Source organism: Mustela lutreola, chromosome 1, assembly GCF_030435805.1.
Source record: "Mustela lutreola isolate mMusLut2 chromosome 1, mMusLut2.pri, whole genome shotgun sequence".
NCBI lineage: Eukaryota > Metazoa > Chordata > Mammalia > Carnivora > Mustelidae > Mustela > Mustela lutreola.
The window spans coordinates 278,142,705-278,261,206 of NC_081290.1; the positions used below are offsets into that span (position 1 = coordinate 278,142,705).

General features: G+C 39.7%; 3 protein-coding genes and 1 long non-coding RNA gene across 11 annotated transcripts; 1 reads left to right on the top strand and 3 right to left on the bottom strand.

The window, feature by feature from the left end:
• Positions 1-4,033: 4,033 nt before the first annotated feature.
• Positions 4,034-30,819, bottom strand: GLYAT (glycine-N-acyltransferase). 5 transcript variants are annotated; one of them, XM_059143089.1, is made up of 7 exons: positions 30,655-30,819; positions 30,202-30,225; positions 21,099-21,194; positions 17,018-17,125; positions 7,271-7,397; positions 5,702-5,873; positions 4,034-5,105 (listed from the first exon to the last, which is right to left on the bottom strand). In XM_059143089.1, the coding sequence occupies exons 3-7, from the start codon at positions 21,174-21,176 to the stop codon at positions 4,703-4,705; spliced, it is 888 nt and encodes a 295-aa protein (XP_058999072.1). In that variant the 5' UTR covers positions 21,177-21,194; positions 30,202-30,225; positions 30,655-30,819; the 3' UTR covers positions 4,034-4,702. The 5 variants fall into 5 exon arrangements, with proteins under 5 accessions (XP_058999072.1, XP_058999077.1, XP_058999081.1 ...); XM_059143094.1 differs by lacking the exon at positions 30,202-30,225; XM_059143098.1 differs by lacking the exons at positions 30,202-30,225; positions 30,655-30,819 and adding an exon at positions 27,646-27,734.
• LOC131813020 (uncharacterized) lies at positions 27,823-46,674 on the top strand. The gene is made up of 3 exons (XR_009346576.1): positions 27,823-28,474; positions 44,320-44,423; positions 46,587-46,674. It is a non-coding gene; the product is annotated as an uncharacterized LOC131813020 (long non-coding RNA).
• Positions 46,675-49,512: 2,838 nt separating this feature from the next.
• Positions 49,513-69,484, bottom strand: LOC131812982 (glycine N-phenylacetyltransferase-like). Of its 4 annotated transcripts, XM_059143033.1 has the most exons (8): positions 69,314-69,484; positions 69,057-69,189; positions 61,960-62,049; positions 58,033-58,140; positions 54,779-54,905; positions 53,752-53,923; positions 53,132-53,254; positions 49,513-52,120 (listed from the first exon to the last, which is right to left on the bottom strand). In XM_059143033.1, exons 3-8 carry the CDS (start codon positions 62,035-62,037, stop codon positions 51,718-51,720), a joined length of 1,011 nt encoding a protein of 336 aa, XP_058999016.1. In that variant the 5' UTR covers positions 62,038-62,049; positions 69,057-69,189; positions 69,314-69,484; the 3' UTR covers positions 49,513-51,717. The 4 variants fall into 4 exon arrangements, with proteins under 4 accessions (XP_058999016.1, XP_058999038.1, XP_058999049.1 ...); XM_059143055.1 differs by lacking the exon at positions 69,057-69,189; XM_059143066.1 differs by lacking the exon at positions 53,132-53,254 and having other exon boundaries at positions 69,314-69,481.
• Positions 69,485-75,122: 5,638 nt separating this feature from the next.
• Positions 75,123-80,643, bottom strand: GLYATL2 (glycine-N-acyltransferase like 2). Its single transcript, XM_059140373.1, is given in 5 exon segments — positions 75,123-75,513; positions 77,983-78,055; positions 78,058-78,164; positions 78,256-78,380; positions 80,566-80,643. Coding segments are annotated over 5 exon segments (759 nt in total). The 5' UTR covers positions 80,629-80,643.
• Positions 80,644-118,502: the final 37,859 nt, after the last annotated feature.

The window sequence follows — 118,502 nt, forward strand, 5'->3', positions numbered from 1 at the left end:
GTGTGTTTTCAATGGCACAGATTTCCACCAGTTGGCCAAAGAAAATCCAAGGCTATTTTATTACACCTAACTCTGTGGGCTAAAGTACATAAACTAGTATGATGTTGCTATACAGCTTGACATGTGTTATTTGTTATGGTAGATAGTTGGAAGCACAGTAATAGATGACCATGTTGGGCTATCCAGTTCCAATTCTCATCAGCTAGCAGGTATAATTCCAGGTGTACTTGACATTTTCAGACTCTTTGAAAGGACGCATAGTCTACTGAGGGAGTTGGGGAGAGATACACTGGTGTGGGCTAAGATTCCTACAGTCCTGGCTTAGCATAAAAGAATGTGATTCCCTCAGAGGATAAGAAGGTAAGAGACTTTCATGAGGTATGTTTAAATTTGCTAATGCTGTGGGTTTTGCAAATAGTTTCTGATCCTCAGGACTATTTATATGTCCATCTTTACAGCACAAGGACATTTCCTTCTTCTATATATTGTATGAAAAGAGTATAATTATTGGTAAGATTAATGTAGCAGTATGCTACCATCTTTACTTCTTTCTATGTCCAAGGATTTTTGAACCTTGCATCACTTTGTTAGGATACCTCAAGGTTTCAAATGTTTGAGCCTCTTTGGTGAGTGCCTGGGTGACTCAGTCAGTTAAGCATCCCACTATTAGTTTCAGCTCAGGTTGTGATCTCATGGGTTGTGAGATCAAGTCCCATGTTGGCTGCTGTACTCAGTGGGAAGTCTGCTTGCAGATTCTCTCCCTCTGCCATTACCCCCTACTCACTCGCTCTCTCAAATAAATAAATCTTTTTTTTTTTTTTTTTTTAAAGCAAATGTTTGAGGTTTGGGGATCAGATTTGCAGTATTACTACCAAGGAAATACCTCTGAAAGCTCATAAAAAAACTAGTATGACCAAGTATTGGAGTGATTCTTGTGGTAAGGTTGAGTGATAATATTTGATAATTTTTACCAAATTGGTTAATTCCTGTTGACAAAACTTTAGAAAAGTATTTTTCCTGGAGACATTCCATGAATGTTTATCAATAGTATCATTCTAATCTTCCTAAAGATTAGTTGTTGACCAGAATATCATTGTTCTAATTAAATTCAAAATCATTGGTTGAATATATGTCCATTAATTGTGGGGTTTTTTCCCCAGGAGCTGCCATGTGTAGAAATTCTTTAAGTTGACTGCATTAGCAGTAGCTTGAAAGAAATAAATTATAGAGTTAAGATGGAATTGTCCTTAGAGCCTAAAGAAGTTGGGTGTCTGGGTGGCTCAATGGGTTAAGTGTCGGACTCTTGATTTCAGCTCAGGTCTTGATCTTGAGCCCTACACTGGGCTCCACACTGGGCTGGAGCCTACTTAAGATTATGATGAGTGAAATGAGTCAAACAGAGAAAGTCAATTATCACATGGTTTCACTTATTTGTGGAGCATAAGGAATAGAATGGAGGGCATCAAGAGAAGGGAAAAACGAAGGGGGAGAAATCAGATTGGGAGAGGAACCAGGAGAGACTATGGAATCAGGAAAAACTTCCAAAACTGAAGGTTTTGGAAAGAGAGGGGTGGGGGGATGGGTGAGCTTGGTGATGGGTATTAAGGAGGGCATGTGTCGTAATGAGCACTGGGTGTTCTATGCAAACAGTTAAACACTACATCAAAAACTAATGATGTACTGTATGGTGATTAACATAACACAATAAAAAAAAATAAAGATTCTCTCTCTCTCCCTCTGATCCTCTCCTCCTGTATCCTCTCTCTGTCTCTCAAAACAGAACAAAACAAAACAAAAAAAAAAAACATAAAGAAGTTAATTAGTAGTTAAGGGGAATATTTTACAGAAAATCAGAATTATATAACATTAAACTGGGAAAAAGATAATACAATAAAAAATCAAAATAAGAAAGGACATAAACATGTGAAGGAAAATGGGACTATTAGTAGAATCTTTTTTCTGTGGTCTTTAGTGGAAGCAGAGAATTTTATCTGAATTTCTGGTTTTGTTTTTATTTGGCTAGTTTTCAGGCAGTCATCTTCTATGTACTATCTGCTTTCAGAGGTTCCCTGGAAAAACTGTGTTTTATAACTTTTACTGGGTTAATTCTTCCAGTTCTTATCATCTAGGGATAAGTCTTTGTGTAAGCTTACAACTATTTTGGTTATCAGGAAAACTCACCAGAGTCTTTTCCAGTGAGGACCCAGGGCAGTCTTTTTTAGATTTCTTATTCCAGAATCACCTGCTTTTCTTTTCTTTTCTTTTTTTTTTTAATTGAGCAGAGTTGACACACCATGTTACATTAGTTTCAGGTGTACAAGATAGTGATTCAACATCTGTATGCCTTATGCTATGCTTGCCACAAGTGTATCTACAATCAGTCATCATTCAATACCATGACAATATCATTGACATATTTCCTATGCTGTACCTTTTATTCCCATGGCTGACTCGTTCCATATCAGAAGCCTGACTACAGAAGATCCCGCAGGTCAGATTCCCAACAGCCCAGGTAAATGGTCATGCTGGGGAACTCTTAGCACCCAGGTCTGTGTCTTTCCCTGGAACAACATATAATAGCTGAAGGTACTCTTTTCCTTTATTTTATTTTATTTTATTTTATTTTTTTAAGATTTTATTTATTTATTTGACAGAGAGAGACCACAAGCAGGCAGAGAGGCAGGCAGAGAGAGAGAGAGAGAGAGGAGGAAGCAGGCTCCCTGCTTAGCAGAGAGTCCGATGCGGGGCTTGATCCCAGGACCCTGAGATCATGACCTGAGCCGAAGGCAGCAGCTTAACTCACTGAGCCACCCAGGCGCCCCCTCTTTTCCTTTATTTAAAAAAAATTGTTCTCTAATGGGCAGGTTTTATGGGGAAGTAGGAAAAGTGTAGTTTGGTGCCTTCTTATTGTCTGTCTAATGACAATGTTTTTAGAAACTTTAGGAATTTATTTATTTTTATTATGTTATGTTAGTCCCATACAGTACATCATTAATTTTTGATGTAATGTTCCATGGTTCATTATTTGCACATAACACCCAGTGCTCATTGCAACATGTGCCCTCCTTAATAATGAACTAATATTATCAATTAGAATGTAAATCTACATTATATCAACAAAAGTAAAACAATATACCTAAGTAGTGTGCATTATGAATTTTCATCTGTGGCTTTAGGACATAATATGTTCTATTATTTCTCTAATCCTGTGGGTCTCAAAGCCTGGTTCATGGACCAGCAGCAGCAGGATCAAGTGGAAACTTGTCAGAAATTTAAATCCTGGGATTCTACCCAAAATCTACTGAATCAGAAATCTAGGAGTTAGGCTCAACAGTCTGTGTTTTAACAGGCCTGACAGTTAAATCACAGTCTGTGATTCTGATGCAGGCTCAAGGATGAGAGTCCCTTCTCTAGACCAGTGGCTCTCCATCACAGGTGACTTTGCATGCAGTGCACACTTGTCAATATCTGGAGACATTTTTAGTTGTCAGAGTTGGGATGGAGGTTGCTACTGGCCTCAGTGGGTAGAGGCCAGGGGTCCTGCTAAGCATTCTACAAATGTATAGGACAGTCCCTATGCCACAACAGAGAATTGTCCAGCCTAAAATGTCCACTGTGTCAAGGTCGAGAAACACTGACTGGCCAAGAAATTAACCTCAATTTCTGTGTGTGGGTGGGTAGGACATTCCATCCCCAGTTCCATAGCCTAATGCAAGGCTTAGGTGGATCAGAAGGAAACAGGTTCTTAGTCCAGGTGATTTGCTGGGGCAGAAGAACCCTCCGAGTGTGCCTGTCCCCACCAGGAAGAATAACCCCACCACACTCCCAGCCGGGTTCTCCCGGCAACTTCAGAGAATCCAGGCGTCCTAAAATAACGTGCTGAGGGCAATTGGGGCAATACGTAATCATACCTCCCTGTCATCTTCTGTGTCTTCCCAACAAATCTCCACTCCCTGGTTGTTCTCACTTGCCTCTCTCCATAAACTCACCCATGCTCTCCCCATCACAAACCACTGCACTTCAGCTTACACAGTGAAACACAAAATCTTCTTTATTGTTTGGGGGCTCAGGTGGGTTTAGGAAAGTGCAGGAGTGGGGACAGGGGACAGGGGACAGGGGACAGGCTAACCTGTCTCTTTCTTATTAACTCTCCCTGCTATTTCACGAGTACTATGTTTAACCTAACATCTCTATGTATTTGTATATATTTAATGTACTTCCAAAGTAGCAATCAGAGGAAAAGATAATCTCTGCAAACCTAATGAACAGAACACACTTGCTGATCACTAAGGAAACAGCCACAGGAAGGAACAGGAATAATTCATAATGCCCAGAAAACATTATCCCTCCCTGGAAAATTTGTCAAGGCTAATCCATGTTGTAAGAAGTCCAGGAGAAGCGATCTGAGGCAACCAACATGCAGCGCATGAAGCAGTATCACCGAGATCCTGGAAGTGTGGGGGGTGCTCACTTATGTGAAGGCCGCTGCAGGAATACCTGGGCCTGCTTCCTATGGACAAATCTATAGAAGCCCATCTGCGATGCGTGCGCAGAGATGAGGGTGGCCTTGCTGACCCATCGTGCTGCTTTCCCCCGAGCCCAAATAGTGCCATTTCTTTAGCAGTGGTAGAAGACGTAACAGCATCTTCTCTCCCTCTGTCCCCCCAGGCCCATCTGACATGGTCTTCGGTGCAGGGCCGCCTCACAGAGGCACGCAGTACCACTGGCTCCAGTCACAGGGCAGGCGGATGTAGTGCAGATTGTAAGACATCTGCTGCATAATTCTGTTATTCTTGTCTATGTGCGAATACAGGGGGAAGCCGAGTTTGTGCAGAGCCTGGGTCTGGGAATAGATGATGTAAGAGATAAGGCCTTGTTTCCGGTACTCAGGCACGGTCCCCGCCATCCGCATCTCGCCTGTCTGGTCCATCAGGTCCCAGGACACAGGGGTCCCCTCGGGCCCCAGCAGGCAGAAGGTGGGGAAAGTCCGGATGCAGCGTTCGATGAACCTCTGGCTCCTCTCATTGCCGCCGAAATGCCAGAATTTATTCACCAAGGGAGCGTGGGTAACGTCCAGGGAGGAGAGTTGAAACATCTCTTGGTTGCTGTGGAGGCCCAGGAGAAAAGTCCATGAGTATGGAGGTCTGTGTGTGTTCTCTACCTCTATGGTCTCTAGAGACAGAGTGGGCAGGGGCAATAGCAGATGCAAAGTCCCCGAGAATTGGTGAGCTTGCAGTCACAGAAGGACAGAAGAAGGCCATTGTTGTTGGAGCGAGTGTACAGGAAGGACAGGATAGGTCGAAGGATTAAGCAGAAGTTGGATATACTCTAGATAAAAAAGGAAATGGAGTGTTTTAAGCAGAAGAGGAACATGGTCTGAATTACATTCTTAAAAAATGTTAATTAATTAATTAGACACACAGAGAGAGACGGTGAGAGAGAGGGAACATAAGCAGGGGAAGATGGAGAGGGAGAAGAAGGCTTCCCACCCAGCAGGGAACCCCCTGCGAGGCTTGATCCCAGGACTCTGGGATCATGACCTGAGCCACCCGGGTGCACCTGAATTGAACAGTTTTTTAAAAAGATTACTCTAGCTTCATTGAGAAATATTGATTGCAGATGGGCCTGAGCGGAAGCAGGGAGAGAAAACAGGAGGCTAGGTCAGTAGTGGGTAGTGCAGGCTGACTCGCATGAAACTCACACAGCATTGGGTTTACCACCACTGGGGGATAACTGCTTTACGTCCAGCAGGGAAGGAACCAGTTTCTTCACCTCATTCGCCATCATATAGAGAAAGCACCGTGTCTGCTTGACTTGGATGGATTTAGTGGTTGCAACATTCTGTATCACCTCATTCAGACTGGGCTGGGTACCTAGATGGGATTATAAGGAGAGACTGATTTGAGCACATCCTGTGGAGAAGCGCTCCAGGGGAGTAGGAAGTGTCTGGGATTTACAGAGAACCTAGGCTCAGTGCTGCTGCGTGACCAGAGTCTCATCATCACGATTTGTGCAATTTCCCCCATTTTACATGAGTAAAAATGGGCCCAGAAATTCTTTAAGTCTTTAGTGGCAAAGCAAGACTGGAACAAAGTTTTCTGGACTTCATAATCATGTAGTTTTGAAATGAAAGGAGAGGAAGGCTTTAGAAAAATAGTATCCAATATCCATTGTGCACTTACTATGTTATCAGTGTGGTAGACTTTTGCAATAATGGCCTACATTCACCCACATCTCCTTGTATCCATCCCCTAGAGTAGTCCTCTCCTGCACTGCATCTGACCTTGGCCCTATGATCTGTTTTGCCAGTGGGGAAAAATAAATTTGATGTGGGGAAAAACTTAAAAGTGCTTGAACACTGAGGCTAGCTCTCTCCTTGTGATCTCAATCACTTTGAAACCAATACCATATGAATAGGCCTAGTGCTAGCCTGCTGAGGTCACGTTGCCATAGCAGCCAACACTGGCAGCCAGAACCATCATTCAGACATGTGATTGAGGCCAGGCTCATCAGTTGGTCCAGAGCCCAACCACCAACCTACTGTAACTGCCTGACTAAACCCAAGTGAAATCAGCAGGACGGCCTTGTGGAGCCTAGCCCAAACAGTTGATTCACAGAATTATGAGGTTTGCTACACAGCAAAAGTTAACAGATCCATCCAGGTATCGTAGTAAGAGATTCCTATTCAAGATTTCCTTTAATCTTCTCAATGCCCCAGTGTTCTAGAAGCTATTCCTAGCCTCATTTTTGAATATGAAAGCCATGGTGTCAGAGAGGTTAAGTCATGTGACTAGAATCACATAGCAAGTAAAAAGCAGGTGCCATTCCAAGGAGTCTGACTCTGGGGGCATGTCCACAACCATGACCATTGTCCTTCACGGTTTGGGAGGTGATTTATGGCACAAGTTGTCACACTTAATCCAGGAATGGAAAGCCTTAAAGGAATGCTTCGGTACCCAATCACTTGAGGGATCCTGGATATGCCTGCAAAATAGGCCATAAATCCTTGGCTATCAAGAAATTATATTATGGTTAAAATAAAAATAAAAATAAAAATAAAATATAAAATAAAATAAAAATAAAACAAATAAAATAAAAATAAAAAATAAAAACCCATTCTTTGCAAGAGTATTTTTTTCTCCCTTTATGGGTGGAGTTAAAAATTTGGCAGCAGGCTGAGGGTCTGGAGCTTGGGGGATAGGAGAGATATGACTCAGGGAAAATTGTTTAGGACAGAGAAGTGAGGCTCTACACATCCCATTTCTCTTACTCTGGATCTGCAAATGCTGTTTCCAGTTGATGACTTCTGGTGAGCCAAGAAATTCCTCACAATTCTTGAGGTCCTTGGCGTAGATTTGGTAAGTATTGGTGTAGTGATCAAAATCATCTATCATCTCCTATTGTCATTGGGAAAAGCAAAATGAAACAAATTCTTTTTATTTCATGATTGCAATACATTTTTCTAAATTCCACTCTACTGTGAGTTTTTAAAATTGAAGTAAGTTGACACACAATGTTATGTTAGTTTCAAGTATCCAACATAATTATCCAATAAGTCTATACTTTATGCAGTGCTTAGCACGAGTACAGCTACCGTCTCTCACATACAGTGCTATTACACCACCACTGACTGTATTCCCTATGCTGTACCTTTTATCCCCATGACTTATTCATACCATAACAGGAAACCTGTACCTCCCACTCCCCTTCACCCATTTTGCCCATCCCTCCACCCTCTTCCCTTTTAGGAAACATCAGTTTGTTTTCTGTGTTTATGGCTTTGTTTCTGATTTTTGTTTGTTTGCTTATTTGTTTTTCAGATTCCACATATGAGGGAAATTACATGGTATTTGTATTTCTCTGTCTGACTTATTTCATGTAGCATTATACCTTCTAGGTCCATCCATGTTGTCACAACGGGCAAGATCTCACTCTTTTTATGGCTGAGAAATACTCCATAAACACTAAATCTTTTTTTTTTATTAATTTCTTTTCAGCGTAACAGAATTCATTGTTTATGCACCATACCCAGTACTCCATGCCATATGTGCCCTCCGTAATACCCACCACCTGGCTCCTCCAACCTCCCACCCCCGGCCCTTCAAAACCCTCAGATTGTTTTTCAGAGTCCATAGTCTCTCATGGTTCATATCCCCTTCCAATTTCCCTTAACTCCCTTCTCCTCTCCATCTCCCCATATCCTCCATGCTATTTGTTATGCTCCACAAATAAGTGAAACCAGTTGATTCTCTCTGCTTGACTTATTTCGCTCAGCATAATCTCTTCCAGTCCTGTCCATGTTCCTACAAAAGTTGGGTATTCATCCTTTCTGATGGAGGCATCATACTCCATAGTATATATGGACCACATCTTCCTTATCCATTCATCCATTGAAGGGCATCTTGGTTCTTTCCACAGTTTGGTGACCATGGCCATTGCTGCTATAAACATTGGGGTACAGATGGCCCTTCTTTTCACTACATCTGTATCTTTGGGGTAAATACCCAGTAGTGCATAGGGAAGCTCTAATTTTAATTTCTTAAGGCATCTCCACACTGTTCTCCAAAGAGGCTGCACCAACTTGCATTCCCACCAACAGTATAAGAGGGTTCCCCTTTCTCCACATCCTCTCCAACACATGTTGTTTCCTGTCTTGCTAATTTTGGCCATTCTAACTGGAGTAAGGTGGTATCTCAATGTGGTTTTAATTTGAATCTCCCTGATGGCTAGTGATGATGAACATTTTTTCATGTGTCTGATAGTCATTTGTATGTCTTCATTAGAGAAGTGTCTGTTCATGTCTTCTGCCCATTTGTTGACATGATTATCTGTTTTGCGTGTGTTGAGTTTGAGGAGTTCATTATAGATCCTGGATATCAACCTTTTGTCTGAACTGTCATTTGCAAATATCTTCTCCCATTCCCTGGGTTGCCTCTTTGTTTTCTTGACTGTTCCCTTTGTTGTGCAGAAGCTTTTGATCTTGATGAAGACCTAAAAGTTCATTTTTGCTTTTGTTTCCTTTGCCTTTGGAGACATATCTTGAAAGAATTTGCTGCGGCTGATATCAAAGAGGCTACTACCTATGTTCTCCTCTAGGATTCTGATGGATTCCTGTCTCACGTTGAGGTCTTATATCCATTTTGAGTTTATTTTTGTGTATGGTGTAAGAGACACTAAATCTTTTCTTATCCATTCTTCTATTGATGGACACTTGGGTTGCTTCCATATCTTGGCTACTATAAACAATGCTGCTATAAATATGGTGCATAGCCCTTTTCAAATTTTCTTTGGGTAAATACCCAGTAGTGCAATTATTGGATCATATGGTATTTCTATTTTTAGTTTTTTTTTGAGGAACGTCCTTACTGCTTTCCATAGTGGCTGTACCAATGTAAATTCCCACCAACAGTGCATAAGGGTCCTTTTTTCCCCACATCCACACCAGTGCTTGTTCTTTCTCATTTTTTTGATTAGAGCCATTCTGATAGCTGTAAGGTTATATCTTGTTATGGTTTTGATTTGTGTTTCCCTGATGATGAATGATATAGAACATTTTTTCATGTGCCTGTAGGTCATGTGTATGTCTTCTTTGGAGAAGAATCTAATTCAAGTCCTCTGCCCATTTTTAAATTGGATTATTTGTTTTTTGATGTTGAGTTGTGTGAGTCTTTATGGATTTTGGATATTAAGCTGTTATGGTGAAAAAAAGAACCTTTCCTCTAAGGTTAGGAAGAAGACAAGGATGTCCACTCTTGCCACTCTTTTCCCCCTAAAGATTTATCTATTTATTTCAGAGATAGAGAGTGCATGAGTGGGAAGGGCAGAAGGAGAGGGAAAGAGAACCTCAAGCAGATTCCACAGTGAGTGCTGAGCCAGAGGCAGGGCTGGATCCCCTGGGGTCACAACCTGAGCCAAAACCAAGAGTCTGACACTTAACCAACTGTACCAACCAGGTGCCCCCACTCTTGCCACTTTTATTCAACACAGTCCTAGAAGTCCCAACCACAGCAATGCAACAAGAAAAAGAAATAAAATTCATCCAAATTGTTAAAGAAGTGAAACTGTCACTATTTGAAGATGACATGATACTATACACAGAAAACTCTAAGACAAAACTAATACACAGAAATTGGTTGTTTATATATAATTAAAATGAAGTGATAGAAAAATTAAGAACACAATTCCATTTGTAATTGCATCAGCAAAAACAAAATACGTAGGAATAAATTTAACCTACGAACTGAAAGACCTGTACTCTGAAAACTATAAAACACTGAGGAAAGAAATTGAAGATGACACAAATAAAGAGAAAGGTATTCCAGCTCATGAGCTGGAAGAATTAATATTGTCAAAATGTCCATACTACCCAAAGTACAGATTCAGTGCAAACCCTATCAAAATACCAACAGCATTTCCACAGACCTAGAACAAATAAGGCTAAAATTTGTATGGAACCACAAAGATCCTGCATGGCAAAAACAATCTTGAGGAAGAAAAGAAAAGATGGAGATATCATAATTCCAGAATTTAAGATATATTACAAAGTTGTAGTAATCAAAACAGTATGATATTGGCACAAAAATAAATACACAGATCAATGAAATGGAATAGAGAGCCAGAAACAAACTCCTATTTATACAGTCCATTAATCTGTGACAGACAGAGCAGGAAAGAATATCCAATGGAAGAAAGACAGTCTCTTCAATAAATGGTGTTAGGAAAACTGGACAGCTACATGGAAAAGAGTGAAACTGGACCACTTTCTTACACCATACACAGAGAACACTCAAAATGTACTAAGGACCAAAATGAGATATACTGTGATATTTTCAAGTACTAAAATGTTGATATTTCTATTGGTGCATGGCAATTATTCCTAAATTATTTAAATAATGAGATAAGAGGAAAGAGTCAAGTATTCAATTTATGATAGAAAATTTATAACAATAGTACTCTCTACCCACATAGTACATTAAAATTTCAAGTCAAGCAAAGACAGTTATTAGAAAGCATTCTCCTATATTTCTGTTACTCCCAATGGAAGAAGAGGAAAACAAGTGATAAGGAAAAGCATCTGTGGCAAGAATAAATTTTACTACAATTCAAATACTTGCAGAACACACCAGTTATGAATGTGACAGTATTAAATTTGGTTATAGCTAATTCTGGATTAAAATGACCATCTACACTTAATGAAGCCAAAGAAGATGAAAAATTAAAAATGCTTTCTTAAAACAGTGCTAGAGTTAAATAAAGTGTAGCTCTAAAAAGAAAGAAACCACTTATTTAGGAAGATCATCTCAAATTATCGAATAACAGATGAGATTATTAATTTTTTAGTTTGCTTCTATTATTTTTTAAATTATTATTAAAAATTTCTTTTCACTTAAATTTGATTTGGTTAACATGTAGTGTATTTTTAGCTTCAGGGGTAGAATTTAGTGATTCATCAGATACATATAACACCAAGTGCTCATTACATCAAATGCCCTCCTTAATGTCCATTACTCGATTACCCCATCCCACCAGCTACAATGTTTGTTCTCTGTTGTTAAAGAGTCTCTTATGGTTTGACCCTTCTCTGTTTTTATCTTTTTTTACCCTTTCCTTTCCCCTATGATATCTGTTTTATTTTTAAATCCCACATATCAGTGAAATCACATGGTATTTGTCTTTCTTTGACTCATTTCCCTTAGCATAATATCCTCTAGTTCCATCCACATCATTGCAAGGGGTCAAGATTTTGTTCTTTTTGATGGCTGATTAATATTCCATTGTGTGTATATATACCACATCTTCTTTATCCATTCATCTGTTGATGGATATCTGGGCTCTTTCCATATTCTAGCTATTGTAGACATTGCTGCTATAAACATGGGGGTGCAGGTGCCCCTTCGAATCACTGTTTGTATCCTTTGGATAAATACTTAATAGTGCAATTGTTGAGTCACAGGGTAACTCTATTTTTAACTTTTTGAAAAACCTCTACATTGTTTTTTAGAGTGGCTGCACAGGTTTGCGTTCCCACCAACAATGTAAGAGGGTTACCCTTTGTTTTCATCCTCACCAACATTTGTTGTTTCCTGCATTGTTAATTTTAGCCATTATGACTGGTGTGAGGTGGTATCTCATTGTGCTTTTGATTTGTATTTCCCTGATACCAAGTAATGTGAGCATTTTATCATGTGTCTGTTAGCCATTTGTATGTCTTCTGTGGAAAAATGTCTGTTGGTGTCTTCCACCCATTTCTTTCTTTCTTTCTTTCTTTCTTTCTTTCTTTCTTTCTTTCTTTCTTTCTTTCTTTCTTTCTTTCTTTTTAAGATTTTATTTATTTATTTGACAGAGAGCAAGAAGAGAGGGCATAAGCAGGGGAAGGGACAAAAGGAGAAGAAGGCTCTTTGATGAGTAGGGATTATGTCCATTTCTTTTTTTTTAAGATTTTATTATTTATTTATTTATTTTATTTATTTATTTGACAGACAGAGATCACAATTAGGCAGAGCAGCAGGCAGAGAGAGAGAGAGAGAGGAGGAAGCAGGTGCCCTGCTGAGCAGAGAGCCCAATGTGTGGCTCGATCCCAGGACCCTGGGATCATGACCTGAACTAAAGGCAGAGGCTTTAACTCACTGAGCCACCCAGGTGCTCCTCCATTTCTTGACTATATTTTGGGGGGGCGGGTCTTGAGTTTGATAAGTTCTTTATAGATTTTGGATACTAGCCCATTATGAGATATGTCATTTGTGAATATCTTTTACCATTCTTTAGGTTGCCTTTTAGTTTTGTTTATTGTTTCCTTTGCTTTGTGAAAGCTTTTTATCCTGATGAAGTCCTAATAGTTCATTTTTGCTTTTGTTTCCCTTGCCTTTGGCGATGTGTCTAGCAAGAAGCTCTTGTGGCAGAGGTCAAAGAGATTGCTGCCTGTGTTCTAATCTAGGGTTCTGATGGATTCCTGACTCACATTTAGGTCTTTCATCCATTCTAAGTTTATTTTTATGTAAAGAAATTGGTCCAGTTCTCCATGTGACTGTCCAATTTTCCAATACTATTTTTTGAAGAAACTGTTTTTTTCCCCCAGTGAATAGTATTTCCTGCTTTGCTGAAGATTGGTTGATCATAGAATTGAGGGTCCATTTCTGGGCTCTCTGGTCTGTTCCACTGATCTATGTGTCTGTTTTTGTGCCAGTACCATACTGTCTTGATGATTACATTGTATTATAGCTTGAAGTCTGGAATTAGGATGCCTCCAGTTTTCATTTTCTTTCTCAACATTCCTCTGGCTATTTGTGGTCTTTTCTGGTTCCATACAAATTTTGGATTGTTTGTTCCAGGAGTCTTGTTTTTTTAATACATTCTGATACCCGATGTCTTTGGATTGAAGCACTTAGTCCATTTACATTCAGAGTAATTATAGAAAGATATGAATTTAGTGCCATTGTGTTATCTGTAAAGTCACTGTTTCTGTAGATTGTCTTTGTTCCTTTCTAGTCTTTATTACTTTTGGTCTCTCTTTGTGCTCAAAGTGTTCCCTTAAATATTCCTTGCAGGACTGGTTTAGTGTTCATGAATTCCTTTAGTTTTTGCTTGTCTTGGAAACTCTATCTCTCCTTCTATTCCGAATGACAGCCTTGCTGGCTAAAGTATTCGTGGCTACGTATTTTCCCATTTAGCATGTTGAATATATCATGTCAGTCCTTTCTAGCCTGCCAGGACTCTGTGGACAGGTCTGCTGCCAGCCTTATGTTTCTACCTTGTAGGTTAAGGACCTCTTGTCCCAAGCTGCTTTTAGGATTTTTTTCTTTATTTTTGTAATTTGCAAGTTTCACTATATGTTTGAGGCATTGGCCTATTTTTGTTGATTTTGAGAGGAGTTCTCTGTGCCTCTTGGACTTAGATGCTTGTGTCCTTTCCCAAATTAGGAAAGTTCTCAGCTATAATTTGTTCAAATTAACCTTCTGCCCCTTTTCCTCACTCTTCTTTTTCTGGGACTCCTCTTCTATAGAAATTATTTTGTTCTGTGGAATTGTTGAGTTCCCTGTCCTCCTTCATGATCTAATAGTTTCCTTTCCCTTTTCTTTTTTTTTTTTTTTTTTTTTTTTTTTAAAGATTTTATTTATTTATTTGACAGAGAGAGAGATTACAAGTAGGCAGAGAGAGAGAGGAGGAAGCAGGCTCCCTGCTGAGCAGAGAGCCCGATGCGGGACTCGATCCCAGGACCCTGAGATCATGACCTGAGCCGAAGGCAGCGGCTTAACCCACTGAGCCACCCAGGCGCCCTCCTTTCCCTTTTCTTTTTGGCTTCCTTATTTTCCCACATTTCATCTTCTATATCACTGATAATTTCTTCTTCTTCATTCATACTAATTTTTATGGCCTCCTCTTTGGGCTGTATCTCAGTAATAGCAGTTTTAATTTTGGCCTGATTAGATTTTAGTTCTTTTATCTCTATGTTAAGGGATTCTATGGTGTCTTCTATGCCTTTTTCAAGGCGAGGTAGTGTCTTTATAATTGTTGTTTTAAATTCTAGTTCAAACATATTACTTATAGCCATATTGATTAAATACCTGGCTGTGAGTACTACCTCCTGTTCTTTCTTTTGGGGTGAATTTCTCTGTCTTCTCATTTTTGTCCAGAAAAGAAAAGAAGAAAGAAACAACAACAGCAATGCAAAGCCCCCCTAGATCCTGGGTGTGTTTTGGTCTGCTTGCTAAAAAAAAAAAACTAGATCCCAAGATAAGAAAGAAGGAAAGAAAAAGAAAAGAAAGAAAGGAGAGAGGGAGGGAGGAAGGAACAAAATATATATATACATGTCTGTATATAGAAAATACAATATAATGAAATATATAATGTATATATACATATAAACACTAAATATATGTATATAAATAATGCAATACAATGAAAGGGAACAAAAAATAAAACAATAGAGATATAAAGTACATATAAAAATTTAAAAAAGGATAAAAAAGAATTGAAAAAATAAAAAAAAACTGAAAAAATAATACTAAAAGACTAAAGAATAAAAATACAAAAATGCTATATACTGTTTTCCCTAACAGCTGAAGATTTGCAGCCCTCTATGATCAGTTAACTTGGTGTACGCGAGTTGTTTGTGCTGGTTTTCTGAAGGAGGAACCAGTTGAGCTAATTCTTAGGTGGATTTGTCCTAGTGGAAATGCATCTCCAGTGCACAGAGAGGCAGTGCTCAGTGGGAGCAGCTCCAGACTCCACTAGGTGGTGCAGTTTTGCTTCCTGAAGGCTTACAGCACTGAAGGAGGGGTGATGAAAATGGCCGTGCCCAGCTCTCTAGCCCTGGAGCTGAAAATTCTCAGCCCCAACTCTCCAGTGAGCCCTCAGAGAAAAACAATCAATCACTTTTGTCTCCTTGGTTTTTGTCAGAACTCTGTTCACCCTTCATGTGTCCAATCATTTTTATCTCAGGCACACGACTGAGTTTCAAACTCCAAAATTTTAGGGAGTCCTGTGGTGGGGACCTGAGCTGTTCCTCCCAGGGAGGGTCTCAGTATGCTTCTACGTTTTGCTGGACCTGTTCCCAAGAAAGCTGTCACATGACCACGAAGCCTTTTGCAGATTTATAGCAACACAGAGCAGAAAGTCAGCGCCTACACTTACTGTTCTCATCTGTCTTCCCTGTTCCTACACCTGGAAGCTCTGCTCAGTACCAATTCTGCACTCAATTGCTTATAATACTTTGCAGTAGCCTCCTTAAGCAGGCTCCCTCTTTGCATCCGTATCACCCAGATTCAAGTCTCTGTACATCTTACCTTCCAAAGGACAGTTGCTTTTCTATTTGTAGACTTGCATTTGTTTTTTCAGAACTCTGATTTGTTTCTTGGGTGTTTAGAATGATTTGATAGCTATCCAGTTGTATTTGAGGGACAAGACAAGCTTAAGGTTCCTACTCCTCTATCATCTTAACTCCTCCCAATAACAGATGAGATTATTAGGAGGAAGGAGGCATAAGAAAATATTACCACAGTTCAGTTAGAATTAGAAATTAATTGGAAAATATTGCCCCAAAATACACTGACAAATCAGCAAGGATGCCCACTAATACATTTTGTTCCTTAAGATCACATTTAACATAAAAGATCAAATAATTTTATTTTTGTTCAGTTTTTATTACTAATACAAATTTCTTTATATATTGTTTAATTTAGTGGTTTTCAAATAACTTTATTTCTATGAAAAATATAATATTTATATTTTTATAAATTTATATTTTTACTGCATATTTAAGAATAAGCTTAGGAGTTTTTGTTTGAAATGTATTGACTGTGTAGCTTCTCTAGTTTTTAAGTGTTTCCCCAAAATGTGAGCTCTTGGGTGGTAGAGTTGGTTAAGTGTCCAACTCTTGGTTCTGGCTCAGGTCATGATCTCAGGGTCATGAGATTTAGCCCTGCCTCAGGCTCCTCACTCAGTGCAGAGTCTACTTGAGATTCTCTCTTTTTCTCTCTGCTCCTCCCCCCAACTTATGCTCTCTCACTCTTTAAGTGTTTAAATCTTTAAATATTTTCCTAAATGCATATGGAAGTTATAGCTTTATAAATTTCCTTTTAATGATCATTCTAACTCACCATGCTATCTCACAACTTCCTATGTTGGCCCTTGGTGTTTTTTTCTGGTTAGAATGGCCTCTTTTTCTTTTCAACCTAACGCTATCTATAAAATATGCCCCAAATCCAGTGTAGATGAAACCTCTCATCAGGAAGTCTCTCTGACCTTTTCCTATAACCTCCATCTCCAACCTTCATAGTTGAATCAGCTTTCACCTAGGCTATTTCTGTGTTATACATCTGTTCTTGCACACTTCACAACATATTCTTTTATTTGCTTATGGATTTTTTCTCCCAGGCTGTGAGTTCCTTGAGGAAAGGACTTGCTCACTATCACACAATTCATTTCTGTATCCCCTGGGGCTGCCACACTTCTAGGTGCATGGCAGGCTCACAGCAAAAATGAACACAGAGGCATATTCATACAACTTTTGGCAACTTACCTCCTCCTGAGGGCGGATAACCACTGTTGTAAAGTCAGGCCACTTGTCCACTAAGGCCTTCAGCTTGAATGGATTTCCCTGGTTCATGTGGAAGACAGTCCCATAAACCTGCAGCATCCCAAGTAAGGGAGAGAAGTTTGGCTTGTTAGGAAGGGATGGTAAAGTGTCTTGTTTGATCAGGACAAGGATTATTTCCATGAAATCATGGAATTTTGTGTTAAAGTAAGGCCAAATAGGGCACCTAGGTCAAACCATCTCCAAGTACTACTTTTTTTTTTTTTTTAATTCTTAAATGAGGAGAGCTTTCTCTCTCCATCCAATATGAATCATACATGCATATAGTAAAATGTTTGGACTGATAAAATTTGATGATTTTAAGACTACCATTCTTCATTTTAGGATTTAAAATGATCTCTTCCAAGACTTTCTTCTTTCATAGACATAGAGATACAACAATTTTATAAAAATAAAATGATCTGATACATTGTGTTTTTTCCCCACTGAATGCATTGTGGGCATATTTCCATGTTCATAAACAGAAATTTTTTCAATTACTTTATAATGGCTGCATAGGATTCCATTGTAGGGATGTACCACGGTTTAATTTATTTGCCTATTTGTGGTAATTTTAGCCATTTCCAACTTTTCACTTTGACAAATAATTTTTCATATAATGTGCTTGCACAGAAATCTTTGCATGGGTACCTATTTTCTTAGAATATCCAGAAGAGTAGTTGCTGGCTCAAAGATTATGTACATGTTTAATGCTCCTTAACATAAATTACCACATTTTTTTAAAAAGATTTTATTTACTTATTTATTTGTCAGAGAGAGAGAGAGAGAGAGGGAGAACACAAGCAGGCAGAGCAGCAGACAGAGGCATTTAGAAAAGCAGGCTTCCCGCTGAGCAAGGAGCCTGATGTGGGACTCAATCCCAGGACCCTGGGATCATGACCTGAGCCAAAGGCAGCAGCTTAACCCACTGAGCCAACCAGGCGTCACAAATGACCACATTATTATCTGGAAAGGTTAAATGAACTTCCATCAACAAGCAGAGGCTACAGCAAATACTCAAGAGAATAGGTTGTGAGTCCCATAGTTTGGGGCCCAGTCTTGGATCCCCACCCTCATCCTGGACATTGTGTTTCTGTGGTTTGGGGATTGGGGAATGCAGCAGTGGATATCTGCATGGGCCCCACGGTAAATGTAAACACGAAGCCTCTTCAGATACCAGCATGGGAACATGCCAATGACCCAAGGCCAAAAAGATGGTATATACTTTAATAATTTCCACCATGGATAGATGATGACCAAGGACTATACTGATATCTTTCACCCCTGCTCTCCACCTACATAAACTATTGATGTTAAAGGGGTGGGGAAGAGAAAGGGGGAAAAACTCACTTGAGGGCGACCTGGGTGGCTCAGTCAATTAAGCATCTGACTCTTGGTTTTGGTTCAGGTCATGATATCAGGGTTATGGGATCAAGTCTTGCATCAGGCTCTGCACTCAGTGGGGAGTCTTGTGCTCTCTCTCTCTCTCTCTCTCCCTGTGTTCCTGCCCCTGCTTGTGTATGTTCTCTCTCTCTCTAAAATAAATAAATCTTTAAAAAAAACCCTCTGAGTTGACTGAGTTAGTTTATCTAAATTTATTTTGTTTTCAACCATAAGTGGAGTCTTGATACAGAAATTCAGTATAGTTTGGCAAATTATAGACATTACGTTTTTATACACTTGTATTTGGGGCCTGTAAAGTTGATTTGCACTACGATATTATCCATGATGGGATCTGAAAACATGTAGAAATGTTACTCTTTGTTGTTCCCATGGCCTAATTATTTAAATTTTTCTTCTTTTTTTTTCCTGCTGAACTCAGAACATGCCAGGCAGCTACTCTCAGTTGACTCAACTGGAATTGACCCAAGTACTACAATGTATTTAACATTTAACACTTACAGGAATGGCTGGACTTTTTCTTATCTGGGACGCAAGTAAGTTTTGAGTTTTAGGTTATACATCCATTAAAAGTACCTGGCATACAAATATTTTAGATTTCAGTTAGGGAGAAATGTGTATCTTTAATATGCATCAAAGGAGAATTAATTGAGGCACAAAGAGGGCCACTATATCCTACCACAGAGATGTTCCAAGAAAAGATATTTGGGATTCACCAAGAGTTTTCTCAAAATATTTGAGGTCCAACTAACAGAAGAGGTAAAGAGAAATTCAGATAACAAAATCCTACACTAAAGCATGAAGAAAACGGGTCACCTGTAAAATTTATAAAAGAGCTCCTTAGCATAAAAATATCTTAGGCAATTCTTCGTAGAGTGTCTAGCTAATGTAACCTCCTCCCCCCAAATTGACTATCTCTCTGCAAGGTTGCCTGAATCATAAGGATCACCAAAGGAAAGGAATTAAATATTAGGTATAGAGATTAATGTTAGTAAGAATCTACCAAAATGGGTTACTTTAGTTATGGATCACAGTTGGCCCTTGAACAACATGGGGGTTAGGGGCACTGATTCCCTGCACAATGGAAATCTGTATATAACGTTTTATTCTCCCCAAACTTATGAATTATGAATTATGAATAGTTTACAATTGACTAGAATCCCTACCAATAATATGAACAGTTGATTAGGACAACTTTGTATGTTATATATTATATTGTTACAATAAAGTAAGGAAGAGAACGTTATTAGTAAAATTACAAAGAAAATATATTTACAATAGTTTACTATATTAACTTTAAAAAATCCACACATAAGTGAACTCATATAGTTCAAACCCATGTTGTTCAAGGGTCAGCTGTGGCTCAAAGTCATTTTATCATAGTAATTAAAGAATATTGCAACTCATTTCATTTGCCTGTGTTTAATAACTAAAAATTAAGCCATGTGATCTCCAAATAAAATAGTGCTAATATTTTTCTCCTTTATACTGAAAGAAGGGAGTAACAGAGCTGTGAGGGAGTGAGGGAGTAAATGCATTTACTTATTTACATTTATCTTATCTAAAATGCATGCATCTTATAGGAGTGTCTTATAGAACAGTAAAAATCTAATTTCTTTAAAAAAAAAAAGATTTTATTTATTTATTTGACAGAGACAGAGAGCAAAAGTAGGCAGAGAGGCAGGCAGAGGGTGAGGGGGAAGCAGGCTCCCTGCCGAGCAGAGAGCCCAATGTGGGGCTTGATCCCAGGACCTTGAGATCATGACCCGAGCTGAAGGCAGAGGCTTAACCCACTGAGCCACCCAGGTGCCCCTAAAAATCAAATTTCTATGTCTACAGAAATTTCAGGGAAGAACAGTTGTCCTCTCAACACACATACACATACATGAAGACACACGGTTTTTACTTTGTTTCTACTGGAGTACACCCTGTCACTTTGGTGGTAAAGGAAAAAACAAGCAAGTACTCGTGAATGGCATTAAGAGTCGTGCTTGCCCAGTTCTGGATGTAGGTATTTATTTGTGCATCTAATTTAATCCTGAGATTTCTGGTCAGATGTACTAGGTTAAGGGAGATACTGAGAGTCAGTCATGAAATAGCCTGATGTGCAGTCAGTTCGGAGAAATTGGGAAATTTAAATTAAAATGGGAATTGACTTCTTAGGAATTTTAGAGAGGACATGATGGTTAACCTGTCACCTGGGAAGTGTTCTTTTTGGGAGAATAAATTAAACATTAATATGCAGTCTTCGTGAAATTTGGAGGAAAAATATGGACAAAATTCCAATGTTATTACAGAATGTTCTTTTGGAAAGTAGTAAGGGAACACTTCTGTAATCACAGAATATAAAGCAAACAGCAGTTAGGTTCCAACATACCCATGTTCATAACATAGCATTGAAGTTACTATTTATGTGATATTAGGTAAATCACCAAGCTGAGCTCTGTCTTCTCATCAGTGACACAGACATCATAGCACATATCTTGTACAGAGGTAATGCCACTCAGTGAGAGAAAACACCACTAGCACTTGTCACAGACCAAATGCTCAATAAATGTTAATCTCTTTTCTTGTTTCACAGGAAATTTCTATTCCTTTCTCCCCACCCAGAAATTTCCACAGTCACCTTTAAAGATTCAGGAAGGCTCTTCCTCAAGGATTTCTCCAGTGTCTGCAGCATCTGGGCACCTTGCAATAGGAACATTGTGGAAGATACTGTAGCCTAGAGGAAGAACCAAGAAACAGCCAGGAATGAGAAGAAACTGGAGGCAATTCAAAAAAATGAGTAGTAAGTTCTCGTCCAATGATCAGGTCCCCCTTCCATGTCTCTTCATCCGTGAGAGCATCACTAAAGTCTTCACCAGCTCCAGGGAAAGCCGAGCTGGTAGAAAGCACAGGAGGCTCTTTCTACATGTTTTTAGTTCACTTTCTTACCCTTCAGTGTATTCCAGCCATCAGTTTCACTTTAGATTAACAAGCACATTTTCTTTTGAAATTCATTTGCCATTAGTGATTCTTCTGACTCCACCAGTGAAGAGCTATGTAACAGTGGGGAAGGAAGTTACTCTTTCTGGGCCTTGGTTTCCTCTGTTAACCTCACCAATAAAACTGTCAGTCATTTTACCATCAAAAATGGCTGACTTGGGACTAGCAAAGAATTGCAGTTCAGGATAAGGAAGCTGTAGAAAATGGTAGGCAAGTCTGGAGAACAACGGAGAGGAACACTTATTTATGTAAGTCAGAGAGAAGTTGGGAAGGCTGATCTAAACAAAAGGTCTATTGGAGGAAAGAAAAGGTTCCAAGTGTAGAGGCTTTTTATTGGCTGAGTTGTGGTCATCGCCTACGGGGAATAAGGTGGTGCTTACTTCCTGTTGGGGCCGCTGTGAATGCACGGGAGAGTAGTATGGCCAGGGCTTCCTCTGCTGGCTTCCTGAGTCCATTGGAAAGGATTCCTTTTGTTGATTTTCACAACCTCAAAGAAGATGGGCTAGTAGTCCTAGCTACTTGGTGAATTTTTGTGGGGACTAAATGAGTTAATACATTAGATGAGTCAATAAGGGCTTTGAAGACTATCTGTCATATAATCAGCACTGAACGTGTTTTTTTTTTTTTTTTAAAGATTTTATTTATTTATTTGACAGACAGAGATCACAAGTAGGCAGAGAGGCAGGCAGAGAGAGAGGAAGGGAAGCAGGCTCTCTGCTGAGCAGAGAGCCCAACTCAGGGCTTGATTCCAGGACCCTGAGATCATGAAGGCAGAGGCTTAACCCACTGAGCCACCCAGGCACCCCCGAGCATGTTATTTTATTACAACTATCCCTGTTCCTTCTCCCTCTCTTCTTACTTCCCATCCTTTTCTGTCCTCTCCTCTTCCTCCCCACCTGAGTTAAAGTGCTACGTATTGCAAGCTGTTTTGCTGCAGTCTTTTCAATGTGAGCATTAGGACATGGTCTAAAATATAAACAAACCTATTAAAAAATTTCCAGGCTATATTCCAAATTGGTATTTATCACCCCCCCCCCCGCCCTTTTAAAGCCATACACCATCTCAAAGCCTCGTTCTTATACCTACGGTGCATATTGTACAGATTACTAGGTAGAATAAATATAGCATTTTTTCATATCTGATTCACTGCCTGAAATTGGGATTATCAAAACATTCTATAAAATCCCAACCACCTGGAAAAGAAGAAAAGTGCCCGTGTCACAGCACTGTACTTTGGAACTATGATCTTTGGAGGAGTACAGAGTCCCTTCTAAGTGAAGGCACCAAAGAAGTGATCTGAGAAGGTGTTGCATTAAAACCAACTGTGAGTGAGATGCCACGCTCAGGTCAGAAATGGGTAACTTTGAGATTCAAACCGCAGGGAGGAGGCTTCTGCTTCTGGCTAAGCTCAGGTAACAGGACTCACCTTCTCAGCCGGAAAAAAAGAAACTGACAGAACTAAACAGCAAATGACAGGGTGCCTGGCTGCCTCAGGTGGTTAAGCTGAAGGTCAGGTCATGATCCCAGGTGCTGCTCAGTGGGGAGCCTGCTTTCCCCTCTCCCACTGCCGGTCCCTCTGCTTGTGCCCCCTCTCTCTCTCTTTCTGCCAAATAAAATATTTTTTTTTAAAAAAGAGATCAAATACTTAGAAAAAAAAAACAACAACCGAAAAACTAAACAGCAAGTGAAACAACATCACGCAGCACAGAGCTGCCAACCCTAGAAAAGGAAGAGAAAAGGTGAGCTTCATGATTGCATCTGCTTGCTTGAAGGCTGTAGCTCTGGGAAATGGAACCGGACCAGACCACAGCAGTCTCACTGACTTGAGTATACAGAGATAGAGGCCAGCATGGAGCTCCAGAAAGAGAGAAAGGGGGTGGGGAGAGACAATGAGAAAGACAGAAAATGAGAGAGAGTTCTGGAGATCTTTGGGAAAGAGCAGCCTCCTACAGTCTTCGGCTCGTTGCTGAACTGTGTAAGGGGAGACTTCCTTGGCCTTTATCCTAGGAAAAGAACCACTGGAAAAGATCAGGTGGAAAATTTCTGTTAGCTCACACAAGTCTGGAAAGAGTTTGTATTCTGACAGGCTGAGTGGAAAGACCTCGTAACATTAGGGCATCAGGTGAGATGCTCAGCAGAGGATTGAATTCAGACTTGTCTGTTCTCAATCCACCCTACCCTGGTTAAAAGCAAGTCTTGAAATGATCATCTCATTCCAATAGCTTAACTATGCACCAAAACAAAACGCAACATTATAAGTCTATCAATTCATAGTTATGATTTACATTGTCTAGCATCCGATAAAAAATGCTAGGCATGGAAAGAATCAGGAAAACATGATCCATAAGCAGGAGGAAAAAAACCAAACAAACAGTAAAAATGGACCCAGAGGAGACATTGCTAGGCCTATGGTCAAAATTGTTGTTGTTGTTTTGTTTTGTTTTTCTGTTACAACAGTACAACATTTAGCACCTGAAATGAAAGATACATTGGCTGTTTTTAGCAGTAGATTAGATGTTGCAAAAGAAAAGATCAATGAAATTGAAGATGCAGCAGATGAAACTCTCCATAACAATACATGAAAGGGAAAAAGGATCAGAAGACTTATTATTGCTAGTATGTCACCATTTCTCCCCCAAATTGATCTATAGTTTCAAATTAGCCATAAAACATCCCAAGTCTTATTTGTAGAAAGTCACAGATTCTAAAATTTACATGATTTCAGGGCTTACTAGAAAGTCACTGTAATCATCATAGAGGAGTCTTGGCATAAAGAAAAATAAACCAATGAAATGGAATAGAGAGCCCAGAAATAGATAGATATTTGTGGCCATTTGATTTGCTACCAAGATGTCTAGGGGCGCCTGGGTGGCTCAGTTGGTTAAGCGACTACCTTAGGCTCAGGTCATGATCCTGGAGTCCTGGGATTGAGTCCTGCATGAGGCTCCCTGCTTGGCAGGGAGTTTCCTTCCCCTCGAACCCTCCCCCTTGTCATCCTTTCTCTCCCTCCCTCTCTCTCTCTCTGTCTCAAATAAACAAATAAAATCTTAGAAAAAATAGTATGATGCCTCCATCAGAAAGGATGAATACCCAACTTTTGTAGCAACATGGACAGGACTAGAAGAGATTATGCTGAATGAAATAAGTCAAGCAGAGAGAGTCAATTATCATATGGTTTCACTTATTTGTGGAGCATAACAAATATCATGGAGGACACGGGGAGATGGAGAGGAGAAGGGAGTTAAGGGAAATTGGAAGGGGAGGTGAACAGGAGAGACTATGGACTCTGAAAAACAATCTGAGGGGTTTGAAGAGGTGGGGAGTGGGAGGTTGGGGTACCGGGTGGTGGGTATTAGGGAGGGCACAGATTGCATGGAGCACTGGGTGTGGTGCAAAAATAATGAATACTGTTATGCTGAAAATAAATAAAAAATAAATTAAAAAAAAAAAGAAAGTCATTGTACTTATTTGTCCCTCTGCTACTTTCTGCATGACAGGTCATTTATCTAAAATAGTTCCACATTCCACTTTGGAATTTGAGTTTTATGAATTTGGGAAAGAATTTTTTTAAAAAGCAGACCTTAAAACATAACATTTTTACAAAACAACAACATCAGGCAAGGTCATCCTGTGGCCATGATGGAAGGAGACAAAAAAGAGACTGTGTCACAGTCATGTTTGAGCACGGACAAAACAAGAAGGCTGTCTTCTCTGCAAAAACGGTCAAATACTCCTCTCCCCAGGTAACAAGTGGCTGCCACTTCTTTATCCCTGTGCTTTCTTCCTGCTTCAAGGACAAGAGTCTTCAATAGAATTGGAATGCTTTCTGACAGTATCCAAGCAGAGCAAACTCATGCTTCCTCGAACCCTTCCCCAAATCACCTGGCAAGTCCCTCCTGACAGTTACTGAGATGTGCCACACTTCCTTAAGGTATGCTGTCTCTCTTGTTGCAACAGACAATAAATTTGACTCAGCTGGCTTCTAGGTGTGTTCCACATGGTCTTTGGCTAGAAGTTATTGACACTTAAATATTTAGCTCTGAGGCATTTGTTCCTGCTGGGTTGTTCTCTGTTCACTTTGACTTCCTAGGACTCTAATACTTCTTTTCAGCTTAGGTCCTCAAGAAGGTGGATTCTTCAGGGTGGTCATGAAAGATTTGGACTTGTAGAAATGAGCCAATATTAGTTTGTTTCTATGGAAAAACATCTAGGTCACAAAGATTTCACTGTATGTTTGGATCCTGCTGCTTTAACATATTGGGCAATGTGCAGAGTGGTGGCATGTTCCTGGTTTTTCTATGTGTGTGTCTTCTGTCTCTCTCCCAAATTACTGTCAGTTGTTTGAAGAAAACAAAATGATGAAACAGCATTATGTAAAAAAAAAAAAACAAAAACAAAAAAGCAAACCAACCAAACAGACAACCCTATGTACATACCTAAATTAAAAATACTTTGTTTAGGGACACCTGGGTGGTTCAGTTGGTTGAGCAACTGCCTTCGACTCAGGTCATGATCCTGGAGTCCCAGGACTGAGTCCTGCATCGGGCTCCCAGCTCTATGGGGAGTCTGCTTCTCCCTCTGACCTTCTGCTCTCTCACGTCCTCTCTCACTCTCTCTCTCAAATAAATAAATAAAATCTTTTAAAAAAATACTTTGTTTTAAAAAAAATGCTAACTGTCATCTGAGCTTTCAGTGAGTGGTGGTCTTTTTTTGCTGGTGGAAGATCTTGCCTCCATGCTGGTGTCTGATCAGGGTGCTGGCTGCTGAAGGTTGGGGTGGCTAGGGCAATTCCTTAAAATAAGACAACAGTGAAGTTTGCCACATTGATTGGCTCTTTCTTTCACAATTTCTCTGTAGTGTGTAATGCTGTTTGATGACATTTTACGCACAGTAGAACTTCTTTCAGAATTGGAGTCAATCCTCACAAACCCTGCCCCTTTACTCCGGCAGTGAAGTTTACATAATATTCTAAATTCTTTGTTGGCATTTCAGCAGTCTTCACAGTATCTTAACCAGGAGTAAATTTCATCTAAAGACACCACATTCTTTGCTCATCTGTAAGCAGCAACTCCTCATGCATTGAAGTATCATGAGATGGCAGCAAAATCAGTCAGCTCTTCAGGCTTACTTTGGATTCTAGTTCTCTTGCTGTTTCCAGCACATCTGCAGTTCCTGAAGTTCCTGCCTCCACTGAAGTCTGGAACCCCTTGGAGATCTCCATGAGGGTTGGAATCAACTTCTTCTAAACTGTTAATGTTGATATTTTTATCTCTTCCCATGAACCATGCATGTCTTTGATGGAGTCCAAAATGGTGAGTCTTTTCCAGAAGTTTCTCAATTTACTTTGCTCAAATCCATCAGAGGACTCTCCATTTGTGGAAGCTATCACCTTATGAATTTTATTTCTTAAAGAATAAGAATGAGACTTAAAAGTCAGAATTAGTCCCTGCCTGACTCATGGGCTGCAGAATGGATGTTGTGTTAGCAGGCATGAAAACAACATTAATCTTATCCATCTCCATCAGAGCTCTTGGGGGACTAGGGAAACTGTCAATGAGAAGTAGTATTTTGAAAGGAATCTTCTTTTCAGAGCAGTAGGTCTCAACAGTGGCTGAAAATATTCAATAAATCATGTTGTAAACAGCTGTGCTATCATTCAGGCTGTGACATTCCATTTACTGAGCACAGGAAGAGTAGATTTACTGTAATTTTTTGTTGTGGTTGAGATTTTATATATTTATTTGTCAGAGAGTGAGAAAGAGCACAATCAGGGGGAGGGTCAGAGGGCAGAGAGAGAAGCAGTCTCCCCACTGAGCAAGGAGCCTGATGCGGGATTTGATCCTAAGACCCTGGGATCATGACCTGAGCTGAAGGCAGATGCTTAACAGACTGAGCCACCAAAGATTTTATTTATTTGTTTGTCAGAGAGATAGAGATAGAGATAGAGAGAGAGAGAGAGAGAGAGAGAGAAACAGCGTGAGAGCACAAGCAGGGGGAGCTGCAGGCAGAGGAAGAAGCAGGCTTCCCACTGAGTAAGGAGCCTGATATGGGACTCAATCCCAGGACCCTGGGATTATGACCGGAGCTGAAGGCAGATGCTTAACGACTGAGCCGCCCAGGTATCCCAATTTACCATACTTCTTAAGGGCCCCAGGATTTTCAGAACATAAATGAACATTGGTTTTAACTTAAAGTCAGCAGCTGCATGAAAGTTCTAGATGGCATCTTCTTTCAATGGAAGGCTCTTTCATCTACACTGAAAATCTGTTGTTGAGTGAGGCCACGGTCATTAATATCATAGTAGATGTTGTGGATAGCTTGCTGCAGCTTCTCTCAGCGGTTGCCCCTTCTGTAGTGAGTACGAACCTTTAATAAATAAAGTGTAATAAATATATGAATAAATAAATAATATATAGTAAGTGCAAACTCCTACTAAATGAAAAACGGAAACAAATTGCAAACTAACCACATAGCAAGTGAGCCTAAACCATATGCGTGTAGTGATAACAAACTAACCTCGTAGCATAGCAGGTAAGCCTAGACCATATGCGTGTAGTGATAACAAACTAGCCTCGTAGCAAATACCACATAGCAAGTAAGCCTAAACCATATGCGTGTAGTGATAAGATTAGTGTGGAGTAAAAAGTTGTAAATATTTTCTACTTATGCGAAATATCGTAAAGACCAAAAAATGTTTTTGACATGTGTGTGTTTTTGATGTGCAAGCATGAGAAAAATAAGTGATGTAATGTGTTTTCGAAGGAGACCTAGCACAGTATATAAAAGAGGCATCGGGTTGGACTGAGGTGAAGCGAGTTCCCTGTCGGGAGGACATCATCGCAGATGTTACCGACGCCCCGACAGCTTTGTTGCTGACCATTCTCTGGCTCTCAGTCTCAACTTCTGCGGTGACCTCTCTGTCTAGATTGTGAGGCGACGTCTCCTTCTCCGTGACAACTTCAGCGGACTGTGACCGGACCACGATAGTGGTGCGGACCTCGTCCCAATAAAGATCAAGTGAGTTACATCATATCCATCTCTCTATCTCTTCTTTACACGTCGCGACCTCCTGGCGGGACGCAGGGGTTTTGCTCGCGTCACCTTCACCTTGCAGTTTGATGTTATGGAGACATTTTCTTTCCTCAGACCTCATTAACCAGCCTCTACTAGGTTGAGACTTTTCTTCTGAGGCTTCTTCACCTCTCTCAGCCTTCACATAATTGAAGGGAGACCTTGCTATGGGTTAGATTTTGGTTTAAGGGAATGTTGTGGCTGGTTTGATCTATCCAGCCCACTAAAGTATTCTATATCAGCAATGAGCTTGTTTTGCTTACTTATTATTCATATGTTCACTGAGTAGCACTTTTAATTTTCTTCAAGTTTTCCTTTGCATTCACAGCTTGGCTAACTGGTGTAAGAAGCCTAGCTTTCCACCTGTCTTGGTTTTTGACTTGCCTTCCTCATTAAGCTTAATCATTTCTAGCTTTTGATTCACAGTGGGAGGCAAATGACTCTTCCTTTCACCTGAACACTTAGAGGTCGTTGTATGGTTAACTCTCCCAGTTTCAATATTGTTAGAACACTTAGAGGTCCTTGTATGGTTAACTCTCCCAGTTTCAATATTGTTAGAACACTTAGAGGTCCTTGTATGGTTAACTCTCCCAGTTTCAATATTGTTAGAACACTTAGAGGTCCTTGTATGGTTAACTCTCCCAGTTTCAATATTGTTAGAACACTTAGAGGTCCTTGTATGGTTAACTCTCCCAGTTTCAATATTGTTAGAACACTTAGAGGTCCTTGTATGGTTAACTCTCCCAGTTTCAATATTGTTAGAACACTTAGAGGTCCTTGTATGGTTAACTCTCCCAGTTTCAATATTGTTAGAACACTTAGAGGTCCTTGTATGGTTAACTCTCCCAGTTTCAATATTGTTAGAACACTTAGAGGTCCTTGTATGGTTAACTCTCCCAGTTTCAATATTGTTAGAACACTTAGAGGTCCTTGTATGGTTAACTCTCCCAGTTTCAATATTGTTAGAACACTTAGAGGTCCTTGTATGGTTAACTCTCCCAGTTTCAATATTGTTAGAACACTTAGAGGTCCTTGTATGGTTAACTCTCCCAGTTTCAATATTGTTAGAACACTTAGAGGTCCTTGTATGGTTAACTCTCCCAGTTTCAATATTGTTAGAACACTTAGAGGTCCTTGTATGGTTAACTCTCCCAGTTTCAATATTGTTAGAACACTTAGAGGTCCTTGTATGGTTAACTCTCCCAGTTTCAATATTGTTAGAACACTTAGAGGTCCTTGTATGGTTAACTCTCCCAGTTTCAATATTGTTAGAACACTTAGAGGTCCTTGTATGGTTAACTCTCCCAGTTTCAATATTGTTAGAACACTTAGAGGTCATTGTATGGTTAACTCTCCTAATTTCAATATTGTTATGTCTCGGAGCATGGGGGTGCCCAAGGAGAGAGAGAGAGACATCAGAAGGGCAGTCAGAACACACACACCAGTTAGTGATGAACTTCAACATCTATATGTGCACAGTTCATGGCATCCCAAAAGAATTATAAATGTAACAGCAAAGATCACTGATCACAGAGCACCATAACAAATATCATAATAATGAAAAAGTTTGAAATACTGTAAGAATTACCAAAATGTGACACAGAGACACAAACAAAGCAAATACTGTTGAAAAATGGTGCCCATATACTTGCTTGATGTAGGCCACCACATACCTTCAATTTGAAAAATCACAATATCTGCAAAGTACAACAGAGAAGCTCAATCAGACAAGGCATGCTTGTATCTAACTACTTATTTCTTTTCTGACTTTGAGTACAGCAAACTTCTTGTGAGTCACATGCAGGGGGAAAAAACCCTACCTCCTTGTGATATAAGCAGAAGGATTAAATATGATAACATATGCAGTCCCCACACATTAAAGGCTCCATTCACCCCCTTCTTCCAGCAACTATCCAATCTCTCCTCATTTATTTATTAGTGCAGGTCAGAGACCTTCAAGAATTTTTCATATTACCTAACAAGTTATCCTTCACAAACTAAGTACCAGATACATGTTTCTTAAGTTATTCCTTTTCCTTAGGTATATTTGATTTGTCTCACTTAAGTGGAAATGAGGTTATAAAGCAATCATTTTTTTTTAATTTCTTTTTAGTTTGAGTCCCCACCTGGAAAGCTGTCTCCACACCAATCCTTGCAGGTGTCCCCAGAAACAAATGAAGAAGAGCAGATGCCTAGATGATGAAACTTCCCTCTGGTGCTGTCAGTTCAGCAGGGTCTTGCAGACTGCGTTTAGGTTTGTATCCTCCAGAAATTACTGAGCGGAGGTTTATGTAGTGGACCTTGCACATAAGCAAAAAAATCTGAGTGTCAGCTCTTTTGAAATCCAACCCTTCTTCTCTGGCACTCTTGTTGAGGGAGCTAGCTCTGGAGTGGGGAGAGGCTGGCCATGTGCCACCCGAGCTCCTTTTTTCCAAAACACCAGGTTGCTCTTTGGCCCCATGATTCTGCAGTCCTAAAGCTGGGTGATACCAAAAGACCAGGTGCCAGAAGGAGGGGCATGTTGCAAAAGCCACACCTTTTACCTCTTCTTCCCATTCCCAAGTGCCTGCAATGAAAGCAGGGCGATAAGAAAGAAAGGGATGAGGTCTGATTTGCAGAATCTGGTCTCTTTTCTTTCACATGTGCAGAAGAAAATATTTGCATGGAGTGACTCAAGTTGTTAGGATCCTCCTTTGTAAGGATAAGCTGTGCCCTCTCCCTTGCCCATTTGGAAGCTGTGGTTAAACATCCCAATGCCTCAATGGGGACACTTCTTAGTCTCATTATTATGGAGGAGTTCACTGAGGCTTGGTGTGGCTGAATGAGATAGATTTTAAACCCAGAGCCTTTTCCCTCTGAAAAGTGCCAGCTACCCCAACATTAGCACTTGTTCTACCATTCTCAGGAAGAAAAGGATGGTTCATAGAAACATATTTTGAGTGTCAGCACTCTATGTAAAACAACCAAGGAGGGAAGTTTGACACGCTCTAGGTCCTTGTCCTCATCACCTTTATCCTTGTTCACCAGGTTAGTGGTTAGTTTCATGATGATGGGAAGAAGAGACCTTCCCATCAGAGGAGCAGAGGCAGAAGTGACTAGTGTAGAGAGAGAAAGTTGAAAAGTCTCGTGTGCTCCTTCAGTCCATGGACACAGCAGAACACAGGTCTGCACATATTTCTCCCTGCCCTCTCTAGGAGTCTTGATTCCCAGAATACCAATTCTCAATTTTATCTCATAAGGTTGACGTCATTATAAGCATTCCTTACTCTTTCTCCAAGACCAGAGGCCACTGAAACTGTTCTGTCCCTATCAGCAGAGTGGATGTTTTGGTCTCTATAGAGTCCACATCTCACAAAGGCTGACTACAACAAAAGGGTAGTGTCCCTTGTGCCCCAGCCCCAGACCCCAGAGCCCTAAGCCTCTGTCTCTTTCAACCTTAACATTCAGTCAGTCAAAATTTGGGTCTCTACCACCCATATCTTAAACTAGTCTCTTAACCTCTCTGGGTGGTTTCCCCAGCTGATAAAAATGTTGTTGTATCAGGTAACCAAGAATTTTTCATGCTCTTCCTCAACTCTTTGGTTATTATCCTTGCTCTATTTTATGAAAATACAGTTATAAATCTTCTCACACATTTTGGGGCCAAATACAAGGAGAAAGGTTCAGGAGCAGTGGCATTATTTCTATTTATGTGTTTTCCTCTGGGTGCTGGGTGCAGGTCCAGGCGATGATGACAGAAGCAGCATCACATAGTGGCTCAGAGGGAGGATGATTGGGCTAAATCAACAGGGTTGAGATCCTGACCACACCACTTCCTTACTAGATGTCCTGGGACAAATTATTTCCTCTTCCCATGCTTCTGTTTTTGTATCTAGAAAGAGGAGTAAATATGGCACTCACTCTTCAGGGTTTTGAGGAAATATTAAGTTCTTCCCCTGCTCTGCCATAAGTGAGTCTGTGTGTCCTCTCTTTTTGAAGAGGTGCCCTTCTTTCATTGGAATTCAGGGTGGTGTGTTGCCTTGTGCCTGTAGATCCTTAGTGAGTTCCAGAAGATGTATGGTTTGTAGTTTATCCAGCCTTTTTTTTATCATCACTGTGGGAGCAATGCTTTTTTTTTTTTTTGAGATTTTATTTATTTGAGAGAGAGAAAGAGAGAGAGGATGAGGGGTGAGGGTCAGAGGGAGAAGCAGACTCCCTGCTGAGCAGGAAGCCCAATATGGAGCGTGTTCCTGGGACTCCAGGATCATGACCTGAGCTGAAGGCAGTCACTTAATGAACTGGGCCACCCAGGTGCCCAGGAACAATGCTTTTTTCCAGCTTTCAAAACCCTACAGATAAGCAGAAATGAAATTACATCTTTTCTTCATTTAGATATACATAATTATAATGGCTTAGACAATAATTGCTTAATATGATGCATGATAAGCATATGTAAATATCTTATTCAATAAAGAAAGAGTGGGGCGCCTGGGTGGCTCAGTGGGTTAAGCCGCTGCCTTCGGCTTGGGTCATGATCTCGGGGTCCTGGGATTGAGTCCCGCATTGGGCTCTCTGGTCAGCGGGGAGCCTGCTTCCCTCTCTCTCTCTCTGCCTGCCTCTCCGACTACTTGTGATTTCTCTCTGTCAAATAAATAAATAAAATCTTAAAAAAAAATAACGAAAGAGTAATTGAATACAATTAATTATGCATGTACAGATAGTTAGTGGAAATAATTCTTTTCTGGTGCTCTGGTTTAGTCCTTTTCCATGAGGCTCATATTTATGAAATGACAGAGAGAAAAATTTTTAAAAAATTTCCCGTGTTGTTCTACTAAAGAAATGTGTGTACCTCTCCTTCAAAAAACTCTTACTGAATCACTTAATTCACTAAATCCACAAAACCCATTTTGGACTTTTCTGATGAGTTTATCCTATACTCCTGTGTATACATATTCACATCACTGTGTTAGATGAATCTTGCCTCAGTCTGGAACTCCTGCTTCCCCCAAATAAACACATGATAAAATGATACCAAGATATGTTTAGGCAGCTGATTGCCAGCATACGATTTATCACAGAAGAAATGGATCAGGGCAAATCACTTCTGTCTTTACAAGAGTTGATTTTGGAGTGGAAGATAGATGTTTCTGTTGGACAAGCCAGAGACCTTGGAAGTTAAAGCAGATGAGACACAACCAGACTTACTTTTTCAAAATGTCCCAAACTGTTTTCTTTCCCATGATGGAGATAGAGAGCTCTAAACCATGAAAGTAAGAAAGATTTTCTGAAGCCCATATTTCTTGAACACTTGTTGAAGGAAGTGGTCGTACTTAGTATCTGAGAGAAAAAGCTTGTCACTTGGTACTTTTCAGGCTGATGGTGTGGGAACAGGGAAAATTCACTCTTGTCCTGATTTGGCCTCCAGTCTTAAGCAGGACCCCCATGCCTGAGAGGGGCTCTTCCCCAGCATGCCTGTCCCTCCTCCTCATGGCCGAGAACCTTAGCCTCATCTTTATGGCCGAAATTGCATGGAAGTGTATTTCCTACCATTCTCCCTGTGGTAGCATAGATTTACTAATGTTGAAATAGGATACTGAGCTCAGGACAATTTCCTGTCCCTCTCCAGGAGTTGTGGGCTTTTATTTGTTTTACTTCCCTCCAGCAACAGTGCCTTGAAGTTGGCAGGAGTTATTACTGCTCTTCTAGCAGTTTAAGAGTTTTGGAGAAGAGAGCCCAGATAGGGGTTGCATTGTATGCCTTTCCCACAGATACATTCCCTGCAAAATCAAGGAAGGCACTTCCCGGTCTTCAATCTGTCTCCAGTCTTTCATGTCAACACCTGAGGGAGGCCCATGGAGAACATCTGTAGGTGGATAGGACTCTTGTGTCTGGAGCTCCAGCGGCTTCCTACTGTCACACTAACTCACATTCAATCTTCAGCAATTTAATAAAATTCCAATTTCTAACCTGTTGGTATGGAAGCCACTTTGTTCTTCTTGTGTTCTGCCACAGGTAAGACAGTCTATGTGTTATTTCTTTTCTCTCTTGGTTTTCAGCCTACTCAGTTGTCCTGTGCCCTCCGTTCTTTAGTGAGTTCCAAAAAATTATGATTTTGTAGTTTTTATCCAGCTTTTCCTCATCATTAGGGTGAAACCAGTGCTCTTTAAATCCCAGTCAAAAGCGTAATTAAGATTATCTTTTCTTAATTTAGATATGGATTGTTCTGCCTTACTTTTGGTATCAATCTAGAAACTACATGAAGGGTTGGTGATAGCAAAAAATAAAAAATCCAAAGCTATTTATTACTTATAACTAGTTGGACCATAAAGTTTTAACTTATTCTTTCAGTGGGGTGTGTTTGTTATGGTCTGAGTTATTTATTTTGGCAGCTAAATTAAAGGATAAATATAATATAACCAACCAACATGTCCATCTTCTATGGGTAAGATCACCCATTATCAAGAATCCATTCCACCAGGTATAATGTATACTCTCAGGAAGGTTTTTTCACTTCAGATCCTTTTTAGAAGATTTTATTTATTTCTTTGACATAGAGAGAACACAAGCAGGGGAAGAAGCAGGCTAGCAAGGGAGAAGTAGGTTGGAGAGGGAGAAGTGGGCTCCTGCCAAGGAGGGAGCCAGACGTGGGGCTCAATTCCAGGACCTGGCATCATGACCTGAGCTGAAGGCAGACACCCAACCAACCAAGCCACCCAGGTGTCCCTCACTTCAGATTCTTTGTGAGGAGAAGTAGCCCACTAAGAGTACTGGACAGTCAAACATTTGGAATGGCCTAAGATCCCCAGAGGACAAGAAGTCTTTTTCCTTGACTGGCACAGAAAAGCCAGAGTCCTACAGGTGCTAAGATGTCAGACACTTCTCAAGAGAGTGATCAACTTTAGTGGAGCTATCAGTTTATTTCTCTGGGTTTTGACATGACGGACCATATCAGGTACACATCTAAGAATATTTCTACCTCCTCTTTCAGGACAAGAACAATTTACTTCACTTAGATGTTGCTTGTAAAATGTGCATTATTGAAAATGTTGGTGTAATAGCCTATTATTTCATACCCAGCTTTTTCTATATCCAAATGTCCAAATTCTTATTTCATTTTCAGGAATTATTATTCATTGTTTCAAATGTTGAGTCTCTTTGTTATTTGACTTTTAGTATCTATAAAAAGAAAATATTATGGAAAATTGACAAGAAGAGGAGCATCTGGATGGCTCAGTAGGTTAAGCAGTTGACTCTTGGTTTTGGCCCACGTTAATATCTCAGGGTTGAATGGAGCTTTGCATAGGGCTCCACACTCAGTGTGGAGTCTGCTGGGGATTCTCACTCCCTTTCCCTCTGCCCTTCCCTCTGCTCTTGCCCTCTTTAAATCAATTAATTAATTAATTAATTAATTAAATCCTAAAAAAAAGAAAATTGACAAAGGGAAATATCCTTTGAGATTGAACTAATTCATGTGATTAAATCAAGTAATGATATTTACATAAGTAGAGTTATAGCAACCCTATCCTAGATATTTATTTATAGTTATTTTATTTTTTAAAGATTTATTTGTTTATTGGAAAGAAAGAAAGAGAGAGAGAGAGAGAGAGAGAGAGCCTGAGTTGGGGGAGGGGCAGAGGAAGATAATTGTCAAGCAGACTTCTTGAGCACAGAGCCTGACTTGGAGTTTGATCCCACAACCCATGAGATTGATTGGAGCCAAAACCAAGAGTCAGCCACTTAACCAACTGAACCATCCACATGTCCCTATTTATAGTTATTTTGAGATAATTTTTATTAAAATTTTTTTAGTTTATATTTAAATTCCAGTTATTTGACATACAGTGTAATATTAGTTTCAGATATACATATTAATGATTCAGCACTTACATATGACACTCCGTGCTCATCACAAGTCCCCTTCTTAATCCCCATCACCTATTTAACCCATCCCCCACCCTCACCCCTCTGGTAACCATCAGTTGGTTCTCTATAGCTCAGAGTCTGTTTTTTAGTTTGCCTGTCTCTTTCCCCCCACCATGTTTATTTGTTTTGTTTCTTAAATTCCACATATGAGTAAAATCATATGATATTTGTCTTTCTCTGACTGACTTATTTCAATTAGCGTAATACTTTCTAGCTCCATCCATATTGTTGCAAATAACAAGGCTTCCTTCTTTTTTATGGCTGAGTAATATTCCATGTATATTAGAATATTCTTTTTTGCATATTAGAATATTCTTGATCAAAATTCATTTTAGAAGTATCAATTGGAGGTATGGCTATTAATTGGTTTTTTTATAGTTGTTATATCCCTTAATTCTGTAAATTAATCTACTAGCAATAGCTTGGGGTATCTAAAATATTGACTGATTGTATCTAGGTCATTAATATTAGTAAGCACAACATACAAAATATGAAAAACCATATGAACTATTCCTCTAAAAATTAAAAATAGAAATACCATATAATCCAGCAATCTTACTTCTGGGTATATAGTCAAAGGAATTGGAAACAAGATTTTGAATAGCTATTGCATTCCATGTTCACTGCAGCATAATATTCACAGTAGCCTAGACATGAAGCAACCTAAGTATCCACTGACAGATAAAGAAAATGGATAAAGAATATGTGGCATATACATAAAACAGAATATGATTCATCCTTAAAAGTGAAGGAAGTCCTGTGTTGATTAAACTTGAAGACATTGTGGTAAATGAAATAAGCCAATCACAAAAAGACAAACAAAGCATGAGTCCACACATGAGGTGTCTAAAATAATCAAACTCATAGAAGCAGAAGGTAGAGTGGTGGTTACCAAGGAGCTGGGAAAATAGAAAAATGATAAGCTGCTGTTGAATGGATATAACATGTCTGTTATGCAAGATGAGAAAGTTCTAGAATTCTGCTGTACAATATTGTGCTTACAGATAATAATAAGGTACAATAATAGACACTTAAATATTTGTGAAGAGCTCATATTTTTAGCCAGAAATAAATGAATAGGCAAATAAATATTAAAAATGGGGGACAACTCCCTTCTCCTCTCTAACTCTCCTTGTCCTCCATGCTATTTATTATGCTCCACAAATAAGTGAAACCATATGATAATTGACAAATTGAGGGAAATTGGAAGGGGAGGTGAACCATGAGAGACTATGGACTCTGAAAAACAATCTGAGGGTTTTGAAGGAGCGGGGGGTGGGAGGTTGGGGGAACCAGGTGGTGGGTATTGGAGAGGGTACAGATTGCATGGAGCACTGGGTGTGGTGCAAAAACAATGAGTACTGTTATGCTGAAAATAAATTTAAAAAAATGGGGGACAATGCCATCAGAGACCAAAACACCCCTGTATTTCATATAAAGAGCAATGATAAAACTTTTGTTGGCTTCTCATCATTATAACTCAAGTTATAATGCATTGGAACAACATCATAAGTAGTGATACAGAAAAAAAATTCATATAATTCTATATCCAGTGAAAATATCCTTCAAAAATTTTGGATAGAATAAAGTCATTTTCAGAAAAAATAATCAGCTATATAATATTACCAGAATCTGTGCTATTTTATGTTTTCAGTTACCAGAAAATCCCAGTGCTGTGATGACAATCACAGATGTCACATAAAAATGCCACCTTAGATGAGCAGAATTTTAGGTCATCTTGCTTCTTGCTTAATGCATCAACTTGGATAATTCTATATCTTTTTCTACAGTTAGTACATCCCCTGTGTCTATCTTTCCTGATAATTGTATCTATGTTACACTAATTCATCACAGATGTGAGAATTTTGTTGTTGTTTAGCTTTATTGAGATGTGAGAATGTTGTTTTGGAAAATACCATGGAGTGAAAAATATATATGCCAAAAAGTATACATAGAAAGAGCTGTAGATTAGTGTATTTATAAATTAATCATGCACTGTTCTATTCTCAAATAAATGCCTTTTTAAGGGAGACAGAAAAATGTATTACCTTAAAAATGTATTATCTGTCATATTTGATGACAGTGCAAAATTCTTTCTGCTTACTTTCTAAACTCTTAGAATGGTGGATTTTATAACAAGAGGCAATAAAGGGTAAAGTCAACCTCTTGAAGCTTTATTTATGAAACTGCACAAAACATTAGTGCATAGAAGGCAATGTTATCCTTTGTAAAGTTGTATAAGGGCACCTGGGTGGCTCAGTCGTTAAGCGTTTGCCTTCAGCTCAGGTCATGATCCCTGTTCAGCAGGGAGCCTGCTTCTCCCTCTCCCACCACCACCCCCGCTTTTGTCCCCTCTTGCACTGTGTCTCTCTCTGTCAAATAAATAAATAAATACAATCTTAAAAAATAAATAAATAAAATAAAATTGTATGAAAGTTCCACATTTGGTATAAGAATAATGGCTGGTATTAACTATAAAACTCCTTCTCACACATAATAGAATACTACATTTGAGGTAGCCCAAAATAATCTTGTCTTAATACAAATGATTCACATGCATACTACAACTTGAAACAAGTTAATAACATGCCAAATTTTCTTTTATCTTGTCAATTTAGGAAAAAAGTCATATTCAATATTTATAATTTTAATCCAGTTTATAGACTGTTATGTATGATAAAATTTCACAAATTGGATACAGTTTTGCAGATTTTTTTCCTGATTTACCTTAAATTTGATCCATTTCTGCTATATAAACTTCCACAGATGTTGCATAATTTTCTTTTTGCATGTGTATTGTTTCTGGATATCAAGATGTTCAGTTGTGCTATTGGGACATGACAATGTACAGGATTCTTTTGCTCTGCCCTCCATGTACACACTCCAAATAAGGATTAATAGAATGCTGCTAGAGAGTAGAATAAATGGCTCTACTAAAACAGTATCAAAATAGTGATTTTGGATATTCTCCTCACTAGCCACATGCAGGACAAGATAATCAGAAACCCGCAAAATAAGCCAGACAGAGGAACACAAATATTGCATTGTATCCCTTATATGTGGAAATCTTTAAAAGAAAAGGTGAGGGGTGGGGAGGAAGAAATGAAACTCATAGAAGCAGAGAATAGAAAAGTGTTTTTCAGGATCTGGGGGATGGGAGAAATAAGGAGACATTGGTAAAAGGATACAAACTTTCAGCTATCTGATGAGTAAGGTCTGAGGAACTAATGTAAAACATGGTTACTGTAGTTAACAGTATTACATAATTGAAATTTGCTGAGGGAGTAGAACTTAAATGTTCACACACACACACACACACACACACACATATGATGAATATGTGAGGTGGTGGATTAACTAGATAGTAGGAACCCTTTCACAGAGTATGTATCAAGTCACCATTATGTAACTTTAAATATTTAACAACTTTATTTGTCAATTATACTTCAATAAAGCTGAAAAAAAAGAAAATTGCAAACCTACAGAAAAATTGCAAGATTATATAATTAGAACTTATCTATTTTTTAAATTTATTTATTTGACAGACAGAAATCACAAGTAGGCAGAGAGGCAGGCAGAGAGAGAGGGGGAAGCAGGCTCCCTGCTGAACAGAGAGCCCGATGCAGGGCTTGGTCCCAGAATCCTGGGATCATGACCTGAGCTGAAGGCAGAGGCTTTAACCCACTGAGCCACCCAGGTTCCCCAAACTTATCTATTTTTCACCTGGATTTATCAATTACTAACATTTGAACCATTTGCTTTACATACAACTACATATATAATTACTTTTAATATTTTTTTTGCTTAATCTTTTAAAAGTAAAAGTAATACATTTCATAAACTTTTCCTCTTAAATATTTCAGGGTCTATCTTTTATTTATTTATTTATTTTTAAAAAGAGGTTTGTTTATTTATTTGACAGAGAGAGAAAGAGCACACACACAAGCAGAGGGAGCAGCAGGCAGAGGGAGGGAGAGAAGCAGGGAGCCTCATGTGGGTCTTGACGTGGTGCTCAATCCCAGGACACTCAATCCCAGGATGACCTGAGCCGAAGGTAGACACTTAACCAACTGAGCCATCCAGATACCCCTCAGGATGTATCTTTTAGATACAAGGGTGTTTTCTTATATAATACTATGACAAAATCTAGGAAATTTAGGGTTTTTATAATATATTAGCAAATACATAATCCATATTCACATTTTTGTCAATTGTTCCAATTACAGGGATTTTTTTGCCCCCCCACCTTTTTTTTTTTTTTTAGCTATGTTTTTTTTTTTTTAAATTTTTTATTTTTTATAAACATATATTTTTTATATACATATATTTTTATCCCCAGGTCTGTGAATCACCAGGTTTACACACTTCACAGCACTCACCAAATCACATACCCTCCCCAATGTCCATAATCCCACCCCCTTCTCCCCAACCTTTAGCTATGTTTTTTTCTGATCTTGGACCAACTCTAGGTTCATGAAATTCATTTAATCATCATGGTTTTTTTTGTTTTTTTTTGTTTTTTTAATTTTTTATTTTTTATAAACAAAGATTTTTATCCCCAGGGGTACAGGTCTGTGAATCACCAGGTTTACACACTTCACAGCACTCACCAAAGCACATACCCTCCCCAATGTCCATAATCCCACCCCCTTCTCCCAAACCCCCTCCCCCCAGCAACCCTCAGTTTGTTTTGTGAGATTAAGAGTCACTTATGGTTTGTCTCCCTCCCAATCCCATCTTGTTTCATTTATTCTTCATGTTTTTTAGACTTCTCTAATTTTCAGTGCTTTCTCAGCCTTTCCTTTTTTTCATGAAATGGATACTTCTGTACACAGGCAAGGTATTTTGTAAATTTGGATTTGTTTTCTTGTTTTCTCCTGTCTAGATTCAGGTGGTTCTTTTGAGGCAGGAATACGGCATACATGAGGTGGACTTGTATTTTCTAAGGAGACAGAGAACTCCTGTTTGTACCCTGGTAATAACTTTCATCATTTGGTTAAGGACCCATTTTCTAAATCAAAGAAGAGGAACAGTAGAATGATACCCATAGTTTATGACAACCTGAAAAGCCCTATGAAATATAAAAAATTCAATTACTTATCATTTTAAGTACACTCACATGTTGTACAGTCCTAAGAATATGAATCAGTATAAGATTCAATCAATCACCGAAGTCCATTAACTTGAATGTTTAGGATAAGATCTATATACTTAAAGATAAGATATTTATATAGCCGAAGAGTCTTAAACCCAGCTAGATGGATAAATAACTTTTTTATTTTATTTTTTTCAGTGTTCCAAGATTCATTGTTTATGCACCACACCCAGTGCTCCATGTAATATGTGCCCTCCTTAGTACCCACCACCAGGCTCACCCATTCCCCTCACCCCCCTCCCTTCCAAAACCCTCAGTTTGTTTCTCAGAGTCCACAGTTGCTCATGGTTCCTTTCCCCCTCTGATTTCCCCCAATTTACTTTTCCTTTCCTTCTCCTAATGTCCTCCATGTTATTCCTTATGCTCCACAAGTAAGTGAAACCATATGATAATTGTATTTCTCTGCTTGACTTATTTCACTCAGCATAATATCCTCCAGTCCCATCCATGTTGATACAAAAGTTGGGTATTCATCCTTTCTGAAGAAGATGTAATATTCCATTGTATATATGTACCATATCTTCTTTATCCATTCATCCATTGAAGGGCATCTTGGTTCTTTCCACAGTTTGGCAATTGTGGCCATTGCTGCTATGAACATTGGGGTACAAATGGCCCTTCTTTTCACTACATCTGTATCTTTGGGGTAAATACCCAGTAGTGCAATTGCAGGGTGATAAGGTAGCACTACTTTTAATTTCTTAAGGAATCTCCACACTGTTTTCCAAAGTGGCTGCACCAACTTGCTTTCCCACCAACAGTGTAAGAGGGTTCCCCTTTCTCCACATCCTCTCCAACACATGTTGTTTCCTGTCTTGTTAATTTGGTCCATTCTAACTGGTGTAAGGTGGTATCTCAATGTGGTTTTGATTTTTTAAGATTTTATTTATTTGTCAGAGAGAGAGAGCACAAGGAGGGGGAGCAGCAGGCAGAGGGAGAAGGAGGCTCCATGCTGAGCGAGGATCCCGAGGTGGGACTCAATCCCAGGACTCTGAGATCATGACCTAAGCCAAAGGCAGATGCTTAACCAGCTGAGCCACCTGGCATCTCTCAATGTGGTTTTGATTTGAATCTCCCTGATGGCTAATGATGATGAACATTTTTTCATGTGTCTGTTAGCCATTTGTATGTCTATTTTGGAGTAGTGTCTGTTTATGTCTTCTGCCCATTTTTTGACATGATTATCTGTTTTTTGAGTGTTGAATTTGAGTAGTTCTTTATAGATCTTGGATATCAGCCCTTTGTCTGTAGTTGTCATTTGCAAATATCTTCTCCCATTCCGTGGGTTGCCTCTTTGTTTTGCTGACTTGTCACTTTTGTTTCCTTTGCCTTTGGAGACATATCTTGAAAGAAGTTGCTGTGGCTGATATCAAAGAGGTTACTGCCTATGTTCTCCTCTAGGATTTTGATAGGTTCCTGCCTCATGTTAAGGTCTTTTATCCATTTCAAGTTTATCTTAAATGAAATAATAAAATTCACAAGGAGAATAAGTAAAGGATGTCAATAAATGCCAGAAGAGCTGCATTAAGGTGAGGAAAGAAAACCCTGTGGTTTGTGACTTAGATTGGAAAAACCATCAGGCTATCATATGCAGTAGGAGAATCCTCTTGTTCCTCTCCAGACCATGTCCACCTCCTTTGAATGTGTTCCACAGTGATGGTGAGCAAGACCATCTCCACAAAGACATAGTAGAGCCTAATGACTAATACAGAGGAATAAATCTGTAGATTATATTTCTACAGAGGGACTATTATAAGGAAACCATCTTTTTAATAAAGCAGTGCTACATGTCATGGTTAAAGAAAAAAGACTTTGGGACGTCTGGGTGGCTCAGTCAGTTAAGCATCTGCCTTCTGCTCAGGTCATGATCCTAGGGTCCTGGGATCATACCCCACATTGGGCACCTTGCTCAGCAGAGAGCCTGCTTCTCCCTCTCCTCTGCCTGCTGCTCTGTCTACTTATGCTCTCTTCATTTCTCTTTCTCTCTCTGTTAAATAACTAAATAAAATCTTTTAAAAAAGAAAGAAAGAAAAAAGTTTCCATAAAATTGAGGAAGAACTTAACATTACTTTTAAATAGCCTCTGTGAAATTAGGTAACTTATGAATACAGCATTCATATTCCTCTTCCTGCTGCACACCAGGAGGCAGTGTCTCAATCTCATGCATGACATGTAATCCTGCCTTTCCAGCTGGTATCATGAGGAATCTTTTTCTCTTTCTGAGTATCCTGAGGTCCCTATAACTACTTTAGTGACAGTATCCCTCCTCCCTTGATGTCTTAGAGAGGGACCTTAGCTTGTACACCTATGAATGTGATGGTTTGTTACTTTGGTGTCTTAAGGAAATAGACTTGTGATCGTCTACAACCTTGGTATGGAGAGCTCTTCCCCTCTTCCTTCTGGCAAATCAGTTATACTAAAAAGTCTTACATTCTGAGTCTCTTGTGTTTTCATGCCTTCCCACAACACTATCTTTGGGTATCTGGATTCAGCTAGATAGTAGGTCCAGAAAAAGGATATAAAGCATAATCTTTTCTATAATTGTTGCAGGTATCATAAATGAGAAAAAGAAGGGAGAAAGAAAATTTGAACCCTCAGCTTGGTTCTCAGAGGTTTCTAATATTTAAGGACAGGCTAGGACACATTCCCTCTCATCGTGGAACCTCTAGCCAGCTCTAACATTTGATAATAAGACTGAGATTGCTGAATTGGTTAATGTTGATGTTAATTTCAGGGACCTTGGGATGACTTAAAAATAGCTCAAGATGAGAAATACAACTGTGCTATTGCTGAGTGGTGGAGACGGAGGATGTGATTGGAACCACAGAGGACAAAAAGGTAGGTGGCACTCTGGAGAAAATGATATTTCAAGGAGAATTTCAAATAACTCTGGTGAGTGTCCTTCCCAGCCATTTCTTGGAATGCAAAGGTTTATATTTTTCTATGTTGTTACATTTACTAGCTGAAAATATTCTTTCCTTTGCTATAAAACAATTCTGCTTTCAATAGTCAGCATGTTTAATGGGGATCGTGAAAAGGGGTAATTTGTGTCTGCCTAGTAATCCAACTGGTGTCCATTCCGGGACTCTAGCCAATAAAAATGTATATTTCCTTTTCCGGCCACTGACATTTCCAACACAAAGACTACTGAATATACCTATATACATGGTAGATGCTAGATTGGTACCCAATTATTTTGAATCCAATTTGTAAATTGTACTCTGGACCTCTTACAGCTTGGTCCCACCCAATTTGCTCACCATTCTCTGCCTGCCCCATCCCCTGCCTTGTAATAATAATCATCAGTCCATATTGCACCTATCCTGGTGATTAATATCAAAAATTACAACTTATGTTTTTGGAGTGCTTAATGTGTGCCAGACAATTTCCCAAGTTCTTTGTTTATATTTTCTCATTCATTTGATTTGTGCAATAAACCTATAATTTAGGAACTGTCACTTTCCCTCATTTTAGAGATGAGAATTTTGTGACACAGAGATCTTATTTTCTAAAAGATTTTTATTTATTTATTTGACAGAGAGAGATCACAAGTAGGCAGAGAGGTGGGGGAAGCAGGCTCCCTGGGGAGCAGAGAGCCTGATGTGGGGCACGATTCCAGGACTCTGAGATCAGGACCTGAGCCAAAGGCAGAGGCTTAACCCACTGAGCCACCCAGGCATTCTGACACAGAGATCTTAAATAAGTTCCCCCACTTTATAAAGCTGACAAAAGACAGATCTGGGATTGTCATTCAGAGAATCCAGCTCCCCAGTATGTACTTCTAACCACTACATTACACTGCTCTACTCCCAGTGTTTATATAATATTATTGATTTTTTATATTAATAGGTGATTTCTATAATGTAAGCACCTCAAAGGATCTGTGTTTCATTCAGTATGTGTCCAAATTCCTAGAATAGTCACTGGCACACAGTAGGTGGTCAGTTAATATCTATTGCTGTTGTTGAAATGAGAAAACTGTGGAGAATTTGACGCGTCTGTTTTGTGCTATTAGCATATAGAAAGGGCGTGAGAAAATCATATGAAGGGGTAGGAGAATCTTTGCTCATTTTGACATCACTACTTCTTTTTTTTTTAAGATTTTTATTTATTTATTTACTTGTCAGAGAGAGAGAGAGAGAGTGCACACAGGCAGACAAAGTGGCAGAGAGAGAAGCAGGTTCCCTATGGGACAAGGAGCCCGATGTAAGACTCGATCCCAGGACACTGGGATCATGACCTGAGCCGAAGGCAGCTGCTTAACGAACTGAGCCACCCAGGCATCCTGACATCACTACCTCTAATCCCTGGAATTTCCCTCAAGAAAATTAAAAAAAATAAAATAAAAAGAAGATAGGAATAAAACAAACAAAGAAAGAAAAGGAACTTTAGTATTTCATATTAAGTAAAGGTGTGTAAATGTGGTATATTAGTATAATTGAATTTTTGTCACTTGATATATATTGATCTCTTTATATATTGATCTATAAATACACACACATATATAGAGATAGCTATAAACATATTCACAAATATATGTATATCTATATATATTCATCCATGTATCTATCAACCTATGGACAGAGTGTGTGTCCCCACTAACCCCTCTCAATGTCTTCCAACTGATGGGCCCTCTAGTTTAACTTTCACAATCAAACACAAAATGTTTTTTATAGCAGGCTGATTATCAGGATGGAAATTGACCGATTTCAATAACACTGTTCTCACTTTGTTGGGGTTTCTCTGAGGAAAAATCCTACCACTACTTAGTCTTTCTCTTAAGAACTCTCTGAGGATCATATATACCTGATGTCATATATTCATGTGAATAATATGTTAAGATGATTATTAAACACAGATTAAAGAGTTACTGGTGAAAGAATCACTTCACATCACCTACTGAAGACATAGGACACACGTTGGTCATGAAAATAAAAGGGGGTCAGGAGTGATGTCCCCAAGATGGTGGGATGGGGTGCTCTTGACTTTCTCTCTTCCCAGGGACACACTCAGAGATGGCAGTTACCTTTGAGAGAAATCCAGAAACTTGCAGAACAACTTCTACACTTCAGGTGAATGAAAGAAGAGCCGCATTGAAATGGATAGGATGGGCCAAGATATGCTCACGATAAACCCCACCCCACCACAGCACCTTACAATCAAGAGAGAACCCCCAACTCCCAGTTTCTTCCTGAGAAGCAAAGGGTTGGACCACACAGCTAGTGCCCAGTTTTTAAGGCTACCACCCAAGGGATGGGTCCCCAAATCACTTTGCTCTGAGAGCCATTGTGGCTTGGCATACATGAAACTCACAGGGACACATAAAATAAGGAAGTTTTTAAATGGGTGCATGAGCATTTTTTTGTAGCTATCCCTTCCAAGATCAGCACAGAAGGAGCAGACAAAATACCATCTCCCAGTTTCTCCCTGAAAAGGATTTGACCATATACTTTCCCAGCCACAGCCTTAGGTTCTGGCTTCTAAACAACCCACATGTGAGAGCTCATTGAGGGTATTCCCAGCTATCTAAAAGAGCTGGTGGCTACATCTGCTTTCTCTCCTCAGCTAACTGCAGTAATAAAACAGTCTCCAGCTTCTTCCTGAAAGGAGTTTGTCTATAAATCTAGTACTTCATCATCTTTCTCTACTCTCTTTTTTTTAAGCACCTCATCTTCTAAGGCTGCCTTTGATGGACTGACTTCTAAATTACCTAGCTTTAGAAGGTGATGAGGTTCAGTATTCATTGTGTGTTCCAACCCACAAAATAGAGAGGTAGCTCTAAATAGGTACAAAAGCATTCCCAGAGGGTATCCCTTCTGCCTTAGCACAGAATAAGTAGACAAAAACACCCAGTTCCCAGTTTCCCCCGATGGGCTAGATTGTATATTTAATATCTTGACTTTCCCGGGTGCTGCCTGGAGATTGGGCTTCTAATTAGCTTGCATTGAAAGCTAAAGGGGCTGGCAAATAATAGCTCTCTGGGAGCCTAAAGAGGCATGTGGGCAATTCCCACACTGTTGGGACACCAACAGATCTTGACAGACCCTGATCTCCTGACCACAAAAAACAAAGACAGTGGTTTAAGCAAACACCGAGGCTTGAGGAAAATAAAGCCTCAGGTCAAGGTTATTTTTTAAATATTTTATTTATTTATTTGACAGACGGAGATCACAAGTAATCAGAGAGGCAGGCAGAGAGAGAGGAGGAAGCAGCCTCCCCACAGAGCAGAGAGCCCAATGTGGGGCTCGATCCCAGGACCCTGGGATCATGACCCAAGCTGAAGGCAGAGGCTTCAACCCACTGAGCCACCCAGGTGCCCCTCAGGTCAAGGTTATTAACAAAGATTATTTCCTACATAAGGCAAGTCTGTCAAGACTGGGAGGTGGGGCTGTTTTATCTAATATGCAAAAACCAATATAGAAAGTCAAGGAAAATAAAGAACAGAGGAATATGTCCCAAACAAACAAACAACAACAACAACAACAAAAGAACAAGATAAATCTCCAGAAACCAATCTTAATGAAACATAGATAAGTAATTTGCCTGACAGGGACTTCCAAATAATGGTTGTAAAGATGCTCACCAAGGTCAGGAGGGCAATGCATGTGTAAAGTGAGCATTTCAACAAAAAGACAGACTATATTTTAAAAGTACCAAACAAGAAAAATTCAATAGAGTGGTTCAACAGCAGATAAGATCAGCTGGAGAAAAGGATCAACAAACTCAAAGCTAGATCAGTGGAAATCATCTAATCAGAAGAGCAAAAATTAAAAAAAAATAATTAAAAAGAGTGAAATAGCTTAACCAATTTATGGAACACAATCAAGTGGACAAATATACCTATTATAGGTGTCCTAGAAGGAGAAAGAGAGAATCATGCAGAAATGTGTTCAGAAAAATAGTGATTAAAAACTTCCCAAATGTGGGTAAAGAAACAGACACTAAAATCCAGGAAACTTAAAGAGAAACAACAACAACAAAAAATTAATCCAAAGAGACCCACACCAACACACATTATAATTTAATTGTTAGAAAGTAAAGACAAAGAATAAAACACAACAAAAGAAAAGTGAGTTTTTACAAACAAAAAACCCTCTTAAGACTATAAGCATATTTTTTCAGCAGAAACCTTGCATGCTTGAAGGGAGTGGAATGATATATTCAAAGTGCTAGAGAAAAATAACTACCAGCCAAGAAATGCTTTATCCATGAAAGTTTCCTTCAGAACTGGAGGGGAGATAGATTTTGGCAGATAAACAAACCTGAAGGAGTTCATTTCCACTAGAGCAGGCTTACAACAAATGTTAAAAGGAATTTCTTCAAGTTGGAATATATTCAGTACAAATGGAAACCAGAAGAGAGTAGGACTATCTATACTTATATCAGGCCAAATAGACTTCAAGGTGAAAGTATGGTAATAAAGAAAGAAGGCCATTATGTAATGATAAGAAGGTCAGTTTATTCAAAGAATATAACACTTAAAAAATGCATATGTACCAAACAATGGAATGCCTGAATATATAAAGCAGATATTGACAGATCTGAGGGGAGAGATAGAAAACAGTAAAAATAATAGTAAGGGACTTCAATATTCCACTTTCAACAATGACTAGATCATCCAGGGAGACAATCAGTAAAAAAATATTGGATTGGAGCTACATATTAGACCAAATGGACCTAACAGATACATACACATATTCCATCATACAGCAGCTGAATACACATTTTTCTTAAGTGCACATGGAACATTCTCTAGGATAGGTTATATGTTAGATTGCAAAGCAAGTCTTCACAAATTTTAAAAGATTGAAATCATACCCAGAATCTTTTCTGACCACAATGGCATACAACTAGAAATCAACATCAAAGACAAAAACTGGAAAATACACAAATATATGGAGATTAAATGATATGTTCCTAAACAACAGTGAGTCAAAAATTCTTTTTAATTAAAAATTTTTTCAGACAAATGAAAAAGGAAACACTATATACCAAAACATACAATGCAGCAAAAACAAGTCAAAGAGAAAAGTTTATGATGATAAATGAGTATCTCAAGAGAAAGATCTCAATCTCATCTCACACCTCAAAAAACTAAAAAAAGAAGAAATAAGCATAAAATTAGTAAAAAGAAGAAAGTAACTACCAGAGCATAAATAGGTAAAATGAGACTAGAAAAATAATGGAAAAGATAAATGAGACTAAGGGTCTTTTTTTAAAAAGATAAACAAAATTGATTAACCTTTAGTTAGACCTACTAAGAAAAAAAGAGAAAAGACTCAAATGAATAAGAGAAGACAGAAAAGAAGGGAGATTACAATAATGACACAAAAATGAAAAGAATCATGAGACCACCATGAACAGTTATTAACTAACAAATTGGATAACCTAGAAGAAACTGTTGAATTCTTAGAAACATGCAACCTGTAAAAACTAAATCATAAAGAACTATAAAATTTGATCAAACCAAATACTAGTAAGAAAGCTGAATCCCAACAAATAAAAGCTCAGGACCAGAGGACTTCATTGGTGAATTCCACCAACCATTCAAAGAATTAATGCAAACCTTTCTCAAATCTTTCAAAAAATTAAAGAGGGGGATACACCTCCAAACTCATTTTATACGGTCAGCGTTATCCTGATACTAAAGTTAGACAAGGATACAATAAGAAGATGCAAAACTCCTCAAGGACGCCACATTCAGCAACATATTAGGAGGATCATACACCAGTAGCAAGTGGATTTTATCCCTGTATATTAGCCCACAGCTAACATCATACTCAATGGTGAAAAGCTGAAAACTATTCCTCTAATATTAGAAAAAAGACAGAGATGTCTACTCTTGCCACTTATCTTCAACATAGCACTGCGGGTTGGGAAAAGAGATAAAAGTCATCCGGGTAAGAAAGGAGGAAATGAAGTCGTATCTACCGATGATATCATCGTATGTATAGAAAACCTTAAAGATTCCACTCCCCCCACAAAATCCTACTAAAACTAAGAAGCAAATCAGTAGAGTTGCAGAATACAAAGTCAGGATACAAAAATGAGCTGTATTTCGAGACTCTAACAATTGTGAGGAAGAGAAATTAAGAAAGTCCCAATTATAATAGCAACAAAAAGAAAAAAAATGCTTAGGAATAGTTTTAATCAAGAAGGTCAAAGATCTGTACACTGAAAACTAGAAAACATTAATGAAAGAAGTGTAAGAAGATGCACATAAATGGAAAAAGATTCTGTGTTCATGGACTGAAAAATTATTATTGTGCAGATGTCCATTCCACCAAAAGCAGTCCTTATTAGGGCAATCCTTACCAAAATTCTGATAGAAATAGAAAAAATAATCTTAAAATTTGTATGGAACCATAAGAGACCCCAAATACCAAAAAGATGTTGGGAAATAAAAACAAGGCAGGAGTCGTTATACTTCCTGACTTTTAACTATGTTACAAAACTATAATAATCAAAAGAGTTTGATATCAGCATAGACACAGACACATAAATTACTGGAACAGAATAGAGAGCCCAGAAATAAACCCATGTATATATGGTCAGGTAATTTTAATCAACTTGGTTATGGGAGGTCTTTCATAACGTGTGTGTGTGTGTGTGTGTGTGTGTGATCACCACTTTTTACACTTTACATTACAGTGTTATTTGTGAATTATACCTCAGTGAAGCTAGTTGAGGGTAGGGCAGGGATCAGGAGGGTAAAGGCATGAGAGAAGAAAATTCTACTACCCTTAAGTAATGTCACATCTTGGCAAAAGTGGCAGGATATGCTTATTAGCAATACCTCGCTTGTAAGATAGGAGATCCAGGAGAAGCAGGAGGACAGAATGTAGCTGAAAAGAGTATCACTGAGATCCAGAAGTGTAGGAAACTGAACAAGACCGGAGTCTGCCGCAGGAAGGTCTGGCCATGCCAGATCTTCCAGACCCAAAGGGGAACTACATGAATGGTTTGAGAACAAGGACTGTGGTGGTTCTGTTGACCATTTATACTGCTTCTCAGAGCCCAGACAACACATATCACTTTACTGCTGATTACAATTTGTTCTTTCTCCCTGTCCGCCCAACCACTTCTCCTGCCACATCAGCCCACCCAACTCGGTCTTGTGCTCAGAATTGCTTCACAGTGGCACACAGTGCCACTGGTTCCAGTTACAGGGCAAGGTGATATGATTCAGACTGTGACTCATTTTCTGTATGATTTTGTTGGTTAAAGCTGTATGGTAATAGCTAGGGTAGTCAAGTTTGTCCAGAGCATGGATGTGAACATCCATGAGATAGGAGATGAGACCCTTGCCCCGGTGCTCAGGCACAGTACCCCCCATCCGTATCTCGCCTGTCTGGTCCATCAGGCTCCAGGACACAGGGGTCCCCTCAGGCCCCAGCAGGCAGAAGGTGGGGAAGGTCTGGATGCAGCGCTCAATGAACGTCTGGCTCCTCTCATTGCCCCCAAAATGCCAGAATTTATTCACCAACGGAGCATGGGTAACGTCCAGGGAGGAGAGTTGAAACATCTCTTGGTTGCTGTTGAGAACAAGGAAAAAGAATACCCCCAAATATCACACATACTGTGGAGTATTATGTTTGTTTTCCCCCAAATTGTCGTCAGACAATGCAGAGTGGAGTGGAGTAAAGGCATAGACTCTGCAGCCAGATTGCCTGAGTTAATCATCTTGTTATAAAATGGAGATATTAACAGAGTGGTGCTATTAGTAGCAGCTCTGTAAATAATGTAAGAGCTATCCCATGATTAATACCTCAGACCCATGCCACACAAAAATAATTACACAAAAATTAATATTTTTTTGTCAATATTGCTGTGACTCTCCACTTAAGATGGGAGAATTGATAACATCCCTGTTCTACACATAACAGTAGGTAAGCAGAAAATAAGTAAGTGCCTCAAAGCATATGCTAGCAAGATATAAAGCCAGGGCTTGGAATCTTGTAATCCTGGAATCTTTGTCTGTTGGTGTCAGAGGCTCCTTGGCCACTGTGCGAGAGCTGAAGCCCACGGAGGGGCAGTGATGTGGAGTGTGGACAACCCCCACTTGACAGAACACTGAAGTCTGAAGACTGCTACAGGGGTGGAGAAGGTTTTGGGAGGTGTCCTAGAAAGAGCCCAGAGTGTGGAAGCAGGAGATGTAAACATGAGCCCCAGTTATGTCCTTAACCATCCACATGACCCTGACAAGCTGTTTCATCAACTGGACCTGTTTTCCATCAGGAAAATGGGTATAATGTCTCCTCCCTTGTCTGTCTCATGGGATGAACAAGAAATCAAATGAGAGTATAGATTTGGAGGTGTCTTTTAGATGTAAGTTGCAATACAGTGTGAATAAATCTTTTCCAAGTGTATTAACACAGAGAGGGCCATAGGATTGGATATCTCAAGATAAAATCCCTATATCGGTTTTAATTCTATTCAGGCATAAGTGGAGGGCAATATATAATGTGTTTTGCTCTGGGATGTAAATTCATTGCATATTTATGAAGCGTCTATTTGACGCTTTGTTGTGGCTCCTGAAAACTTACTGGTGACCACCATGAAGAATGTCCTCTGCTCTTGTGGAGTTTGAATCATTGCAAGGGAGGAATCCAACAACAGAGACGTCAGTAAATTCACAAATAAGCTGGTTTTGGATAGTGATAAGTGCACTGAGGAAAATAAAAACTGTATTTCGTGATGAAGAATTATGGGAAAGGGTGGTTTCGGGTTGCTCTGCAGAGAACTCTCGAAGGAAATGACATTGGAGATAATGAGTGGCAAGAAAGAAAGAGATGTGCAAGGATCAGAGGGAAGGAGATTTTAGGCAAAGAATAAATGCAACAGTCCAAAGGCATTATGTGAATGTATGAAATCAAGTTGGAGAAAAAAAGCCAGAGCTGCTGGTGGAAGTAAGCAAGAGGGACATGATGAAGTCCAAGAGGTGGTGGATAGCAGGTCTGCTAGGACCCTGAATGTCCGTAATGGGCATGTGAGCAGAGGAACACTGATGGCTTTTAAGTGGATGAATTGACACAATCCATGTCCAAAAGGATCACGCTGGAAATGGATTGTAGGGAGGCAATAGCGAAGATAGGGGAAGATGTTGGGAGGCCACTTCCATGCAGAAAGATGAGAGTAACCCAGAGGATCTTTTTCCAAAACTCACATGACTTTGCGTCTGCCAGATTTAAGAGGTAAGTTCTTTGCCTCCAGCAAGGAAGGGAGCAGTTTACTTGCTCTCTCGGGCAACATGTACATAATGCCTTGTTGTTGCTCGACCTTGACCAGTTTAACAGCTGCAAGATTTTGTATCACTTCGTTCAGGCTGGACTGTGAACCTAGAGAGGGGTGAGGTGAAGGGAGAAGTAACTGGCCGTGTAGATGCTGCAGAAGCTTCCTGGTGGAAATATGCAGATCTTAAAGTCAGGCAGTGTTGCTTCTGGGGTCACCATGAACCATGTGACCATGCCCAAGTCACTCTCTTATGCAAGCAGATAATACTAGAAATCCTGACTATATCACTGCACAATCAATGGAGAAATGGTATTTTAAAAAGTAGAAGCTAACCTTGAGTGTGTTCCTACTTCATGCCCAGGTATTGGTCTAATACTACATTTAATTCTTCCCTTGAACTTGTTTTAAGTACTTTTACTGCCCTCTTTTTTTACACATACAAAAACTGAATAATAGATACACCACTTGCTCAAATCACAAAGCAGGTAACAGGCAGAGCAAGGATGCCGCCCTAGAGAATCTGACCCTGGAGGGTGTGCTCACAGCCATGGTAGTTGTACTTGTGACCTTGTGACCTGGAGGTGTTCTCTGGCACAAGCAACTGTCATTCTTATTCTAGGAATGGAAGACCAGAGAGGGAGGGAGCTCTGCTCTCACACCTAATCCCCCTAATGGACCCTGAATATGTCTGAAAAATATATCATGAATCCTTAGCTAACAAGAAATTCCATTGCTCACAGTCCCATGTGTCAAGTCCACAGTTCGCAATGTTTGAATTCTATTCCACTGAAGAGGTGGGAGCAGCTGATGCAAAGAATGAACATCAAGCTGAGTCGGGTTTGGTAGAGCTTCCTACCTACAAAGGCTGTAGGGGAATGTTCTCAGGATCAAAAGTGACCCTGTAGGAGTAGCCAGGAACAGTCATAGAAGCCAGCACACATCCCAGATGCCAAACTTACTTTGGATCTGCAAACGTTGTTTCCAGTTGATGACACCCGACGCGCCAAGGAATTCTTGACAGTTTGGGGGATTCTTAGAATAGATTTGGTAGGTGTTGGTGTAGTAATCAAAATCATCTGTCATTTCCTGTTTGGTTAGTTAATGTAAAATAAATCATATTGATTATACCCAGTGATTGGAATACTTTGCCTTAGTCTGTCATTATACTGTGTTATTTTATAAACTTATAAATATTTGGTATTATTCTTGATGTACTAGCATTATTCCTGAATCATTTACATCATGACAGCAAGTCAGGGATTTAATCACTCAATTTTTGGTTAAGAAAAACTTGATGAACTAGGTATTTATATGGTGTGTTACAATTTCAAATCAACCAAATGTGCACTGGTTTAGAAAACATTCTTCTATGATTCTGTAATCTTCAGGAGAAAGAAAGCATTACTGTCAAAGGCAAGTTTCCTTTGAAAGAGTAAATTTTATTCTATTTAAGAGTCTAAGAAAAAAACCCAGTCTCAGAACCAATGGATTGTAAACATAACAATGTTGAAATTGATAGAGGTAACCTTGTATTAGAATTTTCACTTATAGGGGCGCCTGAGTGGCTCAGTGGGTTAAGCCACTGCCTTCGGCTTAGGTCATGATCTCAGGGTCCTTGGATCGAGCCCCGCATCGGGCTCTCTGCTCAGTGGGGAGCCTGCTTCCTCCTATCTCTCTCTGCCTGCCTCTCTGCCTACTTGTGATCTCTCTCTGTCAAATAAATAAATAAAATCTTAAAAAAAAAAAAATCTCCTTTAAAAAAAAAAAAAAAGAATTTTCACTTATATATGACATAGCTACATGAATAAAGACATATGATGTCTTCATTTTTCTTTTTTAAAAAATTTTAAATTTTTATTTAAGTATAATAAATATGCAGTGTTATATTAGTTTCATATATTTATAAGAAATATAAAATATATTTTTATAAATATAATGATTCAACAAATTTTTTAGTACATGACTCAGTGCTCATCACAATAAATGTACTCTTAATCCCCTTCAGTTACTTCACCCATCCTCCTACACCCCTCCTTCTGGCAACCACCAGGTTTGTTTCTGTATTTAAGAGTCTGTTTTTTTGTTCGTCTCTTTTTTCTTTGTTTATTCATTTGTTTTGTTTCTTAAATTCCACCATATGGTATTTGTCTTTCTCTGACTGACTTATACACTCTTAAGTCCATCTACATTGTTGTAAATGATAAGATTTCATTCTTTTTTAATGGCTGAGTAATTTTTATTATATATATTATATATTATATATAATACTATGTTTATATGTAAAGTTATCTTTATATTTTAAAATCATTTTCTTTATTTATATATTGATAGACACTTGGATTGCTTCCATATCTGGGTTATTGTAATAATCTTGCAATAAACATAGGGACACATGTATCTTTTCAAATTAGTATTTTTACCTACTTTGGGTAAATACCCTATATATACATACATATATATTGGATAAATATGCAATAGTGGAATTATTGGATCATATGTTAATTTAATTTTTAAGTTTTTTAAGGACCTCCGTACTGTTTTCCGTAGAGACTACACTAATATACATTTCCAACAGTGTATGAGTGTTCCTTTTATTCCACATCCTCACCAACACTTACTTCTTGTGTTTTTTCATTTGAGTCATTCTGATAGGTATAAAGTGATATCTCATTGTGGTTTTATTTTGCATTTCTCTGATGATTAGTGATATTGAGGATCTTTTAAATGTGTTGGCATCTGTATGTCTTCTTTGAATAAATGTCTATTTAGGTCCTCTGCCCATTTTTTAATTGGGTTATTTGTTTTTTTGGTGTTGAGTTGTATAAGTTCTTCATATATTTTGGATATACTTTATTTGACACATGATGTCTTTAAAATGTAAACCATAATGCACTATTATTTTTTTAAAAAATAATTTGCATTCCCCCCCAAATTGAAACAAAATTTGTTCAAGAAGTTCTTCTCAAAGTTAACAAATCAGAGTTCAGGTTATTTGAAGTTGGAGGAAAGAGTCAGGAAACAACTACCCAACAAGGGTAGAATAGCCAGAAAGTGCTACTCAGAAATGCACTCATAGCTTCATTTTTCAGTTCAATAATTAATGTAAATGTCTTCATTTTTGTATTCTGTTTAGTTCAAAAGCACTATACATTTAAATTTTATTTGAAAATTTTTGTATTAAAATGACATTGTATGATTACACATTTTGCATGCATACATTTTTACTTTATATTTTCCAATATGCTTATAACATATTTGTCTTTGAAATATATTCAGCACTTAGTTTAAGTAATCTTTAAAAGTTGACACTGAGGGGCGCCTGGGTGGCTCAGTGGGTTGGGCCTCTGCCTTCAGCTCAGGTCATGATCTCAGGGTCCTGGGATCAAGCCCCACATGGGGCTCTCTGCTCAGCAGGGAGCCTGCTTCCCCCAGCCCCTCCTGCCTCTCTGCCTACTTGTGATCTCTCTCTCTTTCTGTCGAATAAATAAATAAAATATTTTAAAAAAAAGTTGACACTGAAAATACATTCCCAAATATAAGCATTGCAGTTTGTTCTTTATATTTTTTTAATTTTCTTCATATTTAGCTCTACACATTTTTAGGTGTTATGTTTTTCTGTTTAGAATGCATTCTCTCTTCTTATCAGTCTGCCAAAAACCCATTTATCTTCAAAATCCAGTTTTGCTGAAATGTCTGCCTAGAAGCCCTCTGATCCTCTACGTGCATACCCCGACATCTGTGGTTTTAAACTGTCTCTTACACAGTATTTTTTTTCTCACTCTTACACAGTATTGCTGGTATCTTATATAGTGTGTGTTTCTATATGTTTTTGTGCATTTTCACTCCATGTTGTAATTTATTCCTTTATCTGACTTCTGTGAACTTCTTGAGGACAGCAACTCACTTACCATCAAACAATTCATTTCTTTTTTTTTTAAGATTTTATTTATTTATTTATTTATTTGACAAGCAGAGGGAGTGAGAGAAGGAGAAGCAGGCTTCCAGTTGAGCAGGGAGCCGGATGTGGGTCTCGATCCCAGGACTCTGGGATCATGACATGAGCCAAAGGCAGACGCTTAATGACTGAGCCACCGAGACGCCCCTCACACAATTCATTTCTGTATCCCCTGGGTCTACCACATTGCCAGGTGCATGGTAGGCGCATAGCAAATAAGAACACAAAAGTGTACTCATTCTACATCTGGCACCTTACCTCCTCCTGAGGTCGGATAACCACTGTTGTAAAGTCAGGCCACTTGTCCACCAGGGCAGTTAGCTTGAATGGGTTTCTTTGGTTCATGTGGAAGACAGTCCCATAAACCTACAGCATCCCAAGAAAGTCAGGGAGTCAGCTTATTAGGAAAGGATGGTAAAGTAACTTATTTGATCAGGACAATGATTATTTCTATGAAATCAAGGTGATAACTGATAAGCATGTGGTTCAAATCACCTTCAGATTCCACTTCATTACTCCAAATAGAAATAGGTTTGGGGGGTCAAACCATGAACATTATATCAATAGAGTTAAACATTAGATAAACAAATTAATTAAAAATCATCCACTATCACACTGTAGAACTTAGTATTATATCTTTCCATTTTATTTCATTTATTGACAAATACATAAATTTTTAAGCAATGAAATTACCTAATGTATATTAGTTTACCACATACCCCCTCCAGACACACAATATACTATAGGCATATTTCCATGTCAATAAATACCAATCTAGAGAATCTATAGAATCATTTTTAATGACTGTATAATATCCATCATGGGAAAGAACTCCAGTTCAATTTTATTTTCTACATCTATTAGGAGAAGATCATCTGGCTTTTTTCTTTAATCTATTGATACAATGAAATACACTGAATATTAATGTTGAACCTGCCTTGGATTCTCAAGATAAATTCCTCTTGGTTATAATTACTATCCTTTTGATATATTGATGGATTTGACTTGATAGAATTTTGTTGAGGATTTTTGGGTATATGTTCATGAGTAATATTGTCTTCTAGTCCTTTCTTTTTTAAAATAAAATCCAGGGGCACCGGGGTGGCTCAGTGTGTTAAAGCCTCTGCCTTCGGTTCAGGTCATGATCCCAGGGTCCCGGGATGGAACCCTGCATCAGGTTCTCTGCTCCTCGGGGAGGCTGCTTCCTCCTTTCTCTCTCTCTGCCTGCCTCTGCCTACTTGTGATCTCTGTCTGTCAAATAAATAAATAAAATCTTAAAAAAAATAAAATCCATTTCTGGTTTTCATATTAGGGTAATTCTGGATTCATAAAATGAGTTGGGAAGTGTTTACTCCTCTGATCTATTCTGCAAGAGTTTGCATAGAATCGATATTATTTCTTCCTTACATGTGTGGTAGAAATTGCCATGTAAGCCATCTGAGCAATGGTATTTTCTTTGTTGGAAAATTTTAAATTATGAAATCAGTTTCTGCAATGCATACAGGATGATTTAGGTTATATTTTTCTTCTTCAATGACTGTTGGTAACTTGTCCTTTTCACAGAACATAAGCTGTGAAATCTATAGGCACAGTATTGATAATGGTGTGTCTTTATTATCCTTAAAATGTTTATGGGTTTGGTATTAGTGTCCCTGTTTGTTTCTTTATTTTTTTAAGTATAACTTTTTTTTTACATTTCTTTTCAGCATAACAGTATTCATTGTTTTTGCACCAGTGCTCTATGCAATCCATGCCCTCTCTAATACCCACCACCTGGTCCCCCCAACTTCCAACCCCCCCTTCAAAACCCTCAGATTGTTTTTCAGAGTCCATAGTCTCTCATAGTTCACCTCCCCTTCCAATTTCCCTCAACTCCCTTCTCCTCTCCATCTCCCCTTGTCCTCCATGCTATTTGTGATGCTCCACAAATAAGTGAAACTATATGATAATTGACTCTCTCTGCTTGACTTATTTCACTCAGCATAATCTCTTCCAGTCCCGTTCATGTTGCTACAAAAGTTGGGTATTCATCCTTTCTGATGGAGCCATAATATCCATATTGTATATGGACAACATCTTCCTTATCCATTTGTCCATTGAACGGCATCTTGGTTCTTTCCACAGTTTGGCGACCATGGCCATTGCTGCTATAAACATTGGGGTACAGATGGCCCTTCTTTTCACTACATCTGTATCTTTGGGGTAAATACCCAGTAGTACAACTGCAGAGTCATAGGGAAGCTCTATTTTTAATTTCTTGAGAAATCTCCACACTGTTCTCCAAAGAGGCTGCACCAATTTGCATTCCCACCAACAGTGTAAGAGGGTTCCCCTTTCTCCACATCCTCTCCAACACATCTTATTTCCTGTCTTGCTAATTTTGGCCATTCTAACTGGTGTAAGGTAGTATCTCAATGTGGTTTTAATTTGAATCTCCCTGATGGCTAGTGATGGAATAGTGTCCCTGTTTCATTCCTTATTTGATTTGTGTCTTCTCTCTGCATTTCTGAGTCAGAAGTTTATCAACATTATTGATCTTTTCAATGAGCCAGATTTGGTTCATTTTCTTTTTTTAAAGATTTTATTTATTTATTTATTTGACAGAGAGAGAGAGATCACAAGTAGGCAAAGAGGCAGGCAGAGAGAGAGAAGGAAGCAGGCTCCCTGCTGAGCAGAGAGCCTGATGTAGGGCTCCATACCAGGACCCTGATATCATGACCTGAGCTGAAAGCAGAGGCTTTAACCCACTAAACCACCCAGGTGCCCCTTGATTAATTTTAATTGATTTTCTCCTCTCAAATTCATTGCTTTCTGCTCTTATATTTTATAATTTCCTTAATTCTCTTTGCTTTGAGGTTAGTTAGTTCTTTTTCTGATTTTTCAGGTGGAAACTTAAAGTGTTGATTTGAGATCATTGTTTTTTTTCCTTTCAGTAAAGCACTTGATGCTATATATTTCCCGCTTATCACTGCTTTAGCTGCATTCCCAAACTTTTGATATCTTTTGCTTTCATCTTTATTCAAATATTTTCTGATTTTTCTTGTGACTTTAAAGTATGGTTTATTTAGAAATGTGTTGTATATTTCTTAAATTTGGATGTCTTTCTAGATACCTTCCAGGGTTTTTTAAAGTTTAGTATCATATTGTTGAAGGACATACTTATTACAATTTCAGTTCTTTATAAAGTCTTAAGAATATGGTCTATCTTTGTACACATTCCATGTGAATTTGGAAAGAATGTGTATTCTACTATTGCTGAGGGACGTACTCTACTATTGATGAGGGACGTACTCTGTAAATGTCAATTAAGTTGGTTCATAGTATTTTTCAGATCTTCTATGTAAGCTATAGGTTTTCTGTCTATTATATAAGTTACTCAGCAAGGAGTGTTAAAAATGTTTAATTGTAATTGTAATTACAATTGTAATTGTAATTAATTGTAATTAATGTGGCTTTATCTATTTGTTCTTTCAGTTCTTTCAGTTCTATCCATTTTTGTCCTATGTCCTTTGAGCCTCTGTTGTTAGGTGTATACACTTCAGCATTTTTAATGCCTTCATGGTGAATTGATACCTTTATTAAAATGCAATGACAGTCTTTATCCCTGGTAATATTCTAGTACTTTGAAACATATATTATTGCCTCCCCCCAAAAAACCCACCTCTTTATATACAAGATCGTTGATCTATTTTTAAAATATATTTCTGTTTCATCCCATATTAAACATAACCTTTTTGGGTTTGACAAAATAGAAATTGGCCCATCCTTAATTTTGAAGAAAAGTCATAATGGTTAACTTCTGTCAGGCACTCAACTGTTTAGAAAAAATAAGTTAAACATTAATGTGTTAGTTCAGTCAACTGTGCAATTCTGGCAAATCTTCCAGTTATATAATTCTCGGAATGGCACAAAGAGATGTTTTGGGTCATCGCACAGCAAAGATCATAGTGGATTTAAATCATATGATTGCCACTCACTAGTGATGTGGTCAAGTCCTAAAACCGAGTTCCTCTTTTGGTTACATGGGTATAACAGACTTGCCTTCCAGTGAGGTAAACTAAATGAGATGTAAGACGAACAAGTGCCTGGTACAGAGTAGGTGCTCAGAGAATGTTTGTTCTCCTTCCTACTTCTTTTATATGCAGTTGCCAGTCATTTTAGTTCCCTCTAAAAATGTACTGTTACCTTTAAGGACTCTGGGAGGCTCTTCCTCAATGATTTCTCTAGCATTTGCAGCACTTGTGGGCCTTGTAAGTGGAACATCTTACCTTAAACCTAAAGAGAGAATCAAGAAATATCAAGGAATGAGAAGTGATGGAAAACATATAAAGACGCAAAACAGACAGCAGGTAATTCTAGCTAATGGTCAGGACTTCATTCTTGCTGTTTTCTTGGTGCCCCATTCACTGAACTCCTCACTAAATCCTAGGAAGAATAAGACTGGTAGAAAGCACAGGTGTATACTTCCAAAACTATTTTTCTTTAACATTTTCTAACCTTTAAAAATCTGCATAAAATTTTTATTTTAACTTTATATCATCCAGCATACCAATAATTAAGGATGCACTAAGATTATCATATATAGTATCTAAACATGCATGAACATATTTTTTAAAAAAAGATTTTATTTATTCATTTGACAGAGAGAGAGATCACAAGTAGGCAGAGAGGCAGGCAGAGAGTGGGGGGGGGGAGCAGGTTCCTTGCTGAGCAGAGAGCCTGATGTGGGGCTTGATCCTAGGACCCTGAGCTGATGGCAGAGGCTTAACCCCCAGAGCCACCCAGGCACCCCAACATGCATGAATATCTTAGAGATTAAGTTCCTCTCCATGACAAGCCTGAGTCTGCCAGCTAGAAGCTATAGGATGTTGGGCAAATTACTCAACTTCTCTGTGCCTTGGTTTTCTCGTATATAAAATGCCAGTGACTATATGCCTGTCCCATATAGTGGTTATGCCAGTTAAATAAATCAATACGTTAGGTGCTTTGACCAGTCCATTTGAGCAAATGCTTTTAGTCCTCTTGAGTAAACATGTAAATGTACATTTGCATGGTCATATAGTAAGCATATGTTTAACTTTTAAAAAAACTAACAGATTGTTTTTCCAAAGTGGCTGAATGATTTTATATTCCCTTAGCAGTGTTTGAGTTACATTTGGTCCTCATTCTCTCCAGCACTTCTCCAGATGATTTTATTATGCAGCCATATTCAGGAATCATTGATATAATAGATAACAGATAAAATCCTTAACAAAACCATCACAGGTCAGATAAAGGAAGATAACTAGGCTCATCCCACCCTACAAACACAACTAGGTAAATATAAAATCATCCTAAATACCCCAGAAATCAACCAGAAGATGGGCAGAACAAACTCCGCAACCAGAGAGAGAGAGAGAAGAGGTCACACCAAGGAAGGTAGAAGTGTGGAGATATGATTCGGGAAAAAATGGATCAAGGACGCTGTGTAAGGGTGGGAGTCATGGTCTCAGAGAAAGATGAGTGAGAGAGCAGGGGATGGGGGGGGGGGGGGGAACACATGTGGATGTACAAGGAGAATGTCTGTCCAAAGTCATTGGCTTGAAAAATGACAGGGGTTGATTTTGTGAGCTCTTGCAACCAGTGGAGCTTACAGCTTGGAGTTTTAAAAATCAGCAGGACAAGGGGAGATGGAGAGGAGAAGGGAGTTGAGGGAAACTCCCCCATGGTTCACAGGGAGGTGAACCATGAGAGACTATGGACTCTGAAAAACAATCTGAGGGTTTTGAAGGGATGGGGGATGGGATGTTGGGGGAACCAGGTGGTGGGTATTGGAGAGGGCACAGATTTCATAGAGCACTGGGTGTGGTACAAAAACAATGAATACTGTTATGCTGAAAATAAATAAATAAACAAATAAAAAAGATCAGCAGGCTCAGCTGGCACCATTTTCCTACCCCATACTTAGCTTAAATACAGAACCACTTATGGGAAGCAAGTCAGCACAGACACTGATTACATAATCTGCTTACACCAAGGTCAACCTCCGTGCACTCTGGCAGGACTGTAATTCTCAGCCAAATTTGCCTTGGTCTGAGCATGACAGTCCCCTCCTCTAGAAGACAAGCACAAACCCCTGCCCATACCACATCTCCTAACCAGTGAGTTCTGCAGGGTCTCAGTTCTGGTAGAGTAGGTATTAGGTCTCATTTCACAAACAGACCAGAACACACCTAGTTAAAATTCACCTTCAGGCTGGGGACCAAACACTACCCTCTGTATGAAAGGACTCTGTAGATGACTGGCATGAAGGATAGAACTGCCAAAACAACAACAGTGGAACAATGTAGCACACACCAGAGATACTCCCTGATGTATTGGGCCCTGGACACTACATTACCTCTTCTTTATAGGCCATTACTTTCAGAAGCAAGAGACATAACTGGCTTTTCTAATACAGAGAGAAAGGCAGAGACTTAGACAAAATGTCAAGATGGAGGAATTTATCCCAAATGAAAAACAAGATAAGGCCACAGCCAGAGATCTAAGCAAAGCAGACATAAGTAACATGTCTGTTGAAGAATTTAAGGCAACAACCATAAGGATACTTGCTGTACTTGAGAAAAAAATAGAAGACATCCTGATGGGAAACCCTTACTACAGAGATAAAAGAGTTAAAAAAGAATCAATCAGAGAAGAAGAATACAATAAACAAGACTGGAAACAGGCTTGTTACATTGAACAGCGGGCTGGAAGAAGTAGAGAAATGAATTAGTGATCTAGAAGACAAAATAATGAAAAATAATGAAGCTGGACAACAGAGAGAAAGAATAATTATGGAACACAAAAATAGACTTAGGGAAATCAATGACTCCATCAAACATAATAACACTTGTATTATAGGAATCCCAGAAGAAGAAGATAGAGGAAAAGGGGGCAGAAAATTTATTTCAAGAAATAATAGCAGAAAACTTCCCTAATCTGGGGAAGGAAACAGATATCCAGGTCCTGGAGGCACAGAGGACTTCCATCAAAATCAACAAAAGCAGGCTGACACCAAAACATAATTCAAGTTGCAAAATACAGTGATAAAGAAAAAATCTTAAAAGCAGCAAGACAGAGGCCATCCTTAACTTACAAGGGAAACTCATAAGACTACCTGGAGATTTCTCAACAGAAACTTGGCAAGCCAGAAGACAGTGGCTGATAGATTCAACATACTGAATGGGACACAGTGTCAGAATGGATAAAAATCAAGAGCCATCTATCTGCTGCTTACAAGAGACCCATTTTAGACATAAGGACACCAGCAGACTGCAAATGAGAGGGTGGAGAAACATCTGTCATGCAAATGGATGTCAAAGGAAAGCCTGAGTAGCAATACTTAGACAGACTAGACTTTATAGATTTTATTTATTTATGTATTTATTTATTTTTTAAATTTTTAAAATTTATTTTCAGTGTAACAGTGTTCATTGTTTTTGCACCACACCTAGTGCTCTATGCAATCCGTGCCTTCTCTAATAGCCACCACCTGGTTCCCTCAACCTCCCCCACCACCCCTTCAAAACCCTCAGATTGTTTTTCAGAGTCCATAGTTTCTCATAGTTCACCTCCCCTTCCGATTTCCCCCAACTCCCTTCTCCTCTCTAACTCCCCATGCCCTCCATGCTATTTGTTATGCTCCACAAATAAGTGAAACCATATGATAATTGACTCTCTCTGATTGACTTATTTCACTCAGCGTAATCTCTTCCAGTCCCGTCCATGTTGCTACAAAAGTTGGGTATTCATCCTTTCTGACAGAGGCATAATACTCCATAGTGTATATGGACTACATCTTCCTTATCCATTCGCCCGTTGAAGGGCATCTTGGTTCTTTCCACAGTTTGGCGACCGTGGCCATTGCTGCTATAAACATTGGGGTACAGATGGCCCTTCTTTTCACTACATCTCTATCTTTGGGATAAATAGCCAGTAGTGCAATTGGCTCAAAGATACAGATGTAGTATTTATTTATTTTTTGAGATAGAAAGAGAGAGAGTGGGGGGAGGGGGAGAGAAAGAGGGAGAGGGAGAAGCAGACTCCCCACTAAGCAGGGAACCTGAACCAGGGCTTGATCCCAGGACCCTGGGATTGGGACCTGAGCCAAAGACAGATGCTTAACTGACTGAACCACCCAGCTTCCCCCAAACTAGACTTTAAGACAAAGATTGTTAAATGAGGCAAAGGAGGGCATTATATAATTATGAAGGGGATAATCCAACAAGAAAATATAAAAGTTATAAATATTTATGCACTAAACATAGGAGCACCCCAAAATATAAAACAACAACAAACATAAAGGAACAAATTGATAATAACACAATAATAGTAGGGGACTTTAACACCCCACTTACATCAATAGACAAGTCATCAAAAAGAGAAAGTAAACAAGGAAACAATGGCTTTGAATGACATATTGGACCTGATGGACTTAACATATATTCAGAACACTCCAACCTAAAACAGTAGAATACACATTCTTACCAAGTGCACATGGAACATTCTGCAGAATAAATCACATATTAGGTCACAATATTAGGTCAGAAAAGGTACCCGGTATGATTTCAATCTTTTCTGACCACACTTTGAAACTAGAAGTCAACCACAAGAAAAAAAAAGACCACAAATATATGAAGGCTAAACAACATGCTAGTAAACAATGAATGAATCAACCAATCTTGGATTTGTTTGAAATCAAAGAAGAAATTTTAAAAATACATGGGAAACATATAAATGAGAATACAGTAGTCCAAAACTTTTGGGATGTAGCAAAAGCAGTCCTAAGAGAGAAGAATATAGCAATACAGGCCAACCCCAAGAAGCAAGAAAAAAATCTTGAATAAATAAAATAACTTTACATCTAAGGAGCTAGAAAAAGAATAATAAATAAAGCCTAAAGCCAGCAGAAGGAAGGAGATAATAAAGATTGGGACAAAAATAAATGATACAGAAACTAAAAAACAGTAGAACAGATCAATGAAATAAAGAGTGGATTCTTTGGAAAAAATTGATAATTTCCTTCATAAATTAATATTAATAAGCATAAAAAGAAAAAAATTAATAAAATTGGTAAACCCCTGGCCAGACAGATACATGAATTCAGGGAAGTCACAGGATACAAAATCAATGTACAGAAATCTGTTGCATTTTTATACACCAATAATGAAGCAGTAGGAAGAGAAATTAAGGATTCAGTCCCACTTACAATGGCACCAAAAACAATAAGATACCTAGGAATAAACCTGACCAAAGAGGTGAAAGACCTGTACTTTGAAAACTATAAAACACTGATGAAAGAAGTTGAATGGCACCAGGGTGGCTCAGTCAGTTAAGCATCTGCCTTTGGCTCAGGTCATGATCCCAAAGTCCTGGAATCCAGCCCCAGTTTGAGCTCCCTGCTCAACATGGAGTCTGCTCCTTCCTCTCCTTCTGCCCCTCCTCCTGCTTGTGCCCCCTCTTTCAAATAAATGAATATAAACTTTAAAAAAAAAAGAAATTGAAGGAGACACACACAAAAAATGGAAAAACATTCCCTGCTCATGGACTAGAAGAACAAATATTGTTAAAATGTTTTTACTAGCCAAGGTAATCTATACATTTAATGCAATCCCTATCAAAATATCAACAATATTTTTCACAGAACTAGAACAAACAATTCTAAAATTTGTATGGAACCACAAAAGACCTAGCCAAAGCAAACTTGAAAAAGAGAAACAAAGCTGGAGGCATCACAATTCTCTATTTCAAGTTACATTACAAACTTTAATGATCAAGACAATATAGTACTGGCACAGACAGTATGGTATTGTCACATAGCTCAATAGAAGACAATAGAAAACCGAGAAAGGAATCCACAACTCTATGGTCAGTTAATCTTTACCAAAACAGCAAAGAATATCTAGTGGGAAAAAGACAGTCTCTTCAAAAAACAGTGTTGGGAAAACTGGGCAGCAACATGCAAAAGAATGAAACTGGATCATTTTCTTACACCATACACAAAAATAAATTCAAAATGAATTAAAGATCTAAATGTGAGACTAGAAACCAAAAAATCTAGAGAAGAAGATAGGCAATAGCTTGTCATCAACCATAGCAACTTCTTTCTAGATATGTCCCTGGGGGCAGGGGAAACAAAAGAAAAATGAACTATTGGGATCTCATCAAAATAAAAGTCTTCTGCACAACAAAGGAAACAGTCAACAAAACTAAAAGGCAATCTGTGGAATGGAAGAAGATAATTGCAAATAGTATATCTGATAAAGGGTTAGTTTATTAACCATATACCAAAAAACTCATAAAACTCAACACCCCAAAAATGAATAATCCTATTAAAAATGGGCAGAAGACATGAATAGACAATTTTCTGAAGAAGGCATACAGATGGCCAACAGGTACATGAAAAGATGCTCAGTATCACTGATTATCAGGGAAATGCAAATCAAACCTACTATGAGATGCCACCTTACACTTGTCAGAATGACTAAACTCAACAACACAAGAAACAACAGGTGCTGGTAAAGATGTGAAGAAAGGGGAACTCTCTTGTACTGTTGGTGGGAATTTAAACTGGTGCAGCCACTCTGGAAAATGGTATGGAGTTTCCTTCAGAAGTGAAAAATAGAATTACCCTTTGATCCAACAATTGAATTACCAAGTATTTACCCAAAGATTAAAAAAAAATACTAATTCAAAGGGATACACGTACCTCTTGATGTTTATAGGAGCATTATCTACAATAGCCAAATTTCAGAAAGAGCCCAAATGTCCATTGACTGATGAGTGGATAAAGAAGATGTGAATACACACACACACACACACACACACACACACACACACACACACACTAGACTATGACTCAGCCATCAAAAAGAATGACATCTTGCCATTTGCAATGACATAGATGGAGCTAGAGAGTGTTATGCTAAGGGAAATAAGCCAATCAGTGAAAGAAAAATACCATATGATTTCACTCATATATGAAATTTAAGAAACAAAACAAATAAGCAAACGGGGAAAAGAGAGAGGGAGAAGCCAAGAAACAGAGTCTTAACTATGGAAAACACACTGAGGGGTACCAGAGGGATGGTGGTGGGAGGATGGGTGAAATAGGTGTGATGGGGATTAAGGAAGGCACTTGCTGTGATGAGCACCAGGTGTGACATGGAAGGGTGGAATCACTGTATTGTACACCTGAAACTATTATTACACTGTATGTTAACTAATTAGAATTTTAATAAAAACTTTAAAAACCACAGTACCTTCAAAGCAGTAAAGCAAGATTTGTAGAGCTAATTCGAAGGCAGACCAAAAGACTGAGGTCAAATCATACTTCAATAAATGCAATTCTCCAAGGGACTTACAATGCTGAGTTCTACCCAAGTCTTTGTTATCCTAGAAAATACAACAGTTAAAGAAATCCCTCCATCTACTTTGTGTTCCCGAAAGGGCTTACTGCAAGGAATCTTACTTCCTCCCACCTGCCTTAGTAAGACTCACTGATGCGCTGCTTGCTTACCTATGACAAGTCCAGACACTGATCCTCCAAATTCTCAATCTCTGCCTTATAAATGATTAGCTGAGCTGTGAGCCACACACTGATATATCAAAGCAAACTGCTTGTTAATCAATGTTGGTTAAATTTCTCTTCTTCCTCTAGACTGAACCAATATATAACCCCTTCTTAATAGCCCCTACCAAGAATAGGCTAAACTTGGATAAAACATTCTCTGAGCTATATTGGTCCCGCCCCTTCTACTTCCCACTTCCCCACATGGGATTTTCCAACCCTGTTTATTCTTCATAAATGATTAGGTTGACTGTTTATCCTCACTGATCCATCTAAAGTTTGTATAAACTTTAATTAAGCTTCTGCCCCCCACACAGGACTCTGGACTTTGTGCCACCCTGAGCCTGAGCCCTCACTTGCATGCAGAAAAACGCTCCATGAGTTTTGCTTACTCCTCTCTATTAAAGAATAGCTCTTCTCTGACTGACCTCCAGTTGTTTTTAGATCTTATGACCTGAGAATTACTCCTGATGAAATTGATCTATTCATCCAGTCACTCATTTAATCACTCAATAAATCTTGATTGAGAACTCGCTGTAGTGGCTTTGTAAGGCATCACCCCAGCTAGACTGAACTGTCTTTCCTGGAATTCCCTTCCTTGCATGGTTCTAGCTAGAATGGGTCACATGAGAGGTTCCTAAGAGATATTTGGAGGACAGAGTTACAGCAGCAGGCATTTAGTTGCTAACTCCATGACATGAGGCCTTGCTGGGCTGGCAAGTGCTTCAACATCCCCTAGGTTTGGCTTCAGCTTCTCTGTCATCGGAACCAGGGTGTTTAACCCCTTAATGAAGGAACCTGTCCTCTACATGACACACAATCTACCAAGGTCAGAGTCAGCAAGAACTGAAAAGATTTCTGTCCCTATGAGCTTCAGTTTTAACATGGTGGGAAGTCCTTGTATAAACTAATGTTTCGATTTTTTCTTTTTTTAAAACTTTTTAAAAAATTTATTTTGAGAGAGAGACAGAGTGAGAGAGAGCATGAGAAGGGAGGTCAGAGGGAGAAGCAGACTCCCCATGGAGCTGGGAGCCCGATGTGGGACTCGATCCCAGGACTCTGGGACCATCACCTGAGCCGAAGGCAGTTGCTTAACCAACTGAGCCACCCAGGCACCCTGTTTTGATTTTTTCATATGTGCTCCTTTTTCCCAAGGTTCTTGTCAGTTATTTGGATTCTTGCCAATGAAGTAGTCCCTGCACTTAACCTTGAATTCCTTTCATGATTTAAGGGGAGAATCTTGACCAGAACCACTAAGGCAATGGTTGTATTATTATTTTTTTCTTTATTTCCCCCATGGTTGGGGAAATGGTTGGCACAATAATGTTGGTTAACACCTCCATCCCATCACATAATTACCTCTTTTTTTGTTATGAGAACATTTAAGATCTACTCTCTTAGCAACTTTCAAATATCAAATTATTAATTATCATCACCATGCTGTACATTAGATCCCCCAGAATTTATTTATCTTATAATGGGAAGTTTGTACCATTTGACCAATGTTTCTCCATTACCTCAAACTCCCAGTCCCTGGCAACCACTATTCTACTCTCTGTTCCTTTCAGTTTGGCTTACTTAGATTCTGTACAAAAGTGAGATCATACAGTATTTGTCTTTCTCTGGCCTATTTAAGTTGGTGTGATGTCCTCAGGATCCATTCATGTTGTCACAAATGGCAAGATTTCCTTCTTTGTTATGACTAGATAGTATTCTTCTGTGTATGTATACCACAACTTCTGTATCCATTCATCCATTTGTGGACACCTAGGCTGTTTCCATATCTTAGTTACTGTCTATAATGCTGCAGTAAACATGTAGATACAGATATCTCCATCTCTCTTTTTTTTTTTTTTTAAGATTCTATTTATTTGTCAGAGAGAGAGAGAGAGTGAGCACAAGCAGGGGGAGGGAGCAGCAGGCAGAGGGAGAAGCAGGCTCTGTGCTGAGCAAGGAGCCCCATGTAGGACTCAGTCCTAGAACTCTGGGATCATGATCTGAGTGGAAGGCAGATGCTTAACTGACTGAACTACCAAGGCATCAACAGATATCTCTTTGAGATTGTGATTTCCATATATATATATATACATATATGTTGAAGGTATATATATATATACCTTCCATATATATATATATACATATGTTGAAGGTATATATATATATACATATATTCATATGTATATATATATATATGAAAAAATAAATATATATCTCCAAACGCCAAGCAAGCACGTGGCCCAAATCCCTAGACAATGTGTGCCATTTCTCCCGAACTTTACCCAAACTGATATTGATTTGGGTAGAAACCTCGTGAGAATTGGCTGGAAACCTCTGGCGAACTCGTAGAACATTTACATCTATATAGATATATAGATATAACATATATGCATCTATATATCTATATAGATAGATATATGGATATGAAGGTAATGAAATATAACATTCATATGAAATATAACCTTAATATGAAATATAACCTATGTGTGTGTATATATACATATATATATACACACACACACGCACACACACACACTCAGAAGTGGGTTTGCTGGATCATAAGATAGTTCTAGTTTTAATTTTTTGAGGAACCCACATACTGTTTCCACCGTATTTTATACCACCTGACACAAAGTAAAGACTCAATAAATTAGGAAGAATTTATACCAACATAACCATCTATTTAGCCACTCCATTTACCAAGGGCAAAGACTCATTCATTCCACAAGTAACTCTAGAAAGCCTACTGTGTGCTGGGCATGGGGACCTGAAAAAGACCTCAGACCAGAATGAGGCAGCTGTGCTATATCTTGGATGGTATTAAGACAATAGAAGTACAATATTTCTGAAGATTAATCTGACATTAGCTAGGAGCATCTCACAAAAAGATCACATGACAATAAGAAGCCAAGTTGAATTTGATGCCAGATTACCAGGGACATAACATTGATGTATTGTCAAGTACATTTGGGATTACCTTCAACGTGTGTGCGTGCACGCGCACGCACACACACACACACACACACACACTAAAAACAAAAACATGATGTTCAATAAATACATTTGGCTGAGACAGGCAATTCAAGGGAGTTGGCACATTTTGGTATTTGCCTGCATTGATAATGGACAAAGCCCTATACAGGACACTTTGAAATCTTTGATGAAACCATTCTAATATTTGGAATTTATCCAAAGAGAACAATTCAAATGAAAAATGCTCTATGAATAATTTTGTAAAGCAATACTAACTCATGGAGAAGTATTAGACACAATCTCAGTTTACATAAATAATGAACTATTATTATTTTACAAATCTAAGACCCATTAACATGAAAGATATGATATATGTGCTGGTATATGGAGTCTTAAGATGAACACAAAAAGGGCACAAAATGACAATACATAAATTCTAATCAGATATGTAAAGTCTTTTTGTATGCATATTTATATAAATCACATAAGTATGATAGCAGCAATGTCCACAATAGCCAAACTATGGAAAGAGCCCAGATGTCCATTCACAGATGAATAAATAAAGATGAGGTATATTATGTACAACATACACGATGGAATATTAGTCATTAAAAAGAATAAAATCTTACCATTTGTAGCGATATGGATGGAACTGGATGGTATTATGCTAAGCGAAATAAGTCAATCAGAGAAAGACCACTAGATGATTTCATTCCTATGTGGAATTTAAAAAAGAAAGCAGAGGATCATAAGGGAAGGGAGGGAAAAATAAAACAAGACAAGATCAGAGAGGAAGACAACCATAAGATACTCTTAACTATAGGAAACAAACTGAGGATTGCTGGAGGGGAGTTTGGTGAACGGATGAGATGACTTAAATAATGAGCATTAAGGAGGGCACATGATGTGATGAGCATTGGGAGTTTTTGCAACTGATGATCACTAAACTACTTAACTCTACCTCTGAAACTAATAATACACTATATGTTAATTAATTTAATTGGAATAAAATTTTTAAAAATATGAAAATATAAAAGGAAACACCAAATAATACCATAGGAGTGTTACAGTTAAGACTTTTTTAAATTGAAATTTTATGGCTTTAAATTTACACTTAATTTCTGTGGTCCTCTTACTAGAATCTACCTCATCCTTTTGCAACTTCAAGCAGGACACTTAATTTCCCTGGTCATCATTTATCCAAGGGAAAAATTCTGACTACCTTAGAATGTTACTAGAGGATGGAATAAGATAATGTTTACATAGTATGTCTGTAAATTGTGTTTTCTGTCACCCAAACCAGCATATTCCTTCTAGAGGCTGTTTGAGTGTCTCCCCTCTACCAACAGCTGACTCCCAATTCTCCTTGCATTTCTTTATCAATTCAGAACAAGAGCTTGGCTTTGTCTTGTCAATAATTTCTCACAGAAAAGGGTATTGCCCCATGCACAGTGGGTGCCTGATACAGGTATCTGAAATGGAAGACCATTTTAGCCCAGCACAATTCTCAACCCAAACGAGTTCAGCAATTCTTACCCACATCCAACAGTAGCATTTTGATTCATTCTCTTACAGTGGGGAGAGCAAAAAGAGACGAGGGGTCCCAGAGCAATGATTCTCCCTTGTTATCACCTGCAAAGCTGTCAATCTTATTCAGTATCTGCAGAGATCCCCAAGTAAAGACAAAAGGCTGCAGGCCATTCTAGAAGATGAAAGGCACCATCAGCACAAACTTTTGGCAGCAGTGTATGAAAGTCAGTCCCTCCCTCAGGATCCCATGTTCAGAGAGGCTCCAAAATATTGACATGTTTGAAGCTTGCCTCTGAGACTCTTTTCTCAGAAGGCTCAGGTGTTCTCTGGTCTTACAGTTCCTTCCATTACTCAGCACTTCTGTCTGGACTGTGAAATCAGCTGGCTAAGCACAGGAAGGTAGATGGACCTCTATAAAAAATACCTCTTTTCCTTCCTTCCCCTTTCACAAGCACCAACAAGAAGAGAAAGTTATTGTTAAGATTTGACTTTTAGAATCAGAGTTTTTAACTGTAAGTAAAGAAATTACTTATTTGGGGGGGGCCTGAGTGGTGCAGTTGGTTAAGCATCCAACTCTTGGTTGGAGGTCATGATGTCAGGGCCCCACTTTGGGTTCCACACTCAGTGCAGAGTCTGCTTGAATTTCTCTCTCCCTTTTCCTCTGCCTCTGCCTCTTGAAAATAAATAAATCTTTAAAAAAAAAAAAAAAGCTAATAAAAAAACCAAACAAAAAAAATTTCACTCATGACCACATAATTTAATTCAGTAGAGTATCTCAAAACTCTTGAGAGGGTTTTGGTCCTCTCAATCAAAGGCTGTGGGGCTTTGAGAGGTTCTTTGGGAAATTTTGTCAGAGGAAGGGGAAGATACCAGAGAAGACACTTTTCAAATCAGTCTTTTTATTTTCAAGCATGGAAGCATGGAAAAACAGGATTCTCTCATGAAAGAAGACTTCAAAGAGGAAAATATTGCTTTGAAAGGTTTATCTTGGCACTAATGATTGACATTGGATGATTTTAATTCTGAGAGGTCTGTCAACATAAAGGCAAAACATAACACCAAAAGTTCAAGCTTCCATTTTTCTCTTTTATGGAGGAGGACAAAAATATTATGCAAGAGTGGGTTAAGTAATGCATGGAGCCCAAATAATTGGATTTTTTCCTGCTAATATAAATTATAATGTTTGTTTTTAAACTGGTATTTTTTTCACTGGTAAGAAAGGCTTGTCATGGACAGTGGCACTAATCAGTAATATTTTCTAGGAATGCATTTCCCACTGATGCCAGACACAAGGAGCAGCCTGAAGCCCTACACTTCTCAGTGCCTGAAGGTTTTCTTCATCTCTTGACACATGGAAATAAAATGGCATTTTTTTCTGAATAAAATACTTTATGAAGTGAAAACTGATTTTCTTCATGTAGCCTTTGTCTCGGTATTTGAGGACAGTGTAACCCATTCTCATCTCACAAGACTGTTCCATCACAATCCAAGAGATAGGGTCCCCCTCTGGACCCAGCACACCAAATCCTGGAAAATTCTGGAGACAGCATTCAATATATTTCAAGCTCCTTTCATTTTTTCCAAAGTTCCACTGCTCATTCACAGGCCCCACATGGGAGGCATCCAAGATGTTCTGAAAGCTTCCTTTCCTGTCAACAAAAGAATGTGCATTTATTCAGCCAACATTTACAAAACACCAGGATTGCAGAGAATAAGACATCAACCCTTTCCTTGAAGATCCCACAGCCTAGAAGAAGAAACAGAAGGGGGGGAAAAGAAAAACAAACCCTACTAATTCTTTGTCTGCTTCAAAAATGTTCCCAAATAATTAAGAGGGAGCTAACTGTATGTGCTTTATGATACACATAGTATAATACATCTCAAAAAAAAGTCTAATCCTATATCCGAAGAAAGAAGAAAATAAGATACGTCTTAAAAGAGGAAGGATATAGATAGGCCAGAGTAGTCCTTGATTTTGTTTGCCTGAATTTTGTTTGAGGATGCATGTGTGAACACACAGATTTTGAATTCTACCCACAAAATATCTAAGTGCATAAGATAATATTCCTTTCAACAGATATTTCAATAAAATATGTATCACAGGAAGGTGAGAGACATATTGATCTTATGGTTTCATGTGTCCAAAAGCCCATTCATCACCACATGCCTCTAGAGAAGTGCCAAAAATGCAATGTAAGAAACACCAGTATAGGAAAAAGAATATTGGAATTTCCAGTGGTAATGGTTACAATTTAATACTAATTCTCTCACTGGATAAATTATCTGAGACTGAGTCTTTTCATCTGCAGAATCAGAATCACATCCTCTGTGGGTGGAGGAGGTGGAAGAGTCCTAAGAAGTTTCACCTATCCCCAGGGAGGAGGAGTTTTCCAGAATTGGTCAATTTCAAGGTCACCCAGATATTAATGGAGAATTCTTTATTTTTTCTTTGATCCCTTATTATCCAGTTATAACCTTCTCTAAAGACTGCCAGTAATGCCACTTAGTTATGTAACCTTCCAGTAGCGCTCTGTAATTTTAGATGTTTACATATTATGATAGCATACTATATATGTTACTCAATTTTATTTGTTGTTGCTTTTCACCTAGCCATACATTTTGAAATTCTTCCCATATAGTTCATATAGAGCTGCTTCCTTCTTGTTAATGGCTGCCATTACTCCATAACAAATCGACCTGTGTTGCTACTGAAGGACACATTTGTTATTTCATATGTTATGCTTTCACATATTGAATTCATCTAAATCTTAAAATCCAATTTGGGAACATCTTCCATAATATACATATTCTTTTACCTAACTATTTCAATTCCAGGACTCATCTTTCAGAAATAGTTATACAATTCGGGCAATGATCTCTTTATGAAGATATTTCTTGCAGAATTTTTGTTACTAGGAAGAATTGGAGATAAATTGAAGGTGTGCTAAAATGGGAATACTTAACTGTGCATCTCTTTCTTATAGAAATCTATGCAACTGCCAAAATGAATGAAACATATCTATATGAGCATACATGAAAGGGTTACATAGCATACTGCTGAGGAAAAAGAAACTGCAGTACAGTATCTGCATATGTTGTCAAAACAAAAAAGAACAAGAAAACAAAACCAATTCATACATGCAGAGTACTAAAAGCACACACACCAATTTTTTTTTAATTTTTAATTTTTTATAAACATATATTTTTATCCCCAGGGGTACAGGTCTGTGAATCACCAGGTTTACACACTTCACAGCACTCACCAAAGCAACACACACCAATTTTTAAGAATATTTACAACTACACCGCCATCAAAAAGAATGAAATCTTGCCATTTGCAAGGATGTGGATGGAACTAGAGAGTATTATGCTAAGCAAAAGAAGTCTGAGAAAGATAATTATCATATGATTTAACTCCTATGTGGAATTAAAAAAAGAAAAAGGAGATGAACATAGGGAAAGGGAAGGAAAAGTAAAATGAGATTAAAACAGAGAGGGAGGCAAACTATGAGACTCTTAACTATAAGGGCAAACTGAGGGTTGCGGAAGGGGAGGCGGGGGTGAATGGATAGGGCAATTGGGTGATGGGCGTTAAGAAGGGCACGTGATGTAATGAGCACTGGATGCTCTATGCAGTGGATGAATCCCAAAATCTATCCCAAAATTAAAAGAATACACTCTGTGTTAACTAAACTTAATGTAAATTTAAAATTTTTTAAAAATAATATTTATACCTGGACAGGAAGATTGTGGGGAATCCAAGTGAACAAACCTTCACTTTTTACTTTGAATACTTGCATAGTTTGTAGAGCATGTGATATTTTTGCAAGAAATACATAATTTCAGTAAAGATTCTCTAATCACTCTAATCACTATAATGTTCAGGACCCTCCCAGGAGGACTCGTATGAGAACTCAGTAGTTATACATGGAAAGGACCTCATCTAATGAAGACCCTTCTCCTGCTCAGCAAACTTCGGCTAATAGAGTTCCCTTCTGTTACCCCTACAAATGTGTACTGCATAGTTTATTGTCAAACTGTGCATTTCTGAGTGTGGTCCTTATGACAACTGAATGATTTGTTATTAGGAATTTGGGAAGCTACACAAAAAATCTCACTTGCTATCTTCATCCACTTTGGGCATGCTAAATGATTCCACCAAACCCATCTCATCATCACTTGATGTCTTGGGTTCTCTGGTATTTCTGTCATAATGAGTGTGGTCTTCAAGTGATCTTCCTGCACTGATTTTGCAGCTGAAATCTTTCTTATTGCCGCCCCCACATTCACTTGGCAACCTGGAAAGGAGAAGAATGGGCAGTGCCTATCCCCTTCCACATCTAATGTGAAAGAACCAAGGGTCTTTGCCTTTTAACTTGGATCAGTCATCTTGGATCTGGAAAGTTTGTTCCCAACTGATAACCTGGGGGCATGCCAGGACTTCCTCTAACTTGTCAGGAGCTTTGGTGAAGATGTGGTAAGTGTTGGTATAACGATCCAGGTCGTCTTTCATCTCCTGATACAACAAGTATTAATCATACTTATATGATAGTATGATTTACGAATTGTTCTTGCATATGTCTGGAGTGCGAGAGGCTCAGTTGTTTAATACCCTCTGTTTGGGGGATGCCTGGGTGGCTCAGTTGGTTAAGTGTGGCTCAGTCAGTTAAGTGTCTGCCTTCAGTTCAGGTCACAGTCCTGGGGTCCTGGGATTGAGTCCCACATCATTCTCCTTGCTCAGAGGGAACACTGCTTCTCCCTTTGCCTGCTTCTCCTCCTGCATGTGCTCTCTTTCTCTCTGACAAATAAATAAATAAACAAATATTTTTTGAAAACATATCCCGTGTTTTTCCCAGAGGTGCAGACAGAAAATGGCCTTGGAGTCCCTTGAACAATAATCACCAGGGACAGACCGAAGATGGTGTCTTGAGGCAGCTCTTGGTAAGGTGGGAAGCAGCTCCATTGTCTGAGATGGAAGTTTCACCAGAAATAGGGTGTGTTAAGGGTTTTAAAGAGACAGTGCCTACCTTGTGGAGAGAAATATAGGAAAATATAGGAATATAGGGTATCAGGACTTGAGGTCTGTGAAGAGACCATGTCCAGGCTAATTCGGACTCAGCACTCTGGTGCTGGCATGGTGATTGGCTCTTTTTTGTTTGTTTGTTTGTTTGTTGTTTTTTTTCGCTGTCACGGATATATTTTTTCCAGGGGTATATATTTTTTTAATTTATTTTCAGTGTAACAGTATTCATTGTTTTTGCATCACACCCAGTGCTCCATGCAATCCGTGCCCTCTCCAATACCCACCACCTGGTTCCCCCAACATCCCCCCGTCCCTCCCCCCCCACCCCTTCACTCTTGCTGTGCATGTGAATAGAGAGGACTTTCAGGAAGAACAGTCAAGCTGGAGCTCACAGCACCTGGAGGGAAGGGCCCTTCTCCCATGCCCCTCATTCCTGCTGACCTTCTGCAACTTAACTCCCTTAGAGGTTGTTACCGGTGAGTTGTGCTCTAATTTTCCTGATAACTATGTAAATGGAGAAGTGTGGGTAGAGGGGTTAAAAAAAATCCCTGTTCTGGGGTGGAAGAGATTCGCTTATACCCCACAAATCTGTAAGATGGGAAAGGTATTTTCTTTAAATACATAGTTGTCTCTTTTTTCTTTTCTTTTCTTTTTTAGATTTTATTTGTTTATCTGAGAGAGAACAAGAGAGAGAAAGAGAGAGATTATGTGTGTGCATGTGCACAGGAGGGGTAGAGTGAGAAGCAGACTCTCCACTGAGTGGGGCTTCCCCACATGGGACTCTATCCCAGACCCTGAAATCATGACCTGAGCTGAAGGCAGACACCCAACAACTGAGCCACCCAGTCACCCCACACAGTTGGCTCTTGAGCAACACTAGTTTGAACCGTGCAGGTCCACTTTCGAGCAATTTTTAAAAAATAAATACCATATAATGCTGTAAATATATTTTCCCTTAGTATTTGAATAACATTTTATTTTCTCTAGCTTACTTTATTGTAAGAATCTGGTATACAATACAAGAGCATATAAAATATGTGTTAATAGACTGCTTGTTATTGGGAAGGCTCTGGTCAACAGTAGGCTACTAGTTGTTGAGTTTTTGAAGACTTGGGAGTTCTATACAGATTTTTGACTGCGGGAGTTGGTGTCCCTAACATCTGTGTTGTTCAAGGGTCAACAGTACATGACTCATATCATGTTTAACAGTGCTCTGACACAGTAATTTTTATCAACTTTGCTTTTATAGCTAAGAAAGCCACAGTCTTCTAACGTCACACAACTAGTCACTTGGCAGATTTAGATCTGAAACCCAGCATTGATTCAGATATTATTGTATTATATTGCTTTAGTCCCAGGGAAAGCAAAACATTTCCTAATTCTCTCCAGCCACAAACATCTATCTTGAGGTATATGCCTGCTATAAGAATCTCAAAGGAAAAAAACTGACCAGATGGGATCCCGACGTTATTTACAAGCCCTGGATTATTGGCTATTTGGTTTATACCCATGACTTATTTCACTATCCTCCCCTTCTCTCCAAGCAGCCCTTCCAAAATCTATATGGGTCAGGGGTGCCAAGGTTCTTCTCCGCAGCCCCCAGATTCAGTTCCCTCATATGCACAGGGAGACCATCCTGATTGTGACTGGCTTGGTATTCAGTAGCTTGTGCTCTTACCTCTTTCCGATGCCAAGTAATTACCATCTGATAATCTGGCCAGGTGTCCACCAGCACTTCCATGTTGAATGAGGTTTAAATGTTGAAAATGGCACCATATGCCTAAAAAAGCACAGATGAACAGGTGAAAATGACATTTTCCTTTGAGATAGGGTCTTAGAAGTAGTTGGGAAATAATCCAAGATTTAGGAGCACTAAAGGGGATAGAGCTAGTGATTTCAGGATGGCTCCCCAAATACCCATTGGAGGGTATGCTGGGAAAAAAAAAAAAACCAGGAAAGGTCCACAAAATCTAAGGAAATAGCCTATTCAAGAGGAACTGGCTCCCCTGACATTCATTCATTCTTTTTCTAAAAAATTCATTCCTTTTTTCCCCCACTTCATAATATACCATTTTTTGGGCACCTGTTGTGTGTCAAGTGTGAAGGATTCCAAGGTAAGTATGACATGGCCACTGCATGGACATAGGATAGAGTAGGATGGAGCACCTGGGTGGCTCAGTGGGTTAAGCTTCTGCCTTTGGCTCAGGTCATGATCAGGGTCCTGGGATCTCTGCTTGCCAGGGAGTCTGCTTCCCCATCTCTCTCTCTCTGCCTGCCTCTTTGTGATCTCTGTCCATCAAATAAATAAATGAAAATCTTCAAAAAAAGTCTAGCAGGATGGAGAGGTACACAGTCTGATCTTAATAGGATGCATGTTCTGATAGATGCATGCACATGCTGTGTGGGGTCTCAAGGAAGAAAAGCATTACCTGTCAGGGAGTGTTGGGAGACTTACAGAAGAAGTAATATTTGAATCTGGTCTTCAAGGACAAGTTAAGTCTTTTCCTGGCAAAACAAAGAAGGAGGGCTAGTAATTTTTGGTGAGAGAAAAAGCATGTTTGAGTACCTGAAGGTGTGGCAGATTGTATCATACCTGCTGAGCTGTGAGAGGCTTTGTGATTGTACCTTGTGGTATGTAGCAGGGATGCGTTGCAAGATGAAGTGGAGAAGCTGGGACATTTTCTGATCAACCCCACAATTAAGGGGTGTGGATTTTATGCCTTGAACTGAAAGTTTAAACAAGGGAGAGGTATGATCATATTTGTGTCAGATAGATGACTCTGATCACCATCTGTAGGTGAATTAGTAATACTGCAGAAAAGCAGGTATTGCAATAGCCCGGAGCAGATAAGGAATTCTACTAGAGGTAGCAGTAGAAGGGATTTGAACAAGTTTTAAGAGGCCAAAGAAGGAGGAAAAGGAGGAGGCAGCCGAGGATGAGGAGGAAGGAGGAGGAGAAGAACGGGGGCGGAAGAAGAAGAAAAAGAGGGGAGGGAGACAAGGAAGAAGAGGAAGGGGAGAGGGGGATGAGGAAGAGGAAGAAGAAGGAGAAAAGTAGGTGCCTGACCCAGGTATTCATAACAAATAGCATGGAGGACAAGGGGTGTTAGAGAGGAGAAGGGAGTTGGGGGAAATTGGAAGGGGAGGTGAACCATGAGAGACTGTGGACTCTGAAAAACAATCTGAGGGGTTTGAAGGGGCAGGGGGTGGGAGGTCGGGGTACCAGGTGGTGGGTATTAGAGAGGGCACGGATTGCACGGAGCACTGGGTGTGGTGAAAAAATAATGAATACTGTTTTTCTGAAAATAAATAAATTGAAAAAAAAAAAAAGACCATCCCTGCAGAGGGAATCTGACTTTAGATTTGTATTTTAATCTGCCCTGGGCAGGTTCTGAACCCTGAATCTATACTCCCACACTTTACTCCTCTCTCCCAGGTTTCTCCCAACTCTCTCACCTTCAAGGACTCAGGGATGCTCTTTTCCAGGGATTCATACTGAATCTGCAGCTTTTGGGGTTCATGAAGCACAAACGTCTTGTATAGCACTTCAGCCCCTTTCTCTTAGGAAGATGACCTAAGGAAAAAATCATGCAAACAGAGATATCTTGAGGGATGAGACAGGTGTCCAAGAAAAGGAGGAAAGAGGAATCATCCAGGACATCATATATTGCCAGAAATAAAGGGCTTTAGAAATTATCAAGCCCAAAGCTTTCATTCTGTAAATGAGAAACTAAAGCTCAGAGCTGCAGCTCAACCCTGGGGCTCCTGGGTGATCTTCCTACAATTCTACAGAAAGTACCATAACACAACTTGTGAAATGAACCTCTTCATGCCCATTTGATTCAAATTAGGCCAAGACTCTAAGAAGCAAATGTCACTAGCTGTCCAGCTGCAAGTGAAGAACAATGAATCTTTCAGAAAAACTGTCCCAGGGGACCCTGAAGTCCTTGGGCATTGAAACACTTGCTCTAATGTTGCTGTAAAATTAGTATTTTCAGGCATCATGAAAGAATGCAATCTTCTGGAAAAGATTCTAAAGACCATATTACATGTAGTTGCTTTTTTCTGAGGAACAAAATCATAGGAAGGAAAAATTATTGATCAGGGATGATACTACCCAAGTATAAGTTGGCTAAATATAGAAACTGGGATTATATCCTAGAAACCTTAAAAATAGAGCAAACCTTTCCATTCAATAATTTCACTTTTAGAAACCCAACCCAAGGAAGCAATAATAGGTATCTGTAGAGATGTAAATACAAAGAAATTCATTGCAGTATTATGATATGGTAAATTTAGAAATTATCTAAAACTAGGACATGAGTCTGGCTCGGTCAGAAGAGCATGTGACTCTTGATCTCCAGTGAGAGTTCGAGTCCACATTGGGTAGAGAGGTTACTTAACTAAATAAAACTTTAGAAAAATAGAAATGATCCTAAGCCCATTATAGAGGAATGCTTAAATTAATGGTGGGCATATCCAAATTGTGGATTACCAGGCAACCGTGAAAATGATATTTTCAAAGTGTATTTAAAGACAGAGAAAAATGACCATGTTATAAACAAAGGGAAATATCTAATATAATCCCAAATGAGTAATATAAAGATGGACAAGTAAATGGTTACTTATGTATATGTATGTATGTATGTGCATATCCACCAAATTTATTCTAAAACAAAGTAGTAATTAAACAAGATACACATATGAACTTTTTTCCAATCTTATTCACAATAATATCTGACTATAGGAGTGCCTGGGTGGTTCAGTGGGTTAAGCTTCTGCCTTTAGCTCAGGTCATGATCCCAGGGTCTTGTGATTGAGTCCCTCATTGGGGTCTCTGCTCGGTGGGGAGCCTGCTTCCCCTCTCTCTCTGCCTACTTGTGATCTGTCTTTCTCTCTGTCAAATAAAGAAATAAAAATCTTTTTAAAAAAAGAATATCTGACTATAAATATAATTACATAATATATATTTATATTACATATACCTGATCAAGGTATATATGATACATAAAGACATTGATAAGATGAACCATGTTTTCTAAAAACCAACAAATACAAAAAATTCAAAGCAATTTTGAAGGCTTAGAGTGGAGCCATCAATTTATTCATTTCTTTATTTTATAAATATTTTATTTATTTATTTGAGACAGCAAGAGAGCACAGCGGGATAGAGAGGAGCAGAAAGAGAGAGAGAAGCAGACTCCCTGCTGCTGAGGGACCCAGATGTGGGGCTCAATCCCTAGACTCTGGGCTTGATCATGACCTGATCTGAAAGCAGATGCTTAACTGACTGAGCCACGCCATCTCCCTGGAAATGAGAGACTTTAAACTAAATTTAATTTATGGGATCTAGAAGAAAGAAGGACAGAAATAAAGGATGATGGAGACCAATCAAGTGGCACAGTATGGAAGGAACAAGGGATGAAAGCACTTTATAAGGTCAAAGAATAGCAATGGTGATAGACAAGGGAAATGAATTCAAACCATAAATTAAGCTATTAGAGGTTAGGATTTCAGAGGTGGGTTAGTTCTGGACATATGGCTATTGGCTTCGACTTCAAATCAATAGAATCGGAGCCAGTAAGGGACTAGGAGTTTTAGGTGTGATAGACATCACGATGATGTGGCAGGAGTTTTGACAGAAAAGTCTGTGAGTCAGATGCCAAATGCATCTGTCAATGGAGAAAAATTTGGCAGAAAACAACAGGAAAGAGTCAGACTTCATCTTAGTCATCTGGCACAGGACTCAAAGGAAGGTTTTCTGTGCAAATAAATGAACAACACTTTAGAAGATGAGTTAGAGGCCAGGAGAATGCTGATTCTTATCTTTATCACAGTTTCCGTGGGTGTCTAGAGGGTGTAGGAACAGGTATATGTGTATCAGTTATTTTTTAGTTCAAGGAAAGGATTTGGACTGCTTACCAGTTTAAAATGACACCCACTAGTAGACGGTAGATCCTTAAAGTACTTCCTGGGCTCCAGAGACATACATTTTGAGGACTTGGTTCTTGACAGTGGAATTTGTGGGTACTTCTCCCAAGGATTCCAAGGGTGGGAAAGTGAATTAACAAATACAAATTATTTAGAATCATGATTCTGATTAGTTGAAAAGCTGAGGAAAAAAATGTTTTGGCTGTCCAAAACAATTCTGCATACCTGAAGTCTCTTCGTAGACGTGGATATACACCAGCTTCTGTCATTGCTCAGTTTGACAGTGGAGACGCTTCTGGAGCTATCACCTTACAGTCTCATCCCCACTAAACTTGAACTGACTCAGGTTGTCAGTGTTTAGCATAAAACTGCAAGATGTTGTGGGTTCCTGTAGAGCAAACTGGAGGTCCTGTCCTTTGACATTAAGTCAGAGGCATTGTCGACCAGAGGAAGACCAGGAATATGCTCTGTATGAATAACTTCTACAATTACAAGAAGTTTCCCACTGAAGTTTTTTATTTATATGCAGTCACTTACAGTCTATTGGCTATTTCAAAGCAATAAAAATAAGGCAACTGTAGAGATGGCAAAAATGGCTTAGCAGCCACATTATTTAAATGGTATCACTAAAAAAATAAATAAATGGTATCATTAAGACAAACAAAAGATATGGAAAATTTGGTTTCACTGTGAAATGCCTGGTTTACTACCTTCTACCATTTATGACCTGGAAAACCTGAGAACACCCTTGGGCAGTTGTTGTTAGTGTAAGAACGGAGTTCATACACCTTGCCCTTCCTATTGTTTACAGGGTAGAGGACAAATGAGAGGGGAGGTATAGTAAACACAAGAAGAATAAACACTTCATGGATAAAAAGCACGAGAGGGGCTGGAATTCATTTTGGAGAGGAATGAAAGTAAAATGTCTTTTCCAAGTGTTCTCCTCAGCCATCTACCTCAAGATCATCTGGCCTTCCTTGTTCAAATTATAGGAATTTCTCCAAATCAATGGAATCAAGGTCTTCCAGAATGCTTGGGAATATGATTTCATACAAAGCTACCTTAAAGAGTCCGGTCTACGTTAACATTTGGGACACTGAGAGAGAGGAGAAGGTACATAAGCTTTCAACGTTTTACCTACTTTCTGGAATGCTGTGAAACCAGGTAAAAAATTTTAATCATTCATGAAGTGAGAACAACAAGAGTTATTTCACACAAATCAGGAAGATGATGTTGGGAAAATGAATATCTTCAACAAAATTACAAAACTAGATGATGTTGGGAGAATGAATGTCATCTACAAAATCACAAAACTAGCCAAGAACAATGCCTCAACTGAAGCCAAAGACCAGGTTCTTTTAACAACATCATGATTCTTCAGTGAGTCATTCCCTACCCGTGGCTAGTCTATGTTTTTTTTATAAACATACTTCATTCATTTAGATAAAATTGTAAATATCACAGATATATGTGCTTGTTATATAAGGTCTTGCAGTTTCAGTAATTCCACTTTTTGAGCCAAAAATAGTTTACACAATCTATCAAAGAATTTTGACACACTTGTAATTTTCTATGATTAATTCATTCACAAATTTACATTAGCTACCATATGTTAATTCATCCTCCTTTTTACATATGTTGCTCTATTTCTTGCCACTAAAAGCATATTTTCTTTCATACTTGAGATGGTACTGTGGATAGCTGAAATCACACAATTTTGTGTCCCACACTGTACATCACACAAGTAATTTCTCAAGCCACTAAAAATTTTACTAAAGATAATCTATAATGTTTGCACAATTGTCCACTTAAGAAAGAATTTTATTTCATGATATTTGGGCTCTCCTAGAAAGTCCCTATGTAGGAGACATAATTACTAACGTAACATTCCTGGGTGCTCTTTCTTACTTCCATAGATATGTATGGACAGTCACTTTTTGTTTCTAATGGCTTATTCTACCAAATATTCCTATCCCAAATAGACACTCTTATTACTCACACCTTTATGGAACTTGGGCACTTTGGGATTTTTTGTATGCAAATTGCCAGTCTTCTGTAACTGTGTAGAAAAGAAGGTAGAAAGGAGAAAAGGGGGGAAACCAGATGGTAGAGTGGAATAAGAAGAGACCTTCTCATGGAGACATGGCAGAGACAAGTGTACTGGGGCAGGCCACCTCAAAATTTCAGTAACTTAAGATACTAGTAAAGTATAACTTTACTTCTTGCCCACATCACAGTGCTATATGAGGGAGAAGAAATTCTGCCCCACACAGTCCTGTAAGAATGAACTTTTTATTTAAATTCCAGTGAGTTAACATACAGTGTAATATTAGTTTCAGGTGTACAATGTAGTGATTCAACACTTCCATATATCACAGAGGCTCATCCCATCATGTGCACTCCTTCCTCCCCATCACCTACTTAACACATCCTCCCCAAACCCATCCCCTCTGATAACCATCACTGTGTTCTCTATAGTTAAGAGTCCATTTCATGGTTTGCCTCTCTCTCTTTAAGATGCAGGCTTTTTCCATATTGTTATTCTGTCTTCCTCTAAGACCTGAGTTTTCTCTAATAAGCTCATAAGTAGAGGAAGAGAGGAAGGGTCAGCCCTGGAAAGGGTGCCATCATGTCACTAATATTCCACTAGCCATAATTCAGGCCTATGATTATACTTAACTATAACTGAGACTGGACAGTTGTTTCTAGCCATGGTCTCAAGGAAAAAAAAAAAAATAGAGACTATGGTATTGATGAGCACGTGAAGAAACTACCACAATGAGGGAAGATAACCTGTTGTCAAAAAAGAATAAGTTGGAAAATGAATAAAGAAGCCTGATGGAGGAAATGATCAACATCTTCCAAATCCTAAAGTCGGTAAGATGTTGGTATATTGATGGAGAACCAAACAAAGAAATGGGTATTCCCTGCAACAGACTTCAGTGAACCTATTATAGGGAAACTGTAAAGGAGAGAAGTACTGATTCTGTCCAGAAAAAGGCAAATAGAATCAACTGTTTTATTTATTTATTTATTTATTTATTTATTTGACAGAGAGAGATCACAAGTAGGCAGAGAGGCAGGCAGAGAGAGAGGAAGGGAAGCAGGCTCCTCGCTGAGCAGAGAGCCCAATGCAGGACTCGATCCCAGGACCCTGAGATCATGACCCGAGCCGAAGGCAGCAGCTTAACCCACTGAGCCACCCAGGCGTCCGCCTGAATCCTTTCTTGAACAGGTACAACAACCCATTCACTTGCCATTCCTTTATCACAAAAACTAGTTGAATACCCACTCTGTTAGACACTGTCCTAGACTGTGAGGTTCAAAGGAGCCAGGCAAGTGAAGGAAAGGAGAGATGTTGGAGTTGGTGAGGACCATGCTCCAGGCAGAGGGATAGCATCTGAGTAGAGCACTTTTGGAAGACGTACCTGAGCAACTCAGCTCTGACTGGAGCATAGATGGGAGGGTGAAAGAGGGTGCCAAGTGAGAAGGCAGTTATCGGTCCTTAAGTTCTTAATAAGAACTTTCAAAATTCATCCCCAAGATGATAGAAGCCAGTTGGAAAGTCAGGACTGGAGAAACATGGCTGGGAGGTGGGTGTCTGTTGGAGGGATATGCACAGAGGTTATGGCCTCCTGAGCAATATAATAGCTGTTGTCGTGGAAAGAGGTAGGTTGATTTGAGAAGGGGCAAATGTAGGATTGACAGAATTTGGTGAGTGATTGTGAGAGAGGGGAACATAAAACATGACCTCTAGGTGTGTGGACTGACCTAATGGAAACATGGATAATTGTTTTTTATAATTTTTTTATTATGTCATGTTAGTCACCATACAGTACATCATTAGTTTTTGATGTTGTGTTCCCTAATTCGTTGTTTGTGTATAACACCCAGTGCTCCATGCAATACATGCCCTCCTTAATATCCATCATTGGGCTTGATAATTTTAATTATTTTAAAGGAAAGATACATGAGTAGGTAATGGTGTCACTTCACCTGAGGTCCCTATTATGGTTTTAGAGCAACTATAAAGCCAAATCTCTCTATATACTTATAAATGTCCTTAGTTTTGATGGTGTTTTCATGGTCTCAAATCTTTTAAAGTCAGTTTCCTCAATCCAGTTCTTTCCGCGAGAATACATATTTCTCTACAACAAATTCTGCAGTCTTCATGAGACTGCATACTTCCTCATACTTCATGAGAAAGGATTTGCTATTTATCAGAGAAGACTTTTAAATCTGCTTAGGGACATTCTGTTAGAAAACAGGAGAAGGGAGTTGGGGGAAATTGGAGGGGGAGATGAACCATGAGAGACTGTGGACTCTGAGGAACTAACTGAGGGGTTTGGAGAGAACCTCAACATCTGCTCAGTGCAGAGTCTGATGTGGGGCTTAATCCCACAGCCCTGAGAAATGCCCTGAACCCAAATCAAGAGCCAGACACTTAAACAACTGAGCCACCCTGGCGCCCCTACTAAGCCTATTCTAACTAGTGAACGTACTGTTTTATTGTTCCTCCCCTATGAAGTAAAAACATCACTAGTCTCTATATTTTATGGAGGAGTACATAAAGATACAGATAGATTAAGAAACCTACTCAAGATTTCACATGATGGAAATTGCTGAGCCAGACCTCAGATCTAGATAGTTTGTTTCCAGAGCCTTCGCCAAAGGCCTCTGGTGTAATGAAGGTAAACATCATCCTTCAGCTTCTGATGGCCACAGCTATTTGAGACCACATGAGCTGCCAGTTTCCTCATTGATGTGGAAGCCAACAAAAAGGTAAAAAGAGGTAAATATTAAGAGCTTTTGTATGTTCAACTATTGAAAGTGTATTGCCAAAACTATAAGACAGTCCTTGACTCAAGAATATTTTCAGGGGTGCTTGGGTGGCTCAGCCAGTTAATTGTCTAGCTCAGGATTTCACCTCAAGTTATGATCTCAGGGTCCTGAGACTAAGCCTGGGGTCAGGCTCCGAGCTCAAACAGAGTCCACTTGAGATTCTGCTTAAGAGTTCCTCTGTCCCGGGGCGCCTGGGTGGCTCAGTGGGTTAAGCCTCTGCCTTCGGCTCGGGTCGTGATCCCGGGATCCTGGGATCGAGCCCCACATGGGGCTCTCTGCTCAGCGGGGAGCCTGCTTCCTCCTCTCTCTCTGCCTGCCTCTCTGCCTACTTGTGATCTCTGTCTGTCAAATTAAAAAAAAAAAAAAAAAAAGAGTTCCTCTGTCCCTCCCACTGCTTGTGGGACCTTTCTCTGTCTCTCTCTTAAGTAAGTAAGTAAGTAAGTAAATAAATAAATAAATAAATAAACTCTTTTAAAAAAAAGAATATTTTCAGATCAAGCTAGTTTAGAATAAATGCATCGAGGTCCACAGTGTTCAGGGTTATTTCTGGGAGGTTAGCAAATAATCTAAAAGGAACTTGGACTGGAGGTTGCTTCCTTCCCCTTTTCCATTGAGTCTTCCCTACCCAGCACTGGTAGAGTCATAATACAAATCAGTAGTTAAAACCAGGAGTTTCCAGTGATTGGGTGATCCTGGTTCTCGACCAGATCCTGAAACTGAGCATCTACAGGACACTGAGCAAGCCATGTACACACCTGAAGCTTTTATAGAGCAGTGATATATAAAGAATCATACTGTCTACTTCACAGAGCTGCTGAAGATGATAAAATAATTCATGGGGTGCACAAAGCAAACTTTCTGGAACATACTGCATGTTTTTAAAGCATGGCTATCTCCACCCCTGTTTCCTAATCAGGTCACATTCTTATTCAATAAAACGGTTTTTTCACCTGGACCCCTGGTACGGATGCGAGATCAGCCAACCAGGTGCTTTCCCTGGACCTGTTGAATCCTGAGAGAGTTGCTTGTGGGAGAATGCATCAATATATACTTCATGTTTCCTGGACCTCCTGAACTTTCCTGAGATACTCTCTGTTCCCAGGACTGGTTCTAAGGTCTCTTTCACCACAGTGAACTCCTTGTTACTTAAATCACCCAGAGAGATTCTAACAACCAATAACCCTCATTGATGAAGTACTTTTACACGATAGCAGTATATTTGATATTCATTCATATGGCATTCCCTTGATTTTTATATGTATTCAAGAGTTCTACTCATGTAGTCATTTATTCAAACCTTGTTTTAGCTCTGCCATTTACTGTACTGTGTGACTCAGGGAAAGGAACCTAAATCTCAGCCTCTTTTTCTGTAAAATATGGACATTTAGACCAGCCCCGCAAGGTTGTTTGCAGGATTACAGCTATCTGAATATATATAATTTTTAACTACCAGGGCAAATAATATTGACTTGAGCTTCCATGTATCTGGAAGAGATATGGCTTTTGGTAGAAAAATAATGCAATGAAGAAGAAAGAATTAATGTTTACTTTTGGTTTCTCAAAAAAAAAAAAAAAAAAAAAAGAACTATGAAGCAAAGCTTTTTCTTTTCCCCTTTTTCTCTCATCAGAAACCAAACCTGGAAGCCTCTTCTCATAGACATCTTCCTTTCTGTTTAAGGCATCAAGGCCTATGATTTGCTGCTCTGGGGGAGAAAAGAGAGATATAACAATGAGGACACTTTTGGGTGCTGCAGGTTGTGAGGGAGAAGGAGGAATCAGGTGGTGAGGAAGACTAGCCATCAGAACTATGATTTTTCCCTTGAGGGCTTTTGCTTTGGAGCAGGCACAGGGGGTGCTGGATGAGGAAGGATTCTTGACTCCACTTTCCTACTTGATACCTGGGATTCCCTGTACAACTCTGGGAGCAGAACAGGTGAGTATAATTGGTGGTGCATCATAATCACCAGGAGACCTTGACACTAATTGTTTCTGGGTACAAGTGGCCCCTGGCTTGGGCATTATACTTTAGAGGGATTGGCATATCACAATCATTAACTTACTTAAAACAACATGCCTCCTTTACAACATAGGCTCCTTCTCAGTGTTCTTGTGACTAATACTATTCAGGCCCCAGGAAAATGTTTCACATTTTTAGAACTAAAGACTACCAATCTAATGCTATGAAGGTTAGTAGGTTGTGACATTATTAAACGTTGTAAGAAAAAAGACTTAACTTACATTGTTTATTACTTAACTTAGATACAATAGCCCAGATACAATACATGATGACATAGGGTAGCCCCTGGTGCCCATTTTCTTTGCGCTCCAAATCATGAATCTAGAGGTTCTAATGACTTAGTAGAGTGTTTGCAATAGTTGCATAAAGGAGATAAGGGACAGTTTGCAATAGTAAGTAGTTAATTTTGCTCTTCAGTTAGTCGTCATGTAGATGTAGAGAGAACATGTATGAATTGTGACATCAATTCTTTATATTGTTTAAAGCAACCAGATGTTGTTTGAAGACATGATAAAAATAGTAATAGAAGTGATCGTGATTGATATGCTGAAATCAAAATAATTTGGAATAGTCTACAGTAATAATTTATCTTACATGACTACCTTATAACAGCATCCAAACATCATATATAAAATTCATGTTTTATTTATGAATATAGGAAATACTTTAAGAATTTTAATACCTGTTGCCACTGCCTTAGCAATGGAAGATTTGATTGATAGAAATCAGTCTCAGTGCTGTAATGATTCAAGAAAGCTTAGCTAACTCATCCGTGTTGAAAAAGAAAAAATTACTTGACATTGTTTATAGAGTACATTTTGTAATTTTGATTTAATGGAAGTAAAGAAAAGAAATTTTATTAAATAAATTTGTAATAACTGATAAATTATGTAGATCCTTATTGCTTCTCAGCCTTTTGGCTAAGATCAGGTAAAATTATGCAGACCTTATTGTGTTAGTCACCTCAATATCATAAATAGAATACCCAAAGGTACTCAGTATAACCAAATCCAGGCATCTTTGATACATTGCCAACATTGTGTTGTTATCCAGGTATATTTTTCAAGGTGGGAGCACAAAACATCATTTAATAGTGTGATAACTAACTTCTACCATATACGTATTTAGATGTAGGCATTTGAGCCTCCAACTGCATCCTTGTCCTGGGTCCTATAAAGGTGGTGATGCACCTGCTGGAAGCTTAACCCTCCTCTGCAGTGTTCAGCTTTTTCATGGCAGGGAAACTGAATTGACTGGGATATGACTGGTGGAGTTTTCTACGTAAGAGAGACTAGAGGAAGGACAGAGTGGCAACTACAGGGTCAACAACCACACAGCTAACACAGGGGCCACCCAATCAGTAAGAGGGAGGTGGTTGATATTCCCAAGGAGCATTGTGTGAGTCAAATAGTGGCCAATCAGTTCCCCATATATTAATGCCAGAAGGGAAAAAAGCTACTAGACAGATAGGTCTAGAAAAGCAACAAAACTTCCAGCCTGAAAACCTCAATCTTTTCTTCTTCCATGAAGTTGCAAAAACTACTCCCCTTCTCCTGTACATTCAGGGAGCATCTTGTAAAGTTTCAGAGAGAGGAGAAAAATATCAGAGACTGTGTCGCCCTCGGCCTGCAAGGATGACAATGAGCCTGGTATGGTGTTAATGCTTCATTTCCATTTATTTAATCAACTTCCTTAGCTTATATACAGCAGGGTGACCAATAAGGGGTCAAGCAATGGGGAGAGCCAATGAGAGTCCTGTTACTATGCTGATTAAATTTGATACAGCCAATAACTGTGTCCTCCTTTAGGCGGGCTTCACCAGAAAGTTCATTGTATACTTGCAGCATGTTTTGCTAGCAGTGAGCCAAGCACCTTCTTGTAATGGCGGGGACTTTCCCGGCCAGAGGCAGTCCCCGACATCTCCCCCTTTTTTGTTTTATGGCAGAGATCGTGCCTGTCTTAGGTCGTCAGTAGCAGAAAACATCCTCACCCGTCATCAGACACAAGAGATCGATGATCTCTGTCCTGTCTTAGGTTGGTATGTTTCTCTACTGATCTCACCCATCTTTGACTACCGATCTAGCATGCTTAGCCATATCTGGGGAGATGTCCCAGCCTCTACTGACATAGGGGCTTGTGCTATAGCTCGGCTCTGCTCTCGCTGCTGTGTTCTCCACTGGTGAACGTTTCTGAATAGAAGCAGAATGCCAATAAGGAGGAGGACAAGATGACCAATTGTGCCAGCCCATTGTTTGGTGAGCTGGAACATGTTGCCGAATGTTGGAAATAGCTCTGGGAGGGGAGCTGGTTGCACACGCATACTATTTACTCGAGTTATCTCAGCCAGAAGGATTCATGTGAAATTTTGAAAATCGTCAGACCAAGTACCCTGCAAATACGAAGAGAGCTGTTGGGAGGAATTGCTGGCCTTATTAAATTGAGAGAATTTTACAGGGGTAACACAAAGCGCAGAAGAAGGAACAATAGAACCAACACTCAGTACATCAGCTAGTGAAGAATGGGGGGAAGATAAAGGAAGAATTAGTTAAAGGTAAAGAATAGGGCCAAGCCTTCAGAATAGCCCATAATTCACGTGTCGCCGTTGGGGGAATTAGGAATCTCAGAGTCCCCCACGACAGTAGGAGGATCACGGCTTCCTCTGTCTTCATCCTCGTTCTCAGGGGCCTTCCGGACCAATCTCTCTGGAATCCAAATGGGCACTTCTTTGTCCTGTGGGAAAACACAAACGGAGCCTCTGCTCCAGATTAATACAGGATCCGGGCCTTTCCATTGTCCCGTAAGGATATCCTTCCAAAGAACTAAGGACTTGGGGGAAGAATCCATATGGGCTGAATGTCTTTCAGCTGCTGCTTGACCGTTTTTATCGAGCGTCAAAAAATTTAAAATAAATAGAATTGTATTTAGTTTGTCTTTAGGGGACCGGAACGTGTCCCCTATTCCCCCTTTTTGTTTTAAAAGAGTTTGTTTGATGGTTAAGTGGGCACGTTCCACGATGCCTGTCCTTGAGGATTGTAGGGAATACCATGATTTAGGGTAATGTTTAGTTGAGTAAGGAAACTGTGAAATACTTGTGAGGTGTATGCAGGTCCATTGTCTGTTTTTATTTGTCGAGGTTTACCCCAAGCGGCGAAGGCTTGAAGGCCATGGGAAATAACACCTTTGGATTTTTCCCCAGCATGGATAGAGGCGAATATGACACCAGAACATGTGTCCACGGAAACATGCACATATTTTAGTTTACCAAATTCAGGGATGTAAGTAACATCCATTTGCCATATATGGTTGGGTAAAAGGCCTCTTGGGTTAACTCCTAAGGAGGGGTTTGGCAAGAGGGTAACACAGTTTTTGCAAAAGACTACAATGTCCCTGGCTTGAGCTTTTGTTATTTTGAATTGAAGTCTGAGAGTAAGAGCATTAACATGAAATAGCTTGTGAAATTGTTTTGCTTGTTGAATATTTTCCATGAAAGTGAAGATAAATGGCTCTTTGGTTAACATATCTGCAGTGTGATTGCCTTCCCTCAAGGGGCCGGGGAGAGCTGTATGTGCCCTGATATGCCCTATGTAAAAGGGTACCTTTCTGTCCCATATAATCCTTCCATGGTAATGTAGCAGCACTACACATAGGACTTTGGGCAACCCCTAGGCCTCTAAGGGTTTGATCAGCCCTTTGTAGGGGCCAATCTTTTGGCCAATCAACTTCATTAATGATACTACGATCAGCCCCGGTATCCAGAAGGCCCATAAATTTTTTATTTCTGATCCACAGAGAATAAAGAGGTCTAGCCTCCATTCCAAGTGTTAGACATGTGAGGGGCGGGCCAATGGAGCCAAAACCCCTCTGTCCACGGGATTTTTCTGTGTTGGGGAATAGTTTATGACAGCTTGGTAACACTATAATTTGTGCTATTTTATCACCTGGACTGATAACTGTAATGCCACGAGGGGAAGACACTAATATTTTGACTATTCCTGTATAATCAGCATCAATTACTCCGGGGTGTACTATGAATCCAGCAAGGGCTGTGGAGCTACGCCCTAATAATAGGCCTACAGTGTTCACAGGCAGTGGGCCCTTAAAATCCGATTCCACCACCTGGGTTCCCATCTCGGGGGTTAGTACAAGTCTGATGGTGGCGCGGATGTCCAATCCGGCGCTTCCTTTTGTAGCCCGCCTTGGCTCGTCGCGGGTAATGCGTGCGGGCTACCTGTTGAAGCACCCCATACATTTGAGGGCCCTGGGGTGATGGGCCCCATTTCCCGTTTTTTTAATTCCTTGGGGGTAGTGGATTACCTTGAATATCTTTTACTGAGCGACATTCATTCGCCCAGTGTGTACCCTTGCCACACCTAGGACATATGCCAGGTTGCTTTACTGTTGGGGGACCCTTGCTGTCAGGACATTCTCACTTAAAGTGCCCCTGAGCTCCACATTTGTAGCATTCCCCAGAATTTACTTTAGCACCCTTACGTTGGGAAAGCTGAATGCCCTGAAGGCCTTGAGTAATGGCTGAAGCAAGTACTTGTCCTTGAATAACAGTCATTAATATCCCTGCATACCTTAATGTATGTGCTTAAATCTTTAGCCTTCCATGGCCTAAGGGCCTCTTTACACCATTTATTGGCTTGCTCATAGGCCAGTTGTTTAATTAGAGGCATGGCTGTGTCAACATCCCCAAATACTCTCCCAGCTGTTTGCATCAATCTTGCAACAAAATCAGCATATGCTTCATTTGGTCCTTGTAACACCTTAGATAGTTGACCCTGCAAGTCCCCTCTGCCCTGGAGGGTTTTCCATGCTTTGGTAGTGGCAGCCGCAATCTGCATGTATACGGCAGGGTTGTATTGCAGTTGGTCATGTTTACCAGTGTATGGCCCCATGCCCATAAGCATATCCAGATTCCATTGTGGATTGCCTGCCGCGGCATTACGCCATGCAACATCCTGGGAATGCTCTTGCCATGCTGTCTTCCAGACCAAATATTGCCCTCCAGAGAGGGCTGCCCTTGCTAAATTCCCCCAGTCTTCGGGGATTAAATTCATGCCTGCTATGGACTCCACTAGAGAAATAGTAAATGCTGCCTGAGGGCCATACTGCATGACCGCTTCCTTTAATTGTTTAACTAATTTAAATTCCAAGGGCTGGTGATACCATTGATGATTTTGGTCCTCTAGAACTGGGAAAATCGAGCTGCTATTGGGCCCCCTCCATGCGGTCTTCCAATACTCATTAGCAGAGGGATGACATTTACATGTTATCTCCCCCGCCAGGGGTTTTAATTTGAACTTCCACTCTAGCTCCTCCGCCGACATTTCTTCTTCCCCTTCGCTAGAACTACTCCTTTCCGAAGCAAGAGATGCGTGTTCTTCTTTCACTTCCTCAAGTGCCTCAGCGCCCTCCTGAATAACTGAATCACATTTCGGCTTTTATCCTCCCAGGCACCCTCTGATTAGAGTCCATATAACTAACGTTCCCGGCGGCGATGGTTTATTTTTATCCCTCTTCTTAAAATCCTCACCTAACTGGTCCCATTGGGGGATATTTAGCAAGCCCTCGTCCAGAAACCAAGGCGCCACTGTCTCAACTGTATTCAAGAATGTCCTAGCAGTTTTCGTTTTTAATGGCGTGCCATTGGCCTTTAGAAGGTCCTTTAGGGAGCCCTCTAACCTCGACTTTGACAGTCCAGATCCCATAATTAGAATCCCAACCTCATGGCTGTTCCGTCTATACTCGCTGCTTAATCCTGGCTCTAAGGCCGCCCCGCATCTTATTGCGGACTCACTAAATCCCGGCTCTAAGGCCGCCCCGCTTCTTATTGCGGACTTGTACAAGATTCCCACCACTTTGATCGTGGTCCCTTCCCCGCTTACCTGCGGACTTCTCCCTTGCAAGGTTTTTCTATTTTTCTTAATATTTCCCGGGTCTCAGCACCATTTGTCGCCCTCGGCCCGCAAGGACGACAATGAGCCTGGTATGGTGTTAATGCTTCATTTCCATTTATTTAATCATCTCCTTAGCTTATATACAGCAGGGTGACCAATAAGGGGTCAAGCAATGGGGAGAGCCAATGAGAGTCCTGTTACTATGCTGATTAAATATGATACAGCCAATAACTGTGTCCTCCTTTAGGCGGGCTTCACCAGAAAGTTCATTGTATACTTGCAGCATGTTTTGCTAGCAGTGAGCCAAGCACCTTCTTGTAATGGCGGGGACTTTCCCGGCCGGAGGCAGTCCCTGACAAGACTGAATATTACCTATAAAGAGTATTTAAGTAAATTAAAGGCACATGGAACTTTTCATCTAACAAACATACAGGTACTCAAGAGGAAAAACAGAAAAATTATATAGAAAATAAAGAAGCTGTGGAGGCCAAGAAAAACAAGGCTGTATCCACCTCGAGTCTAGCCCTGACATAAGTACAGCCATCTTAGCAAAGCAAAATCTGGCACGTTGCACCCCCCTCTCCACCGGCTCCCCTCCCCTCGGTAGTATGTGTGACATTCCTTGGCCACCCCTGGCTGCCCTAAAAAAAAAAAAAAACAAATAGTTGACTTGGAGAGATCACAATCCTGCAAGATAGGAGTCTCCCTTGGTTTGGAAATGTCCTAGTGATTTACAACAAAGAAGCTATCTTAACAATAGCACAATTTCCAGAGGCAAAGAACTCAGTTCCCTAAGCCCTAATGTCATCTTCCCCACCAGAAAACTGAAAGAGGCTGAGGCAGAAGGAAATGTAAATAAATTTAAATTTCTTCTAAACCTAGATCTCACTAACAAGGACACTCGATAGGAGAAATGTGAAACTTTAGCTCCAAACCTCCAAGATAGTGTCAGCGATCATTCCCAAGCATATGAACCACTGATATATATCTAAAGGGTCTCACAAGAAGATTTTTATCATTGGTAATGAATAACCTTTTTCCCAGACAACAGCTAGCCCCTCAAGGTCCTGGAGACCTTGCTTCCAAAATCCCTTAGAGACTTACATCATCCATAACCCCCTTTTGTCCTCACCCACCACCGAGTCCACCCCTACTCTGCCTTTAAAAACTCTGACTGTAATCTGGCTCGGGGTCCAAGCCCCTACTCCACTGTGTTGGGTGTACTTGGGCCCAAGCTTAAGCTTGTCAAATAAACCTCGCTGTGTGAATTGCATTATCAAGAGTGTTCTCTGTCTAATTGAGGGGTGGTCGACTCTGTACCCTAACAGAAGCCACAAAATATTATGTAAGAATTAGAAAAGATGCTTATGAAGACTGTATTACAACATGAAGAAAGATTCATTATTATGATAAATGGAAAGAAAAGTTATTCCAACCTGCATTCAGAGGATTGCTCAATCATGATAAATAAAGATAATAATTGAAAAAGGCTGGGGTATATACATAAAAACTTACAATGTTATTTAGGGTTTAGGAGCTTTGCATATTAGTTAAGGTTACAAGAAGCCAAAAACTTTTTTTTTTCTTACTGTAGAAATGTGTTTTGAGTGGTGGGGTTCATAGATAATGGTCAGGAAAGAATTCTTGGAACATTCCTGGTGCAAAAAAAGGTGTTTTTATTATAGCATGGGTGATGAGGGAGCACGAGGCTGGCTGAAGACAAAGCAAAAGCTGGCGCCTTGTACCCCCCTCTCCATCTGCTCTCCCTCTGTCATATGTGTAGCATCCCTCAGGCAGCCCTGACGGCCATGAACAATAAGCAAATATTTAACTTGCAGAGCTCACAATCCTGCTAGACAGGAGTCTCCCTTGGCTTACAAATGTCTTAAATCTCACTAACAAAGATGATTGATAGCAGGATTGTGACACCCCACCAAAAAGTCTCCCAACTATCTTAATGTTAATGGCTGGTCTAAAGACAACATTGATCCCCGCCACAAGGGCAAGGCCTCCGGTAGGCCTGGGACATCCTTGTAGACCCTCTTTAGCATATGAAAACTCCGCTGAAACCTCCCTTCCCCTCACCTTCCCCCAACCGCAGGTTACATAACCTGCCATCCCTCACAACCTGGGGCAGCAGCTCTTCCTGCCCATGGGTCCTGTCCCCATGCTTTAATAAACCACCATTTTGCCCCAAAGAGGTCTCAAGAATTCTTTCTTGGTCATTGGCTCCGGACCTCAGCCCACCGAACCTCACCTAGGTTCTAGAACTTCATCATATGGCGCCCAACGTGGGGCTGTGAGTCTTTACATTTGGACTCTGAGCTTCGGTGCAGAATTGGTGAGTACTTTCTCTCCTTTTCCTTTATTCTCATTTCAGGGCTTTTCAAGGAGTATGGTCTTATTGGAACACTTGCATGTCAGTTGCTCAGGCTGTAATTACACTCTAGCCCATGGCTACTCTATGGGGAGGAGAGCGTCTGCCTTTTGGCTGTAAGTTAGTACCCTGGCCGGAATGGCAATAAGACCCAGAAACTGAAGGGCCTCTCTTTATTCCTGTTCTTATATAAAGTTGTCTCTCTTGGGCACGGGACAGCCACCTAAGTCACCAGGACGGCTGCCAATCTTAAGACTCCCATGTGAGGTTTCCTCCTGATTGATCTAATGTGATCCCCTCCACATCCCTGGTCTAGCCACTTCTGGCCGCGAGACCGCCACTGGGAGCCGGCCAAAACCAGTACCTGATTGAATTAAAATGCAACCGGGGACCGTTTCCTAGGGAAGTTGGTTGTAAGGACCACATGTGTTGGAAAGTCACATAGACCATGATGGATTTCAGTCTTTACTGTTTCTTGTCAGTGTCTTCTACAAACTGCCTAAAGCTATGAAATTGGGTAATTTCCCCTTGCCAAACTTTTCTAGTATTTCCATGGGTTAGTATGGCAAAACAGTATGCAGTCTTCAGGATAGACAATGGCATGGCATGGCACAGTTTCCTAGTCCATTCACCAGGCACCCATCTGTAGCCTAGGATGCGATGGGGAAGTGGAGGGACGCCAGCACCCCTCCAGGGCCTTTTATGGCAGAGATGCCTTCCTGGGGAAGGCAGGATGGTGATCAATAGCGATATCTTGAGGGACGCCTCTGGTTGCTTTTGACACACGGGAACCTCTGACATTTCCTGCGTGGGATGCCACCCAGGAGTCAGGGCGGATTTGGTAATGGACCTTCTTTATATTTCTGGGAACATGGCCTCAGTAGGCTTCTTCAGTTCCCAAGGACTCTACCTTGGGGTTCCTTTTAACGCACTGGAAATAATTTGGGTTGCAAAACTTGGGAAAGGACTGAGGTCCTGTAACACTGCATGGCCTCAGTGGGATCTATCAGTTAGATCTCCTCTGCAGGAAACAGGGCAAATGGACCTAGGATACCTTCACTGCTCATACCTAGGCCTTTATTGCTCTGCACCAGGACCCTGAACTAAGGGGCTTTTGTGGAATGTGTTTGCCCAGATGAGTCAGTTAGTTAGTAAACCCAGGTTGCTGGGCCATCCCTAGCAAAGGGGACTCCAGCTTTATTTCTCTCTGTTTCTCCTAATAGATGTGGGAGCTTCTCCCTCACTCACTTCCCATGTTAATGGCTATAACTGGAGCCAACTGGGGTTAGTCTAACTCGAGACAGACCGTAAGGAATAGTCCCAAGAAGCTGCCGAAATTCTCTTTGTTTCGGAGAAGTTTCCCTGTCTTCTCTGGCTTGACTTGGACTGCTTAACCTCTCCCACCTTGCTGGTGGGAAAGCCCAGCATCTGCTCCTCTGTTGGGGCTGATGAGCTCTAAAACCGGGAATCCATTTTCTGCCTCCTGACAGCACTTTGTTTCTTCTGTTTCGCTCTTCTGTTTACCAGCGTGTGTGCAGCCTGCATGACTAGCCTCTAGATCATGCACCATGGCTCCTTCTCTCTTCACTGTCAAGGAGCAAGAAGAGCAGCCCCTGGACATAACACCCCCCACTCCAGATCTTCCCACTTGTGTCTCAGGTAAACATTCAAAGTGGAGTGGGTCCAGGTGAAATGTAAATCAGTATTGGAACTAAGTTAAGTTTGTTGGTTTAATTAAGATAAGACGTGGTAACTTTTAAGTTACCAGCAGTAAAATGAAACTTCGAAGTTTACTGAAGTTCAAATAAGCTCGTGTTATTTGTTAAAATTTGTTAGGAAAGAAATGACTAAACTGATGGTTAATTGTCTGTCTCAAAGTTTTAATGGGTAATTGCTGAAGTAACTTTCAAAGTCTTTGGTAACCTGAACATTTAAAGTTTTGGTTGGATGACATATGGAATTAAATTGTGGACATCTAGGTCTTAACAGGATAAAATGCTAAGTCGTTAATTACTGGATGTAGGTTTGTGCTTTTGACTTCTTACTGCAAAGAAACTAAGAGTATTTAAATCTGTTGGTAAACTTGTTTTGCACTTTTCATAAATTTGCACTGTTTCATAAATTTGTCATCTAAAGAATTCTGTTGTAACAGTTCACAATTGGTTAATACTTAGTCTTCACTAGAGATTAAGGGGTTTCTAAGAGTATCAAATTCTGCTTAGTGTAACTAAGACTGATGGAAATAAGGGAAACTCTGCAGGAAAGTAGATGATATGTAAGAAAGATTTAAAGAAGGGAAATGCATTTTATTAAAGATAAAAGGTAATTTTGTCCTAAGTGAGATGGTTGTTTGGAAGGAAATGGCTTGGGACAAAACCTGAATGCAAAGGAAAGTTGTAGAAGGTTTGTGAAGGGAAATCTTCAGAAAAGGAATTTTAGCTATGGTCAAGATGGACTAAGATTGAAATGAATGGGTTTTAAATGTACATTGGTACAAGACTGAAATTCTCTGTTCAAAGGACAAAGTTTTCTTAGATTAATTGATCTGCTGTTAAGAAAATGTAAATGGTTTTCTTTTTGCCTGCCCAGAAAACCCAGTTTCTATGTTTTGTTTTATCACGTGTTTAACATCCCTAATTATATTTAGGCATGTGCTTTAAAACTTTATAAGATTTTAGCAAATGTTGACAAGATTTAAGTTGTAAATCTCTTTAACTCCGGCTTTTCCTTTATATGCAAAGTTGCTCATGAAGTACTACTGAACCAGTGACAAACATTGGGTTACATTTGGGAAAATGCTATAACTATTCTAGAGATTCTATGCACTTCCTAAAGTTTTAATGTTTTGAGAGATCATTGCTTGATATTGTAATTATGGGAATGTTATGTGTCACAGAAATTGTAACCCCTCCTTGCAGCTAAATTGTAAACTTTCCTCATCAACTCTATCCATTCTGAGTTTTGTCATTTATAATTGTTTTAATTCTCTTGTAAAATTATGTTCAAGGAGATTCCTATAAAGGACTTTCACGACAAATACAGATATTTGATATACTTGAAAATCCTAAAACTGAAATGGGTAAGAATTTCCAGAACTAACTAAAGCGGCATTCACCAGATTTAGTAACATGGGACTAAATGAACTAAAAGATTATAGTGTGTCTCTTAATGTTTTGTCTTATTTTAGACATTGCTGGTTCTCTATTTGCTCTTCCAGACTAAGGATACTTTTTCTTAAGTTATATACAGAGATGTAAAAGTATTGATTTGTAAGCGAATCAAGGCATTCAACTTTTCTCTCTATCTGAACCCTCTGAAACCAAAAGGTTTCAGTAAGTATTCTTTCTTCCATGGCAATCAGTCATTTGCATAAGTTCAGTAAGAATCTGTTCTCCTTGTAACAGGACAGCATTGGAAAGGGGTTATCTTACCAAGGCTTTGACTGGGATGTCATATTTGAAAAGACTCAGATATGACCAGACAGCTTTAAGGAACTAAGGTTGACTTTATGAAACTTGGAGCCATAAAGCCCTTTGGGACTGTTGGCCTGATACCTTGCTTACAGAGTTCCCAGCAGCCTCACCAGGTGAGTAAAGAATGTCACTCCTTGGTAGGTGCAGAGTCTCAGAAGAGGAACTTGCCCAAATCGACAGGTATTGCTGGCATGCCTAATGGCAAGTATGTGGCTTGGCTTCTGGCCTGGAGAGGCTACTAAAAGTTCAACCTAGAGATTCCTTATAAGAAGTTCCAGCAAAGCAGATTCTATATGATCACACTCACTGTTCTTGCTGAGCTTATGTAAATAATTAGCCAAGTTTGTTAAAACTGGACCTATTTCATAAGTGAATTAGTCCTGATTTGGCTATCTCTGTAAATGAGGGTTATTTTGGAGAGCAAAATTGTGTTTTAATAACACACCTTTATGGATGTTAAATTCTAGATTTGATTGTCTTTAAATGTTTACCTAAGCTAAACAATTTGAGGTAAACTTCAGAGAAGTTACACAATAGCTTCTTTAGTCGATCTTATTATTTTGTGGGTATATTAGCAAGACCCCACGGCACATGATTAAACAACTGGAAAACGGGATTGATTCCCCTACAATTGTATAACTTAACTAACACCTTGTTTGTGGCTGGGATAATGAAATTGCCTAAAAGCCAGCCTATGGCACTCCATAGGATTAACTATGGACTTGTGGAGATAATGAATGACCCCACTTTCTTTATGATTGGATTGGATGATGCATGGGGAACTCCCCTTATCTCGAACAAGTTTTCTCCCACTTGCCAGTGATCCTCTGTAATCAGGATATTGTTAAGGCTGGACCACTCAAAGGGCTACTTAATGGTTTCATTCCTTAGTCATATTTATCCTAGAAGCCACCTCTGTTGAGGTGCAATTGCAAACATATGCTTTAGCTAAGCATAGAACAGCCCTCATAAAAGGAGCCTCAAAGCTCACTATGGAACAGCCCCTAACTAATGAGTTCACATTAGGTCCAGATTTGTCTTAGAATTCAAAGGCCACCAATGAATGATGGAGGCCGACTAATTAAATACTGGGCTACACTAACAGATATGCCAGAAATAATACTTAAAACTTGTCAAACTTTAAACCTAGTTACCTGTATGCCTGAACCTGACCACTGTACTTCTTTCTCTATAGAGCAAATCTGTTCAGAGGTTATTGATCTTGCTTACTCTATTTGGCCAGATTTAAGATGCCCCTTTTAAAAATACGAATGACAGTTTACTGATGACAGTAGTTTTCATAGAAAGAATAAGAAAAGCTAGGTATACTGTAGTGCTCACTAGCACTTTTCAATTGCCAAAGCCTAAAAATATTAACACTGACTCCAAATATGCCTTCCTGGTACTACATGCCCATGGAGCTACTTGGAAGGAAAGGGGATTGCTGTCAAGCCATAACTCCCCAATCAAATATGGGTCTAAATTATAAGACCTTCCGTATGGCTATACTAAGGATGGCATATATCAAATCTAGGATACATATTTGTGTTTCATACCCACACCCATCGGACAGCTCACTCAAAAGGCAGTTTTATGCTGGGAACAAAAGAATCATACGTATGATACTTGGGCAAATAACACATGGTATCGAGGATGGCTATCATTAGAAATGTGTTCCCAAATAAGAGTACTCCAGGCTACTGAATGTTTTGCTACTGATTGGGTAAGGTGACCTGGCATTAGATGGTCAGCTCCAAACAGAACCCACTGGATATGTGGAACCAACCTGTGGCCCTGGCTTCCTCCAGGGTTGATGGGTTGCTGTACTTTAGGATTTGCCTGGATTCATGGGTGCATTACTAAAACCATTACCACTCCAGTTAATCTCCCCAATTTAAAACAAAGATAGACATGATTGGGTTTTAAATGGTATGATCACTTAACATCCATTTTTGTTCCATCTGCGGGACTAGAGGATGTCATGTGGCATGTAGAAGCCCTTAGTAAATATACTACAAAGGCACTCAGTGATTCACTATATAGCCTCTCCCTACTTAATACCAAAGTCTCAGATACGCAAGGCAGTCCTACAAAATAGGATGTAGAACTTCATCATGGGGACAGGACTCTTGGGCAGAAAGAACTGAGCTGGGTTTGTGAGTAGTAACTGATTTTATGACTTTCCATCCTATGGAAGGGAGGGAGGGTGATGTTAGGATTCCAGGAAATTGAGTCTGTAGATTTCTGGAGATGGCTTTTTTCTTGTAGTCATTAAGACAATTGCAAACTGGTGGAGGTTCACTTCCTCAGTGACCATGATCTCTATCAGTTAACCATTTGTTTTTCCCTTTTCTTTGTTTTCGGGCAGCCAGAAGTGCCTGAGGACATACCTCACTTTTGGGGGGGGGGGGAGGAGAAGAGGTTGTGGAGTATTAGCTTGTGTTTTGCCCTCAGCTTTCCTTTTGTTCTCTCATAATAAAGAAAAGGGAAATATTGTAGAAGGAATCTCTGAATCTGGAATCCCAAGCACAGCCAATCCAATAGAAAATCAACCTGGAGGGGCGCCTGGGTGGCTCGGTGGGTTAAGGCCTCTGCTTTCAGCTCAGGTCATGATCCCGGGGTCTTGGGATCGGCCCCCGCATCGGGCTCTCTGCTCGGCAGAGAGCCTGCATCTTCCTCTCTCTCTGCCTGCCTCTCTGCCTACTTGTGATCTCTGTCTTTCAAATAAATAAATAAAATCTTTAAAAAAAAAAAAAAAGAAAAGAAAAGAAAAGAAAACCAACCTGGAAACATGTCCAGAGTGCTCTGGTCTGCCTTAAACCCTGCTCGAAAGCATATAGGTTCTCCTTGACCTAACTTGGATTAGGCGTCCATCTTCTCTCCAGGTGGCAGTGACCAGAGTAGCTGGGAAATATGCTACAAAGTACCAGGTCTACTGGACTGCACACATTTGTGTCTGGGAGATCATTTGTAGGAAAAGAATGTGGTAAGCAGATAAACATACTCTGTACTCCCCAAAGCTATCTACTACAGTGCATTTTTATCCTGCTTTCTGTTTTGTGCTCTCCTAGGTACTGTGGGGATCAAGAGCATGTAACAGAGCTGGATACCCAGGTGACTCCTAGCTTGGCTACTGATTGGATATGTAATGTTGTGTAAGGAGCTAAATCTTTCTGGTGTTCCTATTTCCTTAAATGTAAAAAATGGTGCAGGTTTCCCTCATTATCTGAAAGTAGAGGTTTCCTATGAAATGTTTCATAAGCAGAAATGGTTTAAAGCAAAGAAGCATTTATCATTAATTTATATGAAAAAAAATTTGAGCATTCCCAGACCCAGAGAAATAACCTTTTTTAGGATTTTCTGATACCTTAGGACACATCTTGCCAAGAGATGCACAAAATAAATTGAGATAAAGTAGACTCTCAGAGACATCTGAACTCTGGTGGCTGGATGCCAAGGGGCCCATTGCACTTCCCAGGGAAAGAGGCTGGAGGACCCATTCTAGCTGCCTCTGTAACAGCTTACTGCAGAACAAACTGTAAGGGCCTGCTTAGCCAGAGTGAGCCATTTTGTTGTTTATGCAGCAAACTTAGATTGACCCTGCCCCCACAGAGAAACTTACTTAGAAACAAGTCTGGGAAACCAGTCAAATATGACTGACCAGTCCCTGATAACAGAGCCCATATACTAAGACATGTCAGGTTAGGGGAAGGTAACAGAGCCCAGAATACAAGGATGAGTCAAGCCAGGTGGAGACATGCAATCAGGAAAACACCTCCCTAACCACCCAAGAATGTGGGCCTTGCCTTTTGGGCACCAATTCTGACCAGAGTGATAGGCTAGTTCAGATAGCTACTATAGGGTGAGTTGTAATTCAGTTGGTCACCTGTGTGTGGCCAGGCTCGAGCACATGGCCTTTGCTCTATAAAAATTAGTCTGTGAGACTGGGAGGGGTCACCTCTTTGCAAGAGACGGCCCTGGCTTGTCAGTTGGATTCTCGAAGCTTGGTCCGAAATAAAGCTTTGCTTGACCTTTGCTTTGTATCAGTCTTGCTCCTTTGACCATGGACCCAACACACAATAGATGTTAGCTATTTTTATTCTGGATTATCTTTAATGAACAAGTATATTGATTAAAGTACAACCTAACATACTGCTTTGCATATCACCACAAGCAATACACATTGTACCACGCATGGAGTCTACAGCACTTATAAAGTAAAAATGTAAGCATGTCTAGAGATAAGAAGGTATAGAACTTAGCTTCAGTTGTAAAGAAAAATTAAAATTTTTAGATAAAAAACTATAATCCTGGATATTAAATTTAAGAAATAAAGGTGCTATCTTCTGAAGAAGGAGTTAGTCAGCCTAAAGATGCTTGGAACTCTGTGCCAAGAGCAGAACTGGATGCAAGGGAGATTGAGATAAGGAAGATAACCCCAGAGCAACATCCAAGAACAAAATTTGGGGGAATCACAAAGCCTTTGTAGGAATAGTCTGGGCATTCCTACAGGGAAAGCAGAAACGGCTGAGTGTGAATGTTGTTGTAAGACTAAAGATGGCACAGTGTAATATTAGCAACATTGGGTCACCTTATCTCTTTCTTCCTGTGCAAGCCAAGAGCTTAGTGCTATTACCAACTACTTCCTTTCTGCCTGTCCTTGAATGCTAGAATCCTTCAATGTTCTAACCCAAACCTACTGTTTTACAGCTGAGCGAGCTGAAGAGAACTGGAGGAAAAAATGTACAAATCATGAAGGGCTCTGCTGTTGTGAGTCACTGGGATGACTGTCCATGGGCAAATGGCATGTTTGTGGTTGAGTCTAGAGGTGGAGCCAAGAGTGAACATCTGTGGAGTCAGGGGTGGAACGAGGCAGAAGGGGTGGGGTGGTGAAGAGGGAGTCTGCAGGGGCGCCTGGATGACTCAGTGGGTTAAAGCCTCTGCCTTCGGCTCAGGTCATGGTCCCAGGGTCCTGGGATCAAGCCCCACATCAGGCTCTCTGCTCAGCGGGGAGCCTGATTCCCCCCCCACACACACTCTCTTTGCCTGCCTCTCTGCCTACTTGTGATCTCTGTCTGTCGTTATAGTTAAAAAAAGGGGGGGGGGGTCTGCAGAGTTAGTTCAGTAAGAAGAGGTCAGCAGGTAAAAAAACAAAAACAAAAAGAAACACAAAAAAAGCACCATTCTGCCCACCTTTTCTATGCCTCACAGCCTTGTTTTCATACCATATTCCTTAATACTTTGATGACATTTCAACATGTCTTAGCAAATGTCAAGGCATCATAATACCTCAAAATTGTTGATCAATCTCAAAAAGAATAAAATATCTAGGGAGAAAACTTAATCAAGGAAATGAAACACCTGTCTTCTGAAAACTATAAAACATTGATGAAACAAATTGAAGCCAACACAAATAAGTAGAAAGATATTCCAACAATTACTATTGTTAAACAGGCCAACAGATACATGGAAGATATTAAACATCACTAAGCAACAGCAACATGAAAAGCAAGACCAGAATGAGGTCTTACCTCACACCAGTCAGAATGGCTGTTGTTAGAAAGGCAAGAAATACAAAGGGTTGGCAAGGATGTGGAGAAGGAAACCTTCATTCACTGTTGGTGGGAATGCAGATTGGTGCAGTCTCTATGGAAAGCAGTAGGGAGGGTCCTCAAAAAACTAAAACTAGAACTACCATATGATCCAGTAATTCCACTACTGGGTATTTATCCAAAGAAAGCAAAAACATTAATTTGAAAAGATAATGTGCCCCTATGCTTTTTGCGACCTATATCATGGCTATTGTAAATGTCGCAGCCCGAGCTACCATCAATAGACAAATGTATAAAGAAAATGTGGTATATACACAATGGCATTTTATTCAGCCATAAAAAGCAACGAAATCTTGCCATTTGGGAAAACATGGATGGACATAGAGGGTAATTTTCTAAATGAAATAAGAGACAGAGAAAGACAAATGTCTATTGATTTCCCTTATATGTGGAATCTAAAAAACAAAACAAAGACAAAACAGACTCTTCAGTATAGAGAACAAATTCCTGTTTGCCAGAGGGATGGTGGGTGGGAATGGCAAAATAGGTGAAAGAGATTAAGAGGTACAAACTTCCAGTTATAGAACAAACTAAGTCATAGTAATGAATAGTATAGCATAGGGAATATCATAACATCGTATGCTAACAGATGGTGACTACACTTGTCAGGAAAGAAACAGGATACCTTGGGCTAGAGAGGACAAAAGATATGTGTAAGGATGTATTCCTCAACTTTTCAACCTGGACACAAAAAGAATATTCTTCTGAGTTATTTAAATTAAGACCAGGCTACAGGAAAGGGGAAATTTTCCAGACTTAATAATTGTGCAGATTAATTAAACTAAAAGGGGAAGAGGCTCAAGATAATATGTTGAAAGTGTTTTTTGAAATGACCACATGCAAAATGCATAACAAAGCAGGAGCAAACATCCTACCAAAAAAACAAACACAAAGTGACCTGGGATTCAGAGTATGTGTACAATCATGTACCCATCTTCTGGAATTAGTTTCTAAAAGTGAAAAAAGGATGTTAAGAGTAGCCAATCTCTAATCTACCTCCTCTCCAATTCTACTGTCTTAGCTAGAAGAAAGTCAGGGGCTGAGGTCAACTGGTTGGTCCCAGAGAACAAATGTAGAAGGCATTGGGTGTCCCTTGTATCCACAGTTATAGAACATGGATTTAGAAACTGAATAACTTACACATCAGAAGTGACTAGATAAATAATAAAAGCTGAGTTTGGGTAGGAAATTGAGGAACAAGTGATCGAAGAATCAGGGAAGAAAATTTGAAGAGAAACAGAAGATCCTCTGAGGCTTTGGAGCAAAGCTGATAATGTGTTTGCTTTGCCCTTTCTTAGACGCCAAGAGATAACCTTAGATTGCTACAGAACTCTAAAATGTTCTAGATGCCCCAAGCCAAGGAAACATGTCCTGCAAAGCCTATATTTTTCCAAATCACTGATCCATCCATGACTATATCCCATTTCCCTATCTCTCAGGAGCCACTGAAATTTCATCTCCTCCCCAGAACAATTCAGAATGACTTGTCCTGTCCATAAATTCCTTTCTTTTCCCCTGTGAAGTCCTCAGAATTCTACTCTGGGGTGTCTAACCCTCATCGCATTCTATTCTGGGATCTATTCACATTGGTGCTATTAGTCTGTGTGTGTGTGTGTGTGTGTGTGTGTGTGCACGCGCGTGCGCGCGTGCACATGCCATTAATCTTTTAACCCAAAGAAATCTGTGTCTACTTGCCTCGTTTATGCATTGCCTCCAGCCACTCACTGGTTAGCTAGAAGAGCTTTCTTCTGCCACAAAGAAGTAAAAGCACACCTTAAGCTACCAGCATTCCAATTTCCTTCCACTGCCCTTCCTGAGTGTCCAGACATAGAGAATATACTCACTTACCAAAGTTCTGGAATTGAGAATCAGGCTGCCCTTTTGGACCATTAAGGTGAACCTCATTAGGAATTCTGAGACAGAGTAGATATATCAGGAAAGTTCCCTGCCCAAATGTCCTCCAGTCATGTTAGAAGCCAGCAGAGAAGACCCTGGCCCTAGAAAGACTCTCAATATAAAAACTGTCTCTAAGTTTGAGAGTAGGTGGGTCTCTCAGTGAATTCCCTAAAGAACAAAGGCCAGGAATTCACTGCCAAGAGGTGTGCAACTGTTCAGCCATTGTCTCAAGGTAACTTTTAAGGAGTTAATTTTAAGATAAATCAGGGTTCGAGTGGCCCTTTGACCTGCAGGTCTCCCCAAAAGGTGAGTCAGATCAGAATCCCTGAGGACCATCAGATGGCCATTTTTTCCCCCAAAGTAGTTCCCAAACTAACATTGCTAAGGGTAAATGAAAGGAACATTCCAGAGATCACTGACACATGGTGAGAGAATGTAGAGGGTACAGCTACATCAGCCTCCCCTAGCCACTGGTCTTGAGATCTCAAACATTCAGAGTCAGAGCCTCCCAAAAGTTCAGAGATGGCCAGTTCATGGCCATTCTTTGTGCTACTAGGTATATTCAAAGAAGAGCAGACAATATAGATGTATCTCAAAGTTCATAGCAGCAATGTCCACAATCCCCAAACTGTGGAAGGAGCCGAAATGTCCTTCAACAGATGAATGGATAAAGAAGATGTGGTCCATATATACAATGGAATATTACACAGCCATCAGAAACAATGAATACCCAAATTTTGCATCAACATGGATGGGACTGGAGGAGATTATGCTGAGTGAAGTAAGTCAAGCAGAGAAAGTCAATTACATATGGTTTTACTTACTTGTGGAGCGTAAGGAATAACATGGAGGACATTAGGAGAAGGAAAGGAAAAGTGAATTGGGGGAAGTCACAGGGGGGTGATGAACCATGAGAGACTGTGGACTCTGAGAAACAAACTGAGGGTTTTAGATGGGTGAGCCTGGTAGTGGGTATTAAGGAGGGCAAGTATTGCATGGAGCACTGTACGTTAATAATGAATCTTGGAACACTATATCAAAAACTAATGATGAATTTTATGGTGACTAACAACACAATTTAAAAAAAGGACAGACAAAAGCATGGTTAAAAATTATAGTAGCTTTATTTCATAGATGGAAAATGTGTACATTTTATAAATGTATGCCTAGAAACAACAAAAAATACCATACATTAATATCATGTGATTGTTTTCCTTGCAAGCTCGGCCCAGGAATCATAAAACATTAATTCAGAGTGGACTCTTGGCAGTAAAAGATTATGAGTTTTATTTCTGTTCTATTGGAGCCCTTATATGTCACCTAATTGGGAGATACCATCAGAGGATCATGTTTGGAAACCTTTTTGAAAGAAAGGCCATCCCCAAATGGCTCTCCTTATCCTCTGTTCCACCATTATTCCATGATGGACCTGAAAAGTGCTAATGAATGGAAAGAAGTTCAGGGTTAGCCAACTGTGAGGGTCCAGAATCAGAGAGGGAGAGAAGTCACCTTTAAACTTCTAACCTGGAAAGCTAGAAGTGATTAGCATGGATTCAGTATCTGTGAAACCAGAACCCAGGGACACCACTGAGAGAGCCCACATTCCTGCAATGAGGCTACTATGAGTGTTTCAGAAAGTTTCCTTGTGTTTCTTATCCTACCAAGTATTGTGGGATTTCAGAACCATACTGGTCCCAGAGAACCCTGAAGAAATTTCCAGAAGGATAAACTTTTTGTTCTGACTCAGGCTAGATGCATCAGAGAAGTTGATACGAAGTCCTTCAAAGTGACTACTCTCTATGAAATAATAGATGTTCCCAAGAAAGGAAGTATAAGGATATGGGTAGAGCCTTAGCCCTCTGGCTGAGTTCCAAAGAGACTCCAGAGGTGTTTATAAGGGCTGGCGCAAAGAAGGCTGGTTTAGCCAAATAACCAAAGGAACTGGCAAGCTCAGCAGCTCTACAAGCAGGAGGGAAGCCCACAAGGAAGTCTTTCCCATGGCCAGGATCCTGAGACATTTCATCTAGAAACCCAGGCAGCCTTGAGGCAGATTAAAAACTTAACACTGGAACTGGCAATACACACAATGGTGCAGATCTTGTGTCTGCCACTGTCTTATTTGAATGACCTTCAATAAATCACTTTTTGAGCCTCAGTTTCCTCATCTGTAAAATGAAAATAACTTAAGCTATGGAGAATATTAAAGAAAATATCATATGTGAGGGTCATTAACACAGAGCAGAGGTTTCATAAAGGCTGGCTTTTACATGTTTCCAAAAAGAAAATATTAACCACTTGTGATTCTCAATTTTAATTCTTGAAATGCAATCCAAGGAAATAACTGGCTATTTACTATGATTTGAAAGCATGGAAGATTAATTATAGACATATTTAGAAAAGTGAAAACTCAGAAACATATTTAAGTGACCAACCATAGAGAAGTGGTTCAGTAACTCATGTTGTTCTCCATAGTAGTATTAAGTAAAAATACCATTAAATGAAGAAAGAGGACAGCAAAACAATTTGGGAGGACATATTAGTCTTACAAAAAAATGATACCTGTGGAAGTTTTGTCCCAAGCCCAACACATTGCCCCCTCCCCCAAGATTAGGAAGATGCTCAGGCACATCTGTATCCCCAAGTATAGATGCTTCTTGGGCACACCTTTGCCCTATTGCAGAGATCTGTCTGTGGACAATTTTGTGTTTCCCTCTGGAGGACAGGACCACCCTTACATTTGTGGCACTCAGGGCAAAATATAGGTCCATACACCATACTCTAAATATTCAGGCATAAGTGCTGACGGTAGTTGTTGCTGTAGCTGTTTTCACTTTATTTTCTTGTTGTGCAAGCACCTGACCTAAGCTTTGATTGCTGAGGCATCCATTTCAAGGAGACATTCACTTGAAAGAAGGCTTTTGTAAAGAAACACATGTCAGCCACACAACTGGATCCAGAGCCAGGCCACCTCCCCTCTCCAAGTTTCCTAGTTTTAGAGATCTTGGTTGATTTTGGTAACTAACCATTTGTGTCACTTTCTTTTTCTCTGCCTGTGCAAATTCCTGCTCTTCCATTATAAATTTATCAAGATGAAGCCCATGACATCTCGGGCTCCCAACCCTTAAACTTAATTAAAAAGCAGGGGGGTGGGAGGTTGGGGTACCAGGTGGTGGGTATTATAAAGGGCACGGATTGCATGGAGCACTGGATGTGGTGAAAAAATAATGAATACTGTTATGCTGAAAATCAATAAAAACAAAACAAAACAAAAACAAAACAGAACCCTAGCCCCTGTGTGTTCTCTTGCCTTGACCTCCCTGAGTACCTCCCAGGGTGCTGTGTACTTAGGTCTTGTGAACAATAAACCTCTGTTTTTTTTTTTTCAAGTACCCTGGTGGTTGCTGCAAAGGGCATTGTTTTTTGTTTGTTTGTTTGTTTGTTTTGTTTTTAAGATTTATTTATTTATTTATTTGACAGGCAGAGATCACAAGTAGGTGAAGAGGCAGGCAGAGAGAGAGGAGGAAGCAGGTTCCCTGCTGAGCAGAAAGCCCAATGTGGGGCTCGATCCCAGGACCCTGGGACCATGACCTGAGCTGAAGGCAGAGGCTTTAACCCACTGAGCCACCCAGGCGCCCCAGCAAAGGACATTTTGCAATCATAGCAGGAACCGCAAGGGCCGTTCCAACCACAGTACTGGTTATTGGCAGGCTGACACAAATCAAATCAAGGCTACAAAAAAGAAAAAAAAAAAAAAAAGAATCTGAAGCTTGTGAATAGAGTATATCTCTCCTCTATCTTGATAAGTGTACCTTCATATCTAAGATGTCAATCATAGAAAATAACTTTGGAGATATGTACATTACAATGTCAGCAGTAGCACTGTCTAGATGGTGGGGCTGTGTGCTATGTATAGGTACCACAATTTCCATTTTGTATGAGGAACTTGAGACTCAAGAAGTCAATGGTGGCTGGTAACTGGAGGAGCTGGAATCTGACCCAGGCATTTGGACTCCTGAGTTTCCACTTGTACTTGTTATGCTGAATTTATAAGGTGAGGAAGGTGGCTGTTTGTCAACTATTACCTGGTCTACAATTCTGATAATTTTGTAGCAAGAAAGGGACTCAATTGGATACAGTCATAATGATGAAAAGGAAAATAGTTTTTTTTTCTGATTTGATAATCCTGATTTCCAATATATAGTTACAGCATCTTACATGCTTTTTCTACCTTGCACAAAAATAAGATTATACCAATTTTATTAGAGGAAATTCTGAAAGCCATGTTACCATCACCCCCAAAACAATTTTCATGTTTATTTGTTCCTTCCAAGTCCTTGTCCACATGCATGCATATTTTGAATAGATACCAGGTACAAGTTTTTATATAGTTAGCTTTGTACCTATGTAGTTATTACAGCTGCTCTCATAATACAGCCTTCTTAGTGACTACTGTGTGAGATTCATGTTTACTAACTGCTTTTTTGGTTCTTTGGTAGACTGTAAATTCTTAAGGAAGCTATGCACACCTTTTATCTCTGTATCACAAACACTGCTGCTTTAGATGGCCCCAGCCAGAATCTAGGGCCTTCTCTTTACATCAGGTGTTCCCACTGTCTCCTCACACTGGCTCTGCCTCCAACATTTACCCAAGTACAAGTTTTCTTGAGCTTCACCGCCAGATTTTTCTTTCTGAACGTATCTCCAGAGGCAAAGGAAACAAAAGCAAAAATGAACTATTGGGATTTTATCAAGATAAAAGCTTCTGCACAGTGAAGAAAACAATCAACACAACTAAATAGCATCCTGTAGAATGGGATATTTGCAAATGACTATCTGATAAAGGGTTAGTATCCAAAATCTATAAAGAAACTATCAAACTCAACACCCTCTGGCTGGGGCAGAGGGCTGCAGAAGGAAAGGGGATGTGAGGCATTTTGGTGGAAGTGTCTGCTGACAGACCAGTGTGGGGAAGGAAGCTCCAGGTCCTCCAGGGTCAGCACAGGCCACTGTGGAACCACGGGTTCTTTCTCTAGGGTGACATAGCACCATGAATCCAGAATTAAGACTTCTAAAACCTTAACCAAAAGTTAGAAGGAGAAAATAATAGTGAAAAAACTGGCAATTTTGGATAAATTGAGGAAGAAACAGAGAGCAAGAAAAGCATGTGGAGGTGAAGAAAAAAGTAGCTTTTTCTGCCAGCTACAAGAACAGCCTAAGAAAGTAGGGTGCTTACCAGACACCCAGTTCTATTTCCAAGTACTTGAGACATTCAAACATTCTGGAATTCTCAGTTCATGCAACAGGATGCCTTTGTTTAGACATGGCTTCATCAAGCCACAGAACAGACCACAGCTTTGGCAAAGCCTTTACCTCCCCAGAGGAGACAAGATATATTTAACCTTGCAAACCTTTAACACATGTGTATTAACTATTTCACCTCTATGATAAGTTTTTAAACATCTGTTTATGCTAATTGGCTAATGAATGCTTTACATATCTGATCCAGGCTTCTTCCTCTTAAAGTTAATTAACGCAGTAAGTTTCTCACCTTTTTTCATTATTCTTCACATCACTGAATATAATTGCTAATTCTATAACCTGACATGTTGATGATATACTCAATACAACAAACTAACATATCTTAATTACTTTGTGCCAGGTGTAATGCTCAGCATTTGACATGCGTAGCCTCGTAGAAATACCATGCCTCTGAAAACTCTGCACTCTAATTTCCAGCGTACTGATGAGAGAGCGTTTTGAGACTCTGAATGGTTAAACAGCTGGGCAATGAAGTAGGAGGCAGAAGTAAAGTTTGAACCCACCCTGAGCTTTGAATCACTCTCAGTTCTGCTGATGGCCTTCTCCCAAGGAATTAATGGTTAAATTCGTGGCACGTTTTCGAAAATTGTGCTTGTCATTTCCACTGCACTTCGTGCGTACGGATTAACATTTTTCCTTGTATATCAAATACTGTAGTGAAACAGGCAACTACAGGCATGGCCACTTGGCATAAAATATTTACAAGCTGGACCTTTCAGAAGACGTTTGCTAACTCTGCTCTAAGTTTTCCTTTCTTAACTACCTTTGGAGGGCTGACATTTTCTATTCCCAATGAAAGAAAGCTTGTTAGACATCTGGTGACTGAGCTATAGAAGAGGGGTGTAGGAGTGCTGGAGAGTTCTGTTGTGGGCATTTGGGAACCTCCGGAATGTTTAATGTTCACTTTTAATATTCATTCCATCCTGGGAGGAAGGGTGCGGGTTTCAGAGTCATTCGTACACAGTCTCAAACTCTGCCTCTGCCTCTCATTTCTAGATGAACATAAGGAAATTACTCAGTATCTCTAAGCTTTGGTGTCTTTGAAATGAGGAAGATCAAAGCTTTATGAGGATTATGTGGTGAGTGCCTGTGCAGTGCAGTGTTCAGTTCTGTCTCTCTTTACTTATCTTGGAACAGTTTCCCTTTACGTAACTTGTCAGAGTTTCTCCTTGAAGAGCTCAGGCTGAAGCATCCTGCAGAGTGCTTCTGCTGTGTGATTCCCAGAAGCTCCTGACCTCATACCAATCCTTGGCCAGAAACACCCCCGAGTCTCTGAGAGTGAGAGAGTGGCGCGAGGTCAGGGTTTGAAGTGGAGCATTAACGATAAGGCAGTAGCAGGCTCCTGATTCTGGTCCTCCCCACCTGCTTTCTGCAGATGTTTGGAGCTGCAAGGACCATGGAGGGGGAGTCCTGTCTAGACCTGTTGCAATTCTAAGAGAGAGACAACTTGGACCATTCTGCAGGTTTTATCATTCACATGGGGAGGCAGTGGAGGATGATGGCTAAGGGCATAGGTTTTGGAGCCGGATTGAATGGATATGCATTCCAAGTCTGCCACTTTCTAGTTGTGTCCCTTTACTTTCCTGCATCTTCTTCTCTTCATCACTCATCTTCATGGGAATAAAGTTAGAGCCTTCATCTTAACCTGAATTGAGCACTACAGTCCCTAGGATGTAAGTACTAACAGCCTAGCAGATGTCCAGTTGGCGCACACTGGCTACTCACGATCATGAAGACGCTTGTGAATTTTCCACCTGCCTGCTGGTAACTTCACTTCCATCATTATGGTCCCAGAGTCACAGCTCATCTTCCCTGTCCCTGACTTGATCCCAGGACCCCCTCCTGGCCTCTGTGTCTCCCTTGCTCATCACATCCAGGCCCCGGGGTCTGAGGAGGCCAGTGCAACCTTCCCACCCTCTCCTAGTCCCTTCTCTCCCTCCAGTTGTATGGCTCTGTTAATCACATCAGCCACGGAAACCCCTTCGACTTGGAGGTTCAGAGGAACTCCTGGCTTGAGTGTCAGACGGCCATTATCTGGCCTCAGAAACAGGTAAGCACACAGGCCAGGACGGGTGGGACTGGTCAGCTTCAAAGGGCTTGAGGAGCCAAGCCAGTTCCGACTCACCATGGCTGCCTGCAGGGTCAAAGAGAAGCCGAAGTGCGTTCTTTCACTCCGTTGGTGCTTGTTACCTTGGATGAACGTCACATCCCCACCCCACCTGTCATAGCATCATAGCACTCATCA

Bases quoted from the DNA above. Each gene is read 5' to 3' on its own strand.
- LOC131812982 (XM_059143055.1), bottom strand. From the start codon at position 62,037: ATGTTCCACTTACAAGGCCCACAAGTGCTGCAAATGCTAGAGAAATCA. The intron at 58,141-61,959 runs GTAACAGTACAT...GGGATGCTGTAG, and splicing joins GCCTCCCAGAGTCCTTAAAG to GTTTATGGGACTGTCTTCCA. The intron at 52,121-53,131 runs GTAAGTTTTCAG...TGTTCTCAACAG, and splicing joins ATTCTTCATGGTGGTCACCA to CAACCAAGAGATGTTTCAAC.
- GLYAT (XM_059143077.1), bottom strand. From the start codon at position 21,912: ATGGACTCAGGAAGCCAGCAGAGGAAGCCCTGGCCATACTACTCTCCC. The intron at 21,195-21,837 runs GTAAGCACCACC...TTCTTCCTCTAG, and splicing joins CACAGCGGCCCCAACAGGAA to GCTACAGTATCTTCCACAAT. The intron at 5,874-7,270 runs GTAAGAGAAATG...AATCCCATCTAG, and splicing joins ACAGCATTTGCAGATCCAGA to GTACCCAGCCCAGTCTGAAT.